Source organism: Saimiri boliviensis, chromosome X (genome assembly GCF_048565385.1).
Source record: "Saimiri boliviensis isolate mSaiBol1 chromosome X, mSaiBol1.pri, whole genome shotgun sequence".
Taxonomy (NCBI): Eukaryota; Metazoa; Chordata; class Mammalia; order Primates; family Cebidae; genus Saimiri; species Saimiri boliviensis.
Window position 1 is genome coordinate 126,479,875 of NC_133470.1, and position 103,639 is coordinate 126,583,513.

Here is a 103,639-nt window from a genome sequence, read left to right on the forward strand (position 1 = left end):
TATAAATACTTGAATAACCATAGCCAAAGAAGCGAATGAATAGTTTGATGTCAGAATGGAAGGAAAGTTCTAGTAGAGAGCCAAAAGGCCTTATTGGCCTCGTCTTGTTTGGCTCATTTATAACTTGGCTCACTACAAACAAGAGCTTTTAAAATGGTCAGAGCAGTCCAAAGACAATGGGCTGCCTTGAGCTAGGCACTGAGTGGTTCAAGCCAACCTTGAAGAACCCTTTACCCAGTCATATGGCAGTGGAGACGTCCCTTTGAATCCGTGTAGTGTTATAAATCATGAATTTTGAAGTCAAAAGACCTTGGTTCAAATCTCAACTTCACCATTTACTAGCAATGTGACCCTGGACAGGGCACTTAACCATATTGATTTCAATCTTCTCATCTGTAAACTGGAGAGCAAAATACTGACTTTGCACCAAATGCTTTGACGATGTCATATATAAAAACATCTAGTGCAGTTGTTTGATGCACTGTAGGTGTTCAATAAGCAGTACGTATTGTAACAATATTCTGATCAAGTGATTCAGAATAGGCTATACAAATATATATCAGATCTACCTGTAACACAAAAATGAGACAGACTTTGAAATGATCTGGGCAGTCTTAGAATATGCTGAGCCCAAACTGACAAGGCAATTGATGGATAATACTTAAGAATAAATGTAAGGCCGGGTGCAGTGGCTCATGCCTGTAATCCCAGCACTTTGGGAGGCCAAGGCAGGTGGATTGCTTGAGCCCAGGAGTTCAAGACCAGCCTGGGCAACATGGTGAAACCCCATCTTTACAAAAAAATACAAATATCGGCAGGGTGTGGTGGTGTGTTGCCTATAGTCCCAGCTACTTGGAAGGCTGAAGTGGGAAGATCTAGAGCCCAGGAGATCGAGGCTTCAGTGAAGCCATTGATTGTGCCGCTGCACTCCAGCCCGGGTGACAGAGTGAGACCCTGTCTCAGGGAGAAAAAAAAATGTATATATATATAAATGTAAAGTATTAGTTTTAAGCTCAATACATGGCAAAAGGACAAAGTGAGGAAGACTGGAAAAGATGACTGGCTTGGGAGCATTGTTTTATAATTTGAGGCATCCCCTACTTTATTCTTCTTTTTACTTGTTTCTTCATTCACTCAATAAACATTTATAGAGTGCTATGCTAAATTCTGGGGAAACAATAAAAAGTAAGATGCAACCCCTTCCCTCAGGTAGCTCACGATCTGGGGAGACAGACAACTTAACATGTAAATTGAGGCTGGCCATGGTTGCTCAAGCCTATAATCCCAGTACTTTGGAAGGCTGAGGCGGGCAGATTACCTGAGGTCAGGAGTTTGAGACCAGCCTAGCCAACATGGTGAAACCCTGTCTCTACTAAAAATACAAAAATTAGCTGGGCGTGGTGGCACATGCCTGTAACCCTAGCTGCTTTGGAGGCTGAGGCAGGAGAATTGCTTGAGACCAGGAGGTGGAGGTTGCAGTAAACTGAGATTGTGCCATTGCACTCTAGCCTGGCCAACAGAGTGAGACTCTGTGTCAAAAATAAATAAAATAAAATAATTGCAGTGCAATGTAATTATTCTAATCACAGGAGCACACAGTAGGCCCAGAAGTAGCACAAAGAAGGGAGTACAAAACTACAAAGGAGGATGAAGAGGGGAAAACAACTTTCTAAAGGACCTGATTCCTAAGCTTTTTAATTTATTTTTATGTTTTATTTATTTATTTTTTGAGACAGAGTCTTGCTCTGTTGCCCAGGATGTAGTGCAGTGGCATGATATCAGCTCATGGCATCCTCTGCCACCTGGGTTTAAGCGATTTCCCTGCCTCAGCCTCCTGAGTAGCTGGGACTACAGGTGCACACTACCACGCCTAGCTAATTTTGTGTGTGTGTGTGTGTGTGTATTTTAGTAGAGACGGGGTTTCACTATGTTGGCCAGGATGGTCTTGATCTCCTGACTTTGTGATCCACCTGCCTCAGCCTCCCAAAGTGCTGGGATTACAGGTGTGAGCCACCACGCCCAGCCTCCTGAGCTCCTTTAACAAAAATTTTACCTTGCATTTACTTTTTTGAATAGTGAATTCAGATTTGTGGTACAAAATACAGAATGTATAAATAGGTGGATGAAGTCAGTCTTCTTCCCACTCCTGTGTCCCAGCCACCTAATCACTGTCACTAGTTCCTTGTGTATCTATCCAGACATACTCTGAGTCCAATTTTGAAAGCTGAATGAAGATTTGGCTGGAAGACCAATGGGTCATTCTAGGCAGAGAGAACAGTGTGTACAAAGGCATGAAGACATTGTGGGGGGTATTCAGTCTGACATTATTTGAGCAAAAAAAAATAAGAAAAGGATGATAGGAGATAAGATTGGAAGGGTAGGGAGGGCCAGGTTGTGATGGACCTTGTAAGCCTTGTGGAGCAGCTTGGGTTGTCCCAGTAAGAAGTGGGAACCATGATAGGGCTTCAAGCAGAGGAGTGGTGTGATCTGATGTGCATTAGAGAAAATGCATTCTATCACAATGTGAAGGACAGACTAAAAGGGAGGAGGCCAAGAGGCAGGAAGACCAGGAAAGGAGCTCTGTGAATAGTTAAAAAAGAAAAAGATGATGGACAGCCTGGACTAATAATATGCTGCAGTAACATAAAGGAAAGACGTATCAGATAGATACTTAGAAAGACAGAACAGGTCTTGGTGACTGGTTGAATGAGAAATTTAGGATGACTACCAAGTTTCAGCACTGTGTAGATAGAGGTCAACTGTGTAGACAGAGGTCTGAGTCACCAAAATGGTATCAGTTGGGCAGATAGAAGAGGAGGGGCAGATTAGAGTAAAAAAGATGGATTTGAAACATACTGAGTTTGGTCTTAAGGTGCCTGTAGGATGTGCCATATTTTACATATCTAATATCAACTAGTATACAAGTTTGGAGCTCTCAAGAGAGATCTGGGACTACAGACACAGATTTGGGGATCAATAATACAGTAGATAAAACCATGGGTATAGATGAGATTATCTAGGGGAAAGGTGTGGAATGAAAAAGACCTGGAAAAGACTGGTATTTAAGGGGTGGCAGACAAAGAGTCCACAAGAGAGCATAAGAACGAGTAATCACAGAAGAATGAGGACAGTCAGGAGATGTGCAACATCACCAAAGCCAAGGAGTAGGTACTTTCAAGAGTTATGAGGACAGAAGTAGGGTGACAGCAATCAATTATGTTAAATACATCAGAGAGAGGTCCAATAAGATAAAGACTTAACATTTTTTCATTAGATTTGGCAGTTAAGATGTCATCAGTTTTCTTAACAAGAGAATTAACAGTGGTGTTCTGGGAATAGAAAAGCCATAATAGGGGCTCAGTTTCTAACAGGAGGTGAGGAAATGGAGGGTGTCTACACTTTAGAAAGGATTCCATAACAATAAAATAAGAGAAATATAGCAAATGCCAGTTGGGCATAAAGGCGAAAGAAAGTTTGTTTGTTTCTTTTTTAAGGAGTGAAAGTTGAGCATGTCTGAAGGTTGATGGGAAGCAGCCAGGAAGTAGAGAAGGGGTTGTTGAAGATACAGATGAGAGGAGGGATAACTGATGAAGAAAGTCCTCAAAGAGGTGGGAAAGAATGGGCTCCAAGGCACACGTAGAGGAATTAGCCTTGAACTGGAGAAGCTATGTCTATTTCTGCAAGACCAAAAAAAGAGGAGGTTAGGACATGTAGGGACACAACCATGTTGCAGGGTGGGGTGAGGGCAGGAAAGTGAGTGTTAGCATCCGATGACCTAGATTTTCATAATGGAATAAAAGGTGAGATCATCTGCTGAGAATAAAGTAGATCATTGAAATTGGTTGGTGGAGCAGAGTGGAGGTAAAATGATGGAAAAAAATGACGCTTATAAATGGGTAATCTATGAGGACATTAAGATCACTCAGGATGGTGGCTAGAGTTGGGGCAGAGACGAAGACTATCAGTGAGGTGCTGAAGTCCTCAATAAGTGAGAGAACTGAAGTACAGTAGATGACAGTAAGAAGGATTGAAAGATGGTGGCTGTACCATCTCTAGGCCCCATGGGGTAAGAAAGAACAGAGAAACTCTACCGCTGAAAATAAAGTTTTCCAGTAGATGTTAGGCACCTGACCCAAAGCAGGTACTCAATAGATGTGAAGAAGTGAGTTACTCTTTTTTAAGCTAGCATGATCATATATTTGAAAGACATATATTTGAAATCACATTAGGAACGATCTTGTAAAGGTAAGGCATGTGGTAACACTACTGTCCCAGTGTTTTCTAATCTCCTTTCTCAGAGCTACTGCCTTCATCTGGAGCAGGAAGCAGCCTGGCTTTTTAGAGTCCAGATCCTTGATCCTTTCACATAGCTGAAACAATCCCATCATTAGTTTAAGGGAACCATTGAGAAGATGGTTTTCATATATCTGCAATATATCCATGTACCGATATATCCATTGCACCAGAAGATCACAGGAAGTGACAGTCGCAATATACTCCGTGCTGGTCAAACCACACAGTGAGCAGTACATTCCACTTCTAAGTGCTGTATTTTAAAGTGAACATTTACAAACCATAGTGTATCTAGTGATTATTGAATGAATGGAGGGTCAAGAAGTAGCTGAGGACTGATTAGAAATTGGGCATGTTTAGTCTAGCAAAGAGATGGTTAAAGGAGGATATGACAAATGCCATGAAACATTGAAAGTGCTATTTCTGCTCCATATGATAAAAGTAAGATTAATGGATAGAAGTTACAAAGAGAAGATTACAAATTCCTTTTTAGCAGAGGTTTTTTGTTGTTGTTGTTTTGGGATTTTTTTTTTTTTTTTTTTTTTTTTTTAGACGGAGACTCACACTGTTGCCCAGGCTGTAGTGCAGTGGCACGATCTTGGCTCACTGCAATCTCCACCTCTGGGTTCAAGCAGTTCTCCTGCCTCAGCCTCCCGAATAGCTGGGACTACAGGCATGCAGCACCATGCCCAGCTAACTTTTTTGTATTTTCAGTAGAGATGGGGTTTCACCATGTTGGCCAGGATGGTCTCAATCTCCTGACCTTGTGATCTGCCCGCCTCGGCCTCCCAAAGTGCTGGGATTACAAGCACGAGCCACTGTGCCTGGCCATTTAGCAGATTTTTTAGTTCATCCAGTGATGAAATGTGAACTTACCTAGTCTATTCATGTGCAGGCTGCATGAACACCTACCTGTTAAAGGTGTTAGAAGGGTCACCCCCAAGGTTAACCTCCCTAAAGGTTAAAGAGAAGAAAGAAAGCAATCCAGTTGCCAGGGACCACAGATCATCAAGTTGATCTGTAAACACTGTGAAAGAATATTTCCTACCTAAAAAGTACTGCTTGGTTGGAGTGGAAGGCTCTCCTTGACTCTTGCTATTGGGGAAAATTAGTCAGAGAGTCTAAAAATAGAAGGAAAACGTGAAGAATGGCTCAAAATGATCAGTCAAAATCATAAGAGGACCGAGGAGGTGGCCAAATAAAGTAAATAATTTCTTCCAGGAAACAAATTTCACTGAGCTTTTGGAGTTGGCAAGAGGACTCTGCAAAGAATCTTCTCAATGGTTCCCTTAAACTAATGCTGGGATTGTTTCAACTATGTGAAAGGAACAAGGATCTGGACTCTTTAAAAAGCCAGGCTGCTTCCTGCTCCAGATGAAGGCAGTAGCTCTGAGAAAGGAGATTAGAAAACACTGAGACAGTAGTGTTACCACATGCCTTACCTTTACAAGATCGTTCCTAATGAGAGAGAGAGCTGAGAGCAGTTGTTGAGGCCTGGAACCCCGTGGCCAAATATCTACTTTGTGCCAAGAGAAATTCATCCCTCACTCCCCCCACACCATGATATGTTTACGTTTAAATGACTAGTTAAACATAAACATGTCGTGGGGTGGGGGTGAGGGATGAGAAATTACTTAATGGGTACCATCTATACTGTTTGGGTGATGGTTACATTGAAAGGTCAGACTTCATCTACTCCGCAACATATCCATGTATCAAAACTGCACTTGTATCCCTTAAATTTGTACAAATAAGCATGAGCTGAAACAGACTGGCAGAACCAAAGTGGAGACAATGGCCTGAGACAGCCTACAGGAGAAAGGAGGATAATGAGTGACTGTTTAGTGTAGGTGATCTGGATTAAATTATGAAGCAGGTGTTAATAGATACTTGAATGCTGTTGTTTATCATTTGCACTATATGGCCTTGCTATTCAGAGTGTTGTCCATGGACTCGCAAGAACAGCACACCTGGGAGCTTTTTAGAAATGCAGGAACTCAGGCCCCTCCCCAGACCTGCTAAATAATAATCTGCATTTTAACAAGTTTTTGGTGATTTGCGTGCACAGCGCAGTTTGAGAAGCACTGACGTATGTGGTTTCTTAGTTGAACTTTTCCCTAACAAAGTTATCTGTCCGTTCCTCCTTCCTTTTCTCCCTCGTACCACCTCTCCTAGTTTCCCAATCTTTGTTTCCTTGTGAGCTGGCAAATAACTCTAATCATGGCTGATAGCCCCAAAAGTAGTATTCCGACATACCCAGATAAAGAAAAGGGTGGTCAGAAATATATTGTAAAGCACAGGTTTGAGCAGTAGGAAACCATTGACTTGGCCTCTAATTGTGCTGTCTGTATAACTTTTGTCAAGTTCATTGACCTTTCTGAGCCTCAGTCTGTAAAATAAGGGTCATAATAGTATTTAACTTATAGTGTCATTGTGAGAATGAAATGAAATGAGGGGAAGGTATGCAAACTGCCTAGCACAGTGCCTGACACACAGTAGGTGCTCAGTATATGATAGTCATTATTATTGAAAGCCATCAGTTTTGAAGTAAACTTAGAACTATGTTACGATTCTACAGACTTTCAAAGTCCCCATGAGTCTTTCTGGAGAGCTTCCAGAAAGCCCTGTGTACCTCATCCAATTCAACTTTCTTGACTCCTATGCCAGCAGCCAAGCAAAAATAGTTCTTATTCCATTGGATTGTCTTCTTGTTTTTGCTGAATTACCAAGATTTCCTATTTTTTCATTGCAAACAGCCCACACTTTTAGTACATTAAAGCTAAAAAAAAATCTTTTATGGGCTGGCCTGGAAATGTAATTCAACTTATAACATTTTTTTTTTATCCTATGGAAAAATGCATGTCACCTTCCAAGCAATTGACTTGAGAGTCAACTTTGAGAGCTCAGCCTGTCTGTAAGTTGGAGGCTGACTCTATGTCAATATGTGGAATGTTCACAAAAGCTAGAATTCCAGAATTCCAGAGGTTGCTGAAAGGCAAATGAGAATGCTACAAGGAGTGGAAAGTAGGGCAAATAGATCAATCTGCATGCACAGTATCAAGATTTAGAAAGCTAATACAGGAAGGGAGATATACCTCTGGAAGGATATTGAAAAATAGCCATAATGACAGCACAAATCATTTTTTTACTATATCAGGTCAGGGGCCCCTAATCAGTAGCTTGGGATCTACAAACAATATCAAGGCCTTGCAAGCTAACTCTCCAACATGATCATCCTTCCCCTGCCCTGCTCTCTGCAGTTTGCCAGGATTCTCAGCTCAGAGAGGAAGACAGTAAGCAGCATCTCCCCAATCCTCTTCACTCCCACACCCTGACAGCCAGCCCCCAGATTCAGTCAATTTCCTTCTACCCTTAACTTCCCTCTTTCCAGGGAGATCAAGGTGTCAGGAATATACAACATAGTTTTTCCTTACAAAAAGGATAAGGACTCCTATATTGGGTAAAATGAGATGACTGGTGAAAACAGGGCCCCCAGGATAGAGAGGGCTGGAAAGATAGTTAGAAAGGACCATGAAAAAGCAAAGGACTTTTGTGCCTTCTCCCTGAAGTCCTTAGCAAGAAAATCCATTGTATCTGGGGAAGTCTGGGTTAACATGGCAGCCAGCTAACACAGTCTGATACCCACCATCTAGAAATGCCCATTAAAATATCCATGAAGTTCTGCAAAAAAACAAAAAACAAACAAACAAAAAAACACCAACAAACAAAAGAAAACTTGCACTACCTATGGAAACTAGGAAAAAAGAAACTGCTAATTGCTAATGGAGAAGGAGTTTCTGCTAGCTGTTGTGGGGAGATGGGGTTGGAGTAAGGAATATGTTTACAACCTACATAAACTCTACCCTCCTATCCAGAACCGCAAAAGTGACCAACAAAGTTGGGGAAAGCTTTTGATTCACTTCTATCAACTGTCCTCAGACTGGAAACACAGAGGCTGATCAGAAAACCAGTGTCATCCCTTTACTATATATAAAAATGTTCAGAGGCAACAACAGCTCTGCTACATTTCTTCCACCACCAGTTCCTGTATTTTCTTTCTTCCTTTCTTCCCTCCTTCCTTCCTCCCTCCCTCCCCTCCCCCTTTCTTTCTTTCTTTTTTTTTTTTTTTTTTTTTAACAAGGTCTAGCTCTGTGGCCCAGGCTGGAGTGCAGTGGTACAATCAAAGCTCACTGTAGACTCAACCTCCCAGGCTCAAGTGATCTTCCCATCTCAGCCTCCTGAGTAGCTGAAACCACAGGTGCATGCCACCACACCTGGCTAATTTTTGTAATTTTTTTTTTGTAGAGATGGGATTTTGCCATGTTGTCCAGGCTGGTCTTGAACTCCTGAGCTTAAGTGATCCATCTGCCTCAGCCTCCCAAAGTGTGGGAATTACAGATGTGAGCCAGTGCACCTGGCCAGCTCCTCTATTTCCTATATGCTTTGTGGAGACCACAAATTAAGAACACCATGTGGCTGGTGATGGTGGTAGTGGTGGTTGGGGCCAGAGATTATTATGGTTGGGGCCAGAGATTGTTATCAGGAAACGTTCTGAACATAAGCATGCTTGGAGACATTATATTTGAAATAATGTAACATGACAAATTGCAGAGTTGGATGACCCAAAAGATCAGAGATGGAAGATTCCATCTATCTTAGCCCAGTCAAGCCTAAAAATAATGATAGCAGCAACAACAACACAATCAACTGCCAGCATCTGTTGTGCAATTATTATATGCCAGACACTATATTAAGTACTTTACATGCCATGCATTATCTCATTTATTCCTCATAGCAAACATAACTTGCCATTCAAGTTTGTTTGAAAAGGTCCAGTAAGGGCCGGGTGCAGAGGCTCACGCCTATAATCCCAGCACTTTGGGAGGCCAAGGTGGGTGGATCATGAGGTCAGGAGACCAAGACCATCCTGGCCTATACGGGGAAACCTCGTCTTTACTAAAGTACAAACAATTAGCCAGGTGTGGTAGCACACGCCTATAGTCCCAGCTACTCGAGAGGCTGAGGCAGGGGAATAGCTTGACCTGGGGAGGCAGAGGTTGCAGTGGACCGAGATCGCACCACTGCACTCCAGCCTGGTGACAGAGCAAGACTCCATCTCAAAAAAAAAAAAAAAAAAGAAAAGAAAGAAAGAAAGAAAGAAAAAAGGTCAGGTAATGATGTCTACCACATATTGAGCTGACTATGTGGTAGGTACTAAGTGTTATATATCCACCATCTCATTAGTTGAATGCCTACTAGGCATCAAAAATGGACTTGGATAAGCACTTTGTCCTCAACTATCCTTCAAGCCATCATCTCCTCTAGGAAGCCTTCCTTTACGCTTGCAATCTGTGTTTGCTATGCCATTCTTTGTTCCTTCCATCACGATTCTATGCTTCATTCCATCACAAACCTTATATATACTGTGATTGTTTCTTTACTTGCCTGTGCTCCCACCCTGGACACACACACAAACACACACACATACATACACATACACATGCATGCACACCAGATTGTGAGTTCCAGGAGAAAACACTGTAGATATTAGGATGCAATAATATATAACCTCCATGGAAGAGTTCTACAATGACAGAGGTTAATGTGCGTGTTAATTAGCTTGATTGTGGTAATCATTTCACAATGTATATCTAAACATCATGGTGTACACCTTAAATATATACAATTCTTGGCCAGGCGTGGTGGCTCACATCTGTAATCCCAGCACTTTGGGAGGATGAGGAGAGCAGATCAGTTCAGGTCAGGAGTTTGAGACCAGCCTAGTCAACATGGTAAAACCCTGTCTCTACTAAAAATACAAAAATTAGCTGGGCGTGGTGGCAGGTGCCTGCAATCCCAGCTACTTGGGAGGCTGAGGCAGGAGGATCGCCTGAACCCAGGAGGCGGATGTTGCAGTGAGCCGAGATCATGCCACTGCATTCTAGCCTAGGTGACAGAGCAAGACTCTGTCTAAAAAAAAAAAAAAAAAAAAAAATTATATATATAATATTCTTCTTTGCCAATTATACCAAAATAAAGCTAAGGAATATAAATAAAAAGAGAAAGGAAGAAAGGAAAGAAGAAAGTGAGGGAAGAAAGGGAGGGAGGGAGAGAGGGAAGAAAACATTTGCTGCCCCCTGCCCTAGAAAGACTCTGTAGGGATATGGGCTGAGCCCACAGGGACCCAGATGTCCCAAGTCTCCAGGTATGTGGGCTGCTTTCTCAAGCAGCTGATTCTGACAACCCCATCTGCACCCCTGCAGTCTCTATCAGGGGATAGAGACTGGGGAAGGGAGCGTATGGTTCCAGGTACCCGTTCTGTACTTAATAAAAGGCAGGTATTATGTGGTCTCTTGGACCAGCCACAGGCATTGGGGTTGAGGGTCAGGGTGACCTTGGTGTACTGAGTGACTTACTGGTGGAGCCTCAGCAAGGATGTTTTGTCACCAAAGTGGTCACTTCTGAACTATCTGTAGAGAAAGAGAAATAGGCTGAACGTAGAGGCACTAGGATGTCAACAACAGTTACCTGTGGTGACATTCACTGTTCTCTTAAATTGTACCATGAACATGCACATTTTAAAAAGGAGGAAGCTAAGATCAAAGTTGCTTGTTAAGTGGCAGAATTGTGAGTTTTGAGACTTCTTCATATTATTCTACAACATGAATTTTCTAAAATAATCCTTCATTACTTTTATAATGAAACTATTTAACTTATATAAGTAAAATAAACTAATTTTTTGGCAAACCATAAAACTAGAAAGTCTCTCCTTCACTTCCTTCTTTCAACACCTAACTAATCCCACCCCTAAAGGAAACCACTGTCAATTATTTAGTTGGACTCCTTCCACGGGGGATCGATTTGAATTTAAGAGACAGAAAAATGTGTGAATTCTGAATAGAGAAAATCTCTGTTTAATAGAGAATGAGTTTAATAGAAGAATGAAAACCCAACTATAATAAAAAATAAATCAGTGTTTAAAGCTCTAAACTTACCAGCTGTACTGGGGTTGACCTCTCTGAGACGGTGTAAATTCTTAGTAGTCTACTTTCCCCTGAGAAATGAAGAAGGGGGAGGAGGAAAAAAAAAGATTAAAAAAAACTAGAGATTCTTGAGGACAGGGACCTTATACTGTTACTATTCTTTCTATTTAAAGAATTATAGTGATAACCAATTATTGAGCTCCATAAGGAAAGAGTAGAGAAAGCGGCCCTTAATCTAAATGAAACAACCTGATACAAGTGCACATTCACACACTCTTCTATAAAAATCCCCGTCACTTGGGCCATGCACAGTGGCTCACGCCTGTAATCCCAGCACTTTAGGAGGCTGAGGCGGGTAGATCACGAGGTCAGGAGATCAAGACCATCCTGGTCAACATGGTGAAACCTCGTCTCTACAAAAGATAGAAAAATTAGCTAGCTGTGGTGACACATGCCTGTAATCCCAGCTACTAGGGAGGCTGAAGGAGGAGAATCGCTTGAACCTGGGAGGTAGAGGTTGCGGTAAGCCGAGATGGCACCATTGCACTCCAGCCTGGGCAACAAGAGTGAACTCCATATCAAAAAAAAAAAAAAAAATCCCTGTCACTCATACACAAACATACTCAAACACCTCTCCCACAACATACACAATATTCACACATAAGCAAAGATCCATACAGAAATATAGTCACAATCACAGAGACTCAAATATCCTACATGTATAGGGTCTTACTCATCGCCTTATTAACTCTAACCCATTTAAATTAGTTCTTAATTAACATTCTCTTAACACTTGCATGTTTGTACCATTTTATTTTTGTATATGAAAACCTTGGGATGAACATTGACATCATCTGGTCCAGCTACCTATCAGCAAATGGAGGTGTCTACGCTACTTGAGATCTCTAAATGTCTGTCTTCTACTTGATGTTCCCCAAGGACAACTTTTATTTTATTTTATTTCATTTATTTATTTTTTGAGACGGAGTCTCGCTCTGTCGCCCAGCCTGGAATGCAATGGTGCAACGGTGCAATCTCTGCTCACTGCAAACTCCATCTCCCGAGTTCAAGTGATTCTCCTGCCTCAGCCTCCTGAGTAGCCATGCCTGGCTACATTTTATATTTTTAATAGAGACCACTCCGAGCAAAATGGCGAGACCCTGTCTCTACAAAAATTAGCTGGCCCTGGTAGTGCATGCTTGTAGTCCTAACTGCTCAGAAGGCTGAGGTGGGGAGACCCTTTAGAGCCCGGGAGGTCGAAGGTGCAGTGAGCTGAGATTTCACCACTGCACTCCAGGTCTGGGTGACAGAGGAAGACCCTGCCTCAATGACAATAATAATAATAATAATAACAATATTAAGACTGGGTTTGGTGGCTCCTGTAATCCCAGAATTTAGGGAGGCAAAGGCAGGTGGATCGCTTAAGCTCAGGAGTTTAAGAGCAGCCTGCGCAACATGTAGCAACCCCGTCTCTACTAAAAATACAAAAATAAGCCCGGTGTGATGTCGCCTGCCTGTAATCCCAGCTACTCGAGAGGCTGAGAGACAAGAATCACTCGAACCCAGGAGGCAGAGGTTGCAGTGAGCCTGGATTGTGCCACTGCACTTCAGCCTGGGCGACAGTGAGGTTCTGTCTCAAAAAAAAAAAAAAAAAAAAAAGTAAACTTCCCAGGTGATTTTAACATAACCATCCTGGTGCAAATCCAAGGCCTGAAGTTTGGGTGGGGCTTAAGTGACACTGAATCAGGGTCAAGTCCCATCTCTGCCCCCTGCCAGCTGTGTAACTTAGAAAACAATTCCATGTCTCTGAGAACTATTCAAACAAGGCTGCCACATAGGCTTGTGATGATGAATCAATAACAGAAAATGGCTATAAAGCTTTTAGCACAGTGCTTGGCATATAGCAAAGGCTCATTCATCTAATATTGTTACTAATATTATAAGGCGGTTGGTCTAGAACTCTTCTCCCAGGCTGGAGTGCAGTCAAAAAATCACTGCTTACTGCAGCCTCGACCTCCCCAGGCTCAGGTGACCCTCCCTGCATAGCTGGGACTACAGATGCACATCAGCATGCCCAGCAAATTTTTGTACTTTTTGTAGAGATAATGTTTCGCCAGGTGGCCCAGGCTGGTCTTGAACTCTTGCCTGGAGGGATTCGCCCACTCTGGCCTCACAAAGTGCTGGGATTACAGGCATGTGCCACTGCACCTCGCCTTAGAACAGGGACCTTTAAAAATTCAGGGGATAGACTGGGCATGGTGGCTCATGCCTATATGTCCAGTACTTTGGGAGGCTGGGGCAGGTGGATCACCTGAGGTCAGGAGTTCAAAATTGGCCTGGCCAATATGGCAAAACCCCATCTCTATTAAAAATACAAAATTAGCTGGGTGTGGTGGCACATGCCTGTAATTCCACCTACTTGGGATCCTGAGGCAGGAGAATCACTTGAACCTGGGTGGCAGAAGTCGCAATGAGTCGAAATCGCGTCACTGCACTCCAGCCTGGGCAACAAAAGCAAGACTCGTTCAAAAAATCAAGAATAAACTAAGAATTCAGGGGCTAAATTAACTTAGATGGGAAAATATTACCTCTTTATTTTCACCAATCTCTAAAATTTATATTTCCTTCAACTACAAATGCAGAGAACAGATCACAATAGTGTTAGCAGTACCTGTGACTTTGTCACCAATAGAAATCACAGTTTTATGTCACGTTACTGTTACTACAGCTATCTTTAAATACGTTCACAATTATCATGACTTTCAAGTTGCCAGGGTTATCCAGGTTGCTTCTAGATCTTCTTATTTATTACATTAATAACAAGCACTTCTATAACTATACCAGCTTCCGTGTCTCACATTTTATCCCCCAGTAACACTGAACTGCTTTGTAATCCACACCTGGCTATCAGCATTCACTCTTCTCAGCCCCAAGCCTCCAATCACTAGTCTCTCTACCTAGATTGCCCTTCTCTCCTACCCCTCCTCCACACCCTCACAAGACATGCCACCCCTACTCCGTCCACACACACCAGGCCTCCATCCCCACTTACTATCTGTACTGTTTTTGTCTGTCTACATCTCCGTTTCTCCAGCTAGACCATGGAATCTTGGAGAACTTGGGCTGTGTTTTGTTTACCTCTGAATCCCCACTTACACTACACCTGGCACAGGACAAGCGCACAGTAAGTGACTGTTGAATGACTTCATCTGAGAAAAAGATGCCCCTTATTCGCTCTGCTCCACCCAGAAAGCTACCAGCTCCGTCTGGAAGTGGGGACTCCCCTCTGCTTTCTGAGTTATGCAAGAACGTTTTGCTGCTTGGAGTCTCTCCATTCAACACAATGTATGTCAGCCTTCCCCCAAGGAGGTACGCAATCTCTCAGTACAAGCTGGACTTGTATGCAAGTACGTGGCAGCTCTCTAAACTCTATCTCTGAACTATCTAGTGTTTTTTTAGTATCTCAATTATATTTATTCTTGATCAGCCTGGATATAGTATGGAAAGCTGTACTGAATTATTAACAATACTGCCCGAGAGCAAGGACTCCAACAAGGGAAATGGCAAGGGGACAGAATCTTGAGTTTAATGGTGCCAAATGCCAAGAAGGAAATACTTCCACCAGAGCCTCATCCCAACGTTATGCACAGAGATAAGGGGACTCAGGCAAATATAGAAACAAAAGTCCCAGCAGTTCTCAAAACACAACGTAAATAAGCACTTATGGATCTAATGTATTTTGTTATATCGTTTAACATGAAATAATTATAAACAAGGGGAAAAAAACATAAACACTGTAATTAAAAAACAATTTAGTAGACTATAAGTCTACACAATGCAGATGAAATTTCATATTCTACTACCTCCTCTGGCTTTTACCCAAGAACATTTTTTTGAAAGCAAAGAAGAAGGGAAATTAATACATCTAAAGGATTTGCGTTTGAGAGGAGAAATAGAGACTCCTCAGCAGTCTGTTAGAACAGAAGGACGATACTCTCCGTTTTGCAGGTATGATCAGTGACCCCCAACACCTCTTTGATCTCTGACCTTGGGATACTGTCGAGAGCCAGGGGTACAGTTTGTTTCTGGCTTTCTGGCTGCCACAGCGTAGAGAGCACCACCCCCACGTCCATTTCCCCCAAATTGCAGGGCACATATAAGACCCACAAGGCCTTGGGAATAAGAGTTATGATAGTTGGCCGTCCTTTGCTCTGAATCACAGGGCTGATGCTTGTGGTACCTGGAGGAAATTTTAAATGTAGGGAAGTCCAATCTGCAGGGACTCTGGCCAAGTGAAGTTCTACTAGAAAAAAAGGTCGTGGCCGGGCGCGGTGGCTCAAGCCTGTAATCCCAGCACTTTGGGAGGCCGAGGCGGGTGGATCACCAGGTCAAGAGATCGAGACCATCCTGGTTAACATGGTGAAACCCCGTCTCTACTAAAAATACAAAAAATAAGCTGGGCATGGTGGTGCGTGCCAGTAATCCCAGCTACTCAGGAGGCTGAGGCAGGAGAATTGCCTGAACCCAGGAGGCGGAGGTTGCGGTGAGTCGAGATCGCGCCATTGCACTCCAGCCTGGGTAACAAGAGCGAAACTCCGTCTCAAAAAAAAAAAAAGAAAGAAAAAAAGGTCGTGATTGGTGTTCCTACCTATTAGCTTGGCCACGGAGCTCTCTTAGTGTAGGAATTCCGCCTCCTACACTTCTTCCCTGCTACTCTTTGAGAGGCACCAGAGGTGCTTCCTGGTGGAATCCAGAGTGCGTTGGTTCTGTGACGCAGGCAGAAAATGTTCGATGTCTTGGGCGCTAGATGGCGGTATATACTGCTCTATTTCAAAGGCCGGACTTGTGAATGAAGGAGCCGAAAGAGGGGTGGGGAGTACTGACTGAAATGTAAATCTGAGGTTTACTTGAAAATTGGACATCATGAAAAGTTTAACTTTTTTTCAGACACTAATAATTATTGAATCCTACACATTTAAAGTATTCCAAGTCTCTGAGTTCTGAAGCACCCTGGAAACCCACCACTTGCCCACCCACAACATCCCTCCATCTTACAGAGCTGGGGGCTGCCCCTCAGGCCTGTGAACAGGCGCTCGCTATGTCTATTGCAAGGGGAAGGAGGACGGAGATCCACGAAGGCGGCAGGTGATGTTCAGTAAAGGAGGAGGAAAGCCAATGTGGAGAAACAGGAGACGGTAAGTGAAGTGACGAAAAAGAGGGGGTGCTGAAGTAAGAGAAATGAGGGGGAAATAAAATAAGGGAAATCCGGGGGAGAAAATGAGAGAAAGAGGAAAGGGGAAATGAGGAAAATACAGAAAAGAAAGGAAGTGGGGGAAAAAGTAAACGAAATCGGCAAAGAAAAAAGGAAAGAGAAATAAATGAGGGAAATAGTGAAATGAGTGGCAGCAGAAGAGCAGAGAGCAGGAAGGGGAGGATTGAGACGAGACCGCGAAGGAGCAGAGGGAAACTGGGACAGAGACTGCCTCTGAGGGGCTCAGGGAAGAGAGGACACAGCGAGCCGGGAAAGGAGGTGAGGATACCGTTAAGTGAGCAGAAAGAGACGGAAACTGAAGAGAGTTTAAGCGTGCTTCTGTGAGTTTTGCTGAAGGCATTTATTGGGTACTCCTCATGTGTGCCTGGCACTCTCTGACTCTGCAGAGGCAACCGCTCTCCTTGCACGCCCCCCTCAAAAAAAAAAAAAAAGGCGAAAAAAAACAGGCTTATGGCGGGCGGCGGGTTAAGGCCACTTGGGTCTCTCTAGGGCGTCGTCTCTCCTGTAGGGGGACCCATTCGAGGTGAGACTAGAGACGTTAGCCCTCCCGCAGAGCTGGAGCCCCGCGAGACCGGGCCACTAGGGGGGCGCGGGGCTGCGTGCGTATTTCTGGCGGAGGATGCGCCATCAGCGCTGAGACAGCGTGAACCGAAACGGCCGGCGCGCGGAGAGAGTGAGAGTCGGGCCCGCTCCCTTGAGCGCGGGCGAGGGTGCGAGCGGCAGCCTGGATGCCAGGGCACGAGGGTGCGGGCGGGGCAGGGCGGGGGGTGGAGGGGCAGGATCCAGCCCGCTCAGGGCCAGCGCCTGCCCGCCGGGGAAGCGGCGGAGGAGCGTCCTCCGCCGGCCCCTCTGTGATAATTTACATGCTGTCATATTCCGGTGCTGACTCCCGAGCGTGCAGCTCGCTCGCTTGCTCACTCGCTCTCAGCTCCTGCCACCGCTTAGCCGTCACAGCCCACGGGAGCCCGAGAGCCGGAGAGCCTGCAAGCCGGGGAGGGAGGGAGCAAAGGAGGGAGGGAGCAAGGGCGCGCCCCGGCTCTCCCTCTGCCCTGCCGCCCGCCCTTCCTGCCGCCACAGGTCCGCCCCAATCCCTGCTCACACTTGGGAAACTTGGGACTGCGCTGGGGCCGCGTGTGGCACCTCAGGGGGGCGGCCCCAGCCTCAAGAGGAGGGGTAGGAGGAGGAGGAAGAGGAGGAAGTGAGCCCGAAGGATCCGCTCAGAGCTGTTTGTCCAGCTGTTTCTATTCGCACCCGGAGCAGGGAGCAGTACAGCCAGAAGGGGGCCGAGCCGAGGGTGACTGGCTTTAGGCGCTAATTTCCAACTCTTTTCCTTACAGCTTGTCTTCTCCAGGCACCCTGGAGTCCCCTCAGGCCAGCCCGGCGGGCGCGCACCTGCCAGCCGCCCCTGACGCCTCAGGCCAGGCGACCTCCGAGCCTGAGAAGATGGCCCAGTCCAAGATCGACTGCCGCTCACCTGTCGGTCTCGACTGCTGCAACTGCTGCCTGGACCTGGCCCACCGGAGCGGGCTCCAGCCAGGCAGCAGCGGGGAGAACAACAACCCGGGCAGCCCTACAGTGAGCAACTTTCGGCAGCTGCAGGAAAAGCTGGTCTTTGAGAACCTCAATACCGACAAGCTCAACAGCATAATGCGGCAGGATTCGCTAGAGCCGGTGCTGCGAGACCCCTGCTACCTGATCAACGAGGGCATCTGCAACCGCAACATCGACCAGACCATGCTCTCCATCCTGCTCTTCTTCCACAGGTGGGTGGTTCGGCACGCGGTGGGAACTCGGTCCTTGCTCGCACCAGCCTCTGCTGCACCCTCACCTCTGACCAAAGGGGCAACTAGGAAGTTCATGAGGGGCATTGGGGAGGTCTGACTCACAGGCTGCAGGGACCGGACCTTGAGGTTGCCTGGAATACTGCGGAGCTGAGGGGAGGCCTGGCACGTGCGAGCCCTATTTTAAAAGGTGCCCGCAAAGGCTTTCTGATGGGGACCACTGGGGCCCAGAAGGTGGACACACCCCAGATGGTTTGGAGGTAGCTGAAAGTACCCCCTTCTCAAATGCATACATTTCCGTAATTCCCTTTGGAGATTCGGCCATGGAGTCTTCTTGAGTTGCAAGTTCTACCCTTTTCAAAAGCCCATCTCTAAATGAGCAAACTCAGGTTGAAACTTCAAGGGCTTTTAAATTACTGAGTGGCCCTGACTGACAGTGAGGGCAAGCAAAATGTCAAGACAAATTAAACTGCAGGTGGTGGGCGGGGGGAGGGGGAAATTTTTAAAAACCAGAGACTTGTGAGAATTTTTTGAGCCTCTGGATGGGAGGCATTCACCTCCTCCATGGATCACAGCCTTCAATTTCAAATGTAAGCTAAGCGCAACCCCAGAGAGTACCCTAGGACATCCTGAGTGCCTCAACAACTATGTGTGGCAGCAGGGTGTATGAATCCATGTCATTGCAGGCATGTGTCGGAGTAGTGATCAAGCTTTCTAGAAATCTTGCTGGGGAGGTAAGGAGAGTACAAGGGAGGAGAAAACACAATGGGAAGACCCAAGGCAGCTGCTGTCCTTCAGTTTGAGACACTCTGGCAAGAACCAGTCTCAGGGGAACAACTGGAGCCATTTAGAGGCAGGGCAGACAACATCAGGAAACCCAGCTATGCGTTTGGTGTCCTTAGCACCATCAGGACAGGGCACCAGCGTGTGTGTGTGTGTGTGTGTGTGTGTGTGTGTGTGTGTGTGTGTAAGGGAGGATTTGTTCTTCCTCAACAACACACGTTATGTAAGAGAAAGACATCACCACTGTGGGAGACCTGGGTTGTCGTACAAGTTACAGCTTCACCCGTTTGTATGAGCCTGAACAAGTCGCCTGACCTCTCTGAGATTCCTTTTAGCTCTGAGATTCTGGATTGTAGGCAGGTGGTGTGCCCAGACAAAGTGATAAGAAATTCTCAGCACCTACAAAATATTTGCAGTGCAAGAAGGCTCAAATAGGAAATTTTAAAAGCAATTGCGAAAAGCAGGCGCTATCCTTACTTAATGTTAAGAGCAGATTTGTCTCCCTTGCCCCAAGACAAAGCCACCATTGCCTCCCCCCTCAGCCCAGCCCCAGTGGTTCTGGGCAAGATAAGCAGGGCTGCTAACTTCGTTAATGTTATTATAACAAGTTGTATTCCTCGGGCATTTTCGACACCATTGAAGCTCTTTCTCATCTATTATTTTACTTTAGGCATCAAATTATCTTATTGTCTAAAAGAAAGCAGGCTGAATTTTTAAAAATAATAAAATAAGCCCAGCTGTGGACAGAAAGCTTTCAAGGAAATCTTCATTTCTGGTGAAAGAGTAATACAAGTATATTCAGCCCACAGACGCTGAAACCCTGCCGAGCGAAAGCCCTAACAGGCTCCTAAGGATCCCGCCTGTCTCTGTTGGAGAGTGGCAGTGGGGGAAGGGTAGGAAAAAACCTGGAAAGAGCGATCCTAGCATTTGCATTTGTCCAACTGGGAGAGAAACTGCCACTCAACGGTTTAGGAAAGTGTGAGAAGGGGCGCTTCCTCTGGTTCTGGGCCTAAGAGGGTCAGTCCTGGGTGAGAGAAGTGCGAGGCGAAAAGCCTGAGATCAAAGTGTTTACTTGTGCCACACCTCGGGAGCATCCCGGTTGTTTGGGTTTGTGAAAAGGGAATACCTCCTTTGTCATCTACTCCACTACCATGAGTTTATTGACTTAATTCTTGGCAAAGCCTGGAAATGCAACAGGGTGGATATGTAGGGGGGTGGTGTTGGTTGAGGGAGGAAGGCAAATTGTAGGAAAGGTGTACGTGAGCACCCTGCCTTCTTCGATCAGAGCAACTCACTCAGCGTTCAAAACCACTGAGTAGCTAACCAGCAAGCTCTGAGGCTTTGCTGAGGCTGGGGAGTGACAGGGTCCTGTGGTAACACTCTTGTAGTTCGAAGAGGACAAAGCATTCTCTTGCTTTTTTTTTTTTTTTTTTTTTTTTTTTTTCCTCCTGACACAGGGTCTCACTCTGTCACCCAGGCTGGAGGGCAGTTGTGTGATCACAGCTCACTGCAGCCTCAAACTCCTGGGCTCAATCCGTCAACCCCACTTCAGCCTCCCGAGTAGCTGGGGTTACAGGCACACACCACCAACCGGCTAATTTTTATATTTTTTATACAGACAGGGTTTTGCCATACTGCCCAGGCTGGTCTCGAACTCTTGGGCTCAAGTGATCCACCCACCTCAGCCTCCCAAAGTGCCAGGATCACAGGTGTGAGCCACTGATCCCCTCCTGTTTTCCTTGACAACTGAGACCTTAGAGACTGGAGATTCTGAATTCAGTTTAGGTTTTGCCCAGTATAACATGCTCATCAGCAAACGAGAAGACCATTATTGCTGGTCATGGGGCTTCTCCAGTATCTGTGGTGGACAGCCTTCTCCTAAGTGAACATTTGCCTTCTTCATTAATTTCCCTGGATTTCTATCATCGTACTTCAGCCATTGTTTTTACTCTTATTCCATTTAATGATTTGACATTTCAGGTTCCTGTTGGATGTTTTTTTTTTTCTCTGTCAACTTTCAAGGCCTCTTCTGCTGAAGAAGCTACTCTCACCACCCCTCCTCTTGCAGTATCTTCCCCTGCCGAGAGGGCTCCTATATTCTTGGGAAGAAGGGCAGGGCACATTCTAGATTTACGTCTGCTTTATCTGCTTTGACCTGTCCCTGGCTCCCAGCTTGGTTCTTGGTTTCCTTGGAACACAAGAGTGTAAGCAATTTGAGGGTAGGGCTGTGTTTTACTTGCTTGGTTTTCCCTCGGCTTTCAGTTATACAGCCAATATTCAATAAAGGCTTCTTTGGTTAGATGACTACTTTGGTCCCTTGTAAAGATTTTACAGTTCCGTTCTGTGCTAGTTTTCCTTCTTAAAGTTTAAAAGTTGTTTTCCTTCCGTTTTAACCACATGCAGTAAGTCTCATAGCCTGGTGGAGGTCCTGATAGACAGTGCTGTGTATATGCATACGAATCAGTGAGTATGGGCATGCAGCCTGTTGGTATGTAAATGGTGCCTGTACACTACTGGGTTGAGGGTGAGGTGTATTTTAAACATCATCCCTCCAATCTGGTGTTATGTAACTGATAATTATAATAGATTAACAACTAACACTTACTGAACATTCGCAATGTATACTAAGCGTTATATCTGTGTAATCTCATTTAATATTTACACTAATTCTATGGAATTGATACTATTTTTATTTATTTATTTATTTATTTATTTAGAGACGAGTCTCGCTCTGTCACCCAGGCTGGAGTGCAGTGGCATGATCTCGGCTCACTGCAACCTTCACCTCCTGGGTTCAAGCAATTCTCCTGTCTCAGCCTCTCCAGTAGCTGGGACTATAGGCTCACACCACCACACCCAGCTAATTTTTGTATTTTTAGCAGAGACGGGGTTTCATCATATTGGTCAGGCTAGTCTCGAACTCCTGACCTCAAATGATCCACCCACCTCGGCCTCTCAAAGTGCTGGGATTACAGGCGTGAGCCAGCACGCCAGGCAGAATGGGTACTATTATCACCCATTTTCATTTTATAAAGAAGGAAATTGAGGCTTGGAAAAAATTAAGTAACTTGCCCAATGCCTCACAATGAAGAATAGAGCCTGAATTGTCTATGAAGAAAGAATTGTTAAGAACACTAAGTAACTAAACTAATGCTAAAGAAATTCTTCGAACACTTAAGAATTGTCTATGAAGCAGAGGTAAATGTGAGCTCAGAACCTTTCCAAATTATCAAAAATGTCCATTTGACCTTTCTTCCTATTAGGTAGGAAAACCAACCATCCTAGTCCTGGGATACAGGACTGCTTGTGTTCAAACTGGAACAGTCCTAGGGAAACTGAGATGCTTCGTCACCATATTATTAGGGGACTCCACCTTGTTATTTGTATATGCTTCTAATGCTGGAAAACTTAGGCGGGAGATAAAATATTCTGGGCAAACGGCAGAAGTTTCCAATTTAAACATAGCATATGAAAAAGCTTCCTGGCTGGGCGCAGTGGCTCATGCCTGTAATTCGAGCACTTTGGGAGGCTGAGGTGGGCAGATAACCTGAGGTCAGGAGTTCAAGACCAGCCTGGCCAACATGGCAAAACCTCGTCTCTATTAAACATATAAAAATTAGTGGGGCTTGGTGGTGTACTCCTGTTATTCCAGCTACCCAGTAGGCTGAGGCAGGAGAATCACTGGAACCCAGGGAGCAGAGGCTGCAGTGAGCTGAGATTGCACTAATGCACTCCAGCCTGGGCGACAGAGCAAGAGTGGGTCTCAAAAAAAAAAAAAAAAAAAAAAAAAAAAAAGCTTCCTTTTTTCCTTAGTTGACATTTGAAGAGCCTTCCTTAATTCTCTGACCTGTAAGGTATAACAAACTGGAATTGGAGCTTTGGCAATATTTGTTGTGATTGTTGTTGCTATAACGTTACATTTATTCTAAGATTTTACCCAAAACTTTTTAATCAGCCCTATTCTACCTTTAGCCCCAGAGCATACCTGGTTAGTGTGGTCTGAAATACTCTGGATCTGAGTTACCTTCTGGCTCTAAAAAGCCTAGAATTCTACCTTTAAGCCTCTGATCTGGTCCCAACTGGTTCCCATGCATAGATGCTCAGAAAATAATAAAATAGCAAACATTTCTAATTGCTTTATGTGTGCTAATTCATTTAATATCCCCTATTAATATGGTAACAAAGGGGAAGGATATACATTTGGAGATCAGGTTTTCAAGAAAAATTTGTGCAAAAAATTATTTGTGCGTCTCTCAGTGAGTCTGAGAACAAGTAATTTCATAATGTATATTCCTGGACCTGACTTCTGAGGAGGTGGCCACTCACACGGTGTGATTTGAGTGGCTGCCTGCTGCAGTGCCTAAGTTCATAGTATTTAAGATTCAGTTCTCTGTCCATGTAGCATCTAAAACTCCTCTCCCAGAGCACCGCTGGTATGCAGACCACACTGTGAGAAACCCTGTATTAGAGATTGCAACCCATTGTCAACTAATTTACCATTTGATTTTGAGGATGGAGTTACTTGCTGTAGAGCGGTTTTGGGTTTCTATGTGGTTAAGCCTGTCATTCTTTGCCTTTGTGATTTTTGCTTTTGGTATCAAGCTTCAAAAGTCCTTTCATAGCCCAAAGTAATTTAAAATAACTATTTCCTGAGTGCCTAGTGGTCTGACAAAGAATAGGCATTCTTGGATTAAGGGACATTCTCCATTAAAAACACAAATGCATTTGCAAACTTAACAATCATGGTTTGGATACTTCATGAGAACTCTGACTTGTAAGAAACTGTCTTTTTGCTGAGGCACAGATGTGAATCACATACGCTAGGAGGCTAGTATGTGGAGACCCGTCCTTTCACCAATGAGTGAACTTGGTGCCCTATCCCACATCTACTTGTGTGTGTGTGTGTGTGTGTGTGTGTGTGTGAGATGTATTATATGTATATATTGTACATAATACATATATAATAGTGGTAAAATATATATAACATAAAACTTGCCATTTTAACCATTTTTAAGTGTATGATTCAGTGGCATTAGCTACATTCACAATGTTGTGCAACCCATCACCATTCCCAAAATTTTGTCATCATCCCAAACAAAAACTCTGTACCCATTAAACAATAACTCTCCGTTTCCCCATTTCCACCTCCCACTACCCTCGGTAACCTCTATTCTATTTTCTGTCTCTATGGATTTGCCTATTTAGATATTTCATATAAATGGAACCATACAATATTTTGTGTTTGGCTTCTATCACTCAGCATGTTTTCAGAGTTCATCCATGTTGTAGCACGTATCGGTGCTTCATTCTTTTTATGGCTGAATAAAATGCTATCGTATGGCTACACCACTTTCGCTTATCCATTCATCTATCAGTGGACACTTAGATTGTTTCCCTTTTTTGACTACTATGAAGAATGCTGCCATGAACACTGGTGTACAAGTATCTGTTCGAGTCCCTGCTTTCAGTTCTTTGGTGTATATACCTAGGAGTGGCATTGGCCGGCACCTACTTTCAACACAATTTTGTGGTCTACTGCTCGTAGTTCACACATATGTAGGAACCTGTCATAAAATGAGCAAATGTCTCAGGGCATTCTTTGAGGAGAATGTTCCCTCTCTAAGCCAGCTGCTGGCACTAGTAATTACAATGAAAAAGAAAGCTAGGAAGTTTAGTAAAGTGATAGTGCTGCCTGGAAATAGATGTTTTATGGAGGAAATGACATGCTTTAGAGATTGCATCTGTGAGTTAGAGACTGGGAAAAGTTTTAGTGTGTATCTCTCATGAATGACCAAGATCTAGTGTATATTTTCAAAGAGGGAGAGTAACGTATGACACCATTACTTGCCATTAACTACTTCATATTATTTATCAGACCTCTGGTCATGATGACAGCTCACTGGGAATAGGGTCCCATGGGACTGGAATGTTGCGAAGCCAAGTTTGGAGGAGAGAGGTAGAGAGATGGGGCTGGAGTCCATGGAAGGGCTAGCTTGGGTGGGTTGTTATAGCACAGGGACTGGACAGCATGAGAGTTCAAGAGGTCTGTTTGGAAGGTTCATGCTCTTAAAGAAAGGTGGGACGCACAGAGCATGAATTTCATCTATTCCTCAGTTTCTGCCAGGAGTGGACCCATGTGAGTCCACACCTAGGTAAATAATGCTTTCCAGGGTGACCTTAGTTTTATTCCCTGCCTAAAGAAAAGGTTAACACTTCTGCTTATATTTGCACTTGCAGATAAACTAACAAGCTCTCCATTCCAGGTAGAATGTTGGCTCCTTTCCAGATTAGGTCCTGAAGGCCAAGGAGTCTGGCTAAAATGGAGATGGATGTATCTGGCTAAGACTGCCAAGACCTCTAGGCATCCTGGGTGATGGAATCCTGCAGAGTTCTTGCCCCAACCTTGTGGGTTGTTTAGGAGGAATGAGGTTGGCCATGTTTGCACCTGGTGGTGGCTGTTGCGCTGTTTGCTCATTGTGATTCTGCTCCTACCTGAACTTTCTCCTCTTCTTAGTAAGGCATCCCTCAAGATAACTGTAAAGCTATAATTTGCCATAGCTGGTTGGGTTTACATAACAAATTTGTTGGTGTCGTGCAATAGCCTGTTGAGCCCTGGAGAAACCAATGCACTAAGTTAGGACTAAAGCTTAAGTTCACTTGATGGGGTATTTTGTGTTCTCAGTGCACTCAAGGGAAAGCACTCCATGACCACAGGGGTCAGAAAGATGAAATTTCCTTTTAAATAAAGAGAGCAATAATGGCTCAGAACATACTGTGCTGTCTCAAAGCCTGCAATAATGGGACAAGGCTTAGGGCATTGCTGTAGCACCACAGCTTTGGCAGAGAAGGCCCTCCGTAGAACCCCATGGGCTAGGAGGAGCCCCATGAAGGCCAGAAGGCTAGGTCCCAGTTTCAGGGCAACCTAGGTGTGATAAAGAGTCAGGTCAGGGAAAATATCTTTTGGAGGCCACTGTCTAACAGGCTGAAATCCAGCTTAACTAGAGTTGGGAGTGGGGCTAAGATGGGATCCGTGAGAGTAGAAAGCAAGCTTTTCTCGATGCTCTTCCAGGCAGGAGGGAATTTTATCAGCAGGCAAGGCAAGTTCACTTGTACCTTCTAGCTGAAAATTCCTGCCTCAAAGTAGCTGTGGCCCTTCTGGAAACTGTGTAAGAGTCATTAAGATCCCAGCCAGCACAGGAGACTGAATGGAAAGCTTCGCATTGTGCAGACACTAGCCCAAGGGAAAACAAGAGCTGGAAGCAAGCTTGATCAGTGATGACCCAGGCTCACCATTGGCCTTCCTCTCCTGGGAGCCACTTTCTTCAAATAGGTCCAGCCTGAAATTGGTCCTCTGCCTATGTACAGAGCACCACAGGGACCGTCCCATCCTTCCTTGAAGGAAGACTTTACTCACAGAATATCCTTGATTATTGAACCCACTTCCTCTAATCTCTTCAGGGGAGATGGAGAGCAGTTGCTCACAGCTTAGGGGTCTGGCCTGGATTCCCACTCTGTGCTATCTAGGCTGGTGATTGGCTGGAGCTATCCCTAAGGAAGAAGAGGAGAAGTGAGAGGGAAGGAAGCAACTCCAACAGCTCCTTCCTGGCTTACCCCCATCCCAAGACACCCCTCATTCAGTGCTGCCATTTAGCCTCACTCCCAGACTAGGCTGGCCTAGGCCCAGCCCAAGGGCCCTGACTCATAACTAGCATAGTGTCTTATGTAAGAGAGCCAGGTTACTGAGGCATCACACTGTTGCTTCTGCTTGCTCAGTGGTATGCTTCCCTGGGGGCAGGCATTTGGAAGCCTGCTGGGGGTCCAAGTCAAGCTCATCATACTTCCCAAGGAAAAGCCTACTCTCCTCGGTGTCAGGCAAGCACTCTGCTCAGAGGCAAATGCCAGGCCACAACGCCTGCCCCTGCCCCACCCTCAGCCTCCACATTCAGCAGTAAATGTAAGCAGACAGGCAAGCTGGAGTGAACTTAGTTTGGCTTGAGGCATTTTGGAGGTGACAGGGAGGAACCTACTATCACCTGATAATGCGCTGCTAAAGAAACCGCACGGTGCACAGAGAGGCCCCAGGACAGGTCGCAGAAGTCCCTCTTCATTTTGCATCTGCTTGTTGGTTCAGAAACTATTGGTTGGGCTGGGGCAGGAGGGAATGGGGGCCTCCAGGCTGACACCAAGTGAAAGGGCTTACCGGAAGCTGGAGGGGCTTTACCGGAAGTTGGAGGAGCTGTTTAAAGGAAGGCCTTTCAAGAGACAATTCCCAGTCCATGCTCCATGAAGTCTCAAAGTCCCTAGGTTGACCTGAATTCACAATGATTCTTAGCTCTCTGCCTGGTCTATTCAGAAAATTACATTACTCACTTAGTGGAACTGAGTCCCCAGTGAAGTCAGTATTGCCAGATTTTATGACAGGTTTCTCTAATAAGGAATACGACTAGATACAGCACAGAATATCCACATCAATTTAATATTCCACTAGCTCAAGGTTTGTGACTGAACCAATAGCTCCTCTTCTTCTCTTCGCTTGTCTTTGCCCCAGCTTGTCTCACATGTGTTGCCATGAGGCAAATGGCTCACAGGCTGAGAGTAGGTAGGGATACTGCTCTCCACTCCAAGAAAGAGAGAAAGAAACAGGGAAACAAAGTCAAAAAGGTTGTGTGGGAATTACCAGCAGGCATGATTTGTATCCAAAGATGACTCATTACGTCTTCGAACAAGCTAAAGACTACCATCTCAGGGCTCAGAAGAGCTGGGCACCCCTTGTCCGCCAGATCACAGAATCCAGTGAAAATTGAGGGACCTGAGATGGAAATGCAGAATTTTCCTTTGTGGAACTCCTCCCAAGCTTCCAGCCCCTTGCTTCTCCCTATCCCCTCTGCCTTTTTGGTTCATAGGCTGTAGCAGTAAAAAAGAAAAAGAAACAAAGAAAACAAAACAAAGAAATAATAAGGAAAAAAAACTGCTCAGTTGTAAGGCAACGTAAGCTACCTGCCTAGGCAGCACCTCATTCGGCCCCGTACCAAAGCAACCAGGCACTTCAATTAATCAATCCATCATTTATTGACCAAAGGCCCGCTATTTATTGAGTGCCGACTGAGGATTTATTGAATGTCTATCTTGCTAAACACTGTAAAGGACACAGTAGATGTCAGAGGCTAGGATCAGGGCTCTGAGGAGCTGAGAGTATAGCAGGAAGGAGTGGAGCAGCTGCGTCCAAGGCCAGCAGGAAACAAAGCACTGGTGTGGTTGCAGGCTTCTGAGAACCCAGTCCAGCCTCCTACTCCTTAAGGGAAAGGCCTAAGCTTACTGCTCCTGGGGTCCACAGGTCTGGAGCTTGGATGGTGCCAAAGCAAACTAGGAAGGGAGAGTCTCTTTATGGCGGCGGCTTCCAGCAGGGCCTCAAAGAATGGGTTGGCTTTGGCACAGTGGGAAGCGGGGAGGCTTTCTGATTGGGAGAGGGGAGGAGAACTTCCATAGTCCAGCAGGCCTCTTGACTAGGAAGGGGCTGGCCTGTGGCGGGGACATTTTTTATTCCTTCTGGGCTGAAACGCAGAGTCACTATTGATTTAGGAACAAGAGAGAAAGGGCCACTCCGGTCCTCCTCTCATTGCCCCTCTCTGATACAGGACAAGCCGTACCCTAGCACCCTCTCCTCAGGAACCTGGGCTAGCCCTGGGGAGGCAGAAGCCTTTGGGACCTGGGAGTAGGAAGGCACCTCCCCCTTATCCTGGAGAAAGCCCAACAGAACAAGGAGAGTTGAGCAGGGTAGAACCAGGATGTGCAGTCGAGGGTGGGCACCAAAGGAGCCTGGGAGCTGTGGCTTTCTATCTGTGCAGCTCTGGCTTCGGTCTCCACAAGGCCCCTTCTGTGGTGGGTGACAGAAGCAGGGGTGTGTCAAGGTGCTACCATGAGAATACATAAACCATCCGCCCAAGTCTCTCTGGAAAAACAATTGCTAATAGCCCTGCAGGATGACATTTTTACCTTGTTTGCGCCTTGATCAAACCCTTCTTCCCAGGTAACCTATAAATGAAAGCTTCAGGATAGGGTTGAGAAAGGTAAGAAGCCTCAAGCTGATGGAACAGGTGTGGCAAAAGGAAACGGCCTCAGGTAAACTGGGTAAGAAAGGTGTTCTCTATGGTTAATGTTCCATCCTCACTCTCTAGGGCCCTCTCCCCAGTCCCCACATCCTTTCCCACCAGTACTCTGGAGAATTCATGTTCAAGTTCATAAACAGCTTCAGTCAATAACAAATATTCATTGCACACTTTCATGAGCCAGACTCAGTGGCAGGTACTGAGGATATAATAAGAAACATACAAGGCCGGGCGCGGTGGCTCACGCCTATAATCCCAGCACTTTGGGAGGCCGAGGCGAGTGGATCACGAGATCAAGAGATAGAGACCATCCTGGTCAACATGGTGAAACCCCGTCTCTACTAAACATACAGAAAATTAGCCGAGCATGGTGGCGCGCGCCTGTAGTCCCAGCTACTCAGGAAGCTGAGACAGGGGAATTGCTTGAACCCAGGAGGCGGAGGTTGCGGTGAGCCGAGATCGCACCATTGCACTCCAGCCTGGGTAACAAGAGCGAAACTCCGTCTCAAAAAAAAAAAAAAAGCAAAGAAACACACAAATGCTGTCGTGGAACAGTCAACAGAATGGGAGAGATAGTCATTAAGCAGATAGTCACGCTAATGAAATATAGTTACAAACTAGATGCCAAGAGAGAAAAGGAATAGGCTTCTGTCAAAGAGCATAACAAAGGGTCAGAAAAGGCTTCCTGAAGAAGTTATATTTGAGCTAAAGGAATGAATCTCTAACGCCGAAATTCTAATCATCAGACCCAGGCCAAAGGTGATATTTTCAGATAGAAGACTTTCTGAGGCACCCCTAAAGTCCGACCACATAGGTAGTTCTCACACCCCTGGAAATATCTCTAGGCCGTGAGTAGCCGGCAGGTCCCAAAGGGGAGGACTGACAATGTTCTGACAAGAGGAAGAGATGAGTTTGAAGCCCTTGGGGTAAATAGTATTTAATGTCATCCTTTGCTAAAAATAGTCCATGACAGTATGGAAATGTGTAAAGGCTAGCCCTGGGGACCAGTGATAAAGTGGGGATAGCCTGTGGGAAGGAAAAGTTGTTTTTGTAAATTATTTACTGTAAAGGAGAAACAAACGGGGGGGGGGGTTGCCTGGGTTTTCTTTTCCCTTTGCAGGCTTCCTTCTGAGTTAGGAACGCTTCTCATCGTACGGAGGCAGTGGGGCACAGAGCTGCAGGCCGCACTCCTTTCTGGGGCCCAAGGTGTAAATTTTCTGGGCTGCAAATGTCAGATATTTGTCCAGGCTGAAAAACAGCCTGAATGCAGAAGGGGAGGGAGCCTAGACTTCCTTCTGGGAAGGACAAATAAATTGATCAAGGGGCCCCAAGGAGTGTTCATTTGAGAGAGGTAGCCCCTCTCTCACATGGCCCACCACAATGGCAAGGCAGGTGATAGCTAAGAGCTCAGCGTGATCCAAGGGAGTCCGATTGTGAAGGGTCAGGAAAAGGCCAACAGGACTTGTTTAGCCAGCAGGAGGCAAACCTGGGACTTTAGGGACCTGTGGGGCTAAGCTAAAGGAACTAAGATTATTGATCTATGAGAAGTTTAAGGATGGGGTAGAAGGTGGTAGAGAGCAAGAAGAGAGGTTGGTCTTGAAATAGAAGTACCTGTGCAGGTTTTTTGTTTTTTTTTTTTTTTAAAGCAAATATAAGAAAAGTCACAACTCAGAGACAGTGACTAGCTGTTTGCCAATCACACTGAGAGAGAACAAGAGGAAACAGGCCTACGTGGTAGCATGAAGAATTGAGATTAGATAGCAGAAAGAACTTCCTGACTGCAAGCATTCAGAGGAGCTGAACAAAATTACCAAGAGATGTTGTACGTAATTTATACATATGGGGAAGGTGGTGATAGTAGTGATAAAGAATTGGATAAAAGTGTGAGAGTCCTGGTTTTAAAAAAAAAATCCATGGTCAGAAGTGGACAGACAGGTGGGGAAAGCAAAGGGATCAGGAGCAGGTGCTTGTAAGAAAAAAGAAAGTGTATGTGTGAAAGCTGGAGGTGTTTTCATGAAACTACTTTCATTATGAAAATGTCAATGAAATTTCCATTGGAGATAAGTCAGTAAAACTAGCATACATTCTCCTGTAGCTGGAATAGTGTGGGAGAATGGACTAAGGAGCTGTTAGGGCCCCTTCTAGCATCCTTCAGCTCTGTTGTCTCCTGGATATATTAGTCTCAAGGGGGCCTCCCATCTTCTACATTCTAACAATTTTAGAGCACACTTCTCTGCTGGGGCACTGGAGTAAGGCCGCCCAGCCTAAGTACTTGTTGCTGAGGAGAATGTTTTCCTTTTCATGCACACAAACAAGATTAGACATAGGGTATACAAATTAAATACAAAGGGTACAGTTGCAAACAGCAAACCATGCCGGATCCCTGCCACAGGAAACTTACAATTTGGTGGTGGAGACAGACATCAAATAGTAATTACACAAATAACATCATTACAATTGATGGTAATGAGGGAAAAGTGCAGGAAGTCGGGAGAACACAGGCTAAGGGGACTTCACCCAGAATTAGAAAATCCGCAAAAGAAAATTCATCATGTAAAGACCTGGGGCACTGCATGTGCCCCGCTGTGAGTGATTCTTGCCCAAAAATCAGTAGTGGAAAGGCAAAATGAACCCAGTCACTGCTAATAACCTAAGATGTGGATTTTGAAGCTCCTTGGCTCACTGAAGCCCTGTCAGATAGGAGCAGGGAAATTTTCTTACTGCCAAGATCAGGTAGCCTTGATTTAGGCGAGTAACTCTCTAAGGGTCATAATGACCCGTCAGCTGAAAATCAGGATCTGGAAGACTGTGAAAAGCTCATCACCTGTCAGGTGTATAGGATGGAGGTCAGTGAAGAGAAGAAAGAATTAATGCAGTGAAAATTGCACTTGAAATTGACCCCCAGCAGTGGCCATGTCTCCAAAATCCTGTGCCCTCAGTCTCCTCTTTAAATGTGGGAGGCTTTCCTGGTAAATTCTAGTATTAGCTGCAAAGGTGCACGCCAGGGCCTTTGAGCAGGAGCCTGGTCCTGGGGCACCAGGATCCTAGAGAGGTGAGATTCCACTCTGTTTTTCCCTGTCCCTCTCTCAGGGGCAGGAAGTTCTAGACCTTGTGAAGACCTAGGATGGGCTTCTTTGCCCTTAAAAGGCCCTGGAGAGGCCACCAAGGAGCAGAGGACATTAGCCAGCATGTGATCATGAAGCACAGGTGCTTCACGTCTGATAGACAACCACTGACTGACTGTGACCTTGGCAAGTGACAACCTCTGTAGACCTCGGTTTCCCCCACTAGAAACTAGTGGTGATGTGGTTGAGAAAGTGAAGTGAGAGGACACTTCTAGAAAGCACTGAGTGTCTCTTTATTAGCCTTAGCAAGCCAAATGTGGTACCACAACAAAACCTTATCTGGCTGGCCTTGCCTCCCTCTCTCACGAAATCCCAGCCTTCTTCTTTCTCTGTCACTCACATACCCTCTCCTGCCCAGAGCCAGATGACAGCTGAAACCCAGTCTGGCAAGCTTTCTCCCTGTCAAGGCTTGCTCTCTCAACTTTCTTCATTCACATGCAGGTATATATGACTGAAAACACTTCTGGTTTCCCTTCTGTGGGGGTAGGGGGAAGAGGGGAGAGAGCGCAGAGCTATGGAGAACTTTGAAAGTTTTACCAGAGAGCAAAACCTACAGAAAGCACGAAAGTGCCCTACTGGCATTGCTAGCAACTGGGGAAGATCTCAGAGGACAGTGGGCCCGGGGACATTCTCTTCAAGCTCCTGAGCCTCTCCCTTCTCAGAGTTGGTGGCCGACAACTTCTGCCTTCATGTGCACCTTACGTGGAGACGCAGAGTCTCAGAACTGGTAGGAGTTTTCTCAGCCATCTGCCTGACCCTCTCCCATTACAGATGAGGAAACTGAGGCCCAATGTGGGGTGGGTACCTGCTCCAAACCAAACAGCCAATTAGTGACCAGCTGCAAAGGGAAACCATGTCTCCTGATTTTCCGATCCAATGATCTGACTTCTCATCTCTAGACGACTGTGCAACATCCCATCCCAGTAGGTACACAACATTTCCATGCCAGGGGACCAGCTTTGGGTACACCTGATGCCAAAAATGGTGTTTTTCTTAAATTTGATTTTGTTTAATGGAATTGACCAGCAGTTTGGGTGTTACGAAGCCCCAGCCCTGGAATCTTGCTTCTGCTCAGGCTGGGGCTGCATGCCACAGCCACAGTCATGCAAGGGGGACAGAAAGGCCTGCTGTTCGGGTTGGAAAAGAAATCAGTTGCTGAAACATTGGTCTTTTTGAAAGTTCCAACCACAGGGGCTGGCTGGCAGAGCCGCCGTCTGGGCTCCCCCGGAGGATCCGGCCCTCCCCTTCAGTCTGGGAGTTAGTTTAGGAAGCTGGCCCGGTCTCTCGGCAGAAGATCCCGAGGGCAGTGCTTGCCCCAGGAGCTCCAGCCTTCCCTCAGGGCCTGGGAGCCCCTGAAGGCACTCAAGACCTTGAATTTCCTCCCGCCCCCACAGCCGAGCCAGCCCAGGCTGGCCCTGAGGCTCCCCAAGCACTTTTTCTTCTGAGCCAGTTGTCCCGCCCTAGCCCGGCAGCTACAGAGAGAGGGAGAGAGCACAAGCAAGAGAGGAGAGAGCCAGAGCGTGAGCGCACACTCTACTAAGAGAAAGGAGGGAAGCAACCCCAGCCAGGTAATCAAGGCTTGGGCAGCTGTGAGATGAAGGTGGAAAGGCTGGAGGAGCCCCAGCTGGTGGAGGAACCCCAACTCGGGGAAGACCCAGAGCTTGGGGAGGAGGCACAGTTCCTGGAGCAGCTACAGATGGAGGTGGTAGAAAGTGGGTCAGATTTGGATCCAGAAGATTTGGGTTCGAGTCCAGACTTTGCCACCAATCTGATGCTGGAGCTTGAGTAAGTAACTCCTGCCCTTCTGTGGGCTGCTTTGCCTACTTACAAAATGGGGGAGGGGAGAGACAAGATGGTCTCTGGGGTCTCTTTCAACTTAGATATTCTGGAAGACTGTGTTTCTAAAATCTTGATAGGTGAGGATGGGATGTATGGAAACTTGAATGAATAAGTCACTGAACCCCAGAACGTCAGAATGGTGTTGTGCAGGAAGAGAGACTTCCCATAAACAAGACAAAAGAAAGAGAATCAGAAGGTAGTACATGGTTAAGAGTCATGACCCCAAGAGGGGGTCCCAGCTGAATAGAACATTAGGGTCGATTTTCGAAACTCACAGATGGGGCTGGGCACAGTGGCTCATGCCTGTAATCCAGCACTTTAGGAGGCCAAGGCGGGCAGATCACCTGAGGTCAGGAGTTTGAGAGCAGCCTGGGCAATATGATGAAACCTTGTCTCTACTAAAAAAGAAAATACAAAAACCTATCCGGGCATGGTCTCCCATACCTGTAATCCCAGCTACTTAGGAGGCTGAGCCAGGAGGATCACTCGAACCCAGGAGGCAGAGGTTGCAGTGAACTGAGATTGCACCACTGCACTCCAGCCTGTGCAACAGAGCGAGACTCTGTCTCAAAAAAAAAAAAAAAAAAAAAAAAATCAAGGATGATGGACTTGGGTTAGTAATGAGAATCTGGGTGTTTGGAGGTGTCATTAATGTGCAGTTGTTAATAAGCTCCTCAACCACATGTCTTCCAGTGAGCCCATCTGCCCTGAAACGTAAGCGCTGAATGCAGAATGCATTTCTTGAGTTCTCTACTTGTGTCTTTGCAGAAATTCTCTATTGAATTTTGAGGGAGTTTCAGATAGTGATGTCCAGATCTAAAAAGTGAGTCTACAAAGAGAGACTGGTCTGGCTCTCTTTCTAAAAACCTCCTTTCTTGGTAAATCCTCACGCTCACCAGACCCACTGTTGCATGACTCAGTGCAGGTCCCTTTGAGAATCTGACTGCTGCTATATACAGCTACTCTCCCCCAAATAATGCACAGAGGAGCTACCAAAAGCCAATCTGCTTGGTGGGTGTTGGTATCTGGTACATTTCACTGTATTAAAATCCCGCCAAAATCGGTCATCCCTCTCTGGGTTACATGGTGAGAGTCTGTAAGCCATAGCAGGTGACGTCCCACTAATCAGAGAGTAACTTTTCAGGCCAGGTATGATATCTCAGGGCTCCCTATATCACAGATCATCTACAATGTCATCTGCCAACCACATAACCACCAGTATCTCCACTGCTGGCAAAGTGTGATGGTGAGAGTGAGTAGACGAGGCGCCTTCCTCCACCTGTCTAGACACCTGTCCACAGCCCTAGTGCACTCAGTACCGCACAGTCTCCTCCCTCTCTGCTAGCCTTCCTTCTTCTTGGTTCAGTTAATTCTTTCAACAATAATTTCTCGGGTGATTTCTGGCCACTCAGTTAATCTTTTGTTGTTGTTTTGTTTGTTTGAGACAGAATCTTGCTTTGTCACCCAGGCTAGAGCGCAGCGGTGCAATCTGAGATCACTGCAGCCTCTACCTCCCAGGCTCAAGCAACCTCCTGAGTAGCTGGGACTGCAGGTGCACACCACTACACCCGGCTAACTTTTTTTGTGTTTATTTATTTATTTATTCTTTTGTAGAGACGGAGTTTCACCATGTTGCTCAGACTGGAAGTTAATCTTAATCAATTATAGATTCCTAAGGGAGGGGATCCTAGAATATCCTCAGGACAATGGTTTTTAAAGAACCCTTCGGGTCCTCCTTAGCGCCTTAGGGGCTGTGGGAAGGGGAAAGGAAAGAGAGTGTTGGGTAAGAAGGCAGAGGCAAGGGTGAATATGAGGCAGGGAAGGGGAGGAGGAGAGTGTGTGAAGGACCAAAAAAAAGGAGAGGTAGATTGTGCCACCACCCTCACCAAATACAGCCTCTATCTGGAAACAAGGTTGCAAATAAGAATTTATATATTCCTTTTAAAGTCTGTAGGGTTTTGGTCATCACCTGGCTTGTGCTTCTTCACCAGAGAATTTTCAAACTAAGCTCCTCCTAACTAGAAGGCATCTCCAAGTGGGTGATGGATGTTCGGGGGGAGACCTATGGGCTGGGTGGGTGGAGCTCCTGGCCTCAACCCTGCCTCCCTGAGAGCAATTCCACTCCTTTAAGGACTCTCTATCCAGAGAACCTGAGAGCCCCCACATTAGGCTGGGGAGTGGTGGCAGGGATGAGGGTTGATTATCTGTCAAACAACAACAAAATATGTTGTCACAGAAAGACCTTAACTTCCCAGCTGCAACAAGAATCTCTTCTAAAGCACTCCCAGAGGGTGGACATGCCTCCTTGGCTCAAAGACCGTCTACATACAAGCCGCTTCCCTTGTTGGTCAGTCCTGATTGTTAGACTGTCCGTCTGTTTAGTCAAAATCAGCACACATCTTGCCTGCAGAATGCTTTGGTTCCTCCTCTCCTGTTCCCACTTCAGGCCTCTTTTGCCTCCTGAACACCTGGGAGCAGGCTCTAGGATGAGGGGAGTGGCCCTGGCTTCTTGGGGAAGATCGAGTTCCCAGTTGAGGACACCACGTGCTTCAAGGGGCCTATGTGAGCTCGGTGTGAACAGGACGATCATCAGGTTACTGATGTGGGCATGGGGCACTCTAGCTGATGCAACCCCTGGGGCCAAGGCAGAGGAAGTCCACTCCACAGAGGACACTGGCCGACTTGAGTGAAGTTTAGTGTGGAATTCTCGGCAAGGGAAATAGCTCGAGGGAAGGAACACTTGATCAGGAATAAGGGCTCTGTGTTCTATTGCAAACCCCAGCCTTGGCTGGGGCTGTCACCTGAAAGGAGAAAAATAATAACGGCCAGTGCCCTGGCCCTGAGAGGAAGGAGGGAGGGAGCCAGGCTCAGGACCGTATCCCGGCCATTTGGAGCAGTCTAAAGCCCTGCCGGCTTTACATTGGAGAAGGAAATAAAGCCGTGCTTGTTGGCGGTGGGGACCATCTGTGTGCACTATACAGAGAGCACTGTTTCCCCAAGTGTGGTAAACATACACTGGTGGTGTGCAAGATGATTTTAGGTGGTACGTGGACTAACTTTGTTTTTCTATTTTTATAGCTGTTTATTTATTTAACATGTATCGGGAAAATATAGCTAACACATACACTCCATGATTTCAAAAAATATTATTTCTAAGGATGAGGCACTTTTTTAAAAAGGGAATCTGCTTCAAGTTAATTTACAGTAAATATAAAGTAAATAACAATAATCAGATACGGCAAAAATCTTGACAGTGGTAGACAAGTAACTGGAGTCAAGGACGTGCTACTACACTGTGTGTTAGCAGACGTGTGATAAGAGGGGCCAGAGGATACGTAACAGGAGCCATACAGTATGGTTTGAGATGGTCTTTTCCGGGTAGCTTGAAGTCCTCCTCTGACAGCCTTCTTCCAAGTGTAAGAACAACCTGCTATTTTTGTAGCCCCGGTGTCCTGCTCTGCCCCATGACACTCAACACTCCAGATTAGCAGCAGGCCTTTCCCTTGGTTGACGGCGTTGTCTCTAACACGCTCCTGGCAGACATGGGGAAATAGGCACTGGAGAATCGGTGGGTCTGTCCTCACCAGCCTCCATTGATTTCTTCTTGACATTGTTCATGGGCTTTATTCAACCCACATTAAGGGAGGCATTTCCAGGAAGCAAGTCAAGAGGTTACAGTATTTCTCTGAATGCACAAAGCCACAGTAGAAGGACAGGAAATATGTCACTGTGGCAATTTTACATGGACTTGCTCTGATTTCTGGCCAGATTCGGACAAGATCTGGTGGAAAACGTGTACAGAATCAGACTATACAAGAGGGTTCCCACTTCTACCAGGAGTTTGTGATAGGCTGTGTGTAAATACATTTGGTCCACTTATTCCTCCCATTCCCTGTGATACAAAACATGATTATTAGTTCTGCTTCCTCTCAGGGCTCACCTTCTGGATTTCATGAAGATGATCCCTGGTGAGAAGCGGAAAGGCGATGAAGGTTCTGGGTCTGCCTTCTGGCTGGATTACACTCAGGAGCCTTGCACGTCTTTCCTGTGTTGGCCAGTCCCTTGAACAATCTATAGCAAAAGCCTCAAGCAGAGACAGTTGATCATCAGACACCTCCAAGTAAGGAAATACCACAAAGTCCTTTGGTCATACATTCCAGTGTTTAACATCCTCTGCTCTCTGACGTTATTCCTCCTAATTCTGTCCTCCAGCTTTCCTATGCTTAATACATTTAATATGTTTACATTGTTATCCTGCCCCTTTTCGGCCTTCTTTTCTAAATTAGGTAAATCCATTTAAAAAAAAAAAAAAAAAAAAAAAGCAGGAAAAAAAAACTTTGAATTAGCTTGCATTTCTCCATCTTTTAGATAATGTTCAAGTCATCTACCAAAGATTTCATTCTGTCCTCTGTAACAGCTGAGATTGTGGCATAAAAACCTTTGTCTCCAGCCAATCACCCCAATCCATCCTCTGTAAGTGGCACACAAAGGAGCAAAATTAACCCATTTATGCCTAGTGTTCCGTTATTGGAATGCTAAGCTTGTAGGAGTTACTTATATCCTACTGCTCAAGGTCATTGCCAAGGTCTGATTTTTAATGAAAAAAAAAAATTTGCAACCTCTGTTATAAATGGGTTAACTGTACTGCAGAGGACCCAATCACCTGCCCTAACCTCCTGAGCTAGCTGTTTCACAGGAAACTGGAGATGTATAAGATTTCATTGGTGGCCAATGACCATGGAATAGAGAAGGAAGATGACCTCATAGTTCCTACATGCTTCTTTCCTATTTAGAGCATCCGGGATCATGCTTGCTCCTTAATAATTTAAATTGTGTGCTAGCGATTCATTGCAGCCTCTGCTGTTAGCCGCCTACCCACATAGCCCCATTCTTGTATCTAGGTAGAGTTTTGATTATTCCTGTATTCATTATCCACTTCGTGGATTATCCATAGCAATCACAAAATTCCGGGTTGCCCCCACCCATCTTCTAGCTAGTTTCTGAGAACTCGGGAGTGCAGGATCACCTTGACACTAGTCCAAGTAGCACGTAAAGAAAGTTCTTTCAAAACTAAATTACCCACTCACACATGGATTCCAAATCCAAGTATGGCTGAGTTTCACATGGCTGGGGTAACATAGGACATGTGGCATGGATAATCCAAAATAAGAGATAATGTAGGCGAAAAATCATGTCTAGCTAGCTTTGAAATTGAACCACGGTGGGCCAGGTGCAGTGGCTCATGCTTGTAATCCCAGTATTTGGGAGGCCGAGATGGGCATATCGTGAGGTCAAGAGTTCGAGACCAGCCTGGACACCATAGTGAAACCCCATCTCTACTAAAAATAAAAAAAAAATAAAATAAAATAAAAATAAAATAAAAAGTAGCTGGGCGTGGTGGCACTTGCCTGTAATCCCAGCTACTCAGGAGACTGAGACAGGATAATTGCTTGAACCTGGGAGGTGGAGGTCGCAGTGAGCCAAGATCACACCACTGCACTAGAGCCAAGGCAAGAGAGTGAGACTCCAGCAAGAAAGAAAGAAAGAGAGAGAGAGAGAGAGAGAGAAGGACAGAGAAGGATAGAGAGAAGAAGTGAGAGAAGGGGAAAGAGAGAAAGAGGAAGGAAGGGCGGGAGGAGGGAGGGAGGGAAGGAAGAAAGGAGGAGGGAGGGATGGAGGGAAGGAGGAAGGGAAGAAGTTGCCCCTAATATTTTTAGTAGATCTGCCTTCTTAATTATTTGGGCTGATAGGAAAATAAGCTTGCCACCCCTGCATTATACAGAAACTAGAAGAAACTGGATGTAGGGAGAAGCTAAGCTGAGACCAAGCATTGCCAGTGCTATTTCACAAAGTGGAAAATCCACCTAGAAATAATTGGGAGTTGATTCTCAAGCCCACAGAAGTCATTTCTGTGTGTCTTTGGAATATGCCATATGGTTGTGTATGCTGTGGATTTGTCCATGAAGACCTAAGGAGCCTGCATAATGGTAACTAGTTTGACTTGGGGAGACAGATCCAAGGAGTTCCCAGGAAATCGACAGTTCCCCTCTTCCTCCTCACCATAACCTGATGGCTGTATAACAGTGCCTGGTCTGATCATCTGACCTGTGTGAGTCTGAAGGAGGTGGCGCAATTCATCTGAGGAAAATCACATCTGAGACAGGAAGGGGCACGGCAGCCTCTTCAGCCAAGGATTGATGCATCTGTCACAGGAGGGAAGTGTGAGCTGAGAAATGACTCCCAGAAGTGCTAGAATTGGAAGAAGCAGCGCTGCTACCTATCCTAGTCAGCAGTGTATTCATGAGGAATCTGTGCAACCTCAGGAGGCCAGCATCCTGGCCCTTCCTCCTTTCCCCGAGTCCATCCTCCTTCCTCTCTCTTCTCTGGCTCAGCACGCACTTAAGGAAACAGAGCCGAGCTGTCCGGGTGCACCCTGCCAGCGGTCAAGCAGTAGGTAAAGGGAAGGATAGGAGAGGCTTGTACTGCTCTTGGCCTAGCAGTTAGAGGCCCAGGGGACAAGTCCCAGACCCTTGAACCAGCCACAGGCTTGCAGCTGATGCCATGTCATCATGGTTGAAGCTAGTGGCAACCTGGGTGGACGGGGCTTCTCTGGTTCCTGCAGCCCACAGAGACCAGCAAATTCTCTCAGTTGGGTTCTGTCTAGACAATTCTTGCTGTCTTCGTGAATTGATTTTTACATTTTGGCCTGCTGTGCATATCTTGGCTATGGGATCTCTTGCTGAGCCTGGGACTGAGTCTTTTCTTCATGCCCCTTCTCCTCTTCAAGGCTGCCGGACAAGCTCCCTTGGCAACCCCGTTAGGCTCCAGTGGTGTCTCTGGGGAATCTAAGCTGGGCAGCAGTACTCCATCTTTAGGGCTGTCATGTATCCAGGTGTCTCCGAACCTCTCCAATGCAAAGGGACCCCAGCTGAAAAATCAAAACCCAGCCTTCTTTGGGAGCACCCACTTATCGTTGGAGACAGGCTATGAGAAAGACCATGCCTCCAGGCATAGCTCTTTCTGCTTCCCTCCCTTGTTCTTTGTCTCCAGGGCAGGAGCTTGGCCAAGGAGGCAGGTCTCACAACTCACCACCCATAACAAAGAACTCACGGCTGCTTTCACCATTCTCCTATGGAAGCAAGGAGTGGGTCGTGCCAGGCCTTGAAGTTTAGCAGGGAAAGTGAATCCCACCCAGGCTCCACACCTAGTCTCTCCTCATCAGCACATGGTCCCTGTATTACGTGGGAAAGGTTAATATGAATTCTGGGTAAATGCCTCAGTCTGGAGAGGAGATGGTATCTCACTTGTAAACCTAGCTGCCAAATCAGAACCATTTTCAGCTTGGATAGAGGAATCAGGCTCATCCCTCAGAAAACAGTGAACTGTGTAGGCTTTGTTTTTGATACTACCTTTTCTCACTCCTTCTCCCTTCTAGCTCAAGCTCCTTCATGCTACCCCCTGCCGCTGCTTAGGACGACAGCTCATGTTCCAAAACCTTCCGCTCTCCTGCCTCTTACCCATGGCCTTGAGGCCTTGCCTTCTGCGAATGCTAATGTGATCTGATGAATCCAGCTGAGGTGTAAACAGCTTGTAGTAGCGAATGTGCTCTCCTTCCCAAGTTACCATTTTATTTAAACCTGGACCTTCAAAAAGAGTAAGCAAAGTGAGGATTGCAGGCTCAGCCCAGGCCAAGAAGAGTGGAGCTTTTGGGTAGTGGTGCCTTTGACCTTTATCCCCTCAGATCATACCATACAGGCAGCCACCCTGCCCATCTATGTGTAAGGCCATCCCTGGGAATGTGGTTGACTTAAGTAGAGGGAACTGAGAAAATGTTGTCTAGGTGACGTCCCAGTTTAGCCTGCCGAGCAGTAGCTGAATTCTGCCTAGGCCTCTGGTCCCTCCCCTGGCCAGCCAGGCAGGCACTTATGGAGGATCTAGGGAAGAAACTGGAAGTCCTCTCTTGTCCGTACCTGACTCAGTCGACTTTTTAAATATCTGAGAACACAGGCATGAGGCAGTTACTTGTAATAGCAAAACCAGTCTCGATTAAAGGGAGAAACTCTAACCACTTACAGTGTAAGGGTTACAGTCCTTCCGAATGGTCTGTTGCAAAGCTATTTTTGGCTCGTTTGCTCTTCTTTCCTCCTTGAGTTCTGATCCCCTCTAGGCCCCTCAGGAGCCTCTCTCCCTGCCTCCTTCCCGGTGTCTGTACTCACACAGCTTACGCAGGGGAAGTAACCCCTCGCCAAGTGATTCTCTCATCCAACTCACTTTCCGAGATGGTCCCATTGCTCCCTTCCAGAAGAGCAGGGACAAAGACTGTCTGGGTCAACATAATGACCTCTTCCCCTCCACCCAAGCACACCGGAATTCCAAATGCTCTTGTTTCCTTCGAGCACAAATGGCTTTTTTCTGCTGATGCTCTGCTCTGGGTTACCCATTTCCTGCTCAGCCCTGGCACAGCAAACATGTCTCTGGAGCAGCTACCTCAGGGTAATTTGAGAAGTAGCTCTAGGCCACCACATGTGGAAAAGGCATCAGGGGAAGACACATGTGGAATAAGAATCTCCTAGAGAAAGATGCTGGGCTTTTGCAAATGGCTTTAATAATAGAGAAATACCAGCCTAATTTACTCTAAGGTGCCTTTAAAATTCTAATTCTATCCTCCCAGTTTCCGTGACTTTAACAAAATCCCTGACACTGTTCTGTCTGCCTCAGGGAGTCAGCTACCACCCATCTCCTGGCTATGTGAAAGTCTTGGGCACACATACCCCTATTCAGCTTGGAGCCTCCAACTGGTACCTGCAGTATCTGATCAGTTTCTGCCTAGTCAGATGTGCCCTGTTGCTGAGCCTGTTTGGGTGGGGAGGATGGGAAAATTGGGCAAGTGCTTCAGGAGGGAGCTGTTCTCAGCCGCCCCCTCGCCCGACTCCCCAGCTCTCTCTCCTTGTTCTGTCTCCTGTTTCTGGGCTCTAATCCCGGTCAGGCCCGAGGCCCCTTCCCTGTGATGCTGGGTCTGCAGTTTTGCTCTCCGTCCTTGTCCTCGCTTTGCCATCCTGCGTGCCACTTCCAGCATTCCTCCTCTGCTCAGCTTCTGGGCTGGTGTCAGGTTTCTACCGGCCTGGCCACTGAGCCCACCTGAGGATGTCTGGCCAATTCCTTTTGGCCTCTGCCTTCTCACTATGCCAGGGATGCTTATTCACGGTGGGGCTACAGGTGGAAGGTACTGCTTCAGCAGACTCACTCTACGGAGCAACTGCTCCCCCCTCTGCCACACCACCAAAAAAAAAACTAAGCGGGAAAGCAGGAGTATTGCCTGTGTTCACTTAGCCCACAGCTTTGTTTAACCCGTTTCTGGATCCACATTTTTTTTATCATGTTGCTGTGTTGCCCAGGCTGGATTGCAGTGGCTGTTCACAGGTACAATCATAGCATACAATAGCATTAAACTCCTGGGCTCAAGCAATCCTCTTGCCTCAGCCTCCCAAATAGCTGGGACTGTAGGTGTGTGCCACCATGCCCCGATTGGATCCACATTTTTAATAGGCCTTCCAGTACCGATTACCAAAGTCGTAACCCCACTGTAGGGTAACCAGAGAATGTAGGCCTATTGTGGAGACACTCGATGAAACTGCCGAGTAGATAACTCTGTCTGTCTTTTGTAGCATTCTCCCCCTCCTTCTCTGTGCCCTGCACCCCAACTCCTCCAGTGTCCAGGCTGTGGCTGCCCCCGGAGATGCCTGAGAGCACTAAGTGTTAGGCAGGGGCTCCTGCTCAACACTCCCAATTTCAGTGTCCACTACTAGAGTGATCTCAAAGGCAAGTGCAGGATCCAGCCAGTGGGCTCCCATGCCCATCACCCCAACTTTACCCTGAGTACGTCTGTGTTTGTCTGTTTTATAAATTGGATTTTCTATGTGAGATTCTTTTTTAAATCTGCCAAGCATGGCGGCTCATGCCTGTAATCCCAGTGCTTTGGGAGGCCAAAGTGGGAGGGTCGCTTGAGGCCAGAAGTTCGAGATCAGCCTGAACAACTTGACGAGACCCTGTCTCTACAAAAAGAAAAAAAAAAAAAATAGGATCCACTGTTTAAAAAAAAAAAAAAAAAATCACTACTCTAGGCCTTTCTCTCCATATCAGAATTAACCTCCTCCTGTCCTCCTGTCCTTTTCTCTCTCTCTCTTTCTAATTTTATTTTTTTGAGACAGAGTCTCACTCTGTTGCCCAGGCTGGAGTGCAGTGGTATGATCTCAGCTCACTGCAGTGTCTGCCTCCCAGATTCAAGTGATTCTCCTGCCTCAGCCTCCCGAGTAGCTGGCATTACAGGTGCCCACCACTACAGCCGACTAATTATTTTTATTTTTATTTTTAGTAGAGCCGGAGTTTCACCATGTTGGCCAGGCTGGTCTTAAACTCCTGACCTCAGGTGATCGGCCTGCCTCAGCCTCCCAAAGGGCTGGATTACGGGTGTGAGCCACCGCGCCTGACCTGTCCTGTCCTTTTCTCTTCTTCCCTCTGGCTCTGCCCTCTGCTAGCTGATGGAGTCCAGTGGGGAGGATACTAAGCAAATAACTGTCCCTACTACAGGCTGGCTACAGACTGGCAGTGCCAATGCCTTCACCTAGTTAAGATGGTAAGCAGAGCAGGCAGGTTGGCACTCTGCTTCTCACATCATGTGGCTGCCTCCCCACCTATCATTAATGATAATCTCTTGCATTTGCATAGCACTTGACAATTTCTAAAGCACTTTCACAGACTTTATCTTATTTGATCCTCTGGAAAGCCTGTGAAGGCCGCCAGGGCAGGGGCTGTTATTTACATTCTACAGACTCGGGAGACTCTTGAGACCATTTAATCACTGCACTCTCTGAAGAATTTGCTAAAGAGAACTAGTCAGTGTGAGCTGATGGGCTGGTTAAAGGGAACAAGAATTGGAACAAGGGTTATAAAAGGAATGACAGGGGAGGGAGATGAGGCAGAAGGGAGGAAGATCCACTGTGCCCCAGATCCATCAGCCTGGTTTGTGAGCCATTTCAGAAGCAGTATGGAACTTTGGGCAGGGCCGACCCAAGGAGCCAGCGATTTTTCCTTTTCCGTGATGGTGGCTTCTGGGGCTTCTGAGCTGACCACCAGCCCTACCTTATCTCATCTCCACGCCACAAACCTGATCTTGTCACACAGCTCTATTGAGTCTCATTTCATCTGAGGAGCAGAATTTCAAGTGCTAGAATTGCAAAGGCTCATAGAGATTATGTAGTCCAGCCCCTCATTTTCCAGAAGTGGAAATAGCAGCCCAGAGATAGAAAAAGTCTTGCCCAGCGTCACACAGAGAAGAAGCAGAAGCAGAGCTGGATTGAAACCCCTATCTCCTGACTTGCAGTCCATTGAGTTTTCTACTATTTACATACTGCTCTCTCCACGTGTGCGCATGTATGTGAAAGGGTGTATGCAGGGGTGTGAAGAAGGCCGTGGGCAGTGCCTGGAATGCCTGTCTGGTGAACTGCTGTGGCCTGGACCTTGGACCATATGCAGTGTCTGGGGGTTAAAGCCATTTATAGGGCCTGGGGTATGATAGGGTGTGAGAAAGACAGGGTTCAGGGTTTCTCTCCCAAGGGGATTCACCCATATAAACTGCTCCAGGTAATTAAGATCCCAGAAGAATTGGCAGCTGCTTGCTGAACAAATTAGACTCTGCCTTTATGGGCATGTTCTGTGCTGGAGATCAGAGGGCCCTCCCTGATGTTTGGTTCATTAGTCATTGTTCCCTGTCAGAGCAAGCACTCAGAAAATTGGATGTCTGGCAACAGCCTGTATTTAGAAATTCAATAGCAGAGCAGCAACAGCAACAGCCGAGTGTCTGGGACAGTGCTCCATGCACAGTAGGTGCTTGAAAAATGCTTGTTAGCTAACTAATGAACTAAGTAAAGAAAGCCTTTAGTCCTCTGTGCTATTCAGAATGAAACAGTGTCAATAACAGATCTGATTGCTTTTCAGCCGAGCCACATTTGAACTTTTTAATGGGCAGGCTGGCGGGACTGGCTAAAAGCTCACTGGTCGCTAGGTTTTCTATGCAGACTGCACTGCATAGATCACAGTGCCCACCACTTAGATGTCTCACTACATTCTGCTTACATCTGACAGACCCAATTCTCTTTGTAAGTTTATCCATGACTTCCTTCTAGTCGAATCCAAAAGTCCTTTTCCCAGTTCTAGGCGTCTTTGGCCAGAACAAAGTAAGCCTGGCAGGGGACAAGATGCAGTCCCAGGGAGTGTGTGATAAGGGGGAGTGAGCAAGCTGCAAGAGGACACACAGGGGAGTGGGCTTTCACGTTAGCTTTTCTTTCTTCCCCGTCTTGCCACAGGCCAGGCCTGCCAGGTTAATTGGGACAAATACTTTCACATTGTTCTTAACCATCAGGGAAAGATTTTGTTTTTGTTTTGTTTCTTATACTAAATGTTCTTAGTTCGGAATACCCAGGATTCTTTGCAAAGGTCAGCTAGCATAGCAGGACTAAGAGAATCTTAGAAGCTTTTGGCAGTCACTAAAGGTTACCGCTGGGGTCTTGTCTATAGGCCAAGGGAATGAACTCGGTGAGGGATTTCAAATGTCCTTGATGGACTTTTCCATCATGCTAAGAACCATTAGGAAAAGTATTTCTCCAGTTCACCTAGCTGTCCAGTCACTCCTCCAAATTTAATCCACCAAGGAAGAAAGCACAAAGAATTTATTGAGCACAGACTCCCTTTTGCCTTTGTTGGGAAGGAGGACACGCATGAATGTGTGTATGTGTAACTGTGTACATATGTCAGGACTTGAGCGGGTGGAAGGGACTTTAAGAAAGATGACGGTATATATAAAAAAACATCTGTTACACTGTATGCCAAAAAAGTATGGAAAAATGTATGACAAGTATACTTATGGGGGGCTACCTGTGTTTGTGAAGAAACAGCTGGAAGGATAGCATCTGTGAGGGTTGGTGTTCTTGTGCGTGCGACTCCATCTGAGTCTACTCCTGTATAAGGAAGTAGTACTCCTTGAGAGTCAGGATGACCAAGGTATATGTGCCTGCCTGTGTGTGTGCATGCATGAGTGTGTGCCTGTGTCTGTGTGTGTGTGTGTGTCTGTCCTTTCTGTCTGTCTAGTGAGAGTGAATATGTCTGGACTGTCCTCAAGCCTTAGGCCTGCCTGGGACAACCGTCTTGGCCCCTCTTCCCTTTTCTACACTCCCAGACCTCCTTAGTTCTTTGCGTCTGCTTCCTCCTTCTTAGGGAGATATTTTGTACCATGTGTCCCCCCCCCTTTTTCTGTTTCATAAGATAGAGAGGTGCCCCATCTGCCAGGCCACCTGCGGTCTCTTCCAACAAAGTAGGGGTGACTCCGCCAGTGAGAATTGCAGGGGTGACTCCGCCAGCGAGAATTGCAGGGCTCAGTGATTGGGAAACAATCTCCAAGCCAATGAAATGTCTGCCTAAAGATTGTTCTTGGATCAATGGGAATCCTGTGGGTCACCCTTGGACAGATTAACATTGTCAAGAAATGTAATATAGATATTTAATCCCAGAATTTTGGTGAATTAATTAAAGCCTTGTTTTTAGTTCTGTTGAGAAGGAAAATCATTTATTATCTTTAGTCTGACCCTATGCCTTCAAGAGAACTCTTATTCTCTGAAAATAAGGGCTGAGGTAGGCAATTCGCACATACTTGTGAAATCTAAGCAGATTATCTCACCAGTGGCTATAACTGTAATAAACTAAAGTGACCTTGGTTTAAACAAACAGCTGTTTGGAGCTGACAATTGAAGTGCAAACATGACCCTAATTAATGACTTGGTTAATAGTAAGTGGTTCACTCTTTAGAGATATTAGCTAAATTCTCAGTCTTTAGCTATTATATAGGTCGCAGGCTACTTTTGTATTCTTCATGTTAGAAATTTAAAATTTCAGCCTACTCAGTCTGTAAAGCTACTTGCAAAGCAAGAGAGAAGTACACACTAGAGACAGTTCTGATTTGAAGGGTATTTTAGGTAAAGTATTCCTTTTTTTTTTTTTTTTTTTGAGGCAGAGTTTCGCTCTTGTTGCCCAGGCTGGAGTGCAGTGGTGCGATCTCAGCTCACTACAACCTCCACCTCCTGGGTTCAAGCGATTCTCCTGCCTCAGCCTCTCGAGTAGCTGGGATTACAGGCATACACCACCATGCCTGGCTAATTTTGCATTTTTTTTAGTAGAGACGGGGTTTCTCTATGTTGGTCAGTCTGGTCTCGAACTCCCAACCTCAGGTAATCCGCCCACCTCAGCCTCCCAAAGTGTTAGGATTACAGGCGTGAGTCACCGCGACCGGCCAGGAAGTATTCCTAATTATTCAGGGCTTCCATCCATAAATGTATGTCCACCATCAAAACCAGTCACCTCATACCTTCTCAAAGGTAAACCTACAAACAAGGTAAATGTTAATATACATTAATGAACAAACATGATATCTGCTTTCCAATGCTTTCCAATCAGTAACTCACTCTGGATCTGATGTAATCAATCACGTGACCAGATTTCAAGGAGACGGCCGCTTCTGGAAAGGAACCTAGAAAGCAGCCTAAAATCCTGTTGCCAAAGAGATGGATGAAACAGAGGAAAGGATGCTGGGAAATGGAATGTCCGGCTCCTAGGCTTAATGGCTGCTTGGTGTGAGGCACCCCACCCTTGTCCCAACTACTTATTTGTTATTTCATCACGATGGGACAGGGAGGGGGTGGTTAAGTCAACTGACATGCTGGCTTTGGGTGGCCCTCCCTTCAAGAATAGCTCTTTCTTTGCTGCAACGGATACATCCAGCTGCAGATTTCCATCATCACTGGATGCACTTTGCAGATGAATTCAGAAATTATACTGGCCTCCCCAATTGTTGCTACTGAGTTGAAAAAGCACTATTGAGAACATCTTCTTGCCCACACAACTGTACTGGGTGCCACAGGAGAAGGGCGGAGGGAAGAAAAACAGCCACCAAAAGCCTGTGTCTCACCCTTCAGAAGCTTTGGGTCAAGGTAGAGAGCTGGGATACCCACGGAAAAATCACTCAAGAACAATTTTAAAGTTATACATCCACAGAAGCAAAATAGCACAAACCAAAATATCCTATAAAATGATGGGCTGTGGCGTTAGGAGGGATACGGTGGTAGCTGCAACTGTCTGCAATCTTGGTGCAGAATTTCATGCGTGGAAGGCCAAAGAGAAGGTTGTTCTAAGTGTTTCATGTGTATCAGTCATCAGCAAGAACAAGAATAAAGGTGGTTAAGATGGTTTCACAGCATGTGTGTATGGAGAGCAGTAGGCATGGTTTTCTTGGATGCTGAGCATGACCTCAGCTCACTGCAACCTCTGCCTCTGGGGCTCAAGTGACTCTCCTGCCTCAGCCTCCCGAGTAACTGAGATTACAGGCGCATGCCACCATACCTGACTGATTTTTGTATTTTTAGTAAAGACAGGGTTTCACCATGTTGGCCAGACTGGTCTCAAACTCCTGACTGCAAGTGATCTGCCCACCTCAGCCTCCCAAAATGCTGGGATTGCAGGCATGAGCCACCACGCCCAGCCTGAGCTCTTTATTTTAATGGATTTTCTCTCAGATATCCAGGTCACCGTATCTCAGAACACAGTGTGCTATTTCCACACTGGCTGTAGTGAAGGGTTGGCAGCTGGCAGTATTGGAAGGTTGGCCATGTCAGAGAGAGCAGGGCACAGGGCAGCAGTACCAGTGACCTCTGCTTCAGCCCCAGCCCATGGCTGGAGCATGTAATTAAATCAATCCACCTGATTGATTTAATTTTGGCCTAGGCATACCTGGGTTAACCTTGTGAACCTTGCCATCTACCTACAGTCTAGCCACAGAGCGGGCTCAAAGGTTGAGAAAGTTTCCCATGGCTTATCACTTTCTCGAAGCTGGTGGGCAATCCCACCCACTCACTCCTCTTGTGCTCATTTCAGGCTGTACACTTGGGCTTCAACTGGAGTATTATTACACCCGGACTGGGAAGGAGCAAGGTGGGATCTGAATCCCAAAGGAGTGATAAAGACTACAGACCTGGGTTTATCCTCCTATTAAGTCCCCGCCTCAACCGGTGGAAAAACTAGGGCCACACTTACCCTCTCTTCCAGAGCTTGGGCCCTTGGTAGGAAGAGCACTCTAGAAAGAATGAGGGCAGGGAAGAGCAGAGGTCTAGAGTGCTCCCTGTGCCGCACAAGCGTCCCGGCCATCCTCAGCTCACAAGGCCAACTCTAGAGGTGGGTCTACTGCTTCTGGGGCCCTAAATACCTGCCTGGGCCTTGGGTTGGTGTGTCTTCTTTCCACCATGGCTGGGACCTAGAAGTGTTTGGGGAAGTACCCTGACTTCTATTGCCAGTTCTTCTGCTAGTCAGCAAAAGTCTCTTCCTCACTGTGGGCCTCAGTTTCCCCATATGTAAGATGACAGGGTCAGAGTAGATGATCGCCCTGGCTCTGCTGTCTGTTCTGTGAGTCTAGCGCCCTCTCCTTTTTCATGAGATAAATACTTTTGTTGGGGGATATGGGGGGTCGTTTGGAACAGGGGACGTTGGAGGCCTTCCAGCGTAGAAGCTGGTGCAAAGTTCCCAGGCTGTGTTTGTCTTTGTGCCATATTTGCTTCTTCCGAACTGCCTTCTCCTGCTCAGAGCCAAGGGCCGCTCTGGCTCTAGCCTTGGACAGGCGTGGTGGGGCGGCGGGTCAGACGGGGCAGTGTCCAGGGCTACCCTGGCAGCCTGAGCTAGCAGGGGAAAGTTCTGTCGCTTCTGCTCTGTTTCCCGACCAGCCGCCGGGCCCTCGCCGTGGGCGGCCCGGCCACTAACCCTGGGAGGTCACCTCCCAACCACGGGTGGGCGGCTGCGCTGCGGGGCTGGCTTGTGTGGGAACAGGCACTGCCCTCATGGCTTCCCGAGGAGCGAGGATCTCTCCGGGATGATGTGAAGAGCCCGGGCTGATCCCAGGGCAGGATCAGGTTCCCCTCAGGAATCTGCAAAACTCACAGGGAGGCCCTGCGGGGGCTGGTCTAACTGTCTGGGGTTTGGGGGCATTTGGTTATTGGACTGTAAATGCAGGGAGGGGGCAGGGGGACTTGCCACATTGCAGGCTCTGGTCCCGCCAACGGACCTTGGAGGCCTTCATGTCCCCTTGCTCCTTTTATGAAGGAGGGGGAAGGGGGAGAGCCGGGCTTCCACAAAGCCAGAAGGGGGTGGGGGCAGAGAGAGGGCTTGTTGTCTGCATGATCATGTGACAGGGGGACTCCCTCTATTTCCCAGCCCATTCCAGAGAAGCATTAGTGAGCTGGAAGGAGCCTAGGCGGGGAGAACAGTGGTGATGTGCCACACAGAAGGCAGCGTCAGCCACAACAAACAAGCAGAGCCTCTCAGACACACACAACCGTCTCTCTCACTCTCTCTCCCCTCTTCATGCACACACACACACACACACACACACACACACACACACACAGACTCACTCAGATACATGTGCCTGAAAGTATATGCTGAGACCTCACTGCACATCTGTCCCAGGCCCTTGAACATGACTCTGTGGCACTGACTTGCTGTGAAGGCACCCGGAAGCCCAGCCCACATCACCTGCTGGTACGACTTCACTTTGCCCAGGTGTTGAGGGGAGGGACAAGATTCCTTGAGAGGGGAGGGGCCTTTTCTCAAGCTTAAAGAAAAAAGAAAGAAAGAAAACAAAGCAAGGCTGAAGTCCTCCCACAGGCAGGCTCGTGCTCTGGGTGTGCTTTCGCAGGCCAGAAACTACAGAACTGGGAGTACTGCCAAGTGCTTTATCAAAGGAAACAGCCCGCCCAACAGCTGGAGATGGGCTCCTGCCAGCTGTGTGTGCCTCTGAGTCTCTCCTTCTCCTTTTCTCTCCCTTTTTCCTGTCTCCATCCATCCATCTCCTGCAGCCTTGCACTTTGCACTGGGCTAGCCTACAGACAGACTTCCTCGGACCACAGAGAGTACCCTTGATGCTGAGTAACTGAGCAGATTGCTGCCCCAGCTGGATTGGAGGAGGCCGTTCTTGCCAGGGGATGTGTTACCCAGGAGCTGGTCTCCAGGCACTGAGCAACGGGCTGCTGGGTTGCGGGCGCTTTTGCTGTAGCTGGAGCCTTAGGGAGATACAGTCCCATAATTCCTCCTTAGCCTGCTTTTGCCCACGGTAGGAGGCGGGTGCCTGGCTGGGCTGTATGTGTTGGCGGCAACAGGGTGTTTTCCAGCAACCTCAGCAACTTTACCATCCATATTCATTAATTAGTTAATTACTTGGATTCATTTCTCTAAGCCTTGGGCTTCCCAGAGTGGGAGGAGACATTGTGGGAGTGGGGGAGAGCTCTGAGGAAAGTTGTTCTCCCCTTGCTGGGGTGTGGTTGAGTGGGCTTCACTGCCAGATACTAAGAGAGAAAGGAAAAAGAGGATCTCCGAGGCTTCACCCCTTCTCCCTCCTCACTCATTTCAAGCTCCCAATTTGCCAGCTAAAGTGGCCAACATAGCCCCAAAAGGCTGCTCGGAGCTGCGTTTATAGAAGCAACCCCATGGAGAAAGATGCCAGTGGGCCTGCCTCGTTCTGTGAATGACAGTGCTGAGTTCTGGGAGCTGAAGGCAGCAGCCCCATCCCTGAGGAGGTCTAGGGGATTCATTCTCTTCCCTAACCATAGCCCACACCTCAGCAGACCCCTGGAGATGGTTCAGGCAAACCTAACATCTCCCCTGCCAGCCTGGCCATACCTCAAGGGCAGGGGCCCTGTGATGTTCATCTCTGTACTCCCAATGCCTGTCACATGCTTGGGGCTTAAGTAATGTCTGGTGACCTGGACTCTGGGAAAACTCACTTTAAAGCTTGGTTCTTACCAAGTGGGAGGCAGTAACTTGGTCTGTGTGTATTCCCCAAGGTGGCCATGTTGGGCTTATTCATTCTTTAGCAGAGTTTGACTGAATGAGTACCAGTGAAATGGTAGGCATCAGTTTCAGTTGCCATGGGGGTTACCAAGGGGGCAAGGCCACAAACAGATAATCTTAGCTTCTGGCATCTGCTGGGCACTCTGCTTCCTATTCTCCCTCTGTTGTACACCCACTCTTTCGCCATCATGGTTCTTCACCCTCAGACAAGCTCTTGGATCTTGTTTTTTTTTGTTTGTTTGTTTGTTTGTTTTGAGACAGAATCTCACTCTGTCACCAGGCTGGAGTGCAGTGGCGCAATCTTGGCTTACTGCAACCTCTGCCTCCTGAATTCAAGCTATTCTCCTGCCTCAGCCTCCCGAGCAGCTGGGACTACAGGCACGCACCAGCACACTCAGCTAATGTTTGTATTTTTGGTAGAGACAGGGTTTCAACATGTTGGCCAGGATGGTCTCAGTCTCTTGACCTTGTGATCCGCCCGCCTCGGCCTCCCAAAGTGCTGGGATTACAGGCGTGAGCCCCTGCGGCCGGCGGATCTTCTCTCTTACTGTTCTTTCCTTCCCTGAGGCTTCTTCTACAAATGGGCATGCTCATATGCTTAGTCACAAGTGGCCCTGAAGTGTAATGAGCTCAGGCTTTGGCGCCAGCCAGACCTCAATTTGAATCCCTAGTCAGCCACTTTCTCTACCCGGTATGACTTTGAGTAAGTTACTTCGCCTCTCTGAGCCTCAGATTTCCCCTCTGCAAACTAGAAGTGATACAAACAATGCCGACCTCATGAGTCTGGGGGAGGTTGATTGAGAACATGTATACTGTATGTGAAGTGCTCTGAGCCATGTTTGGCACAAGGCAGGTACGCAATGACTGTTAGTTGCTGGTGTTCATTTCTGTTGCCCAGTGTATGTGTGATGATCAGGCGTGTCGATCACACACCACTGGGCTGATAGGACTGACTATGTGATCAACCATAGACAGATCAAAGACCCCTAGCAGGATCCTAGGAAGACACTTCAGTAATTCTGTATGTCCATCCCTGGCAGTTAGAAACCTGGATGGAATGAGGTGCAGAAGTCAAGAGCCTGAGGCACAGCTCAACGCATTATCCCTGATTCTGTCCCTCCCAGGTAGGGCTTCCCCTCAAGTCCTGGGACAGACTAGACTAGCCCCTGGGCATGGGGCTAAATAAATGTCTTCAATGTCCTCTGGGAAGCTCCACCTTCCCCACAACTTCTCTGGACTCTGGATTCCTGGCTTCCTTCATGTGGGGTTATCTTTGTCTCACCTCTGCACCCCACCTATCTTCCAACACACATGCTCTTGACACATTTTCCCCAGCGTGTGGTCAACCTTGAGTATATCTGGAAGGACCAGGCCAGGACTGGAAAGGACCATTTTTATCACAGCCTGTTTATGACCATCTTCATGAAGGGGTGCATGTGTGTGTGCACACATACCTGTGTGTGTATGTGTTTGTGTGTGTGTGTGTGTGTGCATGCGTGTGTGTAGAGCCTGTAGCATTGCAGTACCAATTAACTTTGTGACATCAAGATTCCTCATTCCTAGTCCGTATACTGGTTGCTTCACCTTCCCTTAGCAGCAGCTTCTGAGCACTGGACAGTCAGGAGGATGCCGACGTGGGCATTTCCACGATTTGTGATGTAGGTCTTCACGAATGGAAGTTTGTGGGGCTTGCCCCCTCCAGTTCTCTCACATGGGCACTTCCGATGGTTGGCACCAGCAGCATGTCAGCTGCAGGGAGCAAATGGTGTAAGGGAAGAGAGTCCAGGTCTTCTTTGGCTACGACTGATTCCTTATTTCCTCTCTTTTCCCAGTTTGGGAGCATTTGTTGCTGTCTGAAGGGCCGGGCAGTGCCAAGACCACAATAAACAGCTTGTCCAGTACACACAAGCTCTTTGGACCCTGAAATGTCAGCTGGCCAACTGGCTCACAGCTAGCCCCTGCTGCGTGCCGTTTGCATCCGGCTCCGACAATGCCGCTCAGCACTTGTAGAACCATGTGTCATGGCAACAAGGCTGGGGGTGGGGGGGCCCCACAGTGACCTGGCCCTAGCTCTGGGAAGCCAAGCTCATGGGCCACACTTAGAGCCCCTGGTAAAAATTATTGCCTTAGGGACCTAGTTCTGCTGGTCTCAGACCAGGAGAGTGGTCTGCTCTCCCTGTCCCTTCACCTAGGCCTGGTCCCATGGGCAGCAGAAGGCCAGACTCCCTATGCCCCATATGGCTAAACTGCCAACTGGTGTTGAATAGAAACATCTCACACACGCAAACTAGTGGGGTGTGGGGCATGTGCCTCCAGAGGGTGCAGACTGGGCACAAAGGGCAAGAGAGGAGAGGGAGCGGCAGCAGGGTCTGGTGGCAAGAGTGCCAGGCCAGGATCCAGGAAACCTGGGCTATGGTCCCAGCCTCTGCCACCAACTCCCTTGGCGTCCTTGAGCAAGATCACCCAGAGGGCAGGGTTGGGGGAGCAGGCACAGGGCCAAGACCTTGCCTAGGAGAAGATGAGCTGCAAAATCTTGTTCATGCATTCAAGAGGTAGCGGTGGGGTGTTTAACCAGGATAACTTTCCTCTGAAGAGCTACCTAACTGCCTTTAAATGCCTTAGATGCATCTTGACCAGCAACGGAACCAAACTCAGGTGCCCAAGGCACATATCAAAGAAGAGGGGACTGCTTCTCCCAAAATGCCTGTCCCTTGACTTCCTTGAGAGGCCAATAGGCAGTGATCCCTGCTGCTAGGACTGAGGCCAGAGGACACAGCTTTTTCTTGGCTATGGAAAGCCCTGGAATTGTCCTCACTTCTGCCTCTCGCAGCCAGCCAGGACAACTTCTCTGGGGTGTAATGTTTGTCCCTGGTCTTAGGTGTTTGTATGGAAAGGGTATCTCCCAACTTACCACCCCAGGCACCCATGCATCCATAGCCCACTGTCCAGGGACCACACTTACTCCCAGGACCTGAATTCACATCTCTTCACTGAGCTTTCTCTGCCTGGTGGCAACAAATCTGCCATTGATCTGGCCCTGTTTGCTCAATGGATACTCATGGGGTGCAATGGTCTTTGATAGCACAAAACACAGTTGAGAGAAGCCACCAGTGTCTGACGCAAAGTAGGGGCTCAATAAATTACTGTCAAATGAATCCAGGCTGCAATCAACTCACAATACTCTCATATGAAGGACTGCACTTAATGGTAGAAAGTTCAAGCTCTGCAGTAGGACCAGTTCAGGAGCAGGAAGAAGCCTGTTTGAAAAAAAACAGCATGGAGGCAACCACCTTCTGTGTGCATGAAGGGAAGGTAGGATACACCCATGGTGTGTAGCGGGGAGGATGTCTGGGAAAAGGGCCAACATCCACTCCAGTCTGAGAGCCTCAGACACTTCCCAGTGCAGGAAGGCCCCATGGTGGTGTCTAATTGGCTTTCTGGTTGTTCTCTTACTTCGCAAAACCCCTGTGTGGCAAAGCTGGGGCAGGGTTGAGCTTCCAGAAACTCTACTGGAGTTTTGAGCAGCTCCTGGTTATTTCCAACCAGGAGTCAGTTGCCAGGGAGGGCCTTGAATCTGAATAGCATTGCCTGGGGGAGCGAGGGACTTGGCCAGGATCTTCACAAGTCATTTATACCTCAGCATGCCCCGGGTCCCCCATTGGTCCAGGGGCTGGTGATCTGGCCTTTGCAGCTTCCCTTGCTGGATTTCTGTATTGTCTGTGCCTTCACAGCAGGGTGGGCGAGAAAGACTGGCCCAGGAGGAAAAAACAAACAAAGGAAAGGTCTCTGGGCCTGTTGACGTTGTAAGTGTTACTGATTTTACAGGATTTTTCCATTGAGATGACAGTTAACTGACCTCGTTTTGCAGCCCATTTGGGCTTTGACGCCACTGTCTAGGCCCTGAACTGAGAATTGGAAGGCTGTGACTTCATCTCAACACATACTTGATAGTCTCCGCCCTCAGCAAGGCCACGTTGGACTTCCTGGGGTGAGATGGGGGAGGATGTTGGTGGTTCTGGGCCTCTCAGCTCCTTCTATTTTTCCCCAGGGACATTGAGTGACCCTGGGCCCAAGCACTCTCAGATCTTGCTGGACCTGATAATGCCTCAAAGGGGGCTTTTCAGTCAAGAATGACCATACAAATAGAGCTCAGACAGAAAGAGAATGGTTGGAAGAGCTCTGGACCAGGAGCTGGTGACTTGGCCTTGCATCCCAGGCACGCCACTAATGAGCTGTGTGATTTTGGACACTCTGTTTTCCCCTGCCCTGGTCTCAGTTTTCTCATCTGTTAAGTGATAGGTAGAGGTCCCTTCCAGTTCTAAAATCCAGCAGGCTTGTTATGAAAAATGCAGACATTAGGAATGAGGAGAAGAACACACAGAAGAAAGGAAGGGACAAGATTGTAAAATTCCAGGACAACACAGAAGGGGAAAATGGGGAGAGAAAGAGAGGTGTGATGCATTGTGGTATAGTGGGGGTGGCCCCACGTGGAGGCTTGGAGACCAAGATCCTGTTCCCAATTCTATCACTAATGAGCTGTGTGACCTTAGGCAGCTTATTTCCCTCCTCTGTACCTCATTCAAGTGAGAAGAATGAGTTATCCCCTTGCCAGTCAGGCTGCTTTGTTGTTGGAAAAACTAAACATACACATGGCAAACAATTAGAGAATAGAATCAGTGCTCAGTGGTGTATTATGGAAAAGAGGTACATTTGGAGAAGGGGATGGTGATGGTGGCTGTCGAGCTAAGGCCTAAAGGGCAAGGGAGCAGAGTAAAAGAGCAGAGGCTCTGGAATTAAATGGACCTGGATGGAGTTTTGGCTCTGTCCCTACCTGTCTGTGTGACCTTGGGCAAGTCATTGGCTCTACCCAAATTGCAGTTTTCTCACCCCCAAAAAGGAGGAAACTGAACTAGTTGATCTTTAGAGTTCCTTTCATCTCTCCGAGTATGGGGGAAAAAAAAAAAAAACCAAACACAACAAAAATAAGCCAGAAGATACCAAGTAAGCCAAAGGGGAGAATTCTGCATTCAGGGAAGTAGCCAGCTGGTATGGGTTAGCTACTTATGCCAGGAGCAAAGAAGAACGGTGTTCTGAGAGCAGGGTTCAGCGGGTGCTGAGGAGAAGAAAGAGAAGGGGAAGGAAAAAGCAAGGCAGGGTCATCTCAGAGAGGTGACATTCCTCAGAGGGGAAATGACATTAATGCACGTTCGGTGACAGAGGGCTTGGTTGGAGGACATGCTGGTAAGGAGCCATTCACCTGGCATGGAGGTCTTACTTCGTCCTGGAATCAGATGCTGAGGGTGGTGGCGAATGCTACAGCAGACTCATGATCCCCAAGTGGAAGGTGGAGAGCTGAAACGCTTTCAAATTACCAGGCCTTCTTCCACTGCAGACAGTGAGGTCAAGGGCCCATCACTGTCTTTGATACTCTTGAATTTTATACATCACTTATCCCTGCCCAGGACCAAGGATAGCATCTGAGCAGGTGTGGAAACCAAGGCCCTGAAAAGGGATTCAACCTGCCTGGGGTCACATGACAATTTCATGGCAGGGCCAGAAGCAAAGTTGATCTCTCTCTTTATTTGGAGCCCAGTACTCTTGTGAAACCCCTGCCCTATCCGTTGGATGCTCTTAAACAAATCCCTCATTGCAATGTTGGCCTCTTAGGGAGAAAAAATGGAGTAAAACACACACGCACGCACACACACGCACACACACACACACACACACACACACACACACACACACACACAATTTCAAGTAACTGAGGCTCCAAGGGCCTTGGGAGGCCAAACTGGTAGATGGTGCCTGGTGAGCCCTTCAGCAACAGGGCCCATACTTGGGACAGGGACAGTGAGGGTTGGGTAAGGAGGAAGAGTGTGGGTTCTAGAGTCAACTGGATCCTCAAATCCCAGCTCTAGCTGTGTGACCTTGGGCTGGTTACAACCTCTGTGAGGTTCTGCTTCCTCATCTGTCATCTGTAATTTCTTTCTTTCTTTTTTTTACGTAGAGTTGTTGTGAACAATAGATGAAATAATGCGTGAGAAGTGCTTGGCACTGTGCCTGGTGCATAATAAACTCTCAATAAGTAGTAGCTATTGCTATTGTTATTATTCTTGCTATTACTGGTAAAAAAAAAAATGTGACAATTTATGATCTTTCTTGCCAACCTCCCACTTCCTTCTTTCCTCACTTGCTTCAGAGTCTTATCACACGTTCACTTGCCTGTGCCTTGGTCCCCCAAGACCACCATTTTCACCTCCATTACAGGACCAGCTTCCCCAGATGGCCTTTCCAGAGAGTCCCACCTCCTCCCAACCTGCCTGCCAACATGGGGCCCCAGCAGCCGGCAGAGGGAGGGAGACAGACAGGTGGCAGGGGCCAAAAAATGAGGCCATGCGTGGCCTCCCTGTCACCAGTTCCCTGGCAAGGTTTAGCAAGGTCACCTTTTGTTTCTGATTTCCTTCTTTGTGGAGAGGAGGCTTGAAATGCAGCCCGGAGGGAGTATTTGGATGAAAGAAAGGACTTTGCCCCTACAATTTGGGAGACACTCTTTCCAGTATTTTTCAGAGCAAGAGACGTTCCAACCAAGGAGAATATCATCACCATGTATAGGAGCAGAGCTGTTAGATCCATGCTGTACTGTGGTGGACCCCATTTTCCAGCCCCTAGGTCAAAGCCCAGAAACCCTCAATTCTGGGAAAGGAAGCCCTGGTTTCTTCGTGAGAGGACTCTTGGGTGTGGCCCTGCAGAAGGAGCAGATTGTGCTGGGAAATTTAAGAGGGTGCCCCAGACTGCTCCTTAGCTTCTCATCCCTGAGGGAAAGGTGGGGAGATCAGAGAGACTCAGTGGCACGAGGCCAGGGAGGACCGAAATCATATTCTAGCGTAACAGCCTAGCCCAGGCGTCCCCAGACCTTTTACACGGGGGGCCAGTTCACTGTCCCTCAGACCGTTGGAGGGCCGCCACATACTGTGCTCCTCTCACCGACCACCAATGAAAGAGGTGCCCCTTCCTGAAGTGCGGCGAGGGGGCAGATAAATGGCCGCAGTTTGGGGACGCCTGGCCTAGCCCATTCTCCAGGTTGAGAGGTAAAGGGAGAAATGGGTGGGAAGAGTCGATGTGCAGTGCTTGCTGAACCGAGAGGCGGGGGGCAGGCAGTTGTCTATCTGGCAAGATTTCAGGGGCCCCAAAGCAGACTCCACCCCAAACATCTTCCCCAGCGCAAGTAACCAAACAATGGTGTGTTTTTGGAGCACATGCTGAGTGTTCCGCATTGTGCTCAGTCTCTGTAGCAAATTGTCAAGTTCAGTCATTACCCCCTAGAGTCCCTTCCGCTTTAAAGCTTTGATGGAGAGGACCCGAGGTCACGGCTAGGAAAGTGGGGTCATTCGGCACAGCAGCAAGAGAAGGAGAGAGCACGGCCAGAAGCCCTCGGCTGGTGGAGAAAGGCTTGAGGGGACAGGATGGGTGGTGAGGGAGACGAGGGTGGGGCGGGAGATGTTCCTTAAGCAGGGTGGAGGTGTGCAGGAGGCCAAATGTGGCTAAGGGCCAAGCCTTGGGGGAGGGGCAGAAATTGGGAGAGGAGAAAGGGGCAGGCCTAAAGTAGACTGGCATTTTCTGTGAAGAGAGCCCTACCAAGTAACCTGAATGAGTACTTCAAGCACATTGCAGTGGAGGCGGGAGGGGGAATAAGAATCCCTGATATTTGTCCAGGGTCTTGCCAAGTAGAAAGTGCGCACACTCCCGCTCCCTCTGTGTTATGCATACCTGTACACTTGTGCATGCACACATCGTCTCTAATTTTCATCACCGCCCTGCCAAGGTGGGTAGGGCAAGAGTCATTACCCTCACTTGACAGATGAAATTCAAACACAGAGAGATGAAGTGATTTCCTCAAGGTTACATGGAGAATTTGGGGATTTTTTTTTTTTTTTGGAGACAGGGTCTGTCTCTGTCACCCAGACTGGAGTGCAGTGGTGCAATCACAGCTCACTGCAGCCTCAACTTCCTGGGCTCAAGTGAGCTTCCCACCTCAGCCGAGAAGGTGATGGGACTGCAGGTGTGCACCACTATGCCTGGCTAATTTTTAAAAATTATTTTGTACACACAGGGTTTCATCATGTTGCCCAGGCTGGTCTGGAACTCCTGGCCTCAAGCAATACTCCTGCCTCGGCCTCCCAAAGTGCTGAGATTACAGGTGTGAGCCATCGCACTCAGTCTACACAGACTTTTTTTTTTTTTTTTTGAGACGGAGTTTCACTCTTGTTACCCAGGCTGGAGTGCAATGGCGCGATCTCGGCTCACCGCAACCTCCGCCTCCTGGGTTCAAGCAATTCTCCTGCCTCAGCCTCCTGAGTAGCTGGGATTACAGGCACGTGCCACCATGCCCAGCTAATTTTTTGTATCTTTAGTAGAGACGGGGTTTCACCATGTTGACCAGGATGGTCTCGATCTCTCGACCTCGCGATCCACCCGCCTCGGCCTCCCAAAGTGCTGGGATTACAGGCGTGAGCCACCGCGCCCGGCCAGACTATTTTAATGGCAGAGATGGGACCAGAACTTTAGCCTTCCAGCTCCCAGGGCAGCAGAGTCCAGAACTGGCCTAATGAGTATCCAGAGTCGGTAACCATCTCCATAGTGTTATGTCAAGAATACTGGGAAGGGATTCTGCCCTATAAATCTCTCTCCCAACTCACTAATACTTGAAATTTCACCCCTGAAGAGTTACTGTTTGGGATTGGAACTGCAGCCCCTGCTATAATGTGAAAGAGTGCTGCTGAAGGAAAGAGTAGGGAGGGCGAGGGAGAACATCTCAGCATCTGAGAATAACGTCTGGGAGTGTCCGTGGAAGAGGGCCTGGGCGATGGAGTGGGCTGGAGTAGGGCAGGGGGTGTGTTCAGAGCGGAGGAAGGCAGCACTGGCAAAGCCTCCTTCCTTTTGCCTAAGGAGGGGAGGAGCTGTGTCAGAGTGTGAATGTGGGCAGCACTGGGAAGGGGGCCAGTCTGTCCAGAAGTTGGCCTGGCCTTGGAGAGCTCTCATGGATGACTGCACGGGGCCCCAGGGCTGAGTCCTTGGAGGGAGGTTGGGGGACGACGTCCATGTAGCCTTGGCAGAGGGAAGGGAGGGAGGGCAGTGGAGGCAGTGGCTAGACAAGGAAGCAGATTGGCCTAAGAAGCTGGAATCCTGGAGGGGCAGGGTGGGGGCTGGGGGAACGATTCAGGGAGCTGGCCTGGAGCCAAGGTCTGGTCCCAAGGGGATGAGCCGAGGCTTGAGAGCTCTGGGCCCCATTCCAGCTCCTGACCTTGAGTCACCATGCGATTCGGCACTTTTCCCTACCTCAGCCCAGACACCCATCAGGTCTCTGTTATCTAGGTTTCCCGTTTTACAGAAAATGGAAAAGTTACTCCCCTGGCTCCTCCTCCTGACCTACCCTGCACTTCCTATCGCCCTCTCCCTCTCCCCCCCCCACCCCCATCTAGCATCCTGCAAGCCTCCCGCACCTCTTGGAAGCTCTTGCCTGCTGCCTTTGTCACAGATCTGTTTATGTCCAGCGCAGGCTGCCCCTGTACCCCATGGGGGCAGACATGACCTGGTCCTGAGGACAAGGGCCTGAAGGCCTCACCCAGCTCTTAGCCAAGGCCTCTTGACTCAAGAAGTATGGTGGCAAATAGCTGCATCTGAGGAGATGAAGGCTGAAACTATCAGAACTGAGCAGCCCTTGAAGTAACTTTTGCCATTCATTCATTCATTCACTCAACACAATCCATTTATTGAGCACATACTATATGCCAGATACTGTTGTAGGCAACTTGGAATATAGCTCCCAGTCTAAGTAGAGGTATCATTCATCAAATAAGCATCCAAATAAATACAATTTTGCAGCCTCAAACCTCTCGTTTTACAGTTAGGGGAAACGGGCCCAGAATGGTTCTAGAACTTTCTAAGGTAGTTCTGTTCTGGTAGTCAGGGGCAAACTCAGGCCAGAACCCAGATTTTGTGACTACTATTCCATTGCTCTTTCCACTGTGCTCTGGAAAGAGTATAGTACAAGCATAAAAGCGTAGTATTCATCCCTGTGCATTCATACAGCCAGCCTTACCTAGAGTCTCAGTTGAATGTGGTCAACTTGGCAAGATCTGAACATCACTGATAAGCAGTCTTTCCCCCACTGCTGCATCTCTCCAGCTTGTTCTTTCCCCACCACCCCCGACATATGACTAAAATTATAGCATTGACTGAAATCTTTGGATTAAAGCCCCTGTGATCTGACTGAGAAAAACCTGTTAAGCCATTACCTACAATTTACACAAACAGGACCCTTTTCACAAACAGATTCCTTCGATTTGTCCTTTAGGGCTGGCTTGAAGGCCATTTACGTTTGATTTTCATGAAGGACACTGGGAGTCTCTCTTAAAGAGGACATTGCTAAGGAAGGCAGGTCCCCTGCTGCCCCCCCGCCCCCGCAGCTGCGGAGCCCATGAAACTCCAGGGAGCAGGAGGGCAGAGGTGGCATAAAGGAACAGGCAGGAGGAAGGTACCCGAAAAGGAAGCAGGAAGATTCTGAAGACAGACTCCTACTTCACCGTTTACCCCGGGGGGCCAGTCCTGCACAGACCGTGATTGGTGACATTTTTGTTTCAAAATATGTGTTTACATTTGGTTTTTGCTTAGACTGGATTATACTTGCCTTTTGTCCCCTCCTCAGCCTGGTGTCTGGTAGTTTGTACTTATTTGCAGTTACTGAGTGGCCTGCGTGAGGTTGGTCAAGCAGCTGCCCCTAAACAATCTGCCAGTCCCTGAATTGAAATGCAGATGATCCATCCCATCCTGGCATTCCAGGGGTGCTCACTCTTTCAGGTAATTAATTGCCTTGGGAATCCTTCAGTCAATTGAAACAGCTCCAACCCAAGCGCTTCCCCTCCCTGACCTTGATAAAGACCCTTTTCGAATTCTTCTGCAGCTGTGATGAAGGGAGTTCAGTGGGAAGGAACACTAGTGCAGGTTCCAGTTGCTGCCTGGAGTGCAGCTGGGCCTGGGACCCTCCTCAAAACAAAGCACAACTCCAGCCAGAAACAGCCCAGCGCTTTAAAAATCACACACCAGGGCTGGGCGCGGTGGCTCAAGCCTGTAATCCCAGCACTTTGGGAGGCCGAGGCGGGTGGATCACAAGGTCAAGAGATCGAGACCATCCTGGTCAACATGGTGAAACCCCGTCTCCACTAAAAATACAAAAAATTAGCTGGGCATGGTGGTGTGTGCCTGTAATCCCAGCTACTCAGGAGGCTGAGGCAGGAGAATTGCCTGAACCCAGGAGGCAGAGGTTGCGGTGAGCCGAGATCGCGCCATTGCACTCCAACCTGGGTAACAAGAGCGAAACTCTGTCTCAAAAAAAAAAAAAAAAAAAAAAAAAATCGCACACCAGGGAGTCTCACCTGACCTCTGCCACTTGCTTGCTGTGTAACCCCAGGCAAGTTATTTAACCTCTCTGAGCCTCTGTTTCCTCATCCACAAAACGGGTCTAATGATAATACCCAACTCCTAACAGTGTTGACGAGATTCAAAAGGTTAATGTATCTAATGTCTTTAGCACAGCGCCCACTAAGTAATCAGTACATGGGAGCTGCTGATATTATTTGGACCTAATGAGGCTTTGAGATCTCCCAGAGGTAGGTCAAGTCCTAACAGCTGTCCATCCCTGCCCTCTTGTTAAGTTAAAATTTTCATAATGTCAGGTCTGCTTAATGCAAGGCCCACCTGCAGGGCATTCCCTACACTGGTGATTCATGAGTGGGAGGCATTCCACCCACTTATTTTAAGCTGTTCTACATTTTCTTCCCCCTGACATGGATGTGTTTACACAGGGGAGGACAGTCCCAGTCAAAACAAGATGAAAATACACTGCTGGCTGGAAGCCCCAGGCTAACTGGTTTCAGGTCCTCTCCCAGCTGTCAACACCTCACAACAGGGCCCCAGGGATGGAGGGGTGATGCCCAGCCCCACTCCCCTGCCTCCCTCTATCGGCCCAGTTCTGCCTGGTGTCAGGCAGTTGGCTATCACCTGGTCAAACTAGAGGGAGCCCCAGGGCTGAGGTTTTTCCAGAGTTTTACAAGGGCAAGAAGGAGTGGTGCTGAGGGGCAAGGGCTTCCCTCGCCAGCTCTAGCGTCAGTATTGTGTCAGCTGCCAGGGCTGCCTGGGGCACAGTCAGAGAAGGCCACTTGCCAGCAGAAAGTGGCAGAAAATGGTCAAAGAAAGCTCCTCCAGCATCCTGCCCTTCTGCCTGGAATTTCTCCCACTAGACTCATTCCTTTGGGTTCTCAGCAGGCTCTTGGTATAAAGAAATTACCCCAGGGAAGGAGAATCCATCAACCCCCAACAGCCACAGACTCTTCTGGGGGTTAATTTCTCAGCTATGCCACAGTATAAATGAGGCAGTAGAGCTGGAGGAGGATGCGCCCAGGGAGGATGTTTTGATGAGCAAGCAAACGAGATCTCCCAGACAGGGAGCACTGAAGATTAACATCCCCAATATGCCCAAGGCAGCCTTGCTGCTCCTCACGGCATCTTCATAACAGTTTGCTTTCATTTACCAAGAACAGAAGGAGAAAACAATCTCCTTTGCCCTAAACACTACTTTATTTTTAAATTTATTTTTATTTTCACTTTTTTTCGAGACAGAGTTTCACTCTTGTTGCCCAGGCCGGAGTGCAATGGTGGGATCTCCGCTTACCGCCACCTCCGCCTCCTGAGTTCAAGCAATTCTGCCTCAGCCTCCCGAGTAGCGGGGATTACAGGCATGTGGCACCACGCCTGGCTAATTTTGTATTTTTAGTAGAGACAGGGTTTCTCCATGTCAGTCAGGCTGGTCTCGAACTCCCAACCTCAGGTGATCTGCCTGCCTCGGCCTCCCAAAGTGCTGGGATTACACGTGTGAGCTATCACTCCCAGCTTAAACTCCACTGCTCTTAAAGCTGCTTACTCAGAGGCAGTTTGTTTTCTTGCCAGCAAGTCTTCAATATTTGGGCACATGTGCCTGTCCCCTGAAATCCCAAGGCTACCAGATAACCAGGGCCCAATGTGATGCCCCACCCGAGGCAGCACCCCACCAGTCTATACTTGGCCAGCCTGGGTTACTTCTCCCAGAAGCCCCCCCAACTATTCTGACCAAGCTGAGCCAAGTCATTACATCCCTTCCCTGAGAAAAACTGAACTTTCCGTTTTAACAGGGCACCTCAAGACTTCAAACCCAAGGGTGACACTAACGGTGAGAATTTCCTCTATGTTAGTGAGTATCAGGGTATATTTAGTCCAGACAGTTTTTGTCCTCTCCCTACTCCCATCATTCCAGCTGTATGGCTGCCACTCACTCAGAGCGTCAGGCCTGCTAGCCCGAAATCCCCCTTTGATATTGGTGCCAGCTGAGACTTGGCCACCCTGCTCCTGGGCTTTATCACCCTCTCCTGCTCACTGTGGGTGACCTATTCCCAACTGATGCAGCCCCTTTAGCTAAAGATGGAAACTGACCAAAGTCCTAGCATTAGTGGAGAACCAGAAGCACACACACGGATGAATTATCCCTTTTACTTAAGTGGCTGCGCCGTGCTTCCAGGTCATTAGTGGCCACTTACTCAATTAAACTGTATTTGGGTTTCCCAAGTGTGTTTGATTTTCACAGGTCTTTTGTGTTTGTAACTGCACTGTTTCTCTCAGAAAATGATTGTCCCCAAATTAAAATGTTAACAGAGACTAATTAATTAATGTTCCTATAGTTCTCCATGAGGCCATTAGCAAAGTCCTAACACATAGACAACCTTTTTTTTTTTTTTTACTTACTAAGCATGTATTTACTGCATTTGTACTGTGTGCCAGGCACCGGTCCCAGCCTTGGGTGTACAGTAGTAAATAAGCCCTGCCCTTCCAAGGTTTGTATTCTAGTCTAGAAAGCTAATCGGTGCTCATTGAGACCTTGCATGGCCCATTTTCAGTCATGGTCCTGTCTGACTATGCCTTCAATCCTGCTGGAAACAATTGTCTTACTGATTACTGATTGTTTCTATCATCAGAGTGGTTCTTGAGGTCAAAATGTTGTGCAAGTTAGAAGCTCTACATACAGGTTGGCTGGGCGCGGTGGCTCACGCCTGCAATCCCAGCACTTTGGGAGGTAGAGGTGGATGAATCATGAGGTCAAAAGTTCAAGACCAGCCTGGCCAAGATGGTGAAACCTTGTCTCTACTAAAAATAAAAAAGCCGGGTGTGGTGGGAGCACCTGTAATCCCAGCTACTAGAGAGACTGAGGCAGAGAACTGCTTGAACCCAGGAGGTAGGGGTTGCAATGAGCCAAGATTGCGCCACTGCACTCCAGCCTGGGTGACAGAGCAAGACTCCGTCTCAAAAACAAAAGGCAAGGTGAAGTGGCTCAGACCTGTAATCCCAGCACTTTGGGAGGCCAAGGCGGGTGGATCATGAGGTCAGGAATTTGAGACCAGCCTGGCCAAGATGGTGAATCCCCGTCTCTATTTTAAAAATGCAAAAATTAGCCGGGTGCGGTGGCGGGCACCTGTAATCCCAACTACTCGGGAGGCTGAGGCACGAGAACTGCTTGAACTCGGGAGGCAGAGGTTGCAGTGAGCCGAGATGGTGCCACTGCACTCCAGTCTGAAAAGAAAACAAAACAAAACAAGTCCCAAAAAAAAACAAAAACAAACAAAAAAAAAAAACAGAAGAAGAAGAAGTTCTACATACAGGGAAACGTTGCTAGGACCTTCAGGAAAATAATTTAAACAACTTCTCGAACTACCCCCTCCTCATAGCAGTATACGTGAAACCATGAGCACAAACATTGAAACTGGACAGAAGGTTAGAAAGATGAATTTGAAACAGTGTTAAAAGCGCTGCTCACTTGGGGAGCCATTTTGCCAGCAGTGTTTGGGAACCAGAGCTTTTACTCCTCATAGAGTTTTCACACTCGCATAGCTCTTTTTTTTCACTCTCCAAAAGAAGAGCTCAGCTATGCTACATACAGGGTGTCCATAAGATCCATGGGTAAATATTTATAAAGTCATCAAAGACATCTTTAATCTGTAAAAAAAAAAAAAATTATATATATATTTATGTTTCCAGACATGAGGGTGTCCATAAAACATACACACCTTGTGTGGCAGCAGTCCCGTTTGAGAGGTGCCAATCTAGCAGCATAGAAAGTTTAGAGGTCTTCTGTGAAGTCCCCAGCTGGTTAGTGGCCAAGGTGGAAAAAGAACTCTGGCCTTCTGACATATTTTCTTGCCACTTGACCAAGTTCGTTCAGAGTGAGAGCTAGAATGATGTTTCTCAGGGCATACCTCCCTTCACAAATGCATCAGGGGAGTCCCTCTCAATTTTTCATCTCATTACTGTCTGTCTGAAGGCTCAGTACCAGCTCCGTAGGCCAAACCCATCGCTGCAGCAGCCTATTGTTGGAGAGAAATCACCCAGTGACATGACAGATGACTTCTGGGTTATCTCCCAATCGTTCTTAGTCCCCGGTGCCCCAAGATGTCCAAGGAGTATCTGTGAAACTCTCGTCCTCTCAACTGCTGAGCTAGTAACTGTCTATACTTGGCTGTTCCTCGGTTTCCATATTTACTTTAGCTCTTCTGCAACTCTGTCAACAAACTCCATGGTATTATTAGTTTTAGCAAATAACAGGATGTCAGAACTGTTGACCAGGATTCGTTAGTTTGCTGTTAGAGCTCTATCCGTAGGACATAGGGGCTAGTGTTCCTCTTATTTTTTAAGGTGTATGAACTTTGGCAAGAAGCCTTCTTGGTCAAGCCTGCCGTGCTCTGGTGTCTATAGGTCTTTAAGGTTGCTTGTGCCGCAAAGGCCCTACCCACAGAGACCTGGGCACTTCTGTGTTTGCTTGGTGGTACAAAGACGTCTGTAAAGTAGATTTTTCAAAAAGAAAGAAAAGAAGATTTTTCAAAAAGAAAGAAAAGAAAAGAAGGAAAGAAGGAAGGAAGGAAGGAAAAGAAAGAAAAGAAAAGAGAAATCAATGCCGATACTTTGAATTTTCCATTTTTGTGCTTTATTTTTACCATCTTGCTGTGGGCTTTAAAAGAAGCCTGTCCTTGGTAAAGTGGTTTCAGTGCTTAACGTTCATATTGTTGGCAAGGGCTGGGGATGGTATTTTAGTCTGACACTAAGAATTTCCAGGTTTTTGACCCTAAATATCTTTCTCTTTCAACTCCACCCCCAACACTGACTGTCTCAAGGACCAAGAGAAGAGGTTAAAAGGGTCACTCTGTTGCTGGCAGACAACCAGGAAGTCTAGGCCTTGGGGAGAAGCATAGCTTTTGTTTATTTAAGCCCCAAACCTAGCAAACAGTGTAGATTAAATATAAAAATAAAATAAGAGCAATAGATAGGCCGGATGCATACCACAGAGAACAGTAAATTCCCCTCCTGCTCCCCCTTGGAGAAGGGAGTCAGCAGGGGAGATACACTTATTGCCAGGGAGGGGCTCACAGTGATGGGATGGGGTGAGGATGGTAGGCAGGGGTGAGTCCCAGGCTTGGATCAGGGTGGGGACGGGCATGTTTGCAGAGATCCTGGCAAGTCTTTATAGTCAGCCCCAGCAGGTTCTTAAGGGGGGAATGAGTCACACCCCTTCAGCTTACCTGGGAATTGACCCAGGTTTGACCGGGCAGTGACAGCCACGGGGCTGGAGAAGAGCTGGTTCCTGTAGAAGGGAGGTTAGGCCGGTTTCTAGACCAAACTGCTGTTAGAGAAAAATCAGCCCCTTCCCCTTCTCTACCCTGGGTTCTCTCTTTCCCACAGCGATGCCTATACCCCCTTCCCATGTCCCTGACCTAGTAGGCTGAGAGGTTCCACTGACAGCTGTGAAGTGTCTTGAAAGGCATCTGTTCCTCTAAACAGAGAGGCAAAAATTGCCAAACATATGGATGTAAATCAGAGCAAGTTCAGGATCATCCCTCTAATAGTAGCTCTCGCTGGGCGTGGTGGCTCACGCCTGTAATCCCAGCACTTTGGGAGGCTGAGGCCGGCGGATCATGAGGTCAAGAGATTGAGACCATCCTGGCCAACATGGTGAAACTCCGTCTCTACTAAAAATACAAAAATTAGCCAGGCATGATGGCATGGGCCTGTAGTCCTAGCTACTCTGAGGGGCTGAGGCAGGAGACTCGCTTGAACCTGGGAGACAGAGGTTGCAATGAGCGGAGATCACACCACTGCACTCCAGCCTGGCAACAGAGGGAGGCTCCCTCTCAAAAAAAAAAAAAAAAAAAAAAATTAGCTCTCACGTTCTGGTCAGACTTTCAGGAGTGAGAGAGAAAGACAAAGCAGATTAGACAGCAGGCCTGGAATATGCTAAGCCTCGTCCGAATGTGTCACACAAAGTGGGTCTCAGTGCCCTGGCACCATTGGGGCTCTTCAGATAGACCCTTTCTTGGCTCTTACCTTTAGGCCAGCTGTTCCTAAAAGCAGTTCCATGGACTGGTGTCAAAACAGCTGCATCCAAAACACCGGAGAAAAACCCTTCTCCCGCCCCACACCTATTCCACTAGACTTGCTAGGGCTGCAACCCAGGATGCCTCCATTTTCCCCAGTCTCCCTCAGGCCCTCTACAGCCCACCGTCGAGGTTTGCCGGCTATGTATCCAATTGCCTGCTGACAGTGATTGGCCACTGACTACTCTGTTGAAAGTAATACTATGATTAAGTTCATACTGAAGTATTTGAACTGATAGTGGCTGAATGTGGCACCTTCCCAGGGCTTTTTGCATTGGAAAAGAAACTTTTCTGATTCCTCAGAGTATAAATGAAGAACTCCAGGAGAGATCATTGGAACTCAAAGGCATGATTCTGATGGCGGCATTTGTAAGAACCACAGTGGCAGGTCTGGAAACAGCTCTGACCGAGGGATTTTTTTTTCTCGCCGCCTTTCAGATCACACTTCTCAGGTCACAAGAGGGCATCTATGCCAGGACTGGCTCTAGTTAGAACTGTCCTCAAGAGGAACCTGTGGGAATCATTTCTTAGGCGCCCATATGATTGATTGTGCACAAATGGTACTTGTTTTTATTTCTCCTTCATTTAAAAGAGCCTATTATAATGCATGATTGACATCTTTGAAAACTGGGCTTCTGGCAGTGGCAGGACTTCCTGTTCCCAGTATGCAGTGTGAGGCTTCAAGCTGGTTTTCCCTGTGTCCACCTGAATACCACTTCAAGCTTCCCCGAAGACCCTGTCACCTGTCACCCTTGCATAGCACACAGCTAGCGCTGGATGTCAGAGAGCACAGAGGCCATGCCCGTTGATTGTGGCATGGTCTACAGTGTCCTGCCCTGCTATCTTGCTGTGTCTTGTGGCCTTACTACCCTTTCGGGGTCATGGGGAATATGACAACATCGGAACAGGGGGGCAAGTGCCCCTCTCTGCCTGGCTGTGTGTGAATTATTAGACCGTGTGAAAGGCTGGAGAGGGTGTTTACACAAACGTGTGTGCTTCCATGTTACTCTTTCTTCCTGAGAAGGTGTGTGTATTCCTTGTCAGTGATTCTCAAACCAGACCAGGAGGCCTTCCTTAAGCCCTCCCAACACTCTTTTGAGATATCTGGTGCTGTTCCCATGGTTGGGGGGGGAGCCCTCCCCAGGGAGAAGCTGGCCCTGTTTCTCCCTTTCTTTCTGTTCTGGGAATATTGTGCCCCCTGCCGCCTCCTGCCCCTGCCCCTGCCCCAGCTAGGCTGCCTTCTTTCCATCCTGGAAGGCGGGAGGTGGGGGGTCGTGGTGGCTGAAGAGCCAGAGGCCCTTTGCAATCTGCAGAGCCCCTCTTCACATGTGATAGAGTCCCACAACAGACAATCAAGGAGCTACCTCAGATGAGCTCATGGTGAATAGCTCTGCTGTGCGGTAAGCGAGGGCCCTAGGAGACTCACAATGCTTACCCATCACAACAAGGAACCAAAGAGGCCAGCATTATTAACCATCCTTTTGTTCCCTAGAAAACCTGTGCCACTTCAAAGGTCACCTATTCTATAGCGGGGCCCACAATGGAGGCAGGTGCTCCTGCCCTCTTCACAGGCCCCTTGTCTGCTGCACCCCATCCCCAGCAAGATCCTCCTGGTTGCTGTCTTCCAAGCATTGCCAATAGCCTGCAAGTCCTTCATATGCCACTCAAAGTAACCCTGGCAACTGCCAGAGAAAATGGCTTGGAATTTCGGCTCTTGGAACTGTTCCGCAGAGCAAAGTGGATGCGGAGAGGCCCTGCCAGTGTCCCTCCGGCCTGGACAGGCTGGTGGAGGGCCAGTACAGACACACAAATGTGGAGAGTGGCCATAGTCTTGCGACTTTCTTTCCCAGCCCCTGCGAAGGCTGCAGGACACTGGGATTTCCAGAGGGTGGGCTGTGACAAGGGAGCCTGTTTGTCTAGCTGAAGATGCTTGCTGGCCTGTGGGAGAGGGCAAGGAACCTTAGCAGCTGCCTCTGAGAGAGGTGGGACAGCTGTAAGGCTGAGAGGAGCTGGCCAAAGGCTGAACATCAAGAAGTTGGCAGGGAGAGGTGAGCCCCACGCTAAACCAAGACCGCCTTCTTGAGAGACAGGGACCGACAGCTCAGAAAGCAAATACCTGTGCCTTGGTCCCTTGCTTCACAAAGCCCTGGGTTAGGGAAGGGAATCAGGGTGAGGGACCTTTCCTGGCACTGTCAGCCGCAGTGTTAAAGGAGTGGTAGATCCCACAGAAACCCCAAGTTTCATGGCCGCTGCATTATCTTATTTAGGTGGGCACAAGCTGAGGGGCAGGATGGGGAGGAAAAAAAAAGCACGCCCCATTCTACCCCATGAAACGATGCTGCAGATGGTAGTGGCATCGTTTCACGGGTCACCTCCAACCCAAGCACCCCCCAAGCCTAAGGCTTTTTCCTGAAGCAAACATTTCACTAAGGTCTAACCAGTAGAGAGACTTCTGAATTGGCCACAGACCCAGAATATTCTGGAAGGAAGCACAGTTTTGGACTTGTACTGTCAGTTTACTCTTTTTTTTTCCTTAATTTTCGTTATTTTTATTTTTTTGAGACGAAGTCTTGTGTCACCCAGGTTAGAGTGCAGCGGCGCCATCTCGGCTCACTGCAACCTCTGCCTCCCAGGTTCAAGTAATTCTCCTGGCTCAGCCTCCAGAGTAGGTGGGATTACAGGGACCCACCACCATGCCCGGCTAATTGTTTTTGTATTTTTAGTAGAGATGGGGTTTCACCGTCTTGGCCAGGCTAGTCTTGAACTCCTGACCTCATGATCTACCTGCATCGGACTCATGTGGTGCTGTGATTACAGGCGTGAGCCAATGTACCTGGCCCAGTTTACTTTGTAAAATTTCCCCGAAATGTGTCTTGTGCCTTGAATAAACATTCACTCAACTTTGAATTGAACTGATTTGAATTGAATTAAATGATAATGGCAACTAGTGTGGGCAGGGGGAAGGAGGACAGTGACTCAATTTACCAAAGTTAGTTTTACCAACCGCCTTTTTCAGGAATATCTATTTCCTACTTGTAGATGGACAATGGGGAGGGTGGAAAATAAGAGGAGGGCCTGGAAAAATGACGGAGGTAAATTTTCCCAGCTGCAAGGCATAAGGAGAAGGGAGACAGGCATAAATATTGACACAAGGTTCATGAAATTTAAGATCCACTGAGCTAAACTGCATTCCTGTATAAGTCGCCAATACTTCCAGTCCTGCTGACACGGCAGGACAACCCTCCCCCTCACCGTGGAGAGCCACCAAAGTTAGGGTGTTGAGGGTGATTTGACGAGAGCAGTTTTTTACTCCTCTGAGTGAAGGCAGGAGGGGTAGAATGCCTTGTTAAAACAGGGTTTGATTGCGCCTGTCATCCCTAGTGTCACTCAGAGATTGTTTGTGATGCTCACATGGGACCCTGGCTGGGAGGAAGCTGAAAGGCGCAATTCATTGCTCCTGCCATCATTCGGTGCCAGAGTTTGCCCCAAATCAGTTGCTAGAGCTGCTTTTCCAAGACAGTGTCCATCGCTCCGCCAAGATTCTCCTTGGGCTCCCTCCCACTCATCATCACCTTCTGCATCTGCATCTGCATCCTCCTCCCCATTTTCCTGCCCCCCGCCCAAATTCGGGGCTCTGGGCCCTGGCCATGCAGGGCGGTTCACATGATCCACAGAGAACAAGGCACTTTCTCTTTCTCGGTCTTTCCTTCTTGCTTCCCTCCTTCTGGACTTTGGGGATTTTCCATGAAGCCAAAGTAACTATGTAAGTGGCAGTGGCCTTCCTGTCTATAGTCTCCCACACTGGAGTGGAACCAGAAGGGAAGAGAGAAGATAAGCGAGAAGCGAGGACAAATTAAACCATGGCATTTCAGCCTCCTTATTCCCCCAGCCTCTTCAGAAAAAGGGACAAGTAAGTAAGTCATTAGAACTAGACAGAGCTTCAGGCGGAAGGGGGCCCGCGGTGGAGGAGTAAGTGAGGAGGGATGTTTTTCAGCCATCCCACGAACGCTGTGTTAACGCTCTATCGCTCAATATCCTTTTTGTATTTCCTTTTCCAGCTCCTAACCCAGTGTTTGTTTTGTGGCTTCTCCCACACCTCTCACATCATGTCTTTTTCCGCTTCTCCTGACACAGGACCCTATGTTTGGCCGGCAACACCGCCGAATCTTTGGGTGGAACATTCCCTGTCGAAAATAAGGAAGACTTGCCTATAAATAGTTTCCTTCTGGCTGTGTGCTACACAGTGCTTCAAGTGTGACAAAAAGGGAAGTGATATGTTCCCCGCATTGCCACCCCCAACCTACCGCACCCACCCTGAATCTGCTGTCCAACCGCCGGTAGGGCTCTGAGATCCTGCCCAGGGTTCTGCCGCCCAGACTTTGCCCAGTTTCTGTTCTGTTGTTCCATGGGAAACTGGCGTAGGAAGGGCTCTTGTCCTACCTAAAGAGCCCAGTCTGGCTTTTGAAGGGGAACAGAGAAGTGAGAAATGCTGAGGCACTTTTTTCAGCTCATAGGGAACGTGCTGGCTTCCAAGGCCTCCTGAAATGGAGGGAATTGGCCCTGTGCTCATTATGCCGCCCTCCATCTCAGAAGGTCACCCCTGAGAAAGGTAGGTTCAACCATGTCTGTTTCGTTGCTGTGTCCCATTAAGACTGGAACTCAGAGCTAGCAAAGGGCCTGGCTCTTCAGTGAGGCCCTGTTGCTGTGTTGGCTCTGGGTCCAGCCTACATTGTGAGTTACGGGACGTTAGAAAGAGAATTTGGCAACATTTACAAATGTTGGGGTAGCTGGGCCGTTGAATGCCTAGACCGCTGTTTCCTGTTTGGGGCCCACTTCATAGGACACAAGGACCCTGAGGGTCTCAAGGATCAGCACATCACTCAGAAATATTAGATCGGATCATGGATAGGTACAGCACAAACATCCGCTCACTGCAAGTTTTGGCACAGCTACTCTGGGTGGAGGAATTTATTGGTGTGCTGAGGGTTAAGCAGAAAACTTTTTGGGCTCCTCCTCCTTCCCCCACCCCCACCCTTCCTACCCACCCTTATCTCCCCTGCCCTTGTTATTGGAAAATCTTTCTACAGGGACATTTAAGTCCATATTCTTTCCTTAGGGTGCCAGTGGATCCTGGGATCCATTCATTCTTTCCCAATGGAGGATCATAAGGTCTCAGGGTGATCACAACTCACTCAACAGAACCAGAGGTGTAGAGAGGATGAGAGCCTGGCTGAGTATGGGCTGAACCTGGAACCTCTTTTACACGTCTTTTTTTTATTATTATTTATTTATTTAAACAAACTAACTAAACCTCTGATATGAACTTATTTTCTTGTTGACTTCATTGTCCTACAACCTGAGCACAGCTGGAATAGGGGGGAAAGGAGTTAGTTAAGGGTGCCAGTGAGTGGGACTCCGGGACCTCAAAGGTTGACTTGATTGTGATTGTTCTGCCAAGACGCCATACTTGATTTGGAATATTGTACACCCTAGATGTACATGTTCCATTCTGGAAGCTGCCCTGTTAGATTCCTGTTTCCTATTTCCCAAACAGAGAGTTTTCTTTAAGGATTGCTTGGCTGCCTTTTGGAATGATGTGGATGAGCACAGCCCTCTCATAAATCTCACTTGGACAGTTGGAAATTGTTTCAGTTACCCATTGCTGCTCTCCCCTGCCTCGAGTGTCAGAAAAGCCAAGGCTCGCGGAACTCAAAGGCGGTCTGTGGACCTCTCTAACGGTAGCGCTGCTGCCCCTCACCTTACCACTCTTCTTACCACTCTCTTCCTCTTTACCACTCTCTGGCACCTCCAAACCCCCTACCAACTTCCTCAACTCACTCATTCAAGCCTCTACCCGTTCAGCAAACCTATTCCCTGTTCCACTGGTCAGTGCAATAGGAAGAAATTTGGTCTCTGGGTCAGGAAGACCCTGAGCTGCAGTTCCAGCTCTGCCATTTATTACCTTTGCCTCCTTGGGCAAGGTAGCCTCTTGGACCTTTGGTTTCTTCATCTGTAAAATGAGGGTGACAGTGCCTACACCTTGGGGTTGGTGGTGCAGCCAGCACAGTGTCCGCCCATAGCAGATACTCTGTTAATAGTAGCTATTACTGTCAGTGAATCTCAGACTCAGTTTGCTTTTATGAAACTAATGAACAATTCAGATGAGATCAGGTGTGTTCAGGGTGGTATGGCCGTAGACAAATTAATGAACTATTCAAATGCAGCTTTGTTGGAAACCTTAACCCCTTTTCCCTTCCCTCCCCTACCACCTGCTTTACTCTGCCTCTGTCTCCACATAAGGGAGTCCCTGTTGAAGGAGCTGTTTTACTTCTGTCCCGGGCCCTGTTTGCCTGGTGGTGTTTTTCCCTGCTAGCCCAGCTTATTTCCCTGTCCCCTTTTCTTCTCATCATCTTCCTTGGAATCTTGCAGGGAGGGGAAAGCAATAGTTGAGGAAAAATTAGCAAGCCAATGAAAGGTCAGCTCAGAGAATTTCTGGACCAAGAAAACTCTATGTGGTACAGAGGGCAAATTAATATTAATGTATCAGGGAATTCCAATACCAGTTAAGTTCCTGATTTAAGAGGCTTTCTTTTTTCAGCAAATATTCTTGATGACCCATAAGTATAGTCTACACTTTGTTCTGTCAACTACACGTTTTAGTGCAAATGCCGTGTTCAGAGGTTGTGTCTTTAACAGAATGTCTTGAGATCGGGATTGTCTCCCACCTAAAGCAAAATGAAGAAAAACACCATCTTGGGATAGTGCCGCAGGTTTCTTAGATAGTTCTATTGGTCAGCACTTTGCAAATATAATGGCTCTTGTACACATATTATCACCACTGGAATCCACCAATAGAGCACCACACCATAGCCCAAAATGTTGGCTGTTCAGGGGCGTAACTGCCCTGGAAGCCGGGAGGAAATGAAGGCCTTCAGACTGGGCTTGGCCGGGGCCTTGGCCAGGGTGTTGGTGCCAGGCACCTGGTTAAGAGAAATATCCTAAAGCAAATCATAATTACCTTCTTTGCTGCTAAGAGGCCCCAGTACTTTTCCAATAGCATGATTGCATTAGGATCTGTCTTTTTGGACCACAGCCTGTGGAGCACTGATTCGTGGGTACTGGCATTAACTTCATCCAAACTATTGTATGTGTGGTGGAACCCAAAGTTCTCCTTTGGTTCTGAGTTGGTGTAAATACTATTCCTGGTTGCATCACCTGTTCCTGCCCCTCTTGTTCCTTCTGGTGGCAATTCTGCTTCTGTCCACCAGGTGGCCTCACTTAGGAAGGAGCAGAAGAAAAGGACCTCAAGTCTCTGGTGCCTTTTTTTTTTTTTTTTTTCCCCTCACCTTGAGGGTGAATATAAAGAAAATATATTTTGATGGGAATTGTGTAACTCATTGTGGAACAATCACCTCATCTTGTTTATGGTTTGGAGTCTGTTCTTCCTAAGTACCCTATAACGCTGTGCATGGCTGGGCTCAGGTGTTTTCCTGGGATTGTTCATATATATTTAGACCTTTGGTTTGGAGTGTTACTGTCATTCACTATTTAAAAGAAAATAACACAGTTTTGTTTTTTAAAAAACTAAGTCATGGTATCCTGGATAATGTTGAATGCATTTTCTTCTTCTTCTTTTTTTTTTTTTTTTTCGTGAGACAGAGTCTTGCTCTGTCACCCAGGCTGTAAGGCAGTGGCACAATCTCGACTCATGGCATCCTCCACTGCCCGGGTTCAAGTGATTCTCCTGCCTCAGACTCCTGAGTAGCTGGGACTACAGGCGTATGCCACCATGCCCGGCTAATTTTTTTTGTATTTTAGTAGAGACGGGGTGTCACCATGTTGTCCAGGATGGTCTCCATCTCCTGACCTCGTGATCTGCCCTTGTTTGGCCTCTGAAAGTGCTGGGATTACAGGCGTGAGCCACTGCGCCCGGCCTGTTGAATGCATTTTCTTTCAAGAGTAGAATGTGAAGACCAAAGAGAAAAGGGCTGGCATCTTGTGGTCACTCCAGTGCTCACTCCCATACCCTGTCTCCGCCTCATCTCCTCTGTCACCCACCTAGCTGCTCTCCCCCACTCACCTCAGCTCCTGGACACCCTCTCCTCCATACATATGCATCTGTAGATTAGTGTGGACCTGTGCATGCATTACACGCATGTCTCAGATCTGGACATGTGCCAGTCTACAGGCAAGTACTCCCACGCCTGAATATTCAGAGGAAGGGGCGAGTAGATGAGTGCTGGGGTTTGGGGCAAGTCGGCAGGCCAGCTGGCTGGTGAGGGGACAGCTGGGTTGATTAGAGAGTGAATGTGCGGGTGACAAAGTGTGTGTGCAAGGGAGACTAAAAGGGCAGTCACTGGGAAGAAGGTGAGCCCATGATGGTGAGGGCGGGTGTCCAGGGAGTATGACATAGGAGAGCATGCAAAGCCATGGGGGCATGCTGGCTGCCACCTGAAGAAGAGCTTTTCAAACCAGCGCTGTTCTCTACTGAATGCCCTCTGCCTCTTGTTAGGGCATTTGTATTTTTTATCTCTCTAGAAATCAGCTCAAGTTTGGTTTTTATCAATCTCCAGAGCCCTCTTTGGTGATGCCAGTTGGCACAAGAAAGCGCTGAACTGTTTACAGTCCCAGCCTAAGGTTCAGGGAGGGGATGTGGTTTAACTGGGCCACAAAGCCCGGTACAGTACTCATTTGCATGGCCCCTGACGCCATGTGACGCAGCCGGCTCCTCCTATATAAAGAAGCAGGAGCCAAAATATCTCCGAGTCTGGGTTGGACTGGCGGCCGTGGAGTTTGTGACACACAAGGTGACACCCCTCGAGTCACTTCCCTTCCACTCCAGCTGGAGCGCCTGCCTGGCTCTGGGTTCGTTCTGCAGCCTGAGCCCCGCTCCTAGCCTCAGGGCCAGACTCCAGCGCAGAGCCCAGCCCAACGCAGCGCGCCAGCAACCGCCCAGCCTGACACGAAGCTCGGCCAGAGCTCCCCGGCAGCCCGAGCCATGAACACCGAAATGTATCAGACCCCCATGGAGGTGGCGGTCTATCAGCTGCACAATTTCTCCATCTCCTTCTTCTCTTCCCTGCTTGGAGGGGATGTGGTTTCCGTTAAGCTGGATAACAGGTAACCGCTGGCCCCAGCTCCCGCGCCTACTGAGCCTGGGCACCGGCTGGGGCTGGGCTCCTAGCCGGATCTCCGAGCGAGCCCTGCGCCGCCGGTCCCCGTTCCCCGCGGTGCAGCATCCTGGGAAGGGGCGGGGGGACGGGACGCAGGAAGGCGGGGGTCACCGCCGCTCTGGGATCCGTAGTCGAAGCGTCCCTGCGGCCGCTGCGCTGTGAGAACCAGCTGCTGCAGCCGCAGAGGCAGCCGGAGGCACAGGGCGGCGGGCAGGGCCGGGCAGGGCCGGGCAGGGCTGGGCAAGGAGCTGGCCGTGCGCCTTGCGCCTCTTGGGAGAAGGCCGGAAGCTTCCCAGCCGAGAAGGAATTCCTAGCTAGCTTCAGAGCCGGGTAGGTTTGCCCGGGACCTTCTAGGCCGGCGGCGGGGAACTCCCTGGGCCGCGCGCCCCCATTGTTTGCAAATCGCTCGAGCAGGCCACGGTGGCCTCTGCGCCCCAGGACTCGCGCGCAGCTCCGATCGGTTGGAAATCGGGGCGGCGGCAGTGGCGCTGAGGCAGCATCCATGAGGAGATGCAGCTTCCTCCAGGGCCCAGGGAATGATCTGGGGACATACTCTCCGGAACTCCGGGCCAGGGAGGCGAGAAAAAGAGAGAGAGGAAGACTTATGGCCACAACTGCCATGTATTCAGAGTAGAACCAAGTGGATAACGGGTCGCTTTGCTTTTTGTCTTGGCAGTGCCTCCGGAGCCAGCGTGGTGGCCATAGACAACAAGATTGAACAGGCCATGGTGAGTGGCATCACTGCGTCATTCTCATCCCCCGACTTAGCTGCTGCTTATGTAACTCTGGGCAGGAGTGAGAGAATGGGTGCAAAAGCTGTTAGCCAAAACCCTGAGGAAGCCCACAGCCCGCCTCCTATCCCCACTGGAGGTGGAGCCTGATGAGAGTGGCACCTTTTAGGGCATTTCCAGTCTTCCCTTGTTGGGCTCCCTTCTTTCTTCTTCCCTCCTCCATATCAGGTCTTTGCAGCAGGCTCTGACTCTCTCCTGGGCCTGTTGCTGGGCAGGTAGCTGAGACTCTTGCATTTGTGTGCATCGTGCAGCTGGCAAGGGGCAGAGCTCATTGGATGCAACAGCACTGCAGTGCCTCTGCAGAGCCTGGGCTGGGGTCAGGAGTTGGGTGGAAATAGGAAGAAAAGCACCCTACCCCTGTCCCTCTTTTTAGCAGGTAGAGGTCATACTCCCAGGAGCAGCCGCAATGGCTACAGTAGGTTAGGGCTTCAGCGGTTGGGAGCCACTTAATTGTGCCCTGGAGCTTAAGGACACCTTCCCTGCCCCCAGTGCAGTCATCAGATTCAGAAAGGATGCGGCCGTCCTGTACCTTTCCCCAAGGCCAGTGTCCTGCATGCTATCTGGCTGGCTGCAGGACCGCTGCAGTTCAATGTGCTGGGTCATATGGTGGGGAGGAGAGTCCAAAATAGCCAATTTATTCTCTTGGTTAACATTTGTACAGACCAACAGTAAGGGATGCACTGCAGGTCTCCCCTTCCCCCCCTAGATCTGGGTCAGCAGCAGCAGGGGCTTATGTAGAGAAGGGGACATAGCCAACCACCAATAACCAGCAGAAGTGTCACCCCAAAGGCCCCTAAGCAGCCAGCTTTGAAAGTCATTAGAAACTTGCAGGGGAGAACCTATCGATTTCAAAGCTGGGCTCCCAACGCTAGCGTGAGCCAAATCACGTAGCTCTACCGAATGAGGGTTTCAGTGCTTCAGAGAAAGGCAAACAAGGAATTGGACTTGCCAGACCAGGTCACTGAGGGAAGGCTGGAGGGACCTGGCATTAAGGACAGCACAGGCACGCTGATGGCGCAGCAAAGGTGCCGCAGAGGGGCCACGAAAGCTAAGGAATGGCTCTGTTACGATTCCCTTGTTGGCAGGATCTGGTGAAGAATCATCTGATGTATGCTGTGAGAGAGGAGGTGGAGGTCCTGAAGGAGCAGATCCGAGAGCTGGTGGAGAAGAACTCCCAGCTGGAGCGCGAGAACACCCTGTTGAAGACCCTGGCGAGCCCAGAGCAGCTGGAGAAGTTCCAGTCCCGTCTGATCCCTGAAGAGCCAACTCCCGAATCCCCACAAGTGCCCGAGGCCCCTGGTGGCTCTGCGGTGTAAGTGGCTCTGTCCTCAGGGTGGGCAGAGCCACTAAACTTGTTTTACCTAGTTCTTTCCAGTTTGTTTTTGGCTCCCCAAGCGTCATCTCACGAGGAGAACTTTACACCTAGCATAGCTGGTGCCAAGAGATGTCCTAAGGACATGGCCACCTGGGTCCACTCCAGTGACAGACCCCTGACAAGAGCAGGTCTCTGGAGGCTGAGTTGCATGGGGCCTAAGAACCCCAAGCCAGTGAGCCTTTAATGCTACTGCGCCCTGGGGGCTCCCAGGGCCTGGGTAACTTAGCTGCAACTGGCAAAGGAGAAGGGTAGTTTGAGGTGTGACACCAGTTTGCTCCAGAAAGTTTAAGGGGTCTGTTTCTCATTTCCATGGACATCTTCAACAGCTTCACCTAACAACAACTGTTCCTACGAAGAAGCCACTTGGGTTTTAAGCAGAGGCAACCTCTCTCTTCTCCCCTGCTTTGTGAAGCCAGGGGACACAGATCGAGAGATTGAGCCAAGTCAGCCTTCTGTTGGTTAATATGGTATAATGCATGGCTTTGTGCCCAGCCCAGTGTGGGATTACAGCTTTGGGATGACCGCTTACAAAGTTCTGTTTGGTTAGTGTTGGCATAGTTTTTCTATATAGCCATAAATGCGTATATATACCCATAGGGCTAGATCTGTATCTTAGTGTAGCGATGTATACATATACACATCACCTACATGTTGAAGGGCCTAACCAGCCTTGGGAGTATTGACTGGTCCCTTACCTCTTATGGCTAAGTCTTTGACTGTGTTCATTTATCGAGTTGATCCAGTTTGTTCTTTAGGTTAAGTAAGTCTCAAAAGTAAAGGCAAGGAGGGGTGGGCAGCCTCTGAATGCGGCCACGGATGCCTCGCTGCTGCAACCCTCTCCCCAGCTGTCCACTGAAACATGTGAAGTCCTCTTTTGAATGCCAAACCCACCATTCACTGGTGCTGACTACATAGAATGGGGTTGAGAGAAGAGCAGTTTGAGCTTCACAGTGTCATTTGAAAACCTTTTTTGTTGTTGTTGTTTTCGTTTTTGTTTTTTGTAATTATTGTGGAAAACTTTCAAGTGAACAGAAGGATGGTGTCCTACTGTGGATGAGGGATGAACAAGGGAATGGCTTTGATCCAGTGGAGCCTGGGAGGTGTGCCCAGGAAGCTCGTCTGTAGCAGGTTTTGTGAGAGTGAACACTTAACACTTTCTGACACCTTATCCTGATGTATGGTTCCAGGATTTGGATTTGGATTTTTCAAATGTAGCTTGAAATTTCAATAAACCTTGCTTTGTTTTTCTAAAAATAAATTTGGTGTCTGACTGAGTATAAACGGACTGGGTGGGAGAAGCCCCTCACCTGGTAGGGGCTGTTTTGCTGACCCCCTGAACAGCCCTTGAGCACCCTGTCAGTGCCAGGCCTATCCTGCAGCCATGACCTTGTGTCATCTGCACAGTACCCGTAAGAAGAACCTGCTCTTTGCCCTCACTGTCTGGGTAAAGAAGCTGAGACTCGGTGAGTTTAAGTGACTTAACCAAAGTCACGTGGTTATTATGGGAATTAGGACTCAAGCCCAGACCCTTCCTCTCTCTCCTGCTCCCACTTTCATATGAGAGCTTCGGAGTGAGTGGTGAGGTGACTCAACATGAAACCGCAGCTTGAGGGCATGATTTGGGAGGAAGGATACCCCCAAGAAGGCCCAAAAGAAACAGGCAGGGAGGAAGCAAGAAGAGAGTAATGAAATCAACAGGCGTGGGCCTGATGCCTCTTCTGAAAATATCACTGGGGTCACTTAATGCATCCTCTTTAATACCAATCCACATGTGACACTTGACTTGGCAAAGGAGCTAAGAAGGCCTTAGGAAGAGAAGGAGGGAGAATGTTTGAGGTGGCAAAACCACCCCCTTCTCTTTGCTCTTCCCCCTACTTCCAGCCAAGGAAAGATGCCCTCAGTGCCTACTGAAAGTTCTCGGGCTCACTGGTGAAAGTGCTCTTACCAAACGCACCAACCACGTGGGCAGGGCCAAGTCTAAGGCTTCCAGCTCCAGATTCCTTCCTCCGCCTCTCTTAGGGGTTCATTGTTACCCATTACCCTTTCCCAGCTCTATGTCCCCAGTGTCCAGAGTCCCAGCATTTCTCTGATTGGTTGTTGATAAGCACTTAGTGTCTCCTCTACCACGCCCTAACTTGAACCTCCTCTGGACCTTGATCTGTGTGCTAAGCCACTGTGTTCCCAAGGAAGCTATCACCCCTCTTTAAGTGACTCCATTCCATCTTAGCTTCTGGTAGCATTTATACCTATTCTTTTCCCACTTGAAATTGGGGAAACAGAACTCCTTGATTTTCCTGAGTCACAAACCTCAAGGCGACCAAGATATCTTGGCTTCCCCTCCCTTACATCAACCCGAATGTAATCAAAATAGCATGCTTCTTCCTCTGTAACGGTCATACACGTTGACTTTTTAGGTTGTTTTAGAGACAGGGTCTCACTCTCATTGCCCAGACTGGAGTGCAGTAGGTCCATCACAGGTCACTGCAGCCTCAACTCACTGGGCTCAGGTGAACCTCACCTCAGCCTCCTGAGTAGCTGAGACTATAGGCGTGCACCACCACTCCCGGCTAAGTTTTTTGTACTTCTGGTAGAGATGGGGGTTACGCCATGTTGCCCATGCTCCTGGGCTCAAGCAATCTGCCTGTCTTTGCACTCCAGAGTGCTGGGATTGCAGGCATGAGCCACTGGACCCGACTGACCTGTTCTTTTCTAATCACCAAAACCCTTCAGAACATTGCAAAACCCTGCTTGCCGGCTTCTCAAGTCCCAATTTCCTCACCTGCTCCCAACCTTGCTATTCATTATGCCAGGTTCATTGTCTATACCTGCCAACTGGTTCATGGCATGCAGATTGCACAGCTGCTGGTACAGATACAAACTTCGGATGAGTGGGTTCAGAACCCCCTGGCAGCCATTCCTCACCCTGACCAGCTCTCTCAATCCACACTTACTCCCAAATCCCTCCCGCTTTCAAAACTAGCTCAGAGACTTTGTAGCTATTCAGTTCATCTTTTGTGGACTTCCCAGGCCTGACTTCCAGCTGAACACGAAAAAGCAGATGAAAAAGGAAACCTAGAAAATAGCCCAGCAACACCCAAAACCTCTCTGGTCATCAAGCCTCTCTCTGCAAGAAAGGGGAAAAAACTGGCCCCACAGTCACAGGGTGGTAAAGAGAGAACAACTTTGTTTCCTAGGCAACACTGACTAAACAGAGACAAACACTGCAACTTCTGAAGCCACAGCAGTTACTAGACCAGATAAGAGGAACTTTGTAGATGTTTCTTAGTCACATACAGGAGGAGCTCTCTGTTGTTTTTTCCACAGAAAAACAACTAAGTGTGGAGAAAAGCAAAAGAACACGTGGCTGTTGGAAAGACTTCCATGGGTTTTAGGCTTCTGGGCTCAGCTGGTCCAGCTGGCGAGGAAAAGAATAGTCCGACTCGAAGCAGTACACATCTCCTGACTGCATTTGCCATCTCTCCAACTGCCCTCACATCTATTCTCTCGTCTCATCCTCAAGGAGGTTTCCTTGCACAGCAGCAAGGATCACAAGAGCACTGCTCCCTGGCCCCGCTCCTGAGTACAGAACATTCTGTTTTCCGCACTTAGAGGCAGTTCTGATTTATCTTCATTTGACAGATGAGAAAACTGAGAGCCAGAGAACTTAGTGGTACTCCCGTAGCTCCCACATGTCGCGTGGGGCAGTGTTCCCCAACATCAGTGACAGTAAGGGCCCCTTTTCTTATGTCAAAAATACTCTCAAACCTCCCCCAACTCCATAGTACTCGAACTTTTGGTATTCACTGAGAGAGTGAGAGAGAGAGAAAGAGGGACGCAGGTGTAGGGGAGAGACATAATTACAAACACGGACTGTGAATTCAGTGGGCCTTAAAGGAAACAATTGTATTCATTACAAAATCAAAGACATGGATTTGAAAGCTAAAACAACAATACATATATTAATTAGCTAGGTTTAGCCATTCCACAATGTGTATATATTTCAAAACATCACAGACACATATAATTTTAGTTGTGTCTGTCAATTTAAAGAAAAAGAAAACTAGAACAGAAATCTGGGTGATGGGTTATTTACAGACAAGGATTGCTTGGGACACAGAGTATGAGGCTCTCAAGCTAGGGATGGCCACAGGGGAGGGCGTTCCAGGAGGGCTCAAACAAGGAAGTCAGGGCAGGGCCTCTGGGACTTGGGAGTATCAGCAGAAGGACTATAGAAAGACCGTAGGAAACAAGGCACATGATCCATAGTCCCTTAAGGTTGGCACGGTGGCTGGGTGAGCTGGCTCATGCCTGTAATCCCAGCACTTTGGGAGGCCAAGGCAGGCAGATCACCTGAAGTCAGGAATTCGAGACCACCCTGGCCAACATGGTGAAACCCTGTCTCTACTAAAAATACAAAATTAGCCTAGGGTGGTGGCACATGCCTGTAATCCCAGCTACTTGGGAGGCTGAGCCAGGAGAATTGCTTGAACCCAGGAGGAAGAGGTTGCAGTCAGCTTAGATTGCACCGTTGCACTCCAGGCTGGGCAACAAGAGTGAAACTCGATCTCAAAAAAAAAAAAAAAAAAAAAAAAAGGATTTGCCCTAGCATCATCCTATTTATTCTGGAAAATCTTGCTTTCAACTTTCACCCCCTCTCCTACTAGTTGGTTAGAAATTAATGGGCATAATTGCAGCTTTGCAGACAGCCCAGTTCCTCAGGTTATCTCATGTACAGGAGCTTGCTGGAACCCAAACACTTAATATTTAACCACCTCCATGAGATCAGGCAAGGTTTAACAGAGAACGCCATCAGTTAACTAATCCAAGCAGAAATTGTTTCCAGAGAGGAGCTGGCTGAAAAAGGAGGTGATCATAATAATTAAGAATAATAGCTAACACTTACATGGCATTCACTTTAGCTAGAAACAGTCGTAAGACGTTTTACCTCTGTTGACTCTCAATCTTGTCCACAGACATATGAGGCATGGCCTATTGAGATCACCATTCTACACATGAGAACATGAAAACACTCTGGCCCAGAGAGGTTAAACAGCTTGCCCAAAGTCATATAGCTGGTGAATGGCAAAGACCATATTGGGGAAGGCAAGATTAACGCATTGAGAAGCAGGATGGAGAATCTGAACAGTTTTCATAATTCCTCCCACATGACCAGAAGTGTTCCAGGGCTCATGGTGGGAAGGGAGAGGTAGAAGAAAGACCACCCCAAACTAGCAGAGGGACTAACATAAGGAAAAGAAATGACTAATGAGCGTGGGAGAGGTGGAGAGGCGTGAATAGAGAAGAAGGTAAGCTGGAGGGTGGGAGGCTCACTTGGCTGGCTCGCAGCCAAGTGACTTTAGATAGAATCTAAGAGGTCTCAGGGAGCCATGGTAGGCTTCTGAGCAGGGAAGTGATGTGATGTAAAAGATATTTGTAGAAGATGCGTCCTGGCAGCTGGAGAGGCTGGAACAGGGAAAAGCTAGTGACAGGCCAGCTGTTGCTGTAATCCAGGTGTGAGGTGATGAGGGCCAGCTGGGGCAGGGATAGGGGTAGCAGAAGGAAGAGGAAGAGACAACGATGAAGGACACTGAGAGGCAATATTCATTTCTCCAAGTACAGTCTTCAGTCCACCCACATCAGGTTTGTTGGGAAATTTAAAATGTAGGTTCTATCATCTACCCCTACACCAAAGAGGTGGGTAGACTGGGGAACTGAGAACTCTTAACAAGTCCCTGGTGATGCTGGAGTATGGGAAAGTTTGAGCAATCTCCACTAGGTGAAAAATCAGAATGACCTGGTAGCAAAGTAAGCCGGGGAGAAGAGAGCAAGGTAACCACAAGTCAATGATGACATGAGTTTTGGGTTTGGTTTATTTTTTTTAAATTATGGTGAAACATAGATAACATAGAATTTACCATTTTCACCCATTTCAAGTGTACAGTCCAATGCCATTAATTACTGTCACATTGTTGTGTTAACCATCACCACCATCCTTGTCCAGAACTTTGTCATCATCCCAAACTGGCACTGTGTACCCATTAAACACTAACCCTCCCCATTTCCCTCACCCCCAGCCTCTGGTGAAATGAAAGCTCTGAGTTAGGAGGATCTGGGGACTATAGAAGTACTGAAAGAAACAGAAGGGGGAGGAAAAGGCTGCAGCTTTGTGTAGGGAAAATGAATTTCAATTTTGATTTCTGGCTGAGCGAGGCATATTTACATACGGAAATGTTCCATAGAAAGACAAACCTGAAGGTGAAGTCCAGGGCTAGAGCTTGAGAGGTGGACGTGTCTGGGTGTGCGTGGGAGCTGAAGCCATGTGTGCGAACAGATGCCCCGGAGAAGTGGCTGCAGAGGAGGACGAGCAGGAGCTCCAGAGCCAACCCTGGTAGTCTGTCCCCAGGGAGGTCTTACGTGCCAGGGAGCAGGAAGACAGGCAGGCTGGAGAGGTGGCAGATAAAGGGCTGGGGAAAGCCAGAGACAACGCTGGTGCTGAGGCTTGGTAATCTCCTGTTTCCATCATTCAGTCTATTCTTTTGACATTTTCTCTTCGGAGTCCTTACCACAAGCCCTGCCAACTTACACAGTTAAACTGACAGTCACTTTGAGGAAGGCTGAGGCAGCAGAAGTATTCTAGGAAGAGGTAGTCGGGAATTCTGGGCTATAGTCCTAGTCTTTGGCTAGCAGATTATATGACCTTGGACAAGTAATTGGCATCTCTAGACCTTGGTTTTCCAATCCGCAAAACAAAGTGGCTACACAGGATCGTTTCTAAGCCAGGTGCTTCGTGGGTACTGGGGCCAGGAGGAGTCCTCTGGCTGTGAGACGCATACACATTACCTCTTTGCTCTAGGCCTCAACTCCGCTTCTAGCCTCCAAATTCTATTCATCCTCATAGCTAGCTCGTATCCAGTTACCCTGTTTGAAAAACGCTGAGGAAATAGCCACTTTTAAAGATGGATACATGATCCTCTCCCTGAGTCCACGTGTTCTCATTGTTCAACACCCACCTATGAGTGAGAACATGCGGTGTTTGGCTTTCTGTTCTTGTAGGGGAGAGATAGCAGGGGGTAGGGAGGGATAACATGGGGAGAAATGCCAGATATAGTATGCACCTAAAGTAAAATAAATAAATTTAAAAGAAAAGATGGATACACGGCCCAGCACCCACAAGGCTCTATGTAATTTTGGAGAGGAAGAGAATCACATACAGCCTTATTTCTTCTCTTTATCTCTCTCTCTCTCTCTCTCTCTCTCTCTCTCTCTCTCTCTCTCTCACACACACACACACACACACACACACACACACACACTCTCATCCAGATTGGAGTTTGGTGTCATGATCTCGGCTCACTGCAATCTCTGCCTCCCAGGTTCAAGTGGTTCTCTTGCCTCAGCCTCCCTAGTAGCTGTGATTACAGGCCCGCACCACCATGCCTGGCTAATTTTTGTATTTTTTTTTTTTCTTGAAACAGTCTCTCTCTGTTGCCCAGGCTGGAGTGCAGTGGCGTGATCTCTGCTCACTGCAACCTCCGCCTCCCGGGTTCCAGCAATTCTCCTGCCTCAACCTCCTGAGCAGCTGGGACTACAGGTGTGCGCCACAACGCCTGGCTAATTTTTGTATTTTTGGTAGAGACAGGGTTTCACCATGTTGGCTAGGCTGGTCTTGAACTCCTGACCTCAGATGATCCACCAGTCTTGGTCTCCCAAAGTGCTGGGATTACAGGCATGAGCCACCACTCCTGGCATCCCCCCTTTTTCATTTCATGAGCCACTTCTGATTGCCCACATTGTGACAACATACTACAAACTCTGGGGTGCCAAACTAGAATGGGAGGGAGGTGGGTGGATTCCATGGGTAGGCAGAAATAATAGGCTTGCCTTGGAAAGACTTGTGATTGATACAGATACATGGAGAGTGCAGGAAAGGAAAGAAAGAGATGACTAGGAGGGGATGGGTGGGGGAAGACGAGCGCTAGAAAAGGAGGAACATGAGCAAAGAGGGCAGCCCTAGCTCATTGCAGCTTCCTCAGCTGGGCTCTTCTGTTGTTTCTTTGCTGTTCCACTGGTCAGCTTGCTACCACTACCTAAGGAAAAAACAGGACAAATTAACCATCAAAGACTGAGTCTGTAGGTCCTGAACTCTTCGAAACATCTCTACTTTGTTGTCCATTGCGATCCAGAATTCTGTCATCTCAAGCACAAAACTAACTTAACCACCGTGCAAAGGCATCTTGAAGCACAACCGCTGTCCCAGTGAGTTAAGTTCACATCTGGGATCAGAATAGAGAGTAATACACCATTAGCATGGGACAGGGCTCTAGAGATCATCTGACCCCTACTCCCTCACTTCCCACAGGAGAGCGCTGAGGTCCAGACAGAGAAATAGGCAAGTCCCAGCCCCACACATAGTCAGCAGCAGGGACAGGAGAAGCCCTCTAGTGTTACACCCTCTACAAATTAACTTTGCTGTAAAATTAGGGGTTGGACCAGGGCAATAACAGTTCTTCACCTTAGCTGCACACTGAAATCACCTGGGGAGAGTTCAGAGAAATTCTGAATGCTGAACCTCATCCTCAGAAATGTTTATAAAAAATGGTCTGGGATTGAGGCCTGGGCATCGGTGATTCCTGGATGATCTGTGAGGATTATTCTAGTCTCGACCTCCACATCCGTTCATTCATTCATTCAACGAACATTGGCATCTACCGTATGCGGGTACCCTGTGAGGCACAGAGATGAAACAATGACCAGGTTAGATGTGGCCTCTGTGCTCCTGGAGCTTATGTCATGTTTTTCAATGGTGAGAGCAGATGAAAGAGGACGGGGAGTTGGCAAGGCAGAACAGAGCACACCGAGAGTTGCCGCCTCCTGTCTCCCCACCTTCTAGGATCTCTCGGCCTGCAGAGCACACATGTTCTGGTCTGCTTTTCAGCCCTGCAATAAGTGGGGCAGGCTTATCTCCTGCTGGGGAGGCCTGTGCTTGTCCACCTGTGGCAGGGACAGATGGCTAATTTTGTCTAAATGGGCAGAAGTGCGTATATTAGCAAGTCTGTTAGGCTTCACCTCTACTCTTTTTTTCTCCAAATAGCTTTATGATTGCTAAAGGCAATATTCCTGTTTCCTGTCTGGCTCGTGTGTGTGTGTGTGTGTGTGTGTGTGTGTGTGTGTGTGTGTGTGTCTTGATAGATTCTGATTTCAGGTAGAAGAAAAGAGGTGCTATTTATCAGCCTCTTCAAACTCCAGAACATTCTATCGGAGATGAGCAATATATAAATAATCCAATAATCCTAAGGCCCCTTCTCAGTCACCTTTGCAGGCTTCTCCTCTTCTATTTGGAGTGTCTCTGAGCTCAGCTCTGCCCTCTCTGTACTCTCTCCCTGGTCAGTTCCATTTACTCCCAAGATCTTAAGTAACATTGTCATGCTAATGACTCCCAAATTTGTATCTCCAGTCCTAAGCATTCTCCTGAGCTCCAGACTCCAATATTCCATTGTCTCCTTGACGGCTCCATTTGTATGTGTCACAAGTATGTCAATATCTGCATGACGGAAGTCAAAGTCCTGACTCTTACCTCCCCCAGTGTATCCCACCTTGGTATTTGGCACCACCACCTACATAGCTGCTCAGACCAGAAACCTTGATTCCTCCCCCTTCCCTGAGCTCCTACATCCAATCCATTGCCCAGTCTGGTCTGCTCAGCCTCCAGAACACACCTCGAATCCCTCCACTTCTCTCTCGCCCCCTTATCACTCCCTGATCTAAGCCACCCTCATCTTTCACACAAAGACGAAAACCTCACACGTTGGTCTCCCTACCTCCACACTGGACCCTGTCCAATTCCACATAACAGCCAAAGTGACCTCCTTCTTAATGCAAAATCAGATCATGGCATTCCCTTGCTTTAAGCTTATCAGTGGCTTATAATTGTACTTAGTAAAGTCCAAACTCCTTCCCATGGCCTACAAGTGCCTGCGTGATCTGGCCTCCACTGACCTCTCCAGCCTTTTCCCATGTCACTCCCCTGCTCTAACCAAGTTCCAGCCCACTGAGCTACTTTCATTCCTCAAATACTCCTCAGAGCCTTTGTGTATCTGGTTCCCTCAGCTCAGAACCTTCCACCAGCACCCTCCTCCCATGATTTGCTTGGCTACAGGTTCCAATCCTTGGACTCTCCTTTCCTCTGAGACATCTTTGCCCGTCACTCTGGGTAAAGAAATTTTCTCCATTATCTTTGTTTTGTTGCATTTATTCCCAGATCGTAATGATTTGTTCACACATTTTTGTCTGTTCCTGCCTTGCTGCTCTGGAATATCCTTGTGTGCAGGACCCGTACCAATTTTGCTCACCACTGTGTCCTCAGAGCTGAACACAGTGCCTGATATTCGCTGATGAAAAAATAAATTTCTGGTGCCAGGCGCGGTAGCTCACACCTATAGCCCCAGCACATTGGGAGGCCAAGGCGGGTGGATCACCTGAGGTCAGAAGTTCGAGACCAGCCTGACCAACATGCTGCAACCCTGTCTCTACTTAAAAAAAAAAAAAAAAGTAGGCCGGTCGCCGCGGCTCAGACCTGTAATCCCAGCATTTTGGCAGGCTGAGGTGGGCAGATCATGAGGTCAAGAGATCGAGACCATCATGGCCAACATGGTGAAACTCCGTCTCTACTAAAAATACAAAAATTAGCCTGGCGCGGTGGTGTGCTCTGTGGTTCCAGCTACTCAGGAGTCTGTGGTGGAAGAATCGCTTGAACCCAGGAGGCAGAGGTTGCAGTGAGCCAGGATTGTGCCACTGCACTCCAGACTGGAGACAGAGCAGGGCTCCGTCTCAAAAAAAAAAAAACAAAAAAAAAAAAAATTAGCTGGGTGTGGTGGCGGGCACCTGTAATCTCAGCTACTCTGGAGGCTGAGGCAGGAGAATTGCTTGAACCCGGGAGGTGGAGGTTGCAGTGAGCTGAGATTGCACCACTGCACTCCAGCCTGGTTGACAGAGTGAGACTCTATCTCCAAATAAAGAAATAAATAGGCTTGGCATGGTGACTCACACCTGTGATCCCAGAACTTTGGGAGGCCAAGGTGGGCAGATCACCTGAGGTCGGAATTTGAGACCAGCCTGACCAACATGGAGAAACCCCATCTCTACTACAAATACAAAATTAGCCAGGCGTGGTGGTGCATGCCTGTAATCCCAGCTGTTCGGGAGGCTGAGGTAGAAGAATCGCTTGAACCCAGGAGGCAGAGGTTGTGGTGAGCTGAGATCTCACCATTGCACTCCAGCCTGGACAATGAGAGCAAAACTCTGTCTCAAAAAAGAAGGAAGGAAGGAAGGAAGGAAGGAAATAAATAAATTTTGGTGAGGTTCACGTGCTGTACTAGGTGATCATCGATTGGGGAAGACATTTTTTGGGTCTTCCAAAATGAGACAGTGGGATGGGAAAGGTTTCCCAAATTCTTTCAGATCACGTAGGTCAACTGGTGGCCTGTCAATTATTTCCATTATGAAAGCATTGGACTATTCTGTCAACAATTTTTGTTGAGATGGAGTCTCGCTCTGTCACCCAGGCTGGAGTGTAGTGGTGTGGTCTTGGCTCACTGCAACCTCAGCCTCCTAGGTTCAAACGATTCTCATACCTCAGCCTCCTGAGTAGCTGGGATTACAGGCATGCACCACCATGCTATGCTAATATTTTTGTATGTTTAGTAGAGATGGGGTTTCACCATGTTGGGCAGACTGGTCTCGAACTCCAGTCCTCAAGTGATCAGCCCGCCTCAGCCTCCCAAAGAGCTGGGATTACAGACATGAGCCACCGCACTCAGCCTCTGTTAATTTTTTTTTTTTTTTTAGATGGGATCTCACTCTGTCACCCAGGCTGGAGTACAGTGGCACGATCTCGGCTCACTGCAACCTCCATCTCCCGGGTTCAAGCAATTCTCCTGCCTCAGCCTCCCTAGTAGCTGGGACTACAGGTGTGCACCACCACGCCCGGCTAATTTTTTTGTAGTTTTAGTAGAGATGGGGTTTCACTATGTTACCCAGGACGGTCTTGATCTCCTGACCTTGTCATCTGCCCACCTCGGCCTCCCAAAGTGCTGAGATTACAGGTGTGAGCCCCCATGCCCGGCCTCTGTTAATAATTTTTGATTGAGCCTGTCCTATGTGCCAGGCACCAGGCTGAGCACTGGGAATACTATGGTAAATCTGAGAGACATGTACAGGTCTTCATGGGGCTTACTATGAAGGGAAATCACCTACCTTCCACTCGTATTCCTGTGTCTCTTGCCTAGGGACTCCTTTCCATCCCTAAGACATTCCAAATGCTTACTGATCTCTATATCCATATTTTAACCCATAAAATCTTAGACCATCTGATCATCTGTTTGTCAAGCCATAGTTTCATTCTCGGGGTGGGGTTGGGATAGTATGAGCTAGGATTAGCCCTGGCTGTAAAAAACAAAAAATAGTAACAGTTGCTTTAAAAAGATAGTTTATTCATCTCTTCCATCAGAAAAGTCTGAGATTAAGCAGTCCAGGGTTGATAGGGCAGCTCTATAAAGTCACTAGCTGCTGACTTGATGGTTGCTGCCAACCATATTTAGCGTATTGCCTCATTATCTGAGATGGCTGCTCAAGCTCCAGTCATTGTATCCACAATCTAGGCCACAGAAAGGAGGAAGGGGAAGAAAGATGACTCCTCCCTTTTGAGAAAGTTTCCCAGACATACTGCACAACACTTCTGCTTATAGCTCATTAGCCAGAATCTAGTCTGCCCACTCCTAACTAAAAGAAGGGTTTTCTTGAACTGAGTACATTGCTAGCCCCCAACAGATTCAAGTTTCTGTTATTAAGGAAGGGAATAACAGACATTGGAGTAGGCAGCCAGCAGTTTCTTTTCTTCAGGTGTTTGGTTATATCGAGAGATGAAAAGGAGGGAGAAGAAGAAATGAGGAAGAGAGCACAGGAAAGAGCTTCTCAGGCTCTGTGACCGCTGACTTCCACACAGAGAGCTACGCCCACTGAAGCAGGTCAGAGCTATCTGGCAGGTGTGGCCATATGCTTTGGAAACACAGTGAATAGAGCTCATCCCTGAGGGTTGGGGGAGTGTCCCTGCTGCTGCAGAGCTATTTTTCCAGAATGGCCCAGGCAAGGGGGATCTCAAAAAATGACCCAAGACGCCTGTCACTAAAGAAATTGCAGAAACTGGGAGCCCAGACTACCCTCTTAAATGTCTTTGTGGAGGCAAAGGGGATAGTGATCCCTATTATGCAGCCTCAGGTCAAAATCTGGGGCCCTGATATCCAGTCAAAATTCTAGAAAAGATACTCTTCATTTTTAATGGCTATAAAAGGAACGTCAGCACAGAATCTTCGAATCTTGGAACTGGGAGAGGCCTTGAGAGTCATCCAAGTAAACCACTTCCCACCAATCACACTGTCTTCTACCCTCCAGCCTCATATTCAGGAGAGACAGCCTGTGTTGAGAAGATGTTAATTTGAGGGAATTCTTTTCTATGGGAATATAGCTTTTTGCAGAGCTAAAAGATTTTTTTGTGGGTAAAAATTATTCAGTAACACCCATTTCCCCAAATGTAGGATTACAAGATCCATTTCAACAGTTTTTAACCTCGCTGAAGAGCAGTTGCTAACCTTATAGAGAATGACATAGACAGCTGAGTGTCACTGAGGCCAGATCATTCCCTGTAAGTTCTTTTTCTCCCTCCGAAGGCATCAATATCATCTTGGCAGAGTCTGCCTTGCAGAAGGTCAAAGCATATGTGGTTTTTCTGGTTTTGTTTTTGTTTTTGTTTTTGCCTTTAGCAAAAGGCATGGGGCCCTTTAGAATTTCTTTCATCTTTGGGGCTCCCAATTGAACTCTTCTACCTCCAGTTGTTTTTGAAGGTCCTATAGCTTGATTGCCTTCAATTGCTCCCACTTTGAGCCTGTGAAATGGGACACCAGGGCATTGTTACAAACCGCTGGGGAGACCAGGACTTAAAACATTTTGTTCCTGCCTCTGGGCGGGGCTCATGCTGGTGCCAGGCAGAGCTATGGAAGTTTGTCACCTGACCCTGGCCATCCACTGCGCAGGAATTACTCAGCCAGAACACAACTCCTGCCCCTCCCACAAATGCTGAACATTCTGTTTTTTTCTCTTAGAAAGAAACTGGTAAATAACTGCATTCTCTTCTCTCAGTTGCACACCCCCTTCTTTGCAAGACCAAGGAATTGGGTCATATTACATAAGTCTATGTGGTTTCAAAGGGCTGAACATTGTGATTCAAATTGTTGTCACACACACAAATGTTGGAACACAGCCTGTGTTCTCCTGGATAACACAAAGAAAAACTGCTGAGTTCCAAAGTTTGGCAAGTTGTTTTTCCATATACTTTTGATCATTCTAACCCATGTGACCTATCTGAGTTCTTCTCCTATAAGGGAATTAATCTCTCTTAGGAGTACTTAAGACTAGCCCAGACAGGCAACCCATTTGATTAGTGAAGGGGAAAGTTACCAGAAATCCCTGCCATCAAATTATCAAGGAAAATTATTCCTTTTGCAGATTAAGTCATTCAGTCATTCATTTGTTCATTCAACAAATATTTATAGAGAACCTATTATATGTCAGGGTCTCTGGCAGGTGAGGTTCCCAATCTCATGAAAGTTACACTCTAGTAGAGGGAGATAGACAGACAATAGAGAAACAAATCAGAATAACATCAGAGAGTGAGGAAGCTGAGGCTGGGAGAGAGGAAGGAACTCACGTGAAATCACAGTCCAGGTCTTCTGACTCTCAGTATCTTCCTTTTTTCTCTGAGCATATATTAAGCACCTACTATGTGCCAGCCACAGCACTAGACATTGAGTTTATAAGATGAATAAGACAAACAAGGGTTCTTGTTCCTGCAGAGTTTATAGTATACTTAGGGAGACAAAGTGAATAAACAGAAAAAAAAATAAAACAAACAAACAAAAAAAACATAGAGACTTCTGGTTTCAGGCCCAGCATGTAAGGAGGTTAGCTGTTGCCACTCCATCCCAACAACAAACTGAAAGATCAACGACTCTTCTTAGATGGGTCAGAGAAGCGGATTCACAGGACAAACTGCTACCTCAAAAATTGGAGAGAAAGGCAGATATAGAGAATCACAATGATCAAGAACAGAATCTCTATGGGAACCAGTGCCAGGGAGAAAATCTGAATTATAATTGACAAATTCCTGGAGGCTTGGTATGAGCAAGCCTGAGAGTTAACTCCAGGGGGAACCAGTCATGGTGGGGAGAAGGGAGGTGCCATGCTTTTGTGAGTTTTACTTCCATAAGCTCTACATGTCCTTACAGTGAATATCAGGTAGAAATAGCATGCTACCTGCAGAGGAAGGGGAAAAGAAACCATTTTGAAATATGCTAGAGCATTCTGTTTTTAAAAAGGCCTGCCCAGGCTGGCCACAGTGGCTCACGCCTGTAGCCCCAGCACTTTGGGAAGCCAAGGCAGGTAGACAGCTTAAACTCAGGAGTTTGAGACCAGCCCAGGCAATGTGGTAAAACCTCATCTCTGCCAAAAATACAAAAAAAAAAAAAAAAAAAAAAATTAGCCAGGTATGGTGATGTGCACCTGTAGTCCAAGCTACCCAGGAGGCTGAGATGGGAGGATCACTTCAGCACAGGACGTCAAGGCTGCAGTGAGCCACGATGGTGCCACTACACTCCATCCTGGGCAACAGAGTAAGACTCTGTCTCAAAACAAAACAAAACAAAACAAAAAGGCCTGCCCTCAAGGAAAACTATTTACCGGAGCCTAACTTGCTGGGGTTTCCTCAGAGCCTAACCAACACACGGAAAGGAAATCTCCAATTCTAGCTTCTTCTAGCCTTCCATGTTAGGAAAGGGAATACACAAATCCAACGTCCTCCAGCCATCTTGTCCCACCTAAGGAGGAGAGAGACTGAGAAGCATTGGTGAAGTTCACTGCCTAGGGGCACAGGCTAACTAAAAGACTAAGAACTAATCATGGGACTAGAGAGCACTTTTCCTCCACACGACCTTACCACCACATCACTAGAGAACTATTCAACTGGTGCAAAAGTAATTTTTTCCCATTAAAAGTAATGGCAAAAACCACCATTACTTTTGCACCAGCCTTTACAGCAGTTCCTTTTACCCAGTATATCATTTCTACCCATCAATGAAAAATTATGGCTGGGCAAAGTGGCTCACGCCTGTAATCCCAGCACTTTGGGAGGCTGAAGCAGGCGAATCACTTGAGGTCAGGAGTTTGAGACCACACTGGCCAACATGGCAAAACCCCATCTCTAAAAATACGAAAATTAGCCTAGCATGGTGGTGTGTGCCTGTAATCCCAGCTACTCGGGAGGCTGAGGGAGGAGAATCACTTGAACCCAGGAGGCGAAGGTTGCAGTGAACGAAGATCACGCCACTGCACTCCAGCCTGCTGAATGACAGAGTGAGACTCTATCAAAAAATAAAAAAAGAAAAAAGAGAATCAGAGTCTGATATGGCAAGGATGTTGGAGTTATCTGACAAGGGATTTTTTAAAACTCTGACCAATATGCCAAAGGATTTAATGCAAAAAGGGGACAACATGCAAAATAAGACGGATATTGATTTAGCTGGTGGTAAGAAAAAAAGAAAAAGAAAAATTGAAAAAAAGATGGATAACATAAGCAGAGAGATGAAAATTCTAAGAAAGAATAAAAAACAAATGCTAGCCAGGCACGGTGGCTCACACCTGCAATCCTAGCACTTTGGGAGGCTGAGGCGGGCAGATCACCTGAGGTCAGGAGTTCAAGACCAGCCTGACCAGTATGGTGAAACCCCGTCTTTAAAAAACAAAAAAAAAAGAAAGAAAAAAAAAGCTAAAAATCAAAAATATGATAACAGAAATAAAGAATGCCTTTGATGGGCTCGTTAGTAGACTGGACATGGCTAAGGAAAAAATCTTTTTTTTTTTTTTGGCAGGGCCTCACTCTGTTGCCCAGGATGGAGTGCAGTGGTTTGATTATGGCTCACTGCAATCTGGACCTCCTGAGAGTACCCGGGACCATAGGCACACACCAGCATGCCCAGCTATTTTTGTATTATTATTATTTTTTGTAGAGATGGGGTCTTGCTATGTTGCCCAGGCTGATCTGAAACTCCTGGCCTCAAGTGATCTGCCCACCTCAGCCTCCTAAAGTGTTGAGATTATAGGCATGAACCACTGCACCTGGCCAACCGAGGAAGAATCCCTGAACTTGAAGATTGTCATTAGAAACTTCCAAATTTGAGGCCGGGCACGGTGGCTCAAGCCTGTAATCCCAGCACTTTGGGAGGCTGAGGCGGGTGGATCACGAGGTCGAGAGATCGAGACCATCCCGGTCAACATGGTGAAACCCCGTCTCTACTAAAAATACAAAAAACTAGCTGGGTGTGGTGGCGCGTGCGTGTAATCCCAGCTACTCAGGAGGCTGAGGCAGGAGAATTGCCTGAGCCCAGGAGGCGGAGGTTGCGGTGAGCCGAGATTGCGCCATTGCACTCCAGCCTGGGCAACAAGAGCGAAACTCTGTCTCAAAAAAAAAAAAAAAAGAAAGGAAAAGAAAAAGAAACTTCCAAATTTGAAAAGCAGAGAAAAAGACCAAAAACAACAAAGAGAACAGAATATGCAAGAACTGTGGAATAGCTACAAAAGATATAACATACATGTAATAGGACTACCTGAATGAGAAGAAAGGAAGGAATAGAAGAAATATTTGAAGCAATAATGACTGGGAATTTCCCCAAATTAATGTCAGACACCAAACCACAGATCCAGGAAGCTCAGAGAACACCAAGCAGGTGAATACCCACAATCCCCACCAAAAAAACTACACCTGCGCATATCTATTCAAACTATACAAAATCAAAGTTAGAGAAAAAACTCTGAAAGAAGCTGGGCAGGGAAAAAACATCTTACTGGTAGAGAAGCAAAGATGAGAATTACATCTCACTTCCCAAAAACCAAGCTAGCAAGAAGAGAGTAGAGTGAAATATTTAAAGAGTTGAGAGGACCAAACAAAAACAACAAAAACAAAAACAAAAAACACTAACCTAGAATTCTGTACCCTGTGAAATATTTCTTTGAAAAGTAAAGGAAAAATAAAAATTTAAACAAACGTTGAGGGAATTTGTTGCCAGTAGACCTGCCTTGCAAGAAATGTTAAAATAAGTTCTTCATAGACAAGAAAATAATATAGATCAGAAATGTAATAAGTGAAGATACAATTAAAAAAATTATTTTTCTTATTATTTTTAATAAATTGTATTTTAGATTCAGGGAGCACAGCTTCTTTTGAACCTATTACCCCAGTAATGAACAAAATACCCAATAGTTTGTTTTTCAATCCTTGTCCCTCTTCTTCCCGACCTGCTTCGGGAGTTTCTAATGTCTATTACCCAATGCTTAGTTCCCACTTACAAGTGAGAACACGTGGTATTTGATTTTCTGCTTCTGCATTAATTCACTTAGGATAATGGCCTCCAGCTGCATCCATGTTGCTGCAAAGGACATCATTTTATTCTCTTTTATGGCAGTGTAGTATTCCATAGTGCCTGGCTAGCTCAGTCTGTAGAGGATACTCTTATTTTTCTTATTCTTACTTGATCTAATAGTTTGTTAAAAATAATAATACTTACAATGTATTTTATTTTATGTGTAATAGAAGTTCTATATTAAGTTCTATTATATATACCAAGACATTAACAGAATATATATATTCTATTATTAACTTCTTTTACACAGATAATGGAAGTTGAATGACGGCAATAATATGAGGAAGAGGAGGGGGAATTGTGATTATGTGGTTATTATAAGATATTTGCAGTACTTTGAAGTGGTATAGTGTTATTTGAAAACAGACTTGGATTAGTTTTTAACCCAATATTGCACACTCTAAGGCAACCACTAAAAAATGTTTTAAAAAATGTGTAATTGATGTGCCAAGAAAGGAGAGAAAATGGAATCACAAATATGCTTAATTAAAACCACAAAAGTCAGAAAAAGCATGGAAGACCAAAATAGGAACAAAGATCAAGGGTAACAAATAGAAAACAGTAACGTGGTAGATATTAACTCAACTATATCAATTATCACTTTAAACATCATTGGTCTAAATATACCAATTAAAAGAGAAAGATTGTTTAGAGTATATCACAAACCAAGACCCAAATATATATCGTCTGCAAGAAATTCACTGTACCTCTAAAGACATATATATATATATTAAAAGTAAAGAGATGGAGAAAGACGTACCATGCTAACACGAATCAAAAGAAAGTGGGAGTACCTGTATTATTTTCAGACAGAGCAAACTTCATAGTAAGGAAAGTTATTAGGGATAAAGAGAGAGGAATGACATAATGATAAAGGGGTCAATTCTCCAAGAAGAAATAACAATCCTTGTGTCTATCAAAAACATGTCTATCAAAAAAGGGTCAAAACATGTTAGGTAAAAACTGAGAGAACTGCAAGGAGAAATAGATGAATTCGCTATTATAGTTGGAGAATTCAACACCCCTCTATCAGAAATGGACAGATCCAGCAGGCAAATGATCAGTAAAGATATAGTTGAACTCAACAATACCATCAACCAAGTCAATATAATAGAAATCTTTAGACTACTTCATCCAACAATAGCAGAATGTACATTCCTGTCAAGATCACATGGAGTAGTCACCAACATAGGCCACATTCTGGAATATCAGACATACCTTTAACAAATTGGAAACAATATAAATTATTCAATGTCTGTTCTCAGACCACAGTGGAATTAAACTAGAAATCAGTAACAGGAAGACAGTTGAAAACCCTGAAAATACTTGGAGATTAAACAACACACTTCTAAGTAACACATAGATCAAAGACTTCTCAACAGAAATTTTAAAATATTTTAAACTAAATGAAAATGAAAATATAGGGCAGTTGTGGTGGCTCATGTCTGTAACCCCAGCACTTTAGGAGGCTGAGGTAGGAAGACTGTTCGAGGCAAGGAGTTCAAGACTACCCTGGGCAACATAGCAAGACCCTATCTCTACAAGAAAATAAAAATAAAAAATTAGCTGGGTATGATGCCTATAGTCCTAGCCAATAGGACTAGCTATGTGCCTATAGTCCCTACAGTCCTAGCTTCTTGGGAGGCTGAGGAGCGAGGATCATTTGAGCCCAGACATTCAAGGTTGCAGTGAGCTATGACTGTACCACTGCACTCCAGCCTGGGCAACAGAGAGAGAGAGAGATCGTATCCCCCAAAAAAAGAAATAAAAGAAAATGAAAATACAACTTATTAAAATTTATGTAATACAGCAGAAGCAGTGCACTTAGAATGAAGTTTTATAGCATTGAGTGTGTATTTAGAAAAGAAGAAAGATGTAAAAATCAATAATCTAGGCTTCCACCTGAGGCAACTGGAAGAAGAGCCAATTAAACCCAAAGTAAGCAGATGAAAAGAAATAATAAAAAATAGAGCAGAAATCAATGAAATTGAAATCAGAAAATGAATAGAGAAAAGTCAACAAAACTGAAAGCTGGTTCTTTGAAAAAAATCAATAAAATCGATAAACCTCTATCCAGGCAAACCAAGAAGAAAAGAGAAAAAACACAAGATAATAAAAGGATCTTATAAACAACTCTATGCCCACAAATTTGATGACCTAGTTGAAGTGGACCAATTCTTTAAAAGATACAATCCGCCAAAAATCACACAAAAAGAAATGGAATAGGCCTATTCATTCAAGCAATGAATTCAAATTATTCAGGATAGCTTTTATCATAAAACTCTCATAAAAATGAATCACGTCACAGACTTTACACTCTTCACAAAAATTAACTCAAAATATATTACAAACCTAAATGTAGAATTCAAAACTGTAAAACTCCTAGAAGATAACGTAGGAGAAAAACCTAGATGACCTTGAATATGGTGATGACTTTATTTAGATTCAACACCAAATGCACAATCCATGAAATAAATAACTTATAAACTAGACTTTATTAAAGTAAAAAAATTCTGCTTTATGAAAGACACTGTCCAGAGAGTAAGACAAGTCATTGACTGGAAGAAAAGGTTTGCAAAAGACACATCTGAGTTGAGTGTGGTGGCTCACACCTGAAATCCCAGCACTTTGGGAGGCCGACGCAGGTGGATCACTTTAGCTTACGTCTATGAAAAATACAAGAAAAAACAGCCAGGCATGGTGGTGCACACTTGTGCTCCCAGCTACTTGGGAGGCTGTGGCAGGAGGATCACTTGGGCCTGGGAGGCTGAGGCTGCAGTGAGCTGTGATTACATCACTGCATTCCAGCCTGGGTGACAGAACAAATCTGATAAAGAATTGTTAACCAAAAGTATATAAAGAACTCTTTTGTTGTTGTTGTTCTGAGACAGGGTCTCTGTTGCCCAGGCTGGAGTGCAGTGGCACGATCACGGCTCACTGCAGCTTTGACCACCTGGGCTCAAGCAATCCTCCCACCTCAGCCTCCCGAGTAGCTGGGACTACAGGCGTGTGTCACCACACCCAGCAAATTTTATTTTTTGTAGAGGCTGAGTCTTCCTATGTTGCCCAGGTTGGCCTCAAGCTCCTGGGCTCAAGTGATCCTCCTGCCTCGGCCTCCCAAAGTGCTGGGATTACAAGCATAAACCGCAAGAAC

The 103,639-nt window shown here is 47.2% G+C and overlaps 1 protein-coding gene across 6 annotated transcripts; it reads left to right on the top strand.

Moving 5' to 3' along the window:
- The first annotated feature begins 16,405 nt into the window (after positions 1-16,405).
- Positions 16,406-83,222, top strand: TSC22D3 (TSC22 domain family member 3). 6 transcript variants are annotated; one of them, XM_010346373.2, is made up of 4 exons: positions 16,406-16,471; positions 17,886-18,311; positions 80,475-80,526; positions 81,675-83,222. In XM_010346373.2, the coding sequence occupies exons 1-4, from the start codon at positions 16,425-16,427 to the stop codon at positions 81,903-81,905; spliced, it is 756 nt and encodes a 251-aa protein (XP_010344675.1). In that variant the 5' UTR covers positions 16,406-16,424; the 3' UTR covers positions 81,906-83,222. The 6 variants fall into 6 exon arrangements, with proteins under 6 accessions (XP_010344675.1, XP_010344677.1, XP_010344676.1 ...); XM_010346375.2 differs by lacking the exon at positions 16,406-16,471 and adding an exon at positions 17,136-17,221; XM_010346374.2 differs by lacking the exon at positions 16,406-16,471 and adding an exon at positions 17,407-17,625.
- Positions 83,223-103,639: the final 20,417 nt, after the last annotated feature.

What these genes read in the sequence shown, in the direction of transcription:
- TSC22D3 (XM_010346373.2), top strand. Translation starts at nt 16,425, where the DNA reads ATGTTCAGTAAAGGAGGAGGAAAGCCAATGTGGAGAAACAGGAGACG. An exon ending in ATGTGGAGAAACAGGAGACG is followed by an intron (nt 16,472 to 17,885) that starts GTAAGTGAAGTG and finishes TTTTCCTTACAG; the next exon opens with CTTGTCTTCTCCAGGCACCC. An exon ending in ACAAGATTGAACAGGCCATG is followed by an intron (nt 80,527 to 81,674) that starts GTGAGTGGCATC and finishes CCTTGTTGGCAG; the next exon opens with GATCTGGTGAAGAATCATCT.